The 144,179-nt window shown below is 44.7% G+C and overlaps 1 protein-coding gene across 1 annotated transcript; it reads left to right on the top strand.

Annotated features, from left to right (window-relative positions):
* The first annotated feature begins 53,630 nt into the window (after positions 1 to 53,630).
* Positions 53,631 to 117,209, top strand: glipr2 (GLI pathogenesis-related 2). The gene is given in 17 exon segments (XM_052036761.1): positions 53,631 to 53,721; positions 56,967 to 57,042; positions 64,669 to 64,757; positions 75,336 to 75,437; positions 77,687 to 77,905; positions 82,721 to 82,798; positions 83,377 to 83,625; positions 87,632 to 87,850; positions 89,430 to 89,507; positions 94,006 to 94,236; positions 98,446 to 98,617; positions 98,619 to 98,662; positions 104,484 to 104,561; positions 107,994 to 108,242; positions 112,713 to 112,931; positions 114,863 to 114,940; positions 115,443 to 117,209. Coding segments are annotated over 14 exon segments (2,097 nt in total). The 5' UTR covers positions 53,631 to 53,721; positions 56,967 to 57,042; positions 64,669 to 64,757; positions 75,336 to 75,415; the 3' UTR covers positions 115,604 to 117,209.
* Positions 117,210 to 144,179: the final 26,970 nt, after the last annotated feature.

The following is a 144,179-nucleotide window of genomic DNA, read 5'->3' as shown; positions in this document are numbered from 1 at the left end:
GCTGGGTGTAGTGTTGGGGAGAGTTGGTGAGGGAGGGGCTGGGTGTAGTGTTGGTGAGAGTTGGTGAGGGAGGGGTTGGGGCTGGGTGTAGTGTTGGTGAGAGTTGGTGAGGGAGGGGTTGGGGCTGGGTGTAGTGTTGGTGAGAGTTGGTGAGGGAGGGGCTGGGGCTGGGTGTAGTGTTGGTGAGAGTTGGTGAGGGAGGGGTTGGGGCTGGGTGTAGTGTTGGGGAGAGTTGGTGAGGGAGGGGTTGGGGCTGGGTGTAGTGTTGGTGAGAGTTGGTGAGGGAGGGGTTGGGGCTGGGTGTAGTGTTGGGGAGAGTTGGTGAGGGAGGGGTTGGGGCTGGGTGTAGTGTTGGGGAGAGTTGGTGAGTGAGGGGTTGGGGCTGGGTGTAGTGTTGGTGAGGGAGGGGCTGGGGCTGGGTATAGTGTTGGGGAGAGTTGGTGAGGGAGGGGTTGGGGCTGGGTGTAGTGTTGGGGAGAGTTGGTGAGGGAGGGGTTGGGGCTGGGTGTAGTGTTGGGGAGAGTTGGTGAGGGAGGGGTGGGGGCTGGGTGTAGTGTTGGGGAGAGTTGGTGAGGGAGGGGTTGGGGCTGGGTATAGTGTTGGGGAGAGTTGGTGAGGGAGGGGTTGGGGCTGGGTGTAGTGTTGGGGAGAGTTGGTGAGGGAGGGGTTGGGGCTGGGTGTAGTGTTGGGGAGAGTTGGTGAGGGAGGGGTTGGGGCTAGGTATAGTGTTGGGGAGAGTTGGTGAGGGAGGGGTTGGGGCTGGGTGTAGTGTTGGGGAGAGTTGGTGAGGGAGGGATTGGGGCTGGAGGAATGCAGAGGTGAAGGGGGTTGGTTGAGGACAGAGAAGGTATGGACTGAGAGAGGCAGAGTTGGCTATAGTGAGGGTGACTGTCAGACATTGTAAACGGGATGGGGTACTGACGGGTGTGGGAGAGGTTGAGAGACTGTTTTGTTGCGGGGCTGAAGTGGGTGGATGTTGGGGTAGGGGGTGTGAAGTGGTTGGAGGTAGTGAGTCCAGTACATGGGGTTAGAGAGGGAGCAGGACTGGGCTCCTGTTACTGTGAAGTCAGTGTTGTGTGTACCCAGTGCTGTGAGCTGTGCCCCTCACTCTCCCTCACACAGAGACTCACACTTGGACCTTCACGTATTGTCACAAACACATCTGAACGCACGTGCTGACGTGTTTCACATTTATTGACTGGTTTTGTCTCTGTCAGGGCACTTTACACAACTGCTGTGGAAGGACACCACAGAAATGGCAATCGCCTACTCGGTGAGTGGGCAAACGGCGATTGCGGTGGCACATTACTCCCCGGCCGGGAACATCACCAACGAGGGGTACTTTGAGAAAAATGTTCTGCCCCTCGCCGCCCCTCCTGAGGCACCAGCGGAGCCTGCAGCCGAGAGCGTAACAGCAGGTAGAAACTGAAATGGGAACAGTAGGGTGGCAGATGAGGGATAATTGTGGCCGGATCAATCCCGACACACTAACTTAAACCATTAACCTCAGCTGGTCCAATCGGCGGGAGCTTATCGCACAGCTGAGACCACTGAAAGCACTGATCCCCGCACCCATCAGGGTGGTTCCCTGGGAAAGAATGGCGATTTTGGTCCCCTTTGTAGAAAGCAGGTAGAGAGCAATGTCAGTTAGGTATCTCTTTTCCAAGCTGTATACCCTGATGGTGAGGCTTGGTGTTGTTCAGTGGTTAACATCCCACAGGTCATCAGAGATCCTGAGATCAACTCTGGCACAAAGCCTCCTTCAAATGCAGAGCCTTCTGCAGAAAAGAGCCCATTCTGTTCAGTTTTTACCTGAGCGGTACATCCCCACAGTTCTGGTATAATTCTCGCAGCCCTTTTATGTACTGTTGCCAATGCCTCTCTATATCACATTTATAATGTGGAGTATCCAGTATCAGCCCTCCATTGTGAGGATGGAAAAGGTCCAGACTCTTTCCACTTCAAAGGGATGAGGAGCCATCATTGAGGAGTTGGGCTGTCTTGCCCTTGACTTAAGAAGGCCAACTGAGCAAACTGCTGGAGGCCTTTAGAGTACCAGTGAGAGACTGGGTACAGGAACTAACCAGAGGACATGTGTTTCAGTTCATCATTAAAACAGTTGAAGGGAGAGGGTGGGAAAGAGTCCTTCACTCGAAGTGGGTTAAAATGGGGAATTCACAAACAATTGCAAAGTCCACCAATTCCTCTGAAAGGAATGAGATAATTATTGTAAGACAGGGTGTGAGGTTTAGATTCAATGTTTCATCTGGTGCAAAGTGTCAGCCTCAATGCAATGGGTGAGTGATTTGTGTATGTGAGGGAGTCTTCTTCTGGTTGACCCTGTGTGTGTCCTTCCCTTCACCCGTGCCAGAAGCTGAACCAGAGCCAGAAGCACCCGCCGCAGAACCTGAGGAAGAAGCTCCACCAGCTGAAGGTAGGGCCTCGGCTGGGTCCGCCAGTGGCAACTGTTGGTGGAGGGGTGGCCACAGGGATCAGCACCAGTGCCCCAGTCACTCACAATCTGTATCAGTGACGTAAATCAAGGACCTAGTGTATTGCAGCCAAATTTGGCGATAATACAAAGAGAGGTGGGAAAACAAGTTGTCTGGAACACACAATGAGTCTGTGAAGGGGTAAAGATATCAGCAGGGGTTTGACAGAGAGATGATAGTGAGGGGTAATGTGAGGATGGCAGGTGTAACAGTAGGATGTTGGGGAGAGACTGCAGGACAGAGGGATCCGGCAGTCCTAGTCCATGAAACACAAAAGTAGAGGGAGATTCTTCACTCAGCGTGGTTGGGAATTGTTGCAACTCCTTAACCCAGCACTGAACCATTGAAGGAATTGACGGCCGAGAAAGAGTCTTGCTGTACGGAACAGTTCAGGGTTATGGGGAGCTGAGGCTAAGATCAGATCAGCCCTGACCTCATTAACGGCTCTGGATTTAGAGTGAACACCTGCTTCTATTTCCTATACTTGGCTGTTCAGGGCCGTCAGTAAAGAGTGGACTCAGTCCCCGGATTCACCGTCATTTCCTCCGGCTCTGTGTCACGAGCCAGGTCCATGCCCTGAGTGAAGGTGGGCAGTGTGTCAGCTGTCACCAACATACCTTCAGAGCCGGACACACCACAAGACGTGTACACACACACACACACACACACACACACACACACACACACACACACACACACACACACACACACACACACACACACACACACACGATCTCAGCCACAGAGCATGACACCAATACATGGTCCCACACAACACCCGATAAGATAAGATTTCTTTATTAGTCACATGTACATCAAAACACACAGTGACATGGATCTTTTACGTAGAGTGTTCTGGGGGCAGCCTGCAAGTGTCACCATGCTTCCAGTGCCAACATAGCATGCCCACAACTTCCTAACCCGCACGTCTTTGGAACGTGGGAGGAAACTGGAGCACCCGGAGGAAACCCACGCAGACACGGGGAGAACGTACAAACTCCCTACAGACAGCAGCCGGAATTGAACCCGGGTCGCTGGCACTGTAATAGCGTTACGCTAACCGCTACATGTCCTCACACCAACACACCCTCACACTAACACGCGTTCCCATGACAACACCCCACTACCCCGACACCTACCTACCGCACAACCCACATGCCTTCAAACACACACCACCACCCTCTCTGCTCTGCACTTCACTGATAACCAGTGTTACTCCTCTCCCGGTGACTTACCTTGCCCACCCCCCCCCCCCGTCCCCTCACACAAACGATGAGTGACTACCAGCGAGTGTTCTGTTCCTGCAGAGCCTGCACTGGAGCCCGCAGCTGAACCAGCATCAGAGCCAGCGGCAGAGCCAGCGGCAGAACCAGCGTCAGAGCCTGAAGCAGCTCCCGAGACCCAGGAGCCGACGCCTGCAGGTACGGCGACCATTACCCGTGGACAATTCCACAACTAGCACGAGCTGACAGGGATTCCCGGAACGTTATCCACTCTGGCCAAATCAGCTCCAGGTGATTCACTGTACCAGCCACGGAGGCTTCTCACGAGCCACCTCTTCTCACCCTTCCCGTCACTCCCACATATTTAACTCCTCAGTGCTGCCAGGGTGAGGCTAAGCCCAGGTGAGGGGAACAGCATGTCATGTTCCGCCAAGGTACTCTACACCCGAGGGCATGAACACCAAGGGCTCCAATTTCAGGGAATCTGCACCCCCTCTGTCCCTGCCTCTGTCCTCCTGATCTACCCAGTTCCTCCTACACCCACTCCCCCCACCGTCACCCTGTTTCTACCTCCCCCACCCACTCTATCTGCCCATCACTCACACACTCCCCTCCTTCTGGTTCCCCCCCCCCCACCGTTCCCACCCCCCCACCATTCCCATCTCCCCTCCCCCCACCCCACAGTTCCCATCTCACCCCCACCGTTCCCACCCCCCCACCATTCCCATCTCCCCCTCCCCCCCACCGTTCCCATCTCCCCCTCCCCCCCACCGTTCCCAACTCCCCCTCCCCCCCCACCGTTCCCATCTCCCCCTCCCTCCCCCCATTCCCATCTCCCCTCCCCCCACCCCACAGTTCCCATCTCACCCCCACCGTTCCCACCCCCCCACCATTCCCATCTCCCCCTCCCCCCCACCGTTCCCATCTCCCCCTCCCCCCCACCGTTCCCAACTCCCCCTCCCCCCCCACCGTTCCCATCTCCCCCTCCCTCCCCCCATTCCCATCTCCCCTCCCCCCACCCCACAGTTCCCATCTCACCCCCACCGTTCCCACCCCCCCACCATTCCCATCTCCCCTCCCCCCCACCGTTCCCATCTCCCCCTCCCCCCCACCGTTCCCAACTCCCCCTCCCCCCCCCCCGTTCCCATCTCCCCCTCCCTCCCCCCATTCCCATCTCCCCTCCCCCCACCCCACAGTTCCCATCTCACCCCCACCGTTCCCACCCCCCCCCCATTCCCATCTCCCCCTCCCCCCCACCGTTCCCATCTCCCCCTCCCCCCCACCGTTCCCATCTCCCCCTCCCTCCCCCCATTCCCATCTCCCCTCCCCCCACCCCACAGTTCCCATCTCACCCCCACCGTTCCCACCCCCCCACCGTTCCCATCTCCCCCTCCCCCCCACCGTTCCCACTCCCCCTCCCCCCCACCGTTCCCATCTCCCCTCCCTCCCCCCATTCCATCTCCCCTCCCCCACCCCACAGTTCCATCCACCCCCACCGTTCCCACCCCCCCACCGTTCCCAACTCCCCCTCCCCCCCCCCGTTCCCAACTCCCCCTCCCCCCCACCGTTCCCAACTCCCCCTCCCCCCCACCGTTCCCAACTCCCCCTCCCCCCCACCGTTCCCAACTCCCCCTCCCCCCCCACCGTTCCCATCTCCCCCTCCCTCCCCCCATTCCCATCTCCCCTCCCCCCACCCCACAGTTCCCATCTCACCCCCACCGTTCCCACCCCCCCCACCATTCCCAACGCCCCTCCCCCCCCCGTTCCCATCTCCCCCTCCCCCCCACCGTTCCCAACTCCCCCTCCCCCCCCACCGTTCCCTCTCCCCCTCCCTCCCCCCATTCCCATCTCCCCTCCCCCCACCCCACAGTTCCCATCTCACCCCCACCGTTTCCCACCCCCCCCCCCACCGTTCCCAACTCCCCTCCCCCCCACCATTACTTCTGCCCTCCCTTCCCCCAACCACCCCACACATGCCCACCCCACTCCACCCACCACCCCTCCCCACTCCCCCCACACCAACCCACCCACCCCATTCCCCCCCAGTCCCCCCCCAATGCTCCCATCTGCCCTCCCACCTCCCTTATCTGGCTCCACGCTCCACCTTCCTCTCCTATCAGATGCCACCATCTGCAGCCCTGTCACCTCCACCTCTCACCTCCCGGCCTCTGTCACTATTTCCACGGGGAGATGGTGTATGGAATTCGCACAGGGTGAACGTGCAAACTCCACACAGACAGCACCGGAGGTCAGGATCGAACCCGGGTTGCTAATGCGATGAGGCAGGGGAATTGCTGGCAGTTACCTTTGTAACTGTGAGGAAGTTTGGGAGCCCAATGAAAGCATGAGTGAGTGCTGGCGTCCAGAACTTCCGAAAAGCAGGTTGCTGCTGGCAGGGCCACTCCTCGCTCATGCTGGGCTCCTCATGGGATCCAGTGGCGGAGTGCAAAACACTTCACTTTCCCCAGGGAAGCCTGTCAGCTGAACCAGCACTGAGTTAAATCTGGCCGAGGAACAAACCCTTCATGTGAATGGAGGAGAACAGGTGGGAGGCAGAAGGGTAACTTGAGGGTCATTTATGTTTTTATCAATTTAATTGAGTTAATTTAAATTTATTTCTAATTCTTACATTTTATTATTTTGTTTTTTAACTTAAAATTATTTTACAGCATGTAATTTTTAATAGAGAATGTTTCTGTATGTTTGTCAAAGTCACAAGTATTTGAGCTCTTTACTTTGGACGCACGGTTTCACCTGCTGTCGTAACCACCCTATGGGGTGGACAATTACTGCAGCAACGCTTTGCATGGATCTTGCTGATCTATAGTCACACAAACACAAGAAGCAGGAGCAGAAGCAGGCTGTCTGGAACAGAGTATACTTTCAGGTCAAAGACCTAACCTTTCCTTTCAGACACTGCCTGACCTGCTGAGTGTTTCCAGCATTTTCTGGTTCTATGTCAGATTTATAGCTCCTGCAGTTATTTTGATTTTTAAAAGAAGAAAACAGGTTAGTTTAAACTTGGTCGGAGGGGTGCAATGGTTAAAGCGATTAATTGTGAGGCCGGGGTTGCCATGGGGATGAGCAGTTGACGAAGTCATCCAGTTAATAGGTAAACGAGGGAATTTAAAGAGAGAACATGAACAAAAGAACATATTGCGTAATTCAGAGCTGCAGGGTGCACCTAATGAAGAGAGAAAAACAGAGATGATGTCATAGATGGATAACCTACAGCACAACTGTTCCAATACCAACAGAAAATCAAGTCGCCTTAAGTTGCAAAATTCGACTGAGTCCGGAAGGCTGCAATGTGTCCAGACGGGAGATGAGATGCTGTTCCTCAAGCTTATGTCAGGCCTCATTGTAACAGTGCAAGAGCCCACAGGCATGTCAGAGTGGGAGAGGGAAGGAGAATTCAAGTGATGCACAAGTGGAATCTCAAGGTCACCCGTACAGACTGAATGCAAATCCTCTGCAAAGCCAATCTGTGTTTGGTGTCTCCAGTGCAGGGGAGACCACAATGGGAGCACTGAATGCAATACTCTGGATTGGATGAAGTGTGAGTGAGTCAACCTGTCTGGGTCCCTGGATGGTGCAGGGTGGTGAAGTAGAAGTGCCAAGGGAAGGGGAACTGTTGGTGGAGGGTGGCAGAGGGGGAGGTCCCTGCAGCGTGCTGATAGGTGAGAGAAGGAGGAAATACGTCTAGTCGTGGGATTGAAGGTGAGGGCAAAGTGCTTGCTCTGGCCAGTCGTCGAGGGGTTAGAGGAGAGGTGTGGGAAATAAGTGGGATGTGGGGAGACGGTTTAGTCCGGGGGGGGGGGTTTAAAATGAGAATTCAGTTTCCTCTGTACCCAGAGAGTAGCCGGAACTCACTGCCAGCCTGCAGCCGAGGTGAACTGTACAGATACGTTGAAGGAAAGCCAGATAAGAAGATGACAGAGATCATGGTCATAATTTCATAGAATCACACAGCACAGAACAGGCCCTTCGGCCGACCACCTCCATGCTGACTACTGAGCACCCATCTACACTAATCTCAGTTGCCACGCTTGGTCCCCAGCCTTCTATACCTTGGTGGTTCAAATGCCCATCCAGTAGCTTGTTAAATGTTGTGAGAGTCTCTGCCTCCCCCACCGTCTCAGACAGTGCGTTCCACACTTCAACCATCCTCCGGGGAGAAACGTTCTTCCTCCGATCCCTTCCTTTTACTCCTCACTATGCCCTCTGTTCCCATTATCCACACTATCTATGCCTCTCATAATTTTCTACACGTCTGTCGGCCCTCCTCAGTCTCCTTCACTCCAAGGAAAACAATCCCAGCCTGTCCAGTCTCTCTCACCACTGAAACACTCCAAACCAAGCAACGTCCTGATGAATCTCTTCCACACACTCTCCAGTGCAGTCACATCCTTCCTGTAGTACGGTGACCAGAACTGCACCCAGTACTCCAGCTGTGGCCAGACCATAGTTGCACTATAACCTCCCTGCTGTTATGTTCTATGCTCCAACTAATGAAGGCAAGCATCCTGTATACCTGCTTCACCACCTGATGAGGGAGGATGGGTGGCTCTTGTCAGTCTCTGCATGGACTCCTTGGAATGAATTCCCCATTCCTGTGCTGCATAATTCCATGTTATATTATGTAACCTATTCCTTTACTCACCTGAGTACCTATTTAACGTCTGTATACCAGACATTGGTATTGGTTTATTATTGTCACTTGTACCAAGGTACAGTGAAAAACTTGTCTTGCATACCGTTTGTACAGATCAATTCATTACACAGTGCAGATACATTGAGTTAGTACGCAGTGCATTGATGTAGTACAGGGAAAAGCAATAACAGAATACAGAGTAAAGTGTCACAGCTACAGAGAAAGTGCAGTGCAGGTAGACAATAAGGTGCAAGGTCACAACAGGTAGATTGTGAGGTCAAGAGTCCATCTCATCGTATAAGGGAACCATTCAATAGTCTTATCACCGTGGGATAGAAGCTGTCCTTAAGCCTGGTGGTACGTGCCCTCAGGTTCCTGTATCTTCTGCCTGATGGAAGTGGGGAGAAGAGAGAATGACCTGGGTGGGTGGGGTCTTTGATTATGCTGGCTGCTTCACTGAGGCAGCGAGAGGTATAGACAGAGTCCATGGAGGGAGGCTGGTTTCCATAACGCGCTGGGCTGTGTCCACAACTCTCTGCAGTTTCTTGCGGTCCTGGGCAGAGCAGTTGCCATACCAAGCTGTGATGCATCCAGATAGGATGCTTTCTGTGGTGCGTCGGTAAACGTTGGTGTGTGTCAAAGGGAACATACCAAATTTCTTCAGCCTCCTGAGGAAGTAGAGGCACTGGTGAGCTTTCTTGGCCATGGCATCTATGTGATTGGACCAGGACAGTCTATTGGTGATGTTCACTCCTAGGAACTTGAAGCTCTCAACCCTCTCGACCTCAGCACCGTTGATATAGATAGGTGCGTGTACGCCGCCCCCTTTCCTGAAGTCAATGACCAGCTCTTTTGTTTTGCTGACATTGAGGGAAAGATTGCTGTCATGACACCATGTCACTAAGCTCTCTATCTCCTTCCTGTACCCCGTCTCATCATTATTTGACATCCCTACTCTTCAGACCCTTTCCTCTGATAAAGCTTTCTCTGCTTGTCCATCTGTTGTACAGTCTCACCCACTCCCGAGGCAACAACAGAAGAAAAGGAAGACGAGGCTCCAGTGGCTGAGGCAAAACCTGCAGGTAGGACCATAGCAAACCTTCGCACCATCTTCATACACCTTGTAGTGAAGCATTAACGGTGATAATAAAGTGCCTTCACTGCGCTGTATCATTAGGTCTAAATAGGTGTGTGCCAATCTCCGCCTAATTCTCAAGTGGAGTGCACTGATTGTCCAGGTAGGTCATGATCCCACTCTGGACACTGGAAGTTTTACGTTTACATCTTGTCCGTCCAAGACCACTTGTGTCAATCATTTACCAGGTTCCCAGGGTATTCAGATTGCCAACATTGCCCATCCTTGGCTTTCACTTCTCCTCAATAATACTGATCATGGCAGGTGCAGTCTTGGGTCTTCACCAAGCACAGCAGATCTCCTAACAACCGGCCAAGACCTTGTCCTTTCCCCTCTCTGGAATCTTCATTCCTATTTCATCTTTGTTCTTTTCTGTAAATCTGGTCAATCTAACTGAATTGTGATTGCTATTGCAAAAATGCTCCCCCACTGACTCTCCTTCACCTGCCCAGCCTCATCACCTGAAACAAAGTCCAGATCTGTCTCCCTCGCCCACACATTCACTGCCAACCACTACCACTTCTACCCACATGCTCCTTGGTCTCACTACATATTGGATTTTTAAAAATCCTTCAATGCGGTTCAGGAATTGTATTGTATCACAGTTAATATTGGGGGTGATTGAAATCCGTCACTGTTACTGCCTGAATGCTTTTGCACTTTTCAGAAATTTGCCTAAGATTTGTTCTTCCATCTCCCTTGGACTGTTTGAAAGTCTGCAGGACACCTAACAGTGTCATTGCCCCTTCCTGCTCTTTAATTCAACTAATATTTGATGATCCTTCTAAAGATCAACCTTCCTAACTAATTTCTTCAACCAATATTGCAGACTGCGTCCTTCCTTTTTATTCACTATACACCTTGAATTTACACTTATGCCATTAAGTGCAGACAAACTCCCGTTTCATCTTACAAACAGAAAATGCTGGAAACACTCAGCAGGTCGGGCAGCATCTGTGGAGAGAGAAACAGAGTTAATATTTCAGATTGAACACCCTCCCCATTGTCTATTTTCTAACCACTTTTTTCTCTGCCTTGAAAACTCTCTTACAGATTTTTTGAAGATTAAACTCCCCCACAATTATTACAGTACATTTAGACCAGCACCATTATTTCTTGGTTTATATTCTCTCCTTTTAATCACTATTCCCACTAGTGAAAACTCTCCTTTGCCATTTCTTATCTCCATCCAGACTGGTTCTACATCTGCGTCCTCTCATCCTTCAGCAACAGAACTACCCCAGCTCCTTATCCTTCTGAAATATTACGTGACCAGGAATATTCCCTTCCAGCCTCAGTCACCCAGCAACCATGCATTTTTTTTGGCTGTTAGATCACATCTACTTATTTCTATCTATGCCCTCAATTCTTTTACCTTTTTTACAAATTGCTGGTTTGAATTCAGATAAGGAACCTTTAATCATATCCTTCAATCACTCTGTTTTCTTTTTACTACCCCAAAGTACGGCACGACGTGCCTGGATGGCATGCAAACTAAAGCTTTCCACTGTATCTGGGTAAACGTGACCATAATAAACCAACACCAATAATAAACCAATGCCAATACCACTACCCTGACTCAGTCTGAAAAGATGCCCTCTTGTGTTCCTATGTTCTGCCCCTTCTTATTAATTGTTTCAGCACTAGTTTTGTTGGTACCCAGCACTAGTGCCTTATCCCCCCCCCATAACTTTCTGTATTTCCCCCACTTTGAACTCTGCTCCCAGCTATTTAATTTAAACCCACTCCACACCCTTCACTATTTGATTCACTATGAGACTGATCCCAGTGGAACTGTTCCCTCTCTCCCCGATGCTGATGCCATTATCCCAGAGACCGAAACCCATTTCCTCTGCACCTGTCTGCATGGGGCTCCGGTCGTAATTCAGAGATTTTTAACTTTGTGGTTAACCTTTTTAATTGAGACCCAAGTTGCTCATTCTCCCTCAGCAGAATCTTCGTAGTCCTTGGTACCAATATGGACCACAACAACTGGATCTTTCCTCCTCTCCATCCTTAAGCCCAGCACTGGGCATGCAACACAACTCTTGGGACCCACACACGTGGCTGCAGAGAGCAGTATTGATCCCCAAGCTAAACCACCCCCTTGACTACCACCTTCCCCCAATTTGAATGAGCCTTTACCCAGTACTGTGGTCAGTTTGCAAAGAACAAACTGCTGGAGGAACTCAGTGGGTCAGGAAGCAAAGGGACTGTTGACGTATTGGCTCAAGACTGTGCATCAGGAGTTGCTGGTTTCATGCTCCTCCAGTCTTAACCTCAACAATAGCACCTTGCGCTAATAGGAAAATGTCAAAGTGGTATTATCAAACAACTTTTGGCACCAACTTGCAGAAGGCAATATTAAAACAAGAGAGGGAAGGCACAGTGGTTAAGGATAGAGCTACAGAACCTGAAAGCACCATCACATTGCCCTTCAAAACTGTGTCTAATTCCTTCTTCGAATGTAGTATAGTTCTCATTAGCACATGAGAATGTGAACAGATACTGGAGACAATGTTGTGCGTGCATAGTCATGTGAATGGAGGTGCGTCCTTTACGATGACGTCAGGTCTGCAGAAGCAGAGGGTTTGCCGTCCTCTGTACCGCACTCATGGCTGTGTTCTGTTTTCAGACAATGAGATGAGCAAGTTTGAATCAGAAGCTTTGGAGGCTCACAACCATTACAGAATTATGCACGAGGCACCAGCACTTCAGTACAGTTTTGAATTGAGAGATGAATGCAAAAAGTGGGCAGAAAACCTGGCATCCACGGGAGTTGTAGAAGAGAGCCCTACCAAGATTGGCGAGAACATCTGGACCACACCCAGCACTGAGGCAAAAATTTCAGGTGTATATTTCCACCTCCTTTGTCTCGTAACTTTATTAATTCCCCTTATATCTTCACCAGCTCTTCACCATCCCACTGTATACGTCTGACGTTAGACCCCATAACGTGTGTCTGACAGCAAGCAGTACCCATCTGTTATGTCACTAACGATTTGGATAGGAATGTAGGATGTATGCCTCCTACTACCAATCCTGATTTGGACCCAATTAGCCAACTTGCTTTGGGATCCCATGGGCTCTAACCTTCTGGGACCGACCTTCCATGTGGGACCTTGTCAAAGGCCCTACTGCATTCTATGTAAACGATAGCAACCACCGTGCCCTCATCAATACACTTTGTTACCTCTTCAAAAGATTCAATCTAATTGGTCATTTAGGATCTCCACCTAATAAATCTGTGCTGTCTATCCCTGATCAATCCCTGCCTTTCCAGGTGTAGGTTAATCCTGTCCCTCAGAATTTTTCCAATAACTTCCTACCACTGATGTTAGACTATCGGACCTGTAATTACTTGTCTTATCCCTATTTCACTTCTTGAATAAAGGTACCACGTTTTCTGTCCTCCAGTCACCTGGCACCTCACGAGTGATGAGCAAAGATGTAAATATCTCCAACAGGACCCCAGCAATCTCGTCTCTTCTCCCCCACCCCCACAGCACCCTTGGATGCATCTCATCAGGCCCTGCGGATTTATCCATTTTTAAGTCTGCCAGGATGTCTAATACTTCTCATATGAATGATAACATGTTCTAGAATTTCACCAACTCTCCGACTACAATGTTTTTCTCCATGGAGAAGACAGATGAGAAGTATTGATTGAAGACCTCACCCATGTCCTCTGGCTCCAAGCACTGATTGCCAAATAGCCCCACTCTTTCCTTAGTTACCCTCTTGCCCTCAATGTACTTGTAAAAAGCTGTGAGATTTTCCCCGACTCCATCTTCCTCAGATGCTTCCAGCAAATGTGATTTTGCTTCTGCTTGTAGGTTCAGAGCAAGCTGACCAAATTACAGGGCCATGTATTGAGCAGATTCTGCCATTTCAATTCTCGTTATTTGATGTTCATATCTTACAACTGTCGGCAGTCAACAATGTTTGTCTTTTGTCTTGTTTCAGGCAAAGACCCTGTGATTGCCTGGTACAACGAAATCAATGATTACGACTTTAACAGTCCTGGTTTTAACACAAAGACACGTAAGCATTTAACTTGGTACCTGATGATAAGGAATAGAAATCAGACACTAAAGCCCGTTAGCTCACAAGCTAAGAGTTTCTCTTAAAAGTACCAATATTGTGAACAAATGGCATGAATGAATACCCCCAGGTTGAGGTTATATTGAATCCAGACCCTGGATTGTTGTTTGGTTTGGGGAGAGGGGAGGGATGTACCAGTGAGAACTTTGTAATGTTCATAAAAGCGTTTACAACTGCAACGCCCACACCAAGAGATCTGAAACATTAAGAAGAGGGAGGTTTGTAACAGTTTCACAATGGCAGGAGATTTCTAATTGTGAAGAAGTTGTAGTAATCTGAGATGGGTAATGGTAAGGAATCCGTCTGACACTTGGGACAAACCTCCCTGTCTATGGAAGTTCATAGAAAATGTAACAACAATGGAAGAAGAGGCAGGTACGAGGGGGTTCAACAAGGACAAAGGCATTCTGATGAAAGTTCATTGACTTGAAGCACGAACTCATTTCTCTCTCCACGGATACTGACTGACCTATTGAGTGTTTCCAGCATTGTCTGTTTTTATTTCAGCTTTCCAGCATCTGCAGTTGTTTACCTTTTCTCCTGAGGCTTTCAGTCCTGTGGACAGATTAGAGAAGCTGAGATTGTTTTTGCAACAGAGATAAATGAGGGGAAATTGAACACAGATGTTCAAAATTATGCAGCCTTTTGATAGAGTAAATAAAGTGAAGTTGTATCTTTGGCGGGAAGGCCAGGGACCAGACAACAGATTTAAAGAATTTTTTTTAAACCAAGAAAATGATGGTCTGCAATGCATGAGCTGAAAGTTGCAAGCAGATTCATTTGTAATTTTAATAGGAATACAGAGTGTAGGGATTGGAATAGACCATTGAACCCTTCAAGCCTAATCAGCCTCTGATGGAATCATAGCTCCTCTGTGACCATGTGACCAAGCTCCATATCCCTGCCTATCCCATTCCACTCAATGTCCTTGATTATCAACAAATTATCAGTCTTAAATTTAGTTAAACGTCACTTGTCACTTGCAGAGAAGAGTTACTGATCTCTCCCTCTCTGCATGTACAATGGCACCTCCTGAAAAGCCCAACTGTAATTTTCAGACACACCAACCAGTGGACATACCTCACCTCAGTCTACCTGTCAGTTTCCCTTCACATTGTGGAAACGTCAGTGAAATCACCCTTTAGTCAACTTAGTCCCAGATTGTTTGTGTGATCTTTCCTTGTAATTTAACCCTTGGAGTCGGTAAAGCCCTGCTTCACATTCCAAGAACCTTACTTTCTTCCCAAATGCCCACCCCAGGAGTGGTCTAACCAGGGTTTTGTACATCAGGAGCATCACTTCTATTCCAGCTACTGCATTCCTTTAGATATAAAGGCCAACATCTCATCAGCCAGTTTGACAATTATCTATGCCCATTAATCTATCTCTATGAAACCTGAGTTTCTCTTAGATCACTGTTTGGAAAATATCGTGGTATATCCTTTTCAAGTCCAAAGTGGATGACCTCATATCTTCCGGCATTAAAATTTATTTAAGACAATTGTGCTGTTTACTCTAATCATTAATATTGATTCATTATTTAGTGTTTCCTCTTATACTCCTGAAGATATCACCGATTTATAGGTCACCATTAAACTTGAATGCATGGCTTTTTACGCATCATTTAAGTTATTTGCAAATGCAGTGACCCCTGCAGAAGCCCACTACCTACCAATATAAGTATTTGCCTGTTATCTGCCTCTTGCTGCTTTCTAATTCCCTGGACAATTTGCCTTCACTTCCATGGCTTCAACTTCGCCTCACAGTCTGATGGCAGGGAACTGGTGGTTTTAATGCTGTGCCGGCAGATGTGCAGTTTGGATTGGCATCATGGCCTGCACAGACAGTGTGGGCTGAAGGGCCTGTTCTTGTGCCAGACTGTTCTGTGTTGTATGTTCTACGTCTTGAGGAGACAAGGGTGATGTATGAAAATGGGAGATAAATGATGCGATGTCTTGAAATACCAAAAAACACCTTGAACTTTGGCATCAGGAGATTTATAAGTTAGAGTAACTTGTGTAACAGTGGCATCAGGATTTGTATTACTGGTATTGGTTTATTATTGTCACTTGTACCAAGGTACCGTGAAAAACTTGTCTTGCATACTGATCGTACAGCTCAATTCATTACACAGTGCAGTTACATTGGGTCAGTACAGAGTGCATTGAGGTAGTACAGGTAAAAACAATAACAGTACAGAGTAAAGTGTCACAGCTACAGAGAAAGTGCTGAGCAATAAGGTGCAAGGTCACAACAAGGTAGATCGTGAGGCCAGAGTCCATCTCATCGTATAAGGAGACCGTTCAATAGCCTTATCACAGTGGGGTAGAAGCTGTCCTTAAGCCTGGTGGTACGTGCCCTCAGGATCCTGTATCTTCTACCTGATGGAAGAAGAGAGAAGAGAGAATGACCCGGGCGGGTGGGGTCTTTGATTATGCTGGCTGCTTCACCAAGGCAGCAAGGGGTATAGACAGAGTCCATTGGAGGGGAGGCTGGTTTCCGTGATGCGCTGGGCTGTGTCCACAACTCTCTGCAGCTTCTCGCGGTCCTGGACAGAGCAGTTGCCGTACCAAGCCGTGATGCATCCAGATAGGATGCTTTCTATGGTGCATTGGCAAAGTTGTTGTGTGTCAAAGGGGACATACTGAATTTCTTTAGCCTCCTGAGGAAGTAGAGGCACTGGTGAGCTTTCTTGGCCGTGGCAGCTACGTGATTTGACCAGGACAGGCTATTGGTGATGTTCACTCCCAGGAACTTGAAGCTCTCATTAGAAGAAAGTTATCAATGATAGTGTAACCTTTAAATGCAGTGCACTTTGTGGTTGAAGAAATCAGAGGATGGTGATTGTAAACTTTTAGCTGAAGTGTGAAAATAAACTTTTTCTGCAATGTCCATTATCTGGAGTTTTGAGTCACCTGCACTGTGTGCTTATACCCTCGAATGGACAGAACATTCCTTGCCTTTTCTCCGCTGTGGTGAGCAAGGCGTTTCATTCATTGGGGAAGAAAGCATGAGTCTAACGAGATTACAGGCCTTCTCTGCATCCCAACAATCCAGGAACAGCAGCATTAGGAGCAAGCTGTCCGTCTGTCCTGGTCACTGGACCTCAGGTTGGAAGGGAATCTCTGGCACCTCTACAGGGTCTTCAATGCAGAAACATCGCTTGTCCTTGGTCTTGATTGGTGTCACTTTCTCCTTTGATTTCTTCTACTTTCTCGTTGCAAATTTTCAATAAAGTGAAGCCTGCTGAGAGTCTATTGACCAAAGCATATCTACACACACTGTACCAGAGTGGAAACCCATTCAAAATCTTTGCACCTCCTTGGAGATGACATGGTTGTGCAGTAGAGAGGAAGTGTCCAGCTTCAATCATTGTGCACAGGACTAGCTTGCCTATTCTGGTCCATTGCGTGTTTACATAGACGTACGTTAGAACTGAGGACATAGGGGTGGGTTAAACCATGTGTCTCATTGAACCTGCTCCAGCATTCAAGGTCCTACCTGGCTTTCTACCTCAATGCAATTTTTTGCACTATCCCCATACCTGTTGATTCTCTTAATGTCCGGAAATCTATGGATCTCTGCCCTGAACGAACTCAGTGACTGAGCCTCAAGTGCCCCTGGGGTAGAGAGCTCCAGAACTCCACCAGCCCTGAGTGAAGAAATTTCTCATCTCAATCCTAAATGGTCCTCCCCTTCATCTGAGAGACAGCATGAGTCTAAGTCACACACCAATGCTTACATGTCCATAATTAAGTGTCCACATTGCCGTGCACTGGTTATAAACCTTTTATTAGCATGTTTCATTCTTGGCAGGTCGATTTACCCAGATGGTCTGGGTGGAAGCCACACAGATGGGAATTGCATATGCAACAGGTGACAAGGGGGTATTTGTGGTGGCCCAGTACAGTCCAGCCGGAAACGTCGGTGACCAACATTCCTTCCAAAGTAACGTGCGGCCAAAAGACTCGCTCTCTGTGGATTCCAAAGATAAACAAGACATGACTTCCCAACAAACAGGCAGTGACAGTGGAGCGGCAGGTAGGAATGGGAACAGTCACAGTGGGTCTGAGAGGGTTGAAAGAGGAAAGGGCAAAGTCTTTCCCCACAGGCAAAATATTACAATCAAACAATGTGGAATGTAACCGGCAGAACTGACCAATGTGGAGATAAGGGGAGACTTTTCCAACTCTGAGAATTGTCATTTTCTTCTTACCTCGTACTGAGAATGCTCCAGAAGGAGGCCATTTGGGTCCACGGTGGTTCAGGGCAACAATCCCATTGGCCCCGTTTACCCCCTTCTTCACTTTCCTGGACCACCGCAGGGTGGGCTCTGCTGGGTTCCCATCTGTTGTGCCGAGCTAAGGAATGCTGATGGGTAAGGACTGCGGGTATTGGTGCAATGGAAAGAAGTAATGGTGTAGAGGAGTGTGCTGGGATGTGTTGGTTGGTAGGGGAGTGTGCTGGGATGTGTTGGTTGGTAGAGGAGTGTGCTGGGATGTGTTGGTTGGTAGGGGAGTGTGCTGGGATGTGTTGGTTGGTAGGGGAGTGTGCTGGGATGTGTTGGTTGGTAGGAGAGTGTGCTGGGATGTGTTGGTTGGTAGGGAAGTGTGCTGGGATGTGTTGGCTGGTAGGGGAGTGTGCTGGGATGTGTTGGCTGGTAGGGGAGTGTGCTGGGATGTGTTGGTAGGGGAGTGTGCTGGGACGGGTTGGTAGGGGAGTGTGCTGGGATGTGTTGGCTTGTAGGGGAGTGTGCTGGGATGTGTTGGCTGGTAGGGGAGTGTGCTGGGATGTGTTGGTAGGGGAGTGTGCTGGGACGGGTTGGTAGGGGAGTGTGCTGGGATGTGTTGGCTGGTAGGAGAGTGTGCTGGGATGTGTTGGTAGGGGAGTGTGCTGGGATGTGTTGGTTGGTAGGGGAGTGTGCTGGGACGGGTTGGTAGGGGAGTGTGCTGGGATGTGTTGGTTGGTAGGGGAGTGTGCTGGGATGTGTTGGTTGGTAAGGGAGTGTGCTGGGATGTGTTGGTTGGTAGGGGAGTGTGCTGGGATGTGTTGGCTGGTAGGGGAGTGTGCTGGGATGTGTTGGCTGGTAGGAGAGTGTGCTGGGATGTGTTGGTTGGTAGGGGAGTGTGCTGGGATGTGTTGGTTGGTAGGAGAGTGTGCTGGGATGTGTTGGTTGGTAGGGGAGTGTGCTGGGACGGGTTGGTAGGGGAGTGTGCTGGGATGTGTTGGTTGGTAGGGGAGTGTGCTGGGATGTGTTGGTTGGTAAGGGAGTGTGCTGGGATGTGTTGGTTGGTAGGGGGTGTGCTGGGATGTGTTGGCTGGTAGGGGAGTGTGCTGGGATGTGTTGGCTGGTAGGAGAGTGTGCTGGGATGTGTTGGTTGGTAGGGGAGTGTGCTGGGATGTGTTGGTTGGTAGGGGAGTGTGCTGGGATTTGTTGGTTGGTAGGGGAGTGTGCTGGGATGTGTTGGTTGGTAGGGGAGTGTGCTGGGATGTGTTGGTTGGTAGGGGAGTGTGCTGGGATGTGTTGGTTGGTAAGGGAGTGTGCTGGGATGTGTTGGTTGGTAGGGGAGTGTGCTGGGATGTGTTGGTTGGTAGGGGAGTGTGCTGGGATGTGTTGGTTGGTAGGGGAGTGTGCTGGGATGTGTTGGTTGGTAGGGGAGTGTGCTGGGATGTGTTGGTTGGTAGGGGAGTGTGCTGGGATGTGTTGGTTGGTAGGGAGTGTGCTGGGATGTGTTGGTTGGTAAGGGAGTGTGCTGGGATGTGTTGGTTGGTAGGGGAGTGTGCTGGGATGTGTTGGTTGGTAAGGGAGTGTGCTGGGATGTGTTGGTTGGTAGGGGAGTGTGCTGGGATGTGTTGGTTGGTAAGGGAGTGTGCTGTCCAGGTGGAGTTTGCAGGTTCTCCCTGTGACTGTGTGGGTTTCCCCCGGGTGCTGCAGTTTCCTCCCACATCCCAACGACGTGCAGGTTAGGACGTTACTAGGCCATTGTGAATTGCCCCCCGTGTGTGGGTGAGGGGTAGAATCTGGGGGGAGCTGATGGGTATGTGGGGAGAATGAAACTGGATGCGACAGGATTCATGTCACGGTTTAGTGGTTGCTGATTGGCGAGGACCTGGTGGACAACAGTCCCGTTTCTCTGCCGCATCGCCCATGACTCCTCGACTCTGGGTGAGAGATGTATGAGAGGTGAAGAACTGGCTGACGGCTGGGGCCCTTCGGCCTCTCTGCCCATGCTATCTCTACCATCCCAATTTTACAGCCTTTAGCCTCTATTCGAGGGTGTGTGATGGAATGGTGTGAGCACTGGACTGTGTATTTGTTCTTTTCTGGTCGCTGAAGTACTGCTGACAATCTGTCTTTCATTTTCGGTAGCGACACAGTTTGAGAAGGAGGCTCTGGAGACTCACAACCAGTACCGAGCTCATCACAACACAGCACCTCTGTCCTTCAGTAGGGAACTGAGCAAGGATTGTGGTGTCTGGGCAAATGTCCTTGCACAGGATGGCGTCATTGCCCAGAGTCCCACCAATTATGGGGAGAATATCTGGACTAATCCTAACATCACTGAAGGAGAAATCGCAGGTTTGTGTTGCCACCACTGCTTTGTACATTCTGACTTTTGCACGATTATTGAAAGCATTCTGTAAGGAAAATTAATAATAAACATAGAAATTAGTTATCACCGGGTCAGCACCCATTACACGGTCTCATCTGCTGCTATTAGCTGCTGAAGATACACGGGAACAGAGTGTGGGCATCACATGTTACATCCTCGATCGGTGAACACTGGAGGCTACTTCATTAAATATATATAAGACACCGTTAGATAGATTTTTGCATAGTAGGGGAATTAAGGGTTATGGGGAAAAGGCAAGGAGGTGGATCTGAGTCCGTGGCCAAATCAGCCATGATCTTATAGAATGGCGGAGTAGGCTCGACGGGCCAGATGGCCGCCTCCTGCTCCTATTTCTTATGTTCTTATGTATTCTGTGGTGTGTTGGATCCCGTGTTACATAGAGTACTGAATCATGTGGTCTATAGTGTTTTGGATCACGTGTTACATGGAGTACTGGATCAGGTGTTCTAGGACATGTTGGATCACGTGTTATATGGAGTGTTGGATCACATTTTGTGAAGAAGTGCATCGCATATTCGTTCAAGTATTTGCTGACATTTCCCACAAGTTATTGAATGACCTCCAGCAGGAGGCCTGAATCTTCACATGTTCCCACACTGAGATGTATTTTGAAGGAATTGACTTATTTTCTGCTTGAAGTAAGTTCATTATGCTCATATCCACGAAATGCTTTTTAAAAAACCTCTGACCACGATACTAATTTGTCAACTTGTTCTTTCACCACTTGTACCTCGAGGGTGACACGTTACAATAATTCCTCCTTGGTCTCTCTCCACCGCGTTTTAGGCAATGAAGCTGTGGACAGCTGGTATTCTGAAATTAAATACTATGACTTTGAAAATCCTGGACCCTCCAAGAAGGCCGGTAAATGTTTCCCTTTTCTTTTGCTATTGTAACCAAGTGCAAGCAAAGGCAAGATTATCTTGGGTGTCAGTCGGAAGGCTGACTTTGTTGGAGAAAAAGGCAGAGTAAGCTGCCGTGGTAACCCAAGTCCCAATTTAGTGGGAATTGTTTGGAGGATGGAGTGGGTGGGGTAGAGAGCAGATTATCAAGACACGCTATCAATCCAAGTTTATGTCTTGTCTCTTCATAAACAGACAAAATCACTAACATGCAAATCGGATATACGCACATTCATATTCATGTGTTTGCATAAACATGCATTCCCAAGCTCAGACACACTATCTCATTTACAGAATGCATTTAAGGTCACAGAGATGTGCAGCACAGAAACAGGCCCTTCAGCCCTCCACGTCCGTGCCAACCTTTTTTGCCCATCGATACTCATCCCATTTGCCCGCATTAGATCTGAATCCTTCTCTGCCTTGCCTGTATAACTGCCTGTATAAAGATCTCTGAAGTGTAGTGAGTGTATCTGATTCTGTCACTTCCTCTGGCAGCGAGTTCAAGATATCAACTACTCTCTGTATAAAAAATCGTTCCCCTCAAATCCCCTGTAAAACTCCCTCCTCTCACCTTAAACCTACGCCCTCTCGTTTTTGATATCCCCTTCAGGAAAAAGATTCTGACCATCAACATATCTGTCCCTCTTCTAATTTTATAAACCTCTGTCAGGTCCCCCCTCAGCCTCCCCTGCTCCAGGGAAGCAAGCCCAGCCCATAAACTAAAGTCCTCCAATCCAGGCAACGTCCTGGTGAGCCTCCCCTGCACTCTCTCCAGCGCAACCACATCCTTGCTGTAGCATGGCGACCAGAACTGCTCGCAATACTTCAAGTGCAGTCTAACCAATGTTTTGTTAGGTTGTAACATAATGTTCCAACTGTTATATTCAATGCCCTGACCTATTGAAGGCAAGTGTATCATATGCCGCCTTCACCTCCTTATCCACCTGTGTTGCCACTTTCAGGGAACCCCTAAACCCCTGGGTCTCTCTGTTCACCAACATTCCTTAGCGCCCTACCATTTACTGTATGTGTTCTATCTCTATTTGACTTCCCAAAATGTATCACCTCGCACTTGTCGGGATTAAATTCCACCTGCCAGTGCTCTGCCCAACTGTCCATCTGATCTACATCCTGCTGTAGCCTTAGAAACTACCTCCCTCACTACTCACTGCACCACCGATTTTCATGTCATCTGCAAACCTACTAATCATGCCTCCTACATTCATATCCAAGATGTTAATTTATCTCACAAACAGCAAAGGTCCCAGCATAATCCCTGTGGCACACCATTAGTCACAGACTTCCAATCAGAAAGGCATCCTTCCCTCTGCCTCCTATCAGCAAATTAATTTTGGATCCAATTAGCCAGCTGTCCTCGGATCCCATGTGCCTTAACCTTCTGGACCAGCCTACCATGTGGGACCTTGTCAGATACCTTACTGAAGTCCATACAGACAATATCTACTGCCCTGTCTCTTCAATCTTCTTTGTTGCCTCCTCAAAAAACCTCAGAGAAATTAGTGAGACATGATTTCCCTCACACAAAGCCATGGGGAACATCCCCGATCAGTCTCTGCCTTTCCAAATGTCCCTACCCCTTAGAGTTTTCTCCAGTAATCTCCTTACCACTGATGTAAGGCTCACTAGTCTGTAGTTACCTGGTTTATCCCTACTGCTCTTCTTAAATAAAGGAACAACATGAGCTATCCCCCAGTCGTCTGGTACCTCATCTGTGATGAATGAAGAATCAAAAACCTCCATTAGGTCCCCATCCATCGCCTCCCTTGTTCCCCATAGCATCCCGAGATGGATCTCATCTGGCCCTGGGGATTTATCAACCCTTATGCATTCCATGACATCTAACACCACCTCCTCCTTAATACTGACCTGCTCCAGACTATCCACGTGCCATTTACTGAACCCTTTATCTTACACGTCCTTCTTGGTGAATACAGATGGAGAAGATCTCGCCCACATCCCCCGGCTCTACACAAAGATTACACCTTTGGTCCTTAAGGGGACCCACTCTGGCTGCCCTCTTGCTTCTGATATACTCATAGAATGCCTCTGGATTCTCCTTAGTCTTACCAAAGATACTGTGTGGCCCCTTCTTGCCCTCTTCATTTCTCAAGTTCTCCCCTACATTGTCTATATTCCCTGAAATACTCACTCCATTCTAGGTCCTCTACCTGTTATATGCTTCCTTTTTTTATCCTGATCAAACTTTGTCATCCAACGTGTGTGCTCAAACACACACGGTCAAAGAAGTTATGTTCAGACTCAACCATACTCTAACACACAGCTCACATAGCGATGCTCAGAGACTTCGAATCACATATGAACTGACTCACAGACACACAGAGGAACATACACAGTTAAACATACATACAAATTCATACACATATTCTAAAGCAAATTACTCAAAATACACTCATCCCCACACACTCATGACTTATCTCTTTACATACACACATAATCTCACACTCATATGTGCACGCACACACACACATGAATTAATTCATACACCGGTCCCAGTTATCCAGTCATGACATCATACAATACTGAAACAAGTGCTTTAGCTCACTGTTCACACTGACCATCAAGTACCCCCTCACACTCATCCTACACTATCCCATTTTATCCTCCCTGATTCCCATCCACACCCTCCCAAGATCCTACCACGTGTTTACACACAAGGGACATTTTACAGTGGCCAACCCGCACACCTTTGGGATGTGGGAGGAAGCCGGATCTCCAAGGGGAAGCTATACAGGTCAGAGAGGAAAATATGTAAACTCCACACAGAAAACATCGGAGATCAGGACTGAAATCGAGTCGCTGGAGCAGAGAGGCAGCCACTCTGCCAAGCAATTATATACATGCATGTAAGTACATGTGCACACATGCGTGTGCACACACACACACACACACACACACACACAGTGGTGTAAGAGTTAACATTTTGGCATGAACAGAAGATTGGTTAATTGGAAACAGAATGTACACATAAATAGTTGGCAAGTTGTAACCAATGGTTCACCACAGGATTGGAGGCTGAGGCTCCAGACTTTTACCATTTATTTGAATGACTTGGATAAGGCATCAAGGGTCTGGCTGTTAAATTTGCTGGTGGAAAGTAAGTAGTGAAAGGCAAATAAGGAGGGTAGAAAGGGGAAAGATAGAGTAGGTGAGTGGGCACAGGGAGAATAAAGTGGGAAAATGCGAGATTGTTTAAAAAAAGAAAAAAGGAGTGTTTTATCTAAATGGTGAGAAATTGTGGAGCTCTGAGAGAGAGCGGGGGTGGGGTGGGGATTGGGGTGTCCCAGTGCAAGTCAAGCAAGTAATTAGAAAAGTCCACAGAATGTTATCACTTGTTGCAAGGGGAAGTGAATACACATGTTGGGAGATTAGGTGGGGGTTGGTGAGACCATATCTGGAGCACTGTGTACTGTATTGGTCACTTAAGGGAGCATGTTAATGTGTCTGGAAACAGTTCAGCAAAGGTTTACTGGACTGATATCGGGATCGGGCAGGTGATGAGGAAAGATTGTAACTGCTGGACTTCAGAAGAGCAAGAGATGACTTGATTGAAACATGCAAGATCGTGAGGGGTCTTAATAAGGTGGGGTGTAGAGAGGGCGTTTCCTCTTGTCAGAGAATCTAGAACCGGCGGCCACTGTTTATAAATAAGCAGTTGCCCATTTAAGACAGGGGTAAGTTGAATTTCCTCCTTGTGTCTCTGGAATTCACTTCCTCCAGGGGAGGTGGAAGCAGGGTCTGTGAATATTTTTAAGGCAGGACACGATAGGTACTTGATGAACAACAGAATCAAAGGTTACCGTGGGTAGGTTGGATGTAGAGCTGAGTTATTATCAGATCGAGATGATCATATTTCAGAGCAGCCACAAGGGACAGAGTGGCCTACTCCTGCTCCTGATTCATACGTCTGTATTTATTGATGTATAGACCAATGTGTGCACACACTTACAGACATACATTAATGCTGATAAACATGTTCACACACGGTTCCATACACAAACATTTCCACTGACACACAGACTCTCATTTATAAATATGTTCAAGTTCACACAAATACTTATTCAGTTACATATACACACAGTGAAACACACACACACACGGTCACACAAAGACACACTCTGACAGACATTCATACACACATTTATAAATACTCAGAAATCCATATATTCACAGACGCACTACACACACTAATCCAGCCCTCCAACGTACATACGCATATCCCACTTGTGTCTTCATAGATTTGCTCTGCTGTATGCACATCCATTTACACACAAAGGGCTAATACATACACCCACATTCACTCCGTACACAGTATGTACTGTATATATCTGCACACTCTCAATCACATTCACATTTGCACTCATCTGTGTACAAACCTACAAATACACAAAGGTATACAGATTAACTACGTGAATTGCTTCTGTGCCCACTAGAACATTTTACTCAGCTGATCTGGCAGGAGACCACCGAAATGGGGATTGCATACGTCGTGAGTGACAAAGGGGCTTTTGTGGTGGCTCAGTACAAGACCCATGGGAATACCCCCAATCCGGAATCCTTTGCCAAGAACGTTCTCCCTCTGGATGCTTCATACAGGATACCCGCTGCGGAACCAGCATTCCCTGCTGCTCCTAAGGAGGAAACTCCAGCAGAAGGTAAGTCAAGAAAGCTGAAGTGTGAGAGAGGAAACACTAGGTTAACGTAATCCAGCTCTCACTCTATTTACTGGCAGATGTGGATAACACTGGCAGGGTCAGGATTTAATGGTCTTCTCCAGTGGCCCCTGAGAAGGTTGTCGTGAGCTGACATATTCAGCAGTTGTAGTCCACCGGGAGAGAGGTTTCTTCAGCAACATCTCCCAGCCCAAAACCTCCACCATCTGACTGGAGGGGTGCAGGTTCCCCTCCAAGTTACACACCATCCTGGCTGCCGCTGCTACGCCACCTAAACTGGGGTGGTTTAAGCAGATAAATGTTGGCCTTACCAATGATGGTCACATCCTGATAATGAACAATCAATCCCTTCACAAGGGCCACGAGGGATGCGCAATAAATGTGCCTGCAACAACTCCCTCATCCCACAAATGAATAAGAGAGTTTTCAACAGATGCATTTGCATATATAAATGTCAGCTGAGATCAAATATCAAAGCTGAACCTTATCAAACAGTTGCTGACTGATATTCAGACATTGACTGATAAATTTATATGGGAGCCATTTTCAGAAATGACTGATATATAATGACTTGTACATCTCCAGACACAATAAGATGGACTCTTGACCTCACAATCTGCCTCGTTATGGCCTTGCACCTTATTGTCTGCCTGCATTGCTCTCTCTCTGTAACTGTAACACTATATTCTGCATTCTGTTGTTGTTTTCCCTTGTACTACCTCAATGCACTGTTGTAACGAAATGATCTGTATGGATGGCATGCAAAACAAAGATTTTCCACTGGACCTCAGTACATGTGACAATAATAAACCAATTTACCAATTTATACTGGTATCCAGGGTATTTTTCAAACTTTAATGGTATGTGACTATTATTGTGATATCACTTATTGCCCAGCAGTTTATGAACTGCAGCTGTCCTTCTGAGAGAGCTCCCAGTGTAGCTGGAGTGGGAGTTCTGGGATTAGACCAGAGACAGTGAGAGACGGGTGATGCATTACCAGGTCACGATGGAGTGTGATGTACAGAGGCTGGTGCTCCCAGCTTCCTGCTACCCTTGTTCTTCTTGGTGCTGCTGTGTGTGCTGAATAATCGCTGCCTTTCCAAGTGTTGATTAATTCTGCCCTTCAGAATGTTTTCCAGTAACTTTCCTACCACTGACGTTGAATTCACAGACCTGTAACTAACTGGCTTATCACAGCTACCTTTCTTGAGTAAAGCTATCACATTTGACATGGTCATGTTCTTCGGCACCTCACTTGCAGCCAGTAAAAATGTGTTAGTACTGTTCAGTTTCAAGGCAATGTGGATGAATTCTTGGTGGAGATGGTCACAGCCTGACCCACTTGATGCATGAATGTTACTTACCACTAATAAGTCCATGCCTGAATGTTCTGGCTGAGGAGTTGTGAATGGAATTGAATATTATGCAAATATCAGTGGACCATCCCCACTTCTGACCTTGTGAGGGAAGGAGGTTCATTGATGAAGCAGCTGAAGATGGTTGGGGCAAGGATACTGAGCTGAGGAATTCCCCCAGTGTTGTCTTGGGGCTGGGACTTTGACCACTGACATCCTCCACAGACAGAAACAAATGCCAACCCTGCAGGGATTGCAGTTCACGTTCAGGATTCTGCGTGTGGCTTTCTAACATGCACGTCACCATTCCATTAGAGTTTGTGCAGTATGGAAAATAGAAGAGTTTCAGCAGGGTGGAAATGAGCTAATAAGCTTAAAAGGTGTGTGCATTAACTTGAAAGGAAATGAAAATCTTACTGAAGAAATAGTTACAGGAAGTCCTGAAATAATCGTTAAGTGTTACATATTTGTCACTTCTGTGGTGTGCAGCAGATCTGCCTGTCAGATTTCAGTGTAATTGTGTAGTGCATCACACACAGAAATAAAAAAAAACTCCAGCCTCAACCTCTGGAGGTCTAAAAATGTCACCACAGAAACTCAAATGAAAAGAAAGCACAGATAAGGTGACTGTCCCTTGTTACAACACAGGAGGAGTGATTTAGTCAATCAACTGCAACTGTCCTGGCTCTCTGCACAGTGGCCCATTCTGTTCCATTTCCTCCTATCTCTCTCAGTCACGGTAGTGTAGCGGTTAGCGTAACGCTATTACAGCGCCAGCGACCCTGGTTCAGTTTCCAGCTGCTGTCTGTAAGGACTTTGTACGTTCTCCCCGTGTCTGTGTGGGTTTCCTCCTGGTGCTCTGGTTTCCTCCCATGTTCCAAAGACGTACAGGTTAGGAAGTTGTGGGCATGCTATGTTGGCGCTGGAAGCGTGGCGACACTTGCGGGGCTGCCCCCAGAACACTCTACGCAAAAGATGCATTTCACTGTGTGTTCCGATGCACATGTGACTAATAAAGAAATCTTATCTTATATTCCCTCATACCTCAATCTTGCCCACTAGAGATATTTTATGCTCCCTCTTTGCCCTTCTATTTTTTGTATCCCCTCCAATTCCTCTACTCCTGAAGGACCACCACACTTGTCTGTTCTCCATACCTGCTACGTACTTCCTTTTCCCCTTTATCTAGCCTTGACATCCAGATCTCCTTGGCCTTACAGGAACATACTGGCCCTAAACATTCATTATTTCACCCTGAATGACTCCCACATCAGATGTGGATCTCCCTGCAAGTCGCTGCTCCCGGTCTACTTTTGCCAGGTCCTGTCTAACGATATTGAAATCGACCTTCCGTCTGATCCAGAACCTTGATTTCTGGACCATATCCTTTTCCACAACTACTTTGAAGTTATTCGAGTTATGGTCGCTGTCTTCAAAATGCTCTCCCACTGACACTTAAACCTTGCCTGGCTACATTCCTAAGATGTAGTCATCGACCCGGCTGAAGGCTCGATCCACGGGAGCGCCAGAGACGGAGTCCTGAGGCAGACATTTGCAGACATTTTTAACCTCTCCCTACTCCAATCTGAGGTTCCCACCTGCTTTAAGAAGACCACTATCATCCTGGTGACAAAGAAAAATAAGGTAAGGTGCCTTAATGACTACCACCCAGTGGCTCTGACCTCTGCCATCATGAAGTGCTTCAAGAGGCTGGTCATGGCACACATCAACTCCAGCCTCCCAGACAACCTCGACCCACTGCAATTTGCCTACCACTGAAACAGGTCTATGGCGGACATCACCTCTGGAACATCTGGATAATAAAGGCAAACTCCTATTTATTGACCATAGATCTGCCTTCAGTACCATAATTCCAAGCAAACTCATCTCCAAACCCCTAGACCTGGGATTCAACACCTCCCTCTGCAAGTGGGGATCCTTGACTTCCTGACCAACAGACTGCAATCAGTAAGGATAGGCAGCAACACCTCCGGCACGATTATCCTCAACACTGGTACCCCTCAAGGCTGCGTCCTCAACCCCCTATTCTACTCCTTATACACTCACGAATGCATGGCCAGATTCTGCTCTAACTCTGTCTACAAGTTTGCAGATGATACCACCGTAGTGGGCCATATCTCCAATAACGACGAGATAGAGTACAGGAAGGAGGTAGAGAACCTAGCGGCATGGTATCATGACAACAACCTTTCCCTCGATGTCAGCAAAACAAAAGAACTGGTCATTGACTTCAGGAAGGGGGAGGGTGCACGTGTACCTGTTTACATCAATGGTGCTGAGGTCGAGGGGGTTGAGAGCTTCAGGTTCCTAGGTGTAAATATCACCAATTGCTTGTCCCTGTCCAGCCACGTAGACACTATGGCCAAGAAAGTTCACCAGTGCCTCTACTTCCTCAGAAGACTAAGGAAATTTGCTATGTCTCCACTGATCCTCACCAATTTTGAGAGAAGGCATCCTATCTGGACGCATCACAGCTTGATGTGGCATCTACTCTGCCCAAGATTGCAAGAAACTGCAGAGAGTTGAAAACATGCACCGCCAGACTCAAGAACAGCTTCTATCCTACTGTTATAAGACTCTTGAACTGATCTCTTGTACGTTAAAGATGAACTCTTGATCTCACAATCTACCTCGTCGTGGCCCTTACACCTTATTGTCTGCACTTTCTCTGTAGCTGTAACACTATAATCTGCATGCTGTTTAGCTTTTCCCTTTGTACTACCTCAATGATCTGTATGGATGGCATGCAAAGCAAACTTTTATCTATGCCTTGATACAGGCGACCATAATAAACCAATTACCAAGATGCCCGTTCTCTCATAGGACTACTTACAAATCCACTCAAAATACTCTACTGGATGCACTTTAACAATTCCACCCCCTCTATGTCTGTCACACTAAAGCATTCCCAGTTACTACAGGGGGGAGTTGAAATCCTCTACTAATATAACTCTCTTACTCCTCCATCTCTTTGTGATTTGCCCAGATATCAGCTCCCCCACCTCCTGCTGACTGTTAGGAAGCCTGTAGTACATCCTCAGCAAAGTGCCTGTAACCTTTTTGTTCCTAAACTCTGCCCATATAGATTTATTTGAAAAGCTATCCAGGATACCCTCCCTCTCTACTGCAGTAACGGAGTCTTTGATCAATATTGCAACACTGCCTCCTCTTTCACACACATGCCTCTCCTGCCCTACCTGAACACTCTCTACCCTGGAATGTTGAAATGCCAGTCCTGTTTACCTTTGAATCATATCTCTGCAATAACAACAATATCATGTTCCCATGTGCTGATCAATGCTCTAATTTACCTGTCAGACCCCTTGCATTAAAATAGATGCAATTTAGAATTCAGTTTCTCCCATCACGCTGCTCTACCTACTGGACTGGCTTAGTTTTTCTTCCAAATTTGACTGAACGTTGCCCCTAATGGTACTCCCAATTCTCCCACTCCCCTCCCAGATTAGTTTAAACCTTTCCAAACAGCACGAGTAAACCTCCCTGCAAGGTTCCAGTTCAGTTGTCCAGCTGGAAATGGACCCATCTTCTCTGATGACCCTGAACTCTGAAGCCCTCCCTCTGCACCACTCCTTTGGCCACACATTCCTCTGACCGATCCTCCTATTCCTATACTCACGAGCATGTGGCACTGGAGGTGATCCAGAGGTTACAACCTGAGAGTTCCTGGTCTTTACCCTGCAACCCAGCTTCCCAAACTCAAGCTGCAGGACCTTGTCCCTATTTTTACCCCTGTACCACTGTGAATCACGGCCTCTGACCGTTTCCCCTTCCCACTTTAGAATGTCCTGCAACCATTCCATGATGTCCATGTTCCTGGCACTAGCGAGGCAACACACCGTCTTGGATTCATGTATACAGCCACAGAACTGTCTGTCTGCTCCCCTCACAACTGGTCTCCTACCACTATTGCCCCCGGAGTCTTGCCTCTCCCCCTTGGTGCAAGCCCTTTACCTGACCCCAGTAACACATTTGACCTAGTCTCACCCTATCAAAGATATTCCCATCCCCCTAGCCATCATTTCCCACCTTCTCTACAAATTAAAAACAACTTGTTTTCTCTCTTTCCCACTTCTGGCAAAGGGTCGTTGACCTGAATCGTTAACTGCATTTCTCTTTCCGTAAATGCTGCCTGATCAGCTGAGTGTTTCCAGTATTTTCTGTTTTTTATTTCAGATTTCCAGCATCTGCAATATTTTTGATTTTCATTTACCATATCTCCACACTTCTTGTCATCTGCAAGTTTTAATAGTTTATCACGCATACCCATATCCAAATCATTAACAGATTTCAAAGGAATTATTGGTGCCAGTTCTAGACCATCCTGCAGTCTAAGAGACTATTGTTTGTCACAACACTTTGTCCTTGAACCAGGTTTGTCCACGCTGCCTTTATTCAATGGGCCTCAATTTTGTTGACCAGCTTTTCATGTGAAAGTTTATCAAGTGCCTTCTGAAGGACCACCTAAACAACAATATCTGCGTTTCCCTCAGCAACGTTCTCTGGTACCTTGTCAAAATTTTCATTGAGTTGGACAAACACAGTTTGTCCTCAACAAACCTCCTTTGTTGGAAATACAGAGTTGCACAATTTCCAAGCCCATCGTCACGGGATTCTTTCCTTTACAATTCTCAACATCAAAGGACATAAACAGGAGACGAGCAGCTAGCTCACCAGGAATCGCAGGACTTTTACTTGCCAGAGGTTTTTGGATTGATTTCTGATGCATTGCAAGTATGTTGAGTTGCAACAAAAATGGTCGATATGCTTGAGAAAAGTCCTGCGATTCCTGGTGAGCTAGCTGCTCGTCTCCTGTTTATGTCCTTTGATGGTGAGAATTGTATTTCCAACAAGCTCTCCTTTGTTAACAACCTTCTCCAGGTGTCCATTAGGTTTCTCTTTGACGGAACATAGAACATAGAACAGTACAGCACAGGAACAGGCCCTTTGGCCCACAATGCTGTTTCAACCTAATTAAATTAATAGTTAAACGCCTAACTAAATAGTCCCTTCTCATTAAACAATGTCCACATCCCTCCATTCTCTGCACATTCATGTGCTTATCTAAGAGCCTCTTAAACACCTCTATCGTATTTGCCTCCACCACCACCCCAGCAGCACATTCCAGCCACCCACAACTCTGTGTAAAAATACTTGCCCTCAACATCTCCTTTCAATTTACCCCCCACACCTTAAATTCATGCCCTCTAGTATTAGACATTTGACCCTGGGAAAAAGATGCCAGATGTTAACTCTATCTATGCCTCTCTTAATGGAATAAACTTCTATCAGGTCTCCCTTCAGTCTTCGCCGCTCCAGAGAAAATGACCCAAGTTTGCCCAACCTCTCCTCATGGCACATGCTCTCTAATCCAGGTTCTGGTGAACCTCTTCTGCACCCTCCCCAAAGCCTCCACATCCTTCCTGTAAGGGGGTGACCAGAACTGAATGCAATACTCCAGGTGCGGCCTAACCAGAGTTCTATAAAGCTGCAACAGAACTTCTTGACTCTTGAACTCAGTGCCTCGACTAATAAAGGCAAGCACGTCATACACGTTCTTTACCACCCTGTCAACTTGTGCAGCCACTTTCAGGGAGAAATGATGTATTCGCTTATGAATCTGCTCAGGAAATGGTATAATCGGAAACATTTGGTGAACTATTTCACAAATATTTCAGAATTCTGCCTCACACATACCAACTCTACGGCAATTACTTGCCAGAGGTTTTTGGATTGATTTCTGATGCACTGCAAGTATGTTGAGTTGCAACAAAAATGGTCGATATGCTTGAGAAAAGTCCTGCAATTCCTGGTGAGCTAGCTGCTCGTCTCCTGTTTATGTCCTTTGATGGTGAGAATTGTAAAGGAAAGAATCCCGTGACGATGGGCTTGGAAATTGTGCAACTCTGTATTTCCCTCTCGAGCTCAGAAATTTCTCAATAAATGGCACTAAAAGAGTCCAAAACTCAGTGCATCTTTTGACTAAATTTATCTCATGTCTGAAACAGTCTTTTGCCCAGGTGAATGGTAACAGTCTTTCCCCCAGGGTAGGGGAGTCCAAAACTAGGGGGATAGGTTTAGGGTGAAGGGGGAAAGATTTAAAAGGGACCTGAGGGGCAACTTTTTCACGCAGAGGATGGTGAGTTTATGGGACGAGCTGCCAGAGGAAGTGGCTGAGGCAGGGTCAATAGTATCATTTAAGAAGCACTTGGATAGGTACAGGGAGGGGAGGGGAGGGGCGGGGCGGGGCTAAAAGGGATACGGGCTGAACGCAGGAAATTGGGATCGCTGGGTGGGCACCTTGGTCGGCATGGACTGGTTGGGCTGAAGGGCCTGTGTTTATGATTCTAAATTGACTTATTTTGCCAAATACTAGTCAATGCACTTTGTACTAACTCAATGTAACTGCACTGTGTAATGAATTGACCTGTATGATCGGTTTGTAAGACAAGCTTTTCACTGTACCTCAGTACAAGTGCCAGTAATAGACCAATACCAATAAAAACCCAAAGTGAACCAAAAATGACAATAATAAAGTTAATAGGGTCATGGAGACATAGATCACACGATGCAGAAACAGGCCCTACAGATTCAACCATCAAGTTCCCATTTACTCTAATCTCATTTTAATCCCCCCACATTTTTATTAATTAACCCCCCCCCCCGATTCTACAGTCACCTGCACACAAGGGGCAATTTATTATTGGCAATTAGACCCTCAACCTGTACATCTTTGAGATATAGGGGGAAACCAGAGAACCTGAAGGAAAGCCATGAGGTCACAGGGAGGATATACAAACTCCTATAGCGATTCCATCTCATTTTCCCCAAATTCCCACCTTCTCCACCCAAATTCTACCACTCACCTGTATATTAGGAGAGATGCACAGCGGCCAATTAACCTACAAGCCCGCGCTTCTCTAGAATGTGAGAGGAAACTGGAGAACCCGGAGAAAACCCACACTGTCACAGGGAGAACGTGCAAACTCCACGCCGACAGGTCAGGATCTTATCTAAGTCCCTGAAGCTGTGAGGCAGCGGATGTACTAGGTGCACCGTTGTAAAGCTCAAGCCCTTTTTAATATATCAGGGGTGGTGCAGTGGCACAGCTACTAGCCTCACAGCACCAGTGACCTCGGGTGCTGTCTGTGTGGAGTTTGCACGTTCTCCCTTTGACAGCATGGGTTTCCTCCTGCATCCCAAAGAAGTGCGGGTTAGCAGATTAATTGGCTGCTGTAAATTGCCTGTGGAGTGTAGGTGAGTGATAGGATCTGGGAATAGTTGATTGGAATGTGGGAAGAATAAAAAAAGATTAATGTAGGATTAGTGTAAATAGGTGGTTGATGGTCAGTGTGGACTCGATGGGCCGAACGGCCTGTTTCCTTGCTGTATCTCTCTACAACTCTATGATGTAAGGGCATGTGGTATGACTGTTGACATAAAATGGTGTACATACATTTACTGACTTTATGTATGTACATGAAGGAAGTCAGGGACTGACTAATATTTGCTAGCATTTTCTGGTTTAGAACCATAGAACCATACAGCACAAAACAGGCCCTTCGGCCCACCATGTTGTGCCATCCATCAAACCACCCTCACACTACCTAACCCCTTCCTCCCGCATATCCCCCCATCCCACACTCCTCCATATGCCTATCCAACAAGGTCTTGAACCTGTTCAATGTATCTGCCTCCACCACCACCCCAGGCAGTGCATTCCATGCACCAACCACTCTCTGGGTGAAAAACCTCCCCCTGACATCTCCCCTGAGCCTCCCACCCATAACCTTAAAGCCATGCCCTCTCGTCTTGAGCATTGGTGCCCTGGGAAGGAGGCGCTGACTGTCTACTCTATCTATTCCTCTCAGTATTTTATATACCTCTATCATGTCTCCTCTCATCCTCCTCCTTTCCAGTGAATAAAGCTCTAGCACCTTAAGCCTCTCCTCATATTCAATACGCTCTAATCCAGGCAGCATCCTGGTAAATCTCCTCTGCACCCTCTCCAACGCCTCCACATCCTTCCTATAATGAGGCGACCAGAACTGAACACAGGACTCTAAGTGTGGCCTAACTAGAGTTTTGTAAAGCTGCATCATCACCTCGCGGCTCTTAAACTCAATCCCGCGATTTATGAAAGCCAACATCCCATTGGCTTCTTAACTGTTCTTTCCACCTGTGAGGCAACTTTCAATGAACTGTGAATATGAACCCCCAGATCCCTCTGCTCCTCCACACTGCCAAGTACCTTGCCGTTTACCCAGTACTCTGCCCTGGAGTTTGTCCTTCCAAAGTGTACCACCTCACACTTCTCCGGATTGAACTCCATCTGCCACTTGTCAGCCCAGCTCTGCATCCTATCAATATCCCTCTGTAAGCTCCGACAACCCTCCACACTATCCACAACGCCGCCTATCTTAGTGTCGTCTGCAAACTTACTAACCCAGCCCTCCACCCCCTCATCTAAGTCATCTATAAATATCACAAAAAGTAGAGGTCCCAGAACCGATCCCTGCGGGACACCACTAATCACTGCCGTCCAATCCGAGGGCACTCCTTCCACCACAACCCTCTGCTTTCTACAGGCAAGCCAATTCCTAATCCACACAGCCAAGCTTCCTTGGATCCCTTGGCCTCTGACCTTCTGAAGAAGCCTACCATGAGGAACCTTATCAAATGCCTTACTAAAATCCATGTAAACTACATCCACCGCACTGCCCTCATCAATCTTCCTGGTCACCTCCTCAAAGAACTCTATCAGGCTTGTGAGGCAAGATCTTCCCTTCACAAAGCCATGCTGGCTGTCCCTAATCAGTCCGTGATTCTCTAGGTGTTCATAGATCCTATCCCTTAGAATCCTTTCTAACAGCTTACCCACCACAGACGTGAGACTCACCGGTATATAATTCCCTGCCCTATCCCTATTACCTTTTTTGAACAAGGGGACAACATTCGCAACCCTCCAATCCTCCAGCACCACCCCCGTAGACAACGAGGACTCAAAGATCCTCATCAGCCATATACATATATATGTCTGACATAAATACAGACTGGTTTGTACACAAACAATGAGTGGTGTATTATGTAGAGTTTACAGAGTGAGTTCTGGATGAATAATGCAATTCACAATTTCCCCTCTCCTGCCCTCTCGATCTGCCCATCACCCACATATTCCTCCCTCCAGTTCCCCTCCCCACTTCCTTCTCTTTATTCCACGGTCCACTGTCTTCTCCCATAAGATTGCACCTTCGTCAGCCCTTTGTCACTTCCACCCGTCACCTCCCAGCTTCTGGCACCACTCCCACTCTCCCCCTCCCTCACCTGCCTATCACCCCCCCCTCACCTGGATCCACCTATCACCTGCCAGCTCTTGCTCCACCCCTGCCCCTACCTTTTATACTGCCCATCTCCCCTCTTTCTTTCCATTGCTGATGAAGGCTCCCAACCCGAAACGTCGACTCTCCACATCCCTCCATGGACGCTGCCTGACCTGCTGAGTTCCTCCAGCATCTTGTGTGTTGCTCCAGATTCCAGCATCTGCGGCCTGTCTTATGCCTGTCACAAATCTAATGCTGTGGTGTCACATCAGAGGTGTTTTTATGTAACACATATATTTATACGTCTTTAGTGGCGTCTCCTCCGCTAGAGGAACCAGCAGCCGAGGAGAAACCGGCAGCTGAGGAGAAACCAGCTGCCGAGGAGAAACCAGCCAAGGAGAAACCGGCTGATGAGAAACCGGCTGATGAGAGAGCAGGTGAGGGGCCAACATCTGAGGAGAGAGCAGCCGAGGGCAAACCAGCTGAGGAGCAGCCTCCTGCAGCACCAGAACCAGGTAAATACCCTGTGGGCCAGAAAGGGGCTTTAAACTTTAGGAACAATTCTTGAATGAATGCAGAGTGACTGTCTAAACAGTGAGGAACACTGATCATATGAAACAAGCCAATATTGTCCATGTAATAAATACCAATGAAACCTGAGGGGCAAAACATACGGATACTGACGGGGTGTAATACACGTGGATGCTGAGCGGTGAGAAACACCAGTACTGATTAAGCTAATGCAACTGATACAGACAGGTGAGTGAACCACACTGTGACACTAACTCTGGAATAACTGCACCAGTACTGACTGGGGTTAAGACATATCTACGCTGATGGACAATAATCAGCATCAATACTATTTACCTTTTAGGCTACAGAGAGATGTTGGTGAAATGGGCTAAGAATGACAGATAGTCCCCATAAATACGAGGTGATGGTTTTTTGGAGTACTAGGAAATTCATCATGAATGGTAGGGTCCGAGGGAATGTCGAGGAACAGCGAGACTTTGGTGTATAAATCCAAAGATCCTTGAAGGCAGCACAGGTAGATAATGTGGTTGAGAAGGTATTGGGATACGTGCCTTCATTAGTCAGGGCACTGAGTACAAGAGCAGGGAGGTTATGCTCCAACTTAATAAAGCCTTGGTCGGACGTTAGCTGGAGGACTGTGTGCAGTTCTGGTCACCACACTACAGGAAGGATGCAGAGGAAGTTCACCAGGATGTTGCTGGGATGGAGCATTTCAGTGATGAGGAGATACTGGAGAGGCTGGGTCTGTTCTCCCTGGAACAGAGGAAGTTAAGAGGAGACATGATGGAGGTATATAAAATTATGAGGGGTATAGATAGGGTAGACTGTAGGAAACTTTTCCCCATATCAGATAAAACCAGGGGACACAGATTTAGGGTAAGGTGTAAGAGATTTAGAGGGAATCTGAGAGGGACATTTTTCACCCAGAGAGCAGTGAGTACCTGGAATACACTGCCAGAGAGAGGGGTGGAAGCAGAGTCGCCAACAGCATTTAAGAAATGCCTAGACAAGCACTTGAATTGCCCAGGCACAGAAAGCTATGCGCCAAGGGCTGAAAGATGGGTTAATAGGGATGGGTCCCAGTGGTCAGCATGAACGTGGTGGGCCAAATGGCCTGTTTCTGGGCTGTCTGACTCTATGACAATGCGGGAAGAATAAAAGATGGGATTATTGTAAGATTAGTGTCGATGGTTGGTTGATGGTTGGTTGATGGTTGGTTGATGGTTGGCGCAGACTCAGTGCTGCATCTCTCTATGACTTTGTGACTACCTGAGTAATATGCCAATGTTGACTGGGGAATAATAAACATATACTGAATGGGCACAAATAAATAGAGTAAAACATATGTGGGCTGAATCAGAAATGTATATCTGATCCACACGCATACAGACTGGGTTGTACAGTGTATTATGTAGAATTTACAGAATGTGTTCTGGATGGATAACATGGGATTCACTACAAATCAGTAATGACTTAGGTTATACACTTCAACACCAACTTAGGTGGTAATAGTCAGAGCTGACCAGGGAACAATATACCACCATACTGTCTCAAGTGTAATATTTTTACATTTATTTTCGGGATCTGGTGTTCCAGCAAGGCCGGCATTTGTCATCCATCCTTGACTGTGCCTGAGAGACTAGTGGTGAACCACCTTCCTCAGTCTCTGCTCTCCTCGTGGCGCCCGTGGCCCCACCCTGCTGTAAGGGAAACAGTGCCAGAGTCTCAGGCACAGTCGTGTAGCGGTCAGCGTAACACTTTACAGCGCCAGCGACCCGGGTTCCATTCCGACTGCTGTCTGCAAGGAGTTTGTATGTTCTCCCCGTGTCTGCGTGGGTTTCCTCCGGGTGCTCCGGTTTCCTCCCACATTCCAAAGACGTACGGGTTAGGAAGTTGTGGGCGTGCTATGTTGGCGCCGGGAGCGTGGCGACACTTGCGGGCTGCCCCCGGAACACTCTACGCAAAAGATGCATTTCACTGTGTGTTTCGATGTACATGTGACTAATAAAGATATCTGATCTGATCTGACCTGATCTGAAAGGGCAGGCAATATGAATGTTAGTGAGTATAGGAATAGGAGGATAGATCAGTTGAATGTGTGTCTAAAGAGATTTCTGGATCATTGAAATTGCTTCCGGCAAAGGTGGGACCTGTACAAACTGGACGGGTTTCACCTGAACAGGAACAGAACTGATATCCTCGCAGGCAGGTTTGCTAGTGCTGTTGGGGAGAGTATAAACTAATTTGTCAAGAACAAGGCCAAAGATCCCTGAAAGTTCAGCATAGGTTGATACAATCCTATCGGGTGTTACATGGTGTTACAATCCTATCGAAGCATGGACTATGAGCGAGGAGCTCTTGCTACAACTTTGTAAAACAATGGTAAGGCTGGAATACTGTGTGCAATTCTGGTTGCCACACTGTGGAAAGGATGTGATTGCACTGGAGAAGGTGCAAAGGAGCTTCACCAGGATGTTGTCTGGGGTGGAATCTTTCAGTTATGAGGAGAGACTGGATAGGCTGGGTTTTCCTTGGAGCAGAGGAGGTAAATGGGGACTTGACAGAGGATTATGAAATTATATGAGGCATAAATAGGGTAGAAGTAAAAAAACCTTTTCCCAAGGCAGAGGTGAGCGTGGGTTGAAAGTGAGGAGTAAGAGATTTAGAACATAGAACATTATAGCACAGTACAGGCCCTTTGGCCTACAGTGTTGTGCCGACATTTTATCCTGCTCTAAGATCTATCTAACCCTTCCCTCCCACATAGCCCTCTATTTCTCTATCATTCATGTGCCTGTCTAAGAGTCTCTTAAATGTCCCTAATGTATCTGCCTCCACCACTTCTGCTGGCAGTGCATTCCACACACCCACCACTCTCTGTGTAAAAAATTTACCTCTGACATCCCCCCTATACCTTCCTCCAATCACCTTAAAATTATGCCCCCTCGTGTTAGCCATTGTCACCCTGGAAAAAAGTCTCTGACTGTCCACTCGATCTATGCCTCTTATCATCTTGTACACCTCTATCCTCTCATCCTCTTTCTCTCCAAAGAGAACAGCCCTAGCTCACTCAACTTATCCTCATAAGACATGTGCTCCAGTCCAGGCAGCATCCTGGTAAATCTCCTCTGCACCCTCTCTAAAGCTTCCACATCCTTCCTGTAATGAGGTGACCAGAACTGAGAGAGGGTCTAAGGAAGAATTTTTTCACCCAGCGGATGTTTGCAACATGGAACGCGCTACCTGATGAGGTGGTGAAGGCAGAGACTCTCACAACGTTTAAGAAGGCATGGCAGGTTATGGATCAAATGCTGGTAAAGGGCATTGATGTAGCGGGGTAACTGATCGTCAACATTGATGGGCTGAAGGGCCTTTCTCTGTGCAGTTTGTATGAATGACTCTTCCTTTTTGTATACTTAAAGAAATTCTTATTGTCTGTTTTATATTCCTTGCTGGTTGACCCTCATAGTTTACTTTCTCTCTCTTTATTTTCTTGTCCCCCTTCGCTGGATCCTGAAGTTATCCCAGACTTCAGGGCAATCCCTAACTTTTACCGCAGGTGTTTTCTCTTTAATCTTAACACTCCCCTTACCTTCCATGGTTAGCCACGGTTGGATTAACCCTCCCTTAGCATCTTTCCCCCTTACTGGGGGCACATTTTAGCTGAGTGTCCTGAATAAATCTGCCACAGTTTTTCCTGCTGTCCTTCCTGCTAATCTATCTGCCCTCTCACTTCAGCCAACTCCAACCTCATTCCACAGTGACTCCAATTGGTCATGTTAAACACAGTTGCTTCCGACCCAGGTTTCTTCCTCTCTAACAGAACATAACATTTTATCACACTTGTGTTTACTGTGCCTTGTAGATGGTGAAAAGGCTCTGAGGCATCAAGAGTTGAATCGTTCACAACAGGATACCCAGCCTCTGACATTCTCTTGTCGCTTCTCAATTTACAACATCTTGCAGAATGAAATTTTTTCCAGGAACACTATCCTGGTAAATGGAGGAATACCTATACACATCCGTTCACCAATCCTCAGTCCACATCCGGATGTTGTTCCCAATCCCGTGCGCAATGACCTTCAGTGTCGCAGTCATCAAAGACCTTCTGGAAGTCCAAACATGTCCTCTAGTTCCCCCCCCCCCCAATCTATTCTGATAGTTCCTGCTTGAAAAAGCTCCAACAAATTTGTCAAGTGTGATTTTCCTTTATAATTCCATGTGACTCTTCCCAATCCTATTGTTATTTTCTGAGTGCTCCATTACCACTTCCAGCGTTTTCCCAGCTATAGCTTCTGGTAAAAGTAATGTGTGAGGAGGATGTAAGAAGGGTGTAAGACCAATGAAGTGATTGGGGAACGTACCGTCACTTGGAAAGTTAGAGCAGCAGGAGGTGAGGTACTGAGTCAACAGAGCTAATGGCTGCCAACGGTTCCACATAAAAGTCCTCACTGTTCCCCAGTGCATTCTCCACTTCAGCTCCGGAGGATGAAACACGCTGACACATCTGGTCTCTCACTCTGCTTCTGAACTCAACATTACACTGAAGGACAGTAATGTCACATCCTGAGCCAAGGGGCTGGATACACCTTGTATCTTCGTGCTCAGCTTCACACCAGCACACTGATCACAGACCCATTGATTGGAATGTGGTTGTTGACCCTCATTCGAAAGGTAAATGTAGCTCAGCTCTTGTTATTTTTCTTTAAACTAAATTCATGTGCTTTTATATAAATTTATTATCTTTACTTTTTTTCAATATTTAAATCAATTTCAACTGTTTTTAATGTTAGGTACTTGTTTATTAAACCAAAATATTCTCTTACCAAGTTATTAATATGTTTATCAGAGATAGTGACAGGTCCATTGCTGAATTATTGATAGTTTTTTTAGACATACCTGCAGTATATTATTGAAAGGTTTATTAGATAAATACTGTTATTGTGTTGCAGAGTTCATAAGTTTATCAGGTAGATACCGCTAAATATGTTGCTGAGTTATTGACAGTTCATTACACAAATACTGCCAGTACATTATAGAGTTATGAAAAAATTTTAAGGTAACTGCCGTGAATGTGCTGTTATTGATAGTTTTATAGGACAGGGTCTGTTATTAAGCTTTTGGTAACTTTATTAAACATATAGTGCTGATAATGGTTCTGAGCTGCTGAACCGTTCATCAGATGGACACAAGGGTAATGTTACGGAGGAACTGATAAGTTTATCACAGATACCAATGGATATGTTATGGAATTACCAATACTCACAGATGTTCTTGAAGATGACATGTAGTCGGTAGAGCTGCTGCCTCACAGCTCCAGCAACCCAAGTTCGACCCTGACCTCGGGTGCTGTTCATGTGGAGTTTGCACCTTCTCCCTATAACAGAGTGGGTTTCCTCCGGGTGCTCCAGTTTCCTCCCACATCCCAAAGACGTGCAGTCTGTAGGTTAATTGGCCGCTGTAAATTAGTAGGTTAATGGCAATATGAATCGAAAAGCAGTTGATGAGAATGTGAGAGAGAATGGGTTACAGAGACATAAGAGAATGGGACTTATGGGATTGTCCATTTGGCAGCCAGCATGTACTCGAAGGGCTGAATGGGCTCCTGTGTCATAATAAACATTTACTAGTTAGATGTCGATGATATTGCTGTTGAGTTATTATTTGGTGTGTTGGGCAGACAGCAGCTCATCTATTGGTCAGTTACATCTATTAGACAAATAGCAATGGCATGTTGTTGGACATATACTGACAGGTTTGTATATTGCCAGCAGCCCCTCCAAAGGAAGAAAAGAAAAAAACACATCGACACTGTCCCAAGAAGAAAGATCCAAAGCTGAAGAAGGCCGAACGAAGCCCGTGCGAGTAGTGGTCAAAATCAAAGCCATTAAGATAGAACAATCAGGACAACCAGCACCAAGAAATCGAGAAGTGAATTCATGGCACTCAGGCATTTGGGAAATAAAGCCTCACTGAAATATAAATGCATTTATTTATATCTTTAGCAAATGGTGGGTTAGCACTAGCTGCATCTGAGTAAGCAAACTTGCACAATATTATCCACTTTCTGTCTCCACATCAAGCCAAGTCAAGTTTATTGTCATGTGCACAAGTACAGTGAGGTACTGGTTCAATGAAAAACGTGCTTGCTGCAGCATCACAGGCACATAGGTACAGACAACACAGAATATAAATTATACAGAAATTGTCCAATGATGATAAAGAATGTGCAAAGCAAGACATCAATGTAAACAGAACAAGGCAGCAGCAGACACAAATTTCAATCTCTGAGCAGGGCTGATTATAGTTCTTCTTAAATACATGGATCCTTGTTTCTTATTGGATTGACATTCACCACAGAAGTGTCAACCCATTATGCAAAATGAATACCTGCCAGTCTCACTGAGAATAGGGAATGCGAGGTAAACAACTTCACATCTCCAGTGGCCAACAGCACCAATGCAAACAGCCATGGTATGAGGAAGAACATTTTCAGTAGGGCTTGGTAAGTGGCATGAGGTGATGCTGTGGTAAATGGGCAAACCTGTTTAGAAGTCTGGTTTTACCATACCACACTGGGGCTGCTTGCTTATCACGTTATCACACTAATCCCATGACCTGCAAAGGGCAAAAGCATTAATTAGAATCAATTTTTATGGAGTAGTGTATATAGCCTGCATTGCAAACTCTACTACACTAGGTGCGGAGCAACAAACAATCTGCTGGAGGAATTCAGCAGGTCGAGCAGCATCTGAGGGGGGAAAGGAACTGTCAACATTTCAGGTCGAAACCCTGCATCAGGACCCTGCAGCCGCTGAGTTCCTCCTGCGGATTGTTTGTTGCTCCAGATTCCGGCATCTGCAGCGTCTGGTTTCTACACTAGGTGTGGAGTGTGTTTGCTGACGGGGGCCAGGAGAGAGGACTCACAGGTCCTCAGTACAAAGGAGGAGAGATGGCTATACTGACAACGGTGAGGATGGGATGGGAGTGGAGCTGGCAGCTGGGAGGCTGGTGATGGAGTAGGAGGGCACAGAGGCAGCTAACCTGAAGGACGTAGAAAGAGATCACCAAGAAAACCAGTGTCAGGAGCACTGCCCTTTGAATGTGGCTTCAGTGCTGCAAAAAAGTGACAATTTGGCACAAGCAAGGTCCCCCGTACAAGCACACCCCTCCAGAACTGGACCACACCAGCATCACAACCCAACACACTGTATCCACCACATACGCACATATCCATTTTTACAGGCACAGCACACAGTTCAAACCAAATGCACAGCTCTCCAACAATGTGAAGCACCACATGCAAATAAACACACCAATCAGTCACCACCACTGCTCTTTCCCTTCCAGTATAACATTCCTCTTCTCCTTCTTAGGATGACCCTTGGGGTCGAGGACGATTTGTTTCCACTCTGTTCCAAAATGCTGGTGTCTGAATTGGTTTATTGTGGGACAGCTGTCGCAGACTCGTCTCCAGATGGACCACAGAGCGAGGTCACGGTCCAGTGCCAAGTCTGAGACAACTGGAGACCAGGCTGCCTGCAGAGACATAGAGGTACGTGACCACAAATACGCACCATCCTGACCACATCTCTTCTTCAGCCTCCTTCCCTTTCTTCCCCAGTTCTCTCTCTCCCTCTCTCTCAGGCTCCTTACCTCTGCCCCCCTTCCCTGGACCCCTCCCTCTGAGCCCCTTCCTTTTCCTTTCCCCAGCTCTTCTCCTACCCCGTCCCCCTCTGCTCTCCAGCTGCCAGCGGCTCACTCTCATCGAGAGTGAGCTCACTCCTGACTGCCTCTGCTCACCGTCTTCAGAGACCCGGTAAACCTCCCAACACCCAGTCCCAGCAGCCATGCTCCTGAATCCCACAGCCTCTTCCAGACCCCCCTCACCCTCTCCCAGAAATCCTCTGGAGAATCTTCAGCGGCCCACCCAAAGGGTGATAATCTAAAGAAGGTGAAGGTCCACAGAGGCTTAGATGTCTTTGTGCAGAGACTCCCAAAATGTGGTGAACAGGTGCAAAAAAAAATCAAAGGCTACTATAATGTTGGGTTCTATTTAGAGAACTGAAATGTAATGGGAGAGAAGTTACACTATAACTTCCAAACCATGGTTAAACTAAGATTTAAAGTTATCTAACAATACAACAGGATCTAGACGAACTGGGAAGTGGACCAATGAATAGCAGATAGAATTTAACGCAGACGAGTGAGAGGTGTGTTGCACTTTGGGAAGTTAAACCAGGTCGGGACTTGCACTGTAAATGATAGGGCCCTGGAGAGTGTTGTAGAACAGGGAAACCTAGGGGCACAAGTATATATAGTTCTCTGAAAGTGGCGACACAGGGAAACAGGGTGTTGAAGAACGAATATGGCATGATTGTCTTCATTGGTCGGGGTATTCAGTATAGTATTGGGCATGTCATGTTGAAATTGTACAAGTAGCCCATATTTGGAGTATTGTGTGCAGTTCTGGTCACCCAGCTATAGGAAGGGTGTCATTAAGCTGGAAAGATTCACGAGGGTGTTATTGGGACAGGAGGTCTTGAGCTACAGGACAGACTGGGTAGGGTGTGAGTATGTGGAATGGGCTGCTAGAGGAAGTGGGAGAGGTGGATTACAATGTTTAAAAATCACTTATGGATAGAAAAGGTTTAGAAGGATATGGGTGAAACACAGACAAATGGGACCAGCTTGGATAGACATCTTGGTCAGCAGGGATGAGTTGGGCTGAAGGGCCTGTTTTAGTGCTGTATAACTCCACGACACTGTGGTACTTCAAGCAGTTCTGGGCCCACAACACAGGGAGGACCTACCGGCCTGTCATTGCTCTACCAGACTGATACCTGCACTGTCAAGTATTCAATGAATAACAGAGGGCAGTGAATCTGAGGAGATGCAGAACTCCCTGAGCTCATTCCTCTGGAGGAGCTGTTGGCAATCATCAGGAGGGCAGTTACTGTAACTGCAGACAGTGGCTACAAACCACTGGCCATTCCAGCTTCCTTACATATATTTTCCAGATTTCATATTTCCCTGTGACATTCAGCCCATCGAGTCTATGCCAGCTCTGACAACGACGTCATCAATCCCATTCCCCCCATTTATTTCCCTGTGAGATATTCCCTCACACATGGCTCCTAACCTCCCTGCCCCCAGTTCTCCACATCCCACGACAAGAGGAGTAATTTACAATAGCTGCTAATCTACCAACCAGTGCGTCTTTGGGATGTGGGAGGCAATTGGAGCGCACAGAGGAAACCCACGCGGTCACAGGGAGAACATGCAAACTCCACACAGACAGCACCCGAGGTCAGGATCGAACTTGGGTCTCTAGAGCTGTGAGGCAGCAGCACGACCTGCTGTGCCACCATGTACCAATTCTAGAACTCCCCAAAACTAGTTTTGCTAGCAACCCCAAGTTGTTTCATACCACATGTGAGACAATAACTATGTAGCCACACTCTTTCACCTTCCCACTTTAGCTTGCCCTCTGGAGGGACTACAGAGGAGGAGAGCAATCTAAACTAATAGTGTGGACATCAACTCAGAGACTGGCACTATAAAATGTATGAGACAGTGCCCCCAGAGGTCTAAACCAGGCTCAGTTGTCCACAATAATTCTGGGCAAACTCGGCCCAAAGTCACGTACAGGAGTCAGATTAGGATCTCAGTTGCCCAAGATTCTGCAACCTAATGACTAGACAAATAAAGTTCCTGTGCTGTAGATCATCCGCCTCAAAGCTTACGGATCACAGTCATGGGGATGCAGGAGTCTCCCTCCAGCATGGTGCATGGCTTGATGCAAAGCCTGGAATTCATCCTGGAATCCGTCTGCTCCTGAATCCCACCAGTCACAGTCCCCTGATCCTTCCCCATCACCCTGCAAATCATTGTCCCTCAAGTACCCAGACAACTCCCTTTTGAAAGCACTACTTGAATATCTTGCCACCAGCCTTACAGGAAGTAAGCTCCAGGTTCTGAGCTGCTGTGCAAGTTAAGATTTCTTTATTAGTCACATGTACTTTGAAACACACAGTGAAATATATCTTTTGCGTAGTGTTCTGGGGGGCAGTCCACAAGTGTCGCCGCGCTCTCAGTGCCAACATAACATGCCCACAACTTCCTAACCCGTACGTCTTGGGAACGTGGGAGGAAACCGGAGCACCCGGAGGAAACACATGCAGACATGGGGAGAACGTACAAACTCCTTACAGACAGCGGCCGGAATTGAACCCAGGTCGCTGGTGCTGTAATAGTGTTACGCTAACCGCTACAGCTACCGTGCCTCCCTTAAAAATGTGCCTGTGCTTAAAAATGTTTCTCCTCACATCCTCCTGTATTTTTGCCCATCACTTTAACCATCATTTCACAACCATTATTCAAGATGTGGGCACCACAGGTAAGGACAACATTTGCTGCTCATTCCCAACTGCCTTTGAGAAGGTGGTGGTGAGCCTGTTGCAGTATTCCTGGTGAAGGTACTCCCTCTATGAGCTGATGGTGGAGGGAATAAATGATTTAGGCTGGTCGGTGGAGTACTAATCCAGTGGGTGGCTTCATCCTGGTGCTATCGAACTTCTTGAGTGTTGTTAGGGCTGCAGTTATCCAAGCAAGTGGAGAGCATTCCATCACACTCCTCACCTTGTGCCTCGTGGACGCAGGAGAGGATTGGAGAATCAAGCAGAGATCCATTTGCTGTAGGACACCCAGCTTCCACTACATTTCTGTGGCTAGCCCAAGTAAGTACTGGTCCACAGTAATCCCTGGAATGTTGATGATAATTTGTCAGAAGGAATCATTACCTGATTTTAAGTAGTAAAAACATTCATGCCACACATTACTCATGCTTGGATGTTTTCTGAGGTGACTCATCTGGCAGGGGATAATCTCTGGGACAAAAGAACAGGCACCCAGGAGACTGGCGCAGAAATCATGGAGCTGGAAGTCACAGGGAACTTTAATGCTCCCTGTCCAGCTTGAGGTAAGGTCAACACAACTCACACCAGTGTCGCAGTGGGATATCTGGGCTGCCCTTCACTGAGCTGCCCAGTCCGCCCGCTGCTGCCACCTGCCACACAGGTTGCACTTTGTAACAAGTGCACAAGAGTACTCAAAGAATAACAGGAAGCAGCAGAGTTCAAGTTCACTTTTTGTATGTTCTGTTGCTTGTGTCATGCCCGGTGATTGTGGTGCTTGGGTAGGGGCACAGTCAGTGGTCTCCATGGGGGAGAAAAGAAAGTGTGAACTGCAGACTGTGTCCTTCTTAATGGTGTACCATCTGTGGAAGGTAGGGCGTGTGGCATTAAAGTATCAGCCCCTTGTGCCTGACCCCACCATTCAACAAAAACATGACTGATCTTTCTCCTCAGCACCACTTTCCTGTACCATTCCCATATCCCTTGCTTCCAGAGAACATCAGGACCTAGAGATGAAATTCTTGGGGGATCATCCAGTGAGGCCACATGGGTAGAACTTAGAAACAAGAAGGGGATGGTAACTCTAGTGGGAACTGCAACTTAAGAGCGGGTGCGTAGAGAAATTGCTCATAGTTGTAAGAATAATAGGGTTGGCATTAGTGGGAGATTTAATTTCCCTGGTATTGACTGACTACCAGACAGGGTGGAAATTGTGAAATGTGTCCAGGAGAGTTTCCTGAGTCAATATATAGAGGGTCCTACTTGGGAGGGGGCAATACTGGACCTTCTCTTAGGGAATGAAGTAGGGCAGGTAACTGAAGTGACAGTCAGAGAGCACTTTGGCTCTAGGGACCATAATTCTATCAGTTTTAAGACAGTGATGGAAAAGGATAGGACAGGTCGAGAGGATCGGGTCCTAAACTGGAGCAGGGCTAATTTTGGGGGGATTAGGCAGGATCTAACAGAGGTCGATTGGGTGAGCCTGTTTGAAAGGGAAAACAATGAATGGCAAGTGAGAGGCTGTTAAGAGTGAGATATCAAGAGTCCAGGAGCAGCTTGTTCCTGTTAGGGTGAGGGGGAAACCTGGCAAGTTTAGGGAACCTTGGCTGATGAGATATTGAGGCTTTGGTCAAGAAAAAGAAGGAAGACATACATTGTATTTAAGAGGTCAGGGATGAGTGAATCTCTTGATGACTATAAAAAGATTAAGAATACACTTGAGGGAAATCAGGAGGACAATGAGAAAGGGTATGAGATGGATCTGGCAGGTAAGGTTAAGGACAATCCCAAGAGGTTCTACAGCTACGTTAAGAGTAAAAGGCTGACTAGGGAGAGGGAAGGTCCCCTGAGAGATCTGCAGGGCCGCCTATGTCTTGAGCTGTAGGAGATGGGTGGGATTTTTAACAAATGTTTCTCCTCGATGTTTACTGAGGAAAAATCACGGTTGCTCAGGAGATGAGGGAAACTAGTGGAGATGTTTTGGAGAATATTCGTATTACCAGGGAAGAGGTATTTGCGGCCTTACGGGGCATTAAGGTGGAGAAATCTCCAGGACCTGACCAAGTGCATCCTCGGACTTTGTGGGAGGTGAGAGGAGAAAATGCAGATGCCATTGTGGAGATATTTGCTTCATGCGTCAGCCACTGGTGAGGTTTGTGAAGACTGGAAGGTGGCTAATGTTGTTCTGTTGTTTAAGAAGAGCTGCAAGGACAAGCCAGGGAACCTACAGGGCCGGTCAGCCTGACATCAGTGGTGGGGAAGTTACTGGAGGGAATTTTGAGGGACAGGATCTACCAGCATTTGGATAGAGAGAGTCTGTTGAAAGCAGCGTCACAGGTAGACAGGGTGGTGAAAAAGCCATTTAGCAAACCGGCCTTCATCAGTCAGAGCACTGAATATAAGAGTTGGGACATTATGTTGCAGCCGTATAAGTCATTGGTGAGGCCACTCTTTGGTCACCCTGTTATATGAAAGACGTGGCTAAACTGGAAAGAGTGCAGAGAAGATTTACAAGGATGTTGCCAGGTCTCGAGGGCCTGAGTTATAGGGAGAGGTTGGCCAAGCTGGGTCTTTATTCCTTGGAATGTAGGACAATGAGGGGCGACCTTATAGAAGTTTATAAAATCATGAGGGGCATAGATAAGGTGGACGGTAACAGTCTTTTACCAGGGTGGGGGAGTCCAAAAGTAGGGGCATAGATTTAGGGTGGGAGGGGAAAGATTTAAAGGGGACTTGAAGGGCAACTTTTTCACACAGAGGGTGGTGAGTGTATGGAACGAGCTGCCAGAGGAAGTGGGTGAGGCAGGTACAACAGGGTCAGTTAAGAAGCACTTGGACAGGTGCATGGAGGGGCGGGGCTTAGAGGCATATGGGCCGAACGCAGGAAATTGGGACTAAATGGTTGGGCACCGTGGTCAACATGGACCTGTTGGGGCGGAAGGGCCTGTATCCATGCTGTATTGCTCTGTGACTCTGTATAACTTGCCTTCCTGATTGCTTGCTGTACCTGAATGTTAAATCTCAATTTCTGTAAGTGACTCAATAACTTGAGGCTTTGAGACACTTTGATTACGTACAAATTCCGGCATTCCCCTATCCTCCATTGTCCATAAACTTCAGCTCACCCAAAACTATCATTTGTGTCCTTCCTCAAGCACTGATTCTGGTCCAAAAAACATCCAGTTTAAAATTCTCATCCTTGTGTTCGGGTCACTGTGTGGCTTCATCCCTCGATATCTCTGAAATCATCTGCAGTGCCACAACACTCTGCAGTAATCCAATACCAGCTCACTGCACATGTTTCCATTGCTCCACTATTGGCCCCTGGGCCTTAGAAATCCTCCCTAAAGCTCTCTGTATCTCCAAACTCTTTCATGCTCTTTGAAACCAATGTGTGACCAACATTATTTTTACGTTCAAGACAGCGGTCAAGAGATTTTGGATACTAAGAAGAATCTTATCACTTTGGGGTTGACATAAGGAACATAGGAAATTGTTTCTCCATCTCAGGAGACAAACTATCTATTGAGATTTATTATAAAGCCACTGACTCCCACAGCTACCTTGACTAGATCTCCTCCCACCCCTGTCCTTCTGTAAAGACTCCATCTTCCTTTTCTAAGTTTCTTCAACTCCGCCGCATCTGTTCTCAAAATGAAGCTTTCCATTGCAGGACATCTGAAATGACCTTCTTCTTCAGGAAGCGTGGCTTCCCCTCAGTGTGATTGATGGAGCCCTCACTTGCATTTCCTCCATTTCCTGGACTTCTGTTCTCATCCCCTCTCCCATCAGACAGAACAGAGACGGGTTCCCCTGGTCCCAACCTTTCACCCCACACCCAGCACATCATTCTTCGCCATTTCCGACAGTTGCATTGGGATCCCACCACCGGGCACATCTTCCCCTCCCCACCCCTTTCTGCTTTCTGCAAGGACCACTTTCTCCACGACTCCCTGGTCCACTCATCCCTCCCCACCCACCCCTCTCCGTCCCCTGGCACTTTCCCCTACTATTGTAACAGGTACAACACTCGTCCCTACACCTCCTCCCTCACCACCATCCTGGGACTCAAACAGCCCTCCCTGCTCAGACAGAGACTCACGTGCACCTGCACCAACCTCATCTACTGCACTCGGTGCTTTCGATGCGGTGCCCTGTACATCAGTGAGACTAAGCATTGACTAAGCAACCATTTTGCAGAACACCTGTGCTCCGTCTGCACTGACCACCTTGAACTTCCACCTTAACTCCCCTTCCCGTTCCCACACTGACCTGCTTATCCTCATCCTTCTCCGCTGCCCGGGTGAGGCCAAGCACAAGCGACATGAACAGCACCTCATATTCTGCCTGGGTAGTCTGCAACCCACGGTACGAACATTGAATTTTCCGGTTTCGGGTAACCCACACTCCCTGTGCTCCTTTCTCTCTCCTTCTGGGTTTCCCCACCCCCGTCACCCAGTTTCGTTCCCCTCCCCCACCCGGCTCCATCTCCCTGTCACCCATACACTGCACCTTCGAGTTTTCCTGCCCCTCCCCTCCCTGGTCCCACTTGTCACTTTCCTTCCTTATCAGATTCCAGCATCTGCAGCCTCTTGTGTCTCCACTTATCACCTTCCAGCCTCTGTCTCTAACTCCCCCCTCCCCTTCCCCCCACCATGTCCTTCCCTACCAAGCTCCTGCCTCCCCCCACCTCTTTATACGTGGCTCCTCCCCTCTGCACTCTCAGTCCTGATGCAGGGTCTCAACCTGAAAAGTCGACCATCCGTAAATGCTGCCTGACCCGCTGCGTTCCTCCAGCTGTTTGTTTTTTGCTCCAGATTCCAGCTTCTGCAGTCTCTTGCGTCCCTCTCGTTCTTATGCAGCTCAGTTTTAATAGATGGCATACCTGCAAAGCACCAAATGATATTAAAAGCCCTACATGGCAGGCTGAAATCATGGATTTGTGCTGTGCATCATTCGAGCAAGTTTATTCTGGTGTGCTTTCAGCAGTCACACTTAGATTTTATATTGCATCATGATTTTACATACTGTCTTTCATCTCTCTCCTTTGTGGCCTGATTACATCCAACAGTTTCCAACAGTAGCATTAACTGGGTAGATGCAAGGTGTCCTGTAGCACATTTTCAAGGAAAATGTTTGGCAGCCATTGAAGTTTTTGTTTGAGGTGTTTTTCCTGATGTAATGGAGGGGAACTAAGGAACCAGTTTGCATACAGCAATGTTTGTAATGCTGCTTGAGTGGTAATTTTGACCAGGGCACTACAGAGAGCTCCCTACTCATCTTCAAAATAGTGGACATTGGACCTTTTGGGTTCAGTATAATGATTGAAGGGGAAGGCGTATTCCTAAAATTATTTCTGACATGACTTGAGATTAAAGTTTGAAGAGGAAACCTAGAAGGGTCACAACATGTGAACAAACGATGTGACAACACCCAGTTCAAAGCTCAACGGCAGAAGAAAGGGTCGCCACAGGTCAACGAATCAGCAGCACCCATAGTGGCTGAATAATAGATAGCAGTGAAGATATGGGCCGTGTGGCTGTTTCACACCCCTATCACTCAGTGTCAGCCCGCCATATCTTATTCAGGATGGACCCTCGGGATGCACAGACACCCACAGGACTCAGTAAATGTCAGGAGAGCTGGTGTTAAGTGAAGTGCGAAGGATTCATATATTTATATTGTGCTTCCAGTATTTCAATCCACTTCATGAGAGCGTGTGCAAAATCTGAATGAGCCACATGAGGAGATGTAAGGATTGGCAAGCAATAACCTGCTCACAGTGGTAGGTTCAGGAGCAGCTGGCAAAAGGGAGGAGGAGAGAATTTACAGTTTAGAGACTGCTACAGCTCAAGGGCTGCATTGCAGAGAAGGAAGGCAGACAACCCAGACCTCTCAGAGAGAGGGAGATGCAGTGCTGTCACTGTCTGAGCTCACTTTCTCTGCTGGTGCTGCAGCTTTTAATTCCTGTACCTCACTGATATCATTTTCAGGTGATGATTGTGCTGTGCAGTTGCTGAAATTGTGAATGAATAATGGATGTGGCAGGAGCAAGGCTGTTAACCTGGAATCCATTAATCAGTGAGGAAGTGCTGGAGTACCTGGGTGAGGCCCACAAACACTGCAGTCCAACTACACACCGTACGGGAGAATCATCTGATATCTGCAAGGCCCTGTCAAGTCTGCAGGACGCAGGTATGTAACATTGCTGCCTAATATATCATTCTGCAAGCTTGCTCATTTTCTCCAAGCTTCTCCACTCCGTCACAGAGGCTGTCCAAAGTCATAGGCTTTCGCTACAGTGTCCTTGTGGTTATCCTTCATGGTTGAGATTAAAATAAGATTAAGACATGAAATAGCAGCGACACATTCAACTTAATTGCATTAACCCTCTTTATTGCCGATGAACTCTGTCATTAAGGTTATATTCAGCTCTCTTTTCCATTTGTCCAACACATTCCCTAATGCTATTTCTGAACTCGCACTCCCTTTAATTTGAAAGTCAAAAAAAAACTGCAGATGACCTAACTCTGAAATAAAAACAGAAACTGCCAGAAAAATCCACCAGGCCAGGCAGCAGCTGTGGGGAGAGAAACAGTTAAACGTTTCAGGTCAAAGGTCCTGCATCAGGACTGAGAAGGAGAGAAGACAAGTTGGTCTACGTGGCAGGGAAGGTTGGGGAAGGCAATGGATGGAACAAAGGGAGTGTCTGTGGTTGGGTAAAACGATGCAGCCATTACATGGGCAGTTAAGGTCCTTTGTATGTGTGATGTATCAGTAATGTTGTTTAATCTGACCTACAGGGACAGGCCTGGCAAACCAGAATATACAAGTGAAGGGAAGGAACAGTAGAGAGGGATAGAAGGTAAGGGTGGCCGGCCCTGACACACGCAGAAAGGAAGAACAAGTTGTATAAGACATTGGTGAGACATTGGTGGAATATTGTGTTCAGTTTTGGCCACCCTGGTATAGGAAAGATGTCATTTATCTGGAAAGAGTGCAGAGGAGATTTACGAGGAGGTTGCTGGGACTCGAGGGGCTGAGTTATGAGAGAGGTTGAGCAGGTTGGGATTGTTTTCATTGGAGCCTAGGAGAATGAGGGGGGATCTTATAGAGGCGTATAAAATAATGAGGTGCTTAGATCTGGTAAATGCACACAGTCTTTTCCCCAAAAACTAGAGGGCATAGCTTTAAGGTGAGAGGTGAGAGATATAATAGGAACCTGAGGGGCAACTTTTTCACTCAGAGGGTGGTCAGTGTATGGAACGAGCTGCCAGAGGAAGTGGTTGAGGCAGGTACATTAACAACATTTAAAAGGTACTTGGACAGGTACATGGATAGGAAAGGTTTAGACGGATATGGGCCAAACACGGGCAAATGGGACTAGCTTAGAAGGGAATCTTGGTTGGCATGGACCAGTTGGGCCGAAGGGCCTGTTTCCGTGCTGTATGACTCCCTTATCAGATGTCAGAGAATTCTATATCGAGTCCTACAGACTACAAAGTGCTCAGACATAAAATGAGGTGCTGCTCCTCAAGCTCGCATTGGGCCTTGCTGTAGCACTTTAGGAGGCCACAGACAGAGAGGTCAGGGTGGGAGTGGATAAAATGGCAGGTAATTGGAAGCTCCAGGTCAATCCTGCAGACTGGAATGCACTGGATGAAAGGGAGGTAGAAGTCACCTTTAACAGGGAATTTCAAGGAGGGATGGAAAAATAAAAGGCACAATGAAACTACAAACTCCATGTTTCTGGGGTTATTGCACTTGGGTTAGTACTGCACCTCAAGTGGAGTTCCAGTATATAAAAAGTTAGTTGTAACTGAGATAAGTTTGAGCAATTCTGAGTAAAGCAGGCATAATAAGATAAGAAATAGCCTGACAGATCATCTGTAAGTGCAGTAAGTTTGTAATGATGTTTTATTATACTGGGACTTTTTTATAACAAGGGATTAATTGGAACGTAGTTTATTAGAAGAGATGTTTAAAATGATATTTATAAGGAGAAGTATAACAGGAGTTTATTACAACAGAAGTTAGATTGTGACATTGATAACAGGAGTTCAATTTAATATATTTTAAAATTTTAAACAGTTTCCTGGAACTAATTTAGTGGCACTTATGGCTGTTTGTAGCATTTTCATTGCTGAGCTGAATGTTTGTGAGTTGAAATCTCACCTAAGCATTCAAATCTGACATTTCAATGCACTGCTAATGTAGTACAGCTCCATTCAAGGTGCTGAAGGGTCTTTTGGATGTGACAATAAACTAAATGGATAGAGAAGACCGAAAAGCATTTTCTTGAAGAACAGCAGGATGAATTCACCCCAATAGCCAAGAAAATGCATTCCTTCTCCAACATCATAAAATTATGAAATTCCCATGTACCCTGCATGGGCGCAGTACCAGGCACCCATGGTGGTTTGGCCATTGTTGTTCCTTCTATCAACCAGGCCCCACCACAGCCTGGTACTCAGTACCCTTACCTAGTCTGTGTTAAGGTGATCATGATGGGGCCTATGTTGTGGCAGGGATTTGGGGGGGGGGGCCATCAAAACCTCTTAGTTTAAGGACAACATTGTGATGTTGTGGAAGGGGTGGTAAAACAAAATCAGAACCAGTAGAATTATTCCAGTAGATAAATCTGGGAATGATGGAATTATTGATGGGAAATGACAATCAAAAACACTGCAGATGCTGTAAAGCTGAAATAAAAACAGAAAATGCTGGAAACACTCAACAGGTTTCTTTCTGCCTGTATCAGAACTGGTGATTTCTGTGAGACATCCATCTGAGACCTTGGCTCAGTTTATCCCTCTCCAGTAGTACAGCCTGATCTGCCAGGTGCGTCCCACAGCCCTGGCTGTAGCAACATATAACACAGAGAAAGAAGGCTTTGAACAGCAATATTAACCCATTTGGTCTCACCCTATTCTGGATAGAGTGGACGTGAAGAGGATGTTTCCATCATTGGGAGAATCTACGATCTGAGGGCAAAGCCTCAGAATAAAGGGATGTCCCTTTAGAATTGAGATGAGGAGGAATTTCTTCAGCCAGAGGGTGGTGAATCTGTGGAATTCGTTGCCACAGAGGGCTGTGGAGGCCAAGTCATTGGGTGTATTTAAGGCAGAGATTGACAGGTTCTTGATTGGTAAGGAGGTTAAGGGTTTTGGGGAGAAGGCAGGAGAATGGGGTTGAGAAACAAAAAAATCAGCCATGACTGAATGGCAGAGCAGACTCGATGGGCCAAATGGCCTAATTCTGCTCCTATATCTTATGGTCTATCAGAGATATTCCCCATGATCTATCTATTCCTCCCGCACCTTCTCTGCAACTGAAACCTATCTGCCTCATGAGGACTCTCAGTTCTGACGAAGGCTCTTGGACCCAAAACACTAACTCTGAACAGCATTTTCCCTTTTTATTTATGATTGGGAATACAGGTTCCAGAGAGAGGAGGTGGATCAGAGCATCGAGATCAAGATCAATTGGGTGGTGAAGGAGGCCTTAAGGATGAAGGTAAGTTCATTTTACTGGCAGCTGCCCAGACTGGTACTGCAGACTGGTAGGCACGGTAGTGTAGCGGTTAGTGTAATGCTATTACATCACCAGCGACCCGGGTTCAATTCCAGCCGTTGCCTGTGAGGAGTTTGTACGTTCTCCCCGTGTCTGCGTGGGTTTCCTCCAGGTGCTCCGGTTTCCTCCCACATTCCAAAGACGTACGGGTTAGGAAGTTGTGGGCGTGCTATGTTGGCACCAGAAGCGTGGTGACACTTGCGGGCTGTCCCCCAGAACACTCTACGCAGAAGAAGCATTTCACTGTGTGACTAATAAAGAGACGTGATCTTACTGTGCTGGAAAAACCATGTTGACCCAAGAATACCCAGGAATGAGTGTTGCTATGACAACTGGCTCCACATTGCCCAGTAATGCTCCCCTAAAGGAGGATTGCCCAAGGAGTCGGGTTACCATAGTGGTGCAGCTAGTAGATCCGCTGCCTCACAGCTCCAGTGACCCAGGTTCGATCCTGACCTGCGGTGCTGTCTGTGTGGAGTTTGCACGTCCTCCTCGTGACTGAGTGGGTTTCCCCCGAGTGCTCCTGTTTCCTCCCACATCCCAAAGGCTCGCAGATCAGTAGGTTAATTGGCCGCTGTAAATTGCCCCTGGTGTGTCAGTGTGTGGCAGAATCTTGGGGGAGTTGATAGAAATGTGTGGTGAATAAAATATGATTAGTATAAATGGGTGGTTGGTGGTCAGCACAGACTAGATGGGCTGAAGGGCCTGCTTCCATGCTGTATGATTCTAGGAGCTGCTGACACGGACACTGTGATTAGGACTTGGCATCTTGCACCTAAAAGTATCCTGTTGAATTTCTGGAGTAACATGAGAAGTCTCAGAAGGACAGCACAGTGGTGCAGTAATTAGTGCTGCTGCCTCACAGCTCCAGAGACCCAGGTTTGATCCTGACCTCAGAGTGCTGGCTGTGTGAAGTTTAGACATTCTTCCCTTAACTGTGTGGCTTTCCCCCGGTAGTCTGGTTTCCTCCTGCATCCCAAAGAGATGCTGGTGCTCAATTGAGTATTGTAATGGGCAGAAGAGTCAAAGGGGAGTGACAGAGAATGAAGTAGGAAGGGCACAGGGAATGGGGCTGGTGAGATCACTCTGCTGGGAGCCAGCATGGACTCGATTGGTCGATTGGTCTCCTGTGTCAAAATAAATCAGTAAGACATCATTGAAAAGCAACAAAACCTGCATTTGCTGGATCTCTTAGGCCATCATCCTGAAATTTTAAACGTTTCTCTCTCCACAGATGCTTCCTGACCCGCTGAGTATCTCCAGCATTTTCTGTTTTTATTCGAGGAGTCATCATTATCAGATTTTATTCTGGGGAAAGCAATGATTTTCAACTGCATAAGACTGAAGGAAACAGAATGATGCTATTGAATTTCTAAGCCATTGCCTGCTCATTATCATGCTGCTGTTTGTGGAATCTTGCTGGGTGTTTTCTCCACATTTCGGAAGTTCGACATGGCCCTAAAGCAACTGTAAAAGGGGGAGCTGTGAAAGGGGCTACAGAAATGCAAGTCTTTTTCTTCTGTCTGCTCTTCTTGCACTGTTTTGAGTTCTGCTGGAGCTTTGTTTTGTGAAAACCCAGCTACCTTTCGGGGTTGTGGCAATGTTTCATTGCTGACAAGACAGGAAGTCATCGATTCCTCTTCCACAGAACTAAGTACCGACAATTTCTCTCGCTCTAGGTTTCAGATGAATTATGATAAGTTTAGTGTGAAGCCCATACAATTATGCTCATGCATGCGTCAACTTATTCCTGCTGCAGTATTAATAGAAAAGACAGCAACATGTGATCGGATATTGCACTGATGAATCAGTCTCGATCATGCAGTCAAGTCTTTAGAATGTGATTTGAACAGTCAACCTTCCAACTCAGATGGAGAGTGCCTCCACTGAGGGATGGTTAACATCTTCAGTGCAGCTGACTGAATGATTGAAAGCAGGCTTTCGACACTGCAACGTGTTTTACTGAAGGAATTCAGTCCTTAGGCTCGTAGAATTTCAAGTAGGAGCAAGAATTATTGGGCCATGTGGTTTTCTGAGCCTGCTTTGCATTCAATACAACTTCGGCTGATCGACCATCTAAATGCAAAGTTCCTGCCCTCTTCACTTATGCCTTTTGCGTCTTGAAATATATCTACCTGCTTCTTAAACACAGTCAGTGACTTGGCCTCCACTGCTTTACTGGGTGAGGTTTCCACAGCTTCACCCCCACCTCTCTGAATGATGACATTTTTGCTCACCTCATTTCTAAAGGTCCTCACCTAAGACGGCGAACCCTGGTTTTAGGCACCCCTTTCAGAATTTTGTATGTTTCAATGAGATCCCCTCTCATTCTTCCAAACGCTGGTGAATACAGTTCTAGTCAGACCCATCTCTGCTCGTACAACAGGTTCTCCACCCCAGGAATCAGACTGGTGAATCTTTGTTGCCCTCCCTCTGTGCCAAGTATATCCTTCCTTGGGTACAGAGACTGAAACTGCACACATTGCTCCAGATAGTCTCACCAAGGCCCTATATCAATGTAGTAAGACATCCTTGCTCCTGTACTGAAAATCTCTCACAATGAAGGCCAACGTCCCATTTGCTTGCTTCTCCTGCACATTTGTTTTCACTGACTGGTGTACAGGAACAACAAAACAAGATCCTTTGTAACATTAACATTTCCCAATCTATCATTACTTAGACCAGTAATTCTGCTGGCACATTGATTTCTATACATGCGTCCCCTTGGACCTGAGAGACCTCTCGCGCTGCAGACCCATAGATCTACAATGCTAGAGGAAAAAGTAACACCATGTTTTACATATCACTTTTAACATAGGAAAAGCATATTGTATGATTCCCAGTAATAGTATCAAATAAAATTTGACACCCAGCCACAGGAGGAAATATTTGGATATATGATAATAAGTAGGTTTTAAAGGGCATCTGAAACAAAAAAAAGTAGAGGTGGAAAGGCTGAAAGGTTTATAGAGGTGACATAGGCAGCCTTCCTGATGGCATAATCATGCTTCATATCTCATCTTAGGATCAAATATGACACTAGGTTTTTAAGCAATCTGGATGAGTCTCAGGTAGCTGCCAAGGAGAGGGGTTGACACCGTGGCTGAGGAAAGGAACTTAGACCTGTGGTCTGTTCAAATAGTCAGCTGGATAAGAGCTGGATAAAAGTTTTTGTTACTGTGGCAGAGGCAGGAACTTGATGGAGGGATTCAAACATGGAGTGTTGGGAAATATAGACGTTAATTTGGGAGATGCAGGTCCTGAAACATCGACAGTTTCTTTCCTCCCACAGTTGCTGCTCGACCTGCTGAATTCCTCCAGCAGATCATGTGTTGCTCCAGATTCCAGCATCTGCAGTCCCTTGTGCCTCTGTCTTAATTTGGGAGATGCCAGCTTATTCACGGAAAAGTATATTAAAGGAGAGGTAATGGTTCATACGGACACAGAGGTCAGGGATTTTTCTTTAAACAAGGTTGGTGGTGGTAGATTTCAAGGAGAGGAGTACAGTACCCTGGGATAGTGAGGACAATTAATAATATCATGCACTGAAGGACCCAGGAGAGATAGGTACTCAGCGGTTTAAAGGGAAGTGGGCCAAGGCTGGAATAAGGTCTGGAACTAAATGGCCCTGGCAAAACCAAAACTGAGCAGGGATGAACAGTTTATTGCTGAGTGATTGCCTCTTGACAACACATCAACCATACATTTCATCACTTTTCTGGTTATTTAGGGTAGACTGATGGGTGGTATTTAGCCAAATGAGACATCTGGGTTTCTGTGGACAGGAGACTATGGTACATTCTAACTGCTCCAGGTATCCTAACCGCTCCACCACTAACTACATCTCTTGAATGCCTGGAATAGGTATTCAAGAGGCATAGTTAGTGGTGGAGCACAAGCTGTCAACATCATCAGAATGCTGAAAATCAAAATGCTGCAGACATTGGAAATCTGAAATAAAAAACAGAAAGTGCTGGAGATATTCAGGAGGTTAGGCAGCATCTGTGGAGTGAGACACAGAGTTAGCATTTCAGGTCATCAGAACTGGAGAGGTGAGAAAACAAGCGTGTTCTGAGTTGCATTGGGGGAAGGGGTGGAGAGAACGGAAGGAACGTTTGTGATCGGGTGGGGACCAAGGTTGTCTAGGTGACTGAACAGAAGAATATTGGTGAACAATTCATCTGCGAGAGTGGCACTGAGCTGTCAGTAACTGTCACATTAATTCCCCATCGAGCTCCATTTTGCCTCTTACACTGTTCCAATGAAGCCCAACATCAGTTTAAGGAGTTGCATCTCATCTTCTGCCTGGGGACACTGCAGTTCTGACCAACCATGACGAAAGATCATCAACCTATAACATTAGCTCAATATTTTCTCTCCCCACAGATGCTGCCTAATTGGCTGGGTGTTTCCAGCATTCTCTTTAGTTTCGGATTCCCAGCAACTGCTGTATTGTGCCTCTCAGAGTTCCAGAATATTATCTTGTTTTTTGTGCTCTTTTGAATTGCTCTCATTGTCTGTAATCAGATGGTACCAAAAACATTGTGTCACCTGCACAATGTTGATCTCCACCCAACACAGATATTTCCTCTATTCTCACCACTCCACCTCCACTCTTTAACGAAGACACTTCTCCAAATCTGGTGAAGGGTCATTGATTTTAAACACTCACTCAGTTTCTCTCTCCACAGATGCTGCCTGACCAGTAGTTCCAGCACTTTCTGTTTTTGCGTCAGACCACCAGAATGTAAACTGTTTCCATAACTTTTCCTGCCTCAAGTGGTCCCAGTTGTTTCTTGAATAGCGGTGAATCACACTGGCTGAAGGCTGGTTGTTGTGACAGCGGAGACCATAGGACGGAGCCAGTAAGGATCATCTAGTCAGTGACCAAGGGTTACAGCCTCAAATTTAAGTGTTGGTTTAGACTGAGGTGAGGAGAAATTTCTTCACTCAGAATGTATTGAATATTTCAAATTACCTGCCCAAGAGACTTGCGGAGGCTCAGACTGAGGATATTCAAAATAGGTATGATAGATATTAAGAAAATCATGGGATGAGAGCACAGAAAAATTACACAGATAAAAGATCAACTATCATCTACTTAAACAGCAGAATAATGGCTCAATGACCTATTCCTCTTTGTATTGTGTTCCTCTGCTTCTGCAGACACTTCAACCTTGCCTTTGGTATGCATTTGCTGCACTCTTCTGTTGTTGAGGGTATAATTGGAGCCATTCATTCCTGCTTAATACCTATTGCAGAATGTAGTAAGACTGCATTTCTAATTTAGTTCATTGTTTCTGATATTAGTCCAGGAATTATGGAATGCTGATTTTGTTGTTCAGCATCTGTTGTGGTTTCAAAATGATGGTCCTTGTTTTTAGGTGAGCCTGGGGGTGTTCCTCACCTGTTCTTCTACACTCCTGACTGAACAATGGTTAGCTGCCCACCTCTAGCTGGATGATAACAGTTGAGTAAGGAACATACCAGCCCACAAGATTGCGGCAGAATACAATTTTGCGGTTGCTAAGGTCCACGATGCCTGATGGGTGTCCAGCTTTGAGTTGCTGGACTATCTCCAAAAAGACTGTGGGGTAGTCACTCCTACCAATACTGTCATGGACAGATACATCTGCAATAGGTATATTGGTGAGAATGAGACTAAAGAGTGTTATTCTCTTGTCTTATTGGATAACTTATAGAGGTGTATAAAATTATGAGGGGCATAGATGGGGTGAATGTGCACAGGCTGTTTTCCAGGGTTGGGGAATCAAGAACTTAAAGGGCATAGGTTTAAGGTGAGAGGGGAGAGATTTAATAGGAACCTGAGGGGCAATTTTTTTGCCCAGATATGGAATGAGCTGCCAGAGGAAGTGGTTGAGGCAGGTACATTAACAACACTTAAAAGATACTTGGTCAGGTACATACATAAGAAATGTTTAGAGGGTTATGGGCCAGATGTAGACAAATGGGACTAGCTTAGGTGGGAACCTTGGTTGGCATGAACCAGTTGGGCCAAAGGGCCTGTTTCCGTGCTGTATGACTCTATGACTATAACTCACTGCCTGCTGTGGACCAATCTGGCAGCCCTATCCTTCACCAGCTTGTTCAGTGGTCTGTCCCACTCAGAGTCTTTTCTCTGCCTTTGTATTTCTTCCAAGTGGTATTCAACATGGAGGAGTTCTGAATCACCGGCTATGAGAGAGCAGCAAATGGAAATCAGTCAGGAGGGTGTGTGTGAAGGGTTTCCATGTCCATGTTTGACTCAATGTCTTGAGATTTCATGGCGTGTGGAGTCAATGCTGAAGACTCCGTCAGAACTGTGCACCAATGTTTCAGCAGTACCAGTAGGTCTGTTCTACCACTGAGACAGGATAGACTCAGCACTTGGAAGGGAGGAGACTGGGATGTTGGCTAATGATACAATTTTGTGATTACAGCAGTCAAGCTGTTGGTTGATCCAGGTTTCCCATTTAGGCATAAGTCCTCAGATAGTTAGGCGTATTTTGTAGAATTGACTAGACTACATGTGTCAAAGTCATACAGCATGGAAACAAGCGCCACAACCTGAGTTCATCAACCATCCACTTACACTAATCCTGCCTAACCCATTTTATTCTCCCCACATTCACATCAATTCTTCCACTCAACAACACACTTGGGGCAATTTACAATGGCCAATTAACCTACCAACCCCCAAATGTTTGGGATGCAGGAGGAAACTGGAGCACATGGTAGAAACCCAAACAGGGAAATCATGCAAACTCCATCTTGATAGCACTGGAGGTCAGGATTGAATCTGGGTGTCTGGAGATGTGCAGCAGCTGCTCCTCTTGGAAATGAGCATAGTGTGAATGATGATGTTATCAATTGCATGTCCAACACGGAAAAGAAAGTCAATCACACTTTGATTGAAAACAATTGTTACTGTGATGTAATTCATGTTAAAGTCATATGCATGTAGCACTGTCTTTCCAGTGCTACATGCACCTACTGTTTTCCATTATCAAGGAAATAGACTATTGGAATAACTGGCCCATAGATGTAAAGTCGAGTTTATTCTCATATGCACATGTACCCGTATGCACAGGTGCAATGAAAAACTTGCACTAGCATCGCAGGCACATGGCATCAGATACACAACATTCACAAGAAAAACATAAATTATACAATCTTTACAAGAAAGAACACAATTAGAACAAAAAAAAATTCGACTGTAGCGCAAAGTGGTCAAAGTAGTCATACTGTTGCTATACTGAGGTAGTGATTAGGGTTGTGCAGGTTGTTTCAAGAACCGAATGGTTGAAGGGAAGTAGCTGTTCGTGAACCATCAGCTGTGTAACTACATTCTACTGGTAGGATTTTGGGCTTTGTCACAAACAGAGCTAGTGCTTAGCCAACTGGTGCTTAATTCTCTGTGGTTAAAGTGGGTTGAGAAATTCTGCTTTGTGTCGCACTTCTTGTCTCAACCAGCCTTCTGTTAGATCCTCCTACAATTTTTTTTTGTATTTCATTTCCCCCTTGAAAACCTGTCAGATCAGTAAACGGTGCCTTCTATGTGCTCTGCAGTTGTTCAGCTCTGACCTGTTTCACACAACGGCACCACACCAAAGTGAAAGAAGCACAATCCGCACGACCTGCGCCCCACGTTAACACTGGTAAGTCGCATAACTTATACTTTACATTGACTTAAAATCTGTAAAAGGCAATCCACCTATTTTGGTGTGGGGATATATTACTAGTACAAAAGACGCCATGCTGTTAGACCACATCTGGAGCGGCTGTTCTCAGTTGAAATCCCTTCACTTGAATTCAAAGGTCAGCTATGAAAACGAAACCTAATTTAATTGTTAGCATTAAGGAAATGAATTGGTTAACTTTAGAATGGAGAGGAAACATGATGTACTGGGGAACTGGAATTTAAATCTAGAGCAGCAACAGGTGAAAATCAGAGGGAGTGGTCTCCCTCTTCAGTGCAGTGACTCTCTAGCATTCATTGACTGTCTTGCAGAGTATGCTGCCTTGAAGTTCTAGCTACACCAATTTCAGACTGAGACACAGTGCGCAGAGGGCAAGTGTCCATTTGGATAAAACTGTGTGGCTGCTGTGATCTTCTCAAGGGATCAAAGAATAAATTTCCCGATTTTGTTCCTCCTTATTGAGACATAGAGTCCAACAGAATAGAAACAGGTCCCTCAGTGCACCATATCCATACTGACCATTGAGTACCCGGCTATACTAATCCCATTTCCCTGTAGCCTTAGTGATTCAATTGCTCAAAAGGTACTACTTAAATATGTGTGTGTATTTTACTCTTAATCTATGCCCTCTGTTTTTAGACACCTCTGCTATGCAGATGTTTCTACTATCCACCCTATCTATGCCCCTTTAATTTTGACTACCTCAGTCAGGTCCCTCCTCAGCCTGCTCCAAGGAAAACAAACCCGGCCTATGCATTCACTCCATGTAACTGAAACGCTTCATCCCAGGCAACATCCTGGTGAATCTCCTCTGCGCTCTCTCCCGTGAAATCACATCCTTCCTATAGAGCAGTGACCAGAACTGCAACATTACTCTAAGGCCTAATTTATGTTTTATAAAGTTATACCATAACCTCCTGGCTCTTGTATTCTATGCCTCAGCTAATGTCAGCAAGTGTCCTGTATGCCTTCTTCATCACCTTATCTGCCAGCGCTGCCACCTGCAGGGGTCCTTGGAGTTGTACACTGAGGTTCCTCTTTCCTCTGTACTCCCTAGGGCCTGACCAATCGCTATAGGATGGCACAGTGGCACAGCTAGTAGTTTAGCTGCCTTAAGATGCCAATGAGCTGAATTCAATCCTGACCTTGGGTGCTGTCTGCCTGAAGTTTCCACATGATCTCCCTGTGATCCCGTGGGTCTCCCCCGGGTGCTCTGGTTTCCTACCACATCCCAAAAACCTGTGGATTGGTAGGTTAATTGGGCACTGTAATTTGCCCTAGTGTGTAGGTGAGTGATAGAAACTGGGGGGAGTTGATGGGAATGTGGGGAGAACAAAAAAAGGGATTAATATAGGATTAGTGTAAATGGTCGGCATGGACTCAGTGGGCTGAAGGGCCCATTTCCGTATTGTATCTCTCCCTTTCTCTCTGTACCCTTACTAGTCCTCCCAAATTGCATCACCTTGCATTTATCAGGATTAAATTCCATCCACCCAACTGATCAATATCACTGTTTCGCCTAAAACTACTCTCCTCATATCTACACCACCACAAATTTTCATGTCATCTGCAAACTTACTCATCATACCTTCAAGATCCATATTCAAATTGTCAATATACATATTGTCAATATACATAACAAACAGTAAGGGTCCCAGCACCGATCCCTCTGCCTCCTACTACAACGCTAATTTTGGATCCGATGTGCCAAATTGCTTTGAAGCCAACCTTTTGAACCAGTCTCCAATGTAGGGCCTTATCAAAGGCTTTACTGATCTCCATTCAGAATAATCAACCACACTGGGCTCATCAATACATCTTATTCTCTCTTCAAAAACTTCAGTCAAATTGGTCAGACCGGATCTCTCCCTAACAAAACCACACTATCTTCAATTAATCCCTGCCTTTCCAAGTGCAAATTAATCCTGTCCCTCAGAACCTTTTTCCAATTACTTCCCCGCCACTGTAATTACCTGTCTTATCCCTGCTGGACTGCTTGAATAAAGGTACTACATTTGCTCTCAAGTCATCTGGCACCTCATCTCACCTCTGCCAGAGCCCCAGCAATCTCCTCCCTTGCCTCCCCTAGCACCCTGGGTTACATCTCACTCAGACCCTGGGGATATATCCACCCTTAAGCCCACTAAGTCATCTAATACCTTCTCATTATCAATGATAATGTGTTCTAGAATTTCACTATCCTCCTCCCTGAATTCTCCAGTCATAATGTCCTTATCTTTAGTGAATGTAAATGATAAGTATTCATTTAACATCACAACGACGTCTTCTGGCTTGGTGTATAAATTGCCTCTTTGGTCCCTTATTGGCACGCTCTTTCCCCGGTTACCCTCTTGACATTAGTATGTTTATAAAATGCTTTGGGACTTTCCTTAATCTTGTTCACCATACCCCCCTTTGCCCTCCTAATTTCTGTTTTAAGTACCCACTACACTTTCTATTCTGCTGAAGGACCTCTCTTATTCATCATACCTCCCATATGCTTCCTTTTTTATATCCAATCTTTAATATCCCGTCATTCAGGGTTCTTTGGATTTGCTGTCCTTGCCTTTCACCCTTATGGAAACACATCTGCCCTTAACTCTCACTTTTAAATAACTCTTGCTGGTCAGGTGCAAACCTACCTACCAGCAGCTGCTCCCAGTCTCCTCCTTGCCTTGTGACATTGACATTGGCCTTTCGCTAATCCAGAACCTTAATTTCCAGACCATCCTTTCTCTTTCCAACTTAGAGGTCACTTTCTCTAAAATGCTCTCCCACTGACACTTCAACCACTCACTTTGCTACTTTCCCTGAAGATTAGGTCCAGTACTGCCCTCTCTAGTAGGACCATCTACAGTATGTACCAAATCTAAAAACTTTTAGACACACCTCCCCTAAGCCTTTCACACTAAGGCAATGCCAGGAATTTTGGGGAATTCTGGGGAAGGTGAAATTGCCTATAACCCTATTATTCTTGCATTCCTCTGGGATTTAACTATATATCTGCTCTATCTCTGCAGACTGTTAGGAGGCCTTTAGTATATCCCCAGCAAAGTCATTTGTTTTATTGCTATAAGCATTTGGCTTTATCATAAGAGCCTTCTAGTTACCACAATAATGGACTCCTCACAATGCCACCTCCTCTTTTACAACCTGCCATCATGCCTGAAGATTCCCAACCCTGGAATGTTGAGTTACCAGTCCTGCCCTACTTTCAACCATGTCTCTGCCTTGTCAACAATATTTTATTCCCATGGGCTGATCAACACTCTAATTTCAACTGCTTTACCAGTCAGACTGCTTGCATTTAAAGCAATATAGCTCTGGGTTCCTCCCATGCACCTCATCACATTATTGTGTGCTCCACCTGTTGGATGGACTTTCCTTTAACACTTGACTGAAATCTGTGCTAACTGTACATCTACTCTGTGCCCTATTGCTCTGCCAAATCAGTTTAAACCCCCTCCTGTACAGGATCATTTTATTTTCCTGGTTCTCCTATTGTGTCTCCTACATTAAGTGGCTGGGGAAAGGGGAAGGAAGGTTTGCTGTGGTGCCACTTTTGCCCCTTTACAGCATTGGAATATCAGAGCACAAGTAGGAACCAGGCCAGAGAGCCCCTTAAGTCCTCATCCACCTGCATGCCTGTTTCCCATATCTCTGAATTACCTTTGTGTCCAAAAACCTATCAGTCTCAGTTATGAATATATTCACTGAGCATTCACAGCTCCTGAGGTACAGAATTTCAAAGATTGAAATGCCTCTGGCTAAAGGAATTTCCCTTCATCTCAATCATGTGGCCAAACCCTTATCCTAAAATCATGCCCTCTAGTTCTACATTCTTTAGCAAGAGAAGCAAATTTTTGGCATCTAACCATTTGTGTCTCGGTGACATAATCTGCTATTCTTCTAAAATCCAGTGATTTTAAACCAGTTTTACTTAATCTCTCCTCATAAGACCAAGACTTCATTCTAGAAATAAATCCAGTGAATCCACCCTGCAAGGCAAGTATAGAAACCAACTTACACAAAGTGGTTCAGATATGGTCTTCCCTCAGCCCTGTAGAACACTCTCTCCGCAAAATCCTCCAAATTCACTGGAAGGATAAGGAAACTTGCCACACTGTCCTTTTCCAGGCCAACATCCCCAGCACTGGGGCCCTACTTACTCTCAGCCCAATTACATCGGGCAGGCCATGTTGTTTGTACAGCTGGCAGCAGACACCACAAATGCTCCTTCCCCAAGTTGAGCAATGATGGACTAAGAATTCTCAGGGGTCAGTGGGAATGTTGCATTTTTTTGTGGATGTTTTGATCAGAGCCTTGAATTGTCTCCTCCTCCCATGACTGAGCTCGGAACGAAGCATCTGTTTCTGGAGTACAATAGATGCTAGACTCCCAAATTTCCTTCGTGGCACTTTATCAAATACCCCTTGGAAACCCAAATTAACTACATCCACTGGTTCCCCTTCATCACATTGCTGGTTACATCCTCAAAGAATTCTATTAAGCTTGGGAAACACAATTTCCCTTCCGTTAAACAAGCTGACTCTGCCTAACCAATCTATGAACTTTAAGTATCCTATTGTCACTTCTTTGATGGATGCCAATATTTTCCCCTTGACAGACATTGAGCTAATTGTCCAAGATTTCTCTGCTTTCTCCCTCCTTCCTTTGTTGACTAATGTGCAACCAATGTACCGGTTCTCTCTGCAATAACTTCCTTCAGAATCCTGGGACACAGGCCATCCGGTCCAGGGGACTTGTCAATCTTTAGTCCTGTCAGTTTGCCTAATACTTTTCTGCTTGTGATAGTGATCATTTTAGGTTCCTCCCTTCTTTTCGCCCACAATTTTCTGTTACTTGTGGTATTTTCGCCTGTTTGCCACTGTGAAGACACCAAATAATTATTTCACAAGACTCCCATTTCCTTTATTCCCCATTATATCACACCAGTCTCGCTTTCTAAAGGATCAATGTTTAGTTTTGCTATTCTCTTCCTTTTTATATGCTGCAGAAACTCTTACAATCTGTGATATATTTTTTGCTGGTTTATGCTCATATTTTATTTATCCCCGATTTATAATTTTTTTGTTAACCCCTACTTATCTCTAAAGATTTTTTTTATTTTATTTACAGCGTGGTAACAGGCCCTTCCGGCCCAACGAGTCCGCGCCACCCATTTTAAACCCATATTAACCTACCCGTACGTCTTTGGAATGTGGGAGGAAACCGGAGCACCCGGAGGAAACCCACGCAGACACGGGAGAACATACAAACTCCTTACAGACAGCGACGGGAATCGAACCCCGACCGCTGGCGCTGTAATAGCGTCGCGCTAACCGCTACGCTACCGTGCCAAAAGGCCTACCATTATTCTTCACATTATCAGCCTTTTCCTTCAATCTAATACAATTCCTAATCTCTAGTGATCCAAAGATGAATTCGTATTTTTGAATGGTATCTTTGTTGATTAAAGATTTTCCTGAAATGTCTGCTATTTGTCATCTACCATTATACCCTTGAATCTAGTTTCCCACTACACTTTAGTCTGCTCTCCCTTCATGTCCATATAATTGCCTCTATTTAAGTTTAGGTGGACATTAGTTTCAGATGTGTTAATTAACCTCAAACTGAATGTGAAATCCTACCATGTTATGATCATTGTTCTCCTGAGGATCCTTACTGGGGAATCACTAATTAATTCTGTCATATTACACATTACCAGATCCAAAATAACCTGTTCTTGTTTGGGTCCATTATAGAGAGCCTTCAATCCAACTTTGCCAATGACACAAAAACTATTGGTAACCATTTAAAATGCCAAGTGACCTTAATGAAATGTAAGTGGGTGAACCTCTGGAAAATGAAATTCAGTGCAAAATAAGTGGCAAAATGGACCAAGTGTGGTAGCTGCAAGTATATTCTTTCAACTCGAATATGAGTGATTTGGATTAAAATGTAAAGGAGAGGATGTTTCACTGCAGCTACATAGAACACAGTTTAGGCCAAACCATTTTGACTAGGCATCACTTCTGAGGCATCATCTGCTGAAGGACTTCAGTACAGATTGATTCGAACTTTGTCTGTGGCTGTAACACTACATTTTGCATTGTTGTTCTTTCCTTTTGTACTACCTTGATGTAGCTATGTATGGAATGATCTGTCTGGATGACATGTAAACAAAAGCTTTTCACAGTATCTCAGTACATTTGACAATAATAAACCAATTACCAATGTTATTAGGATTTCAATTGTGAACAAAGATTTTGCAAACTAGATTTTACGGATTTGTTAGGGTGGAGAGAAAGATTGGTACAAATGATGAACTCTCACACAAATTGCGATTAATCTTAGCTCAATTTATAAATTTTAGATCCACAATTGATGTTTTTTTTTAGCCAAGGCTATCAAGCCACATGGAGCCAAGTAGCTGGAAGAAGTTGGGATGTCACTGAATGATAAAAGGAGTCAATGGGTTGAAGGCCTATTCTGGTTTCTATGTTCCTGCTTCTGCCATCCCAAGTTTCTGCTGTTTCAGATCTGACTACCACAGGCCCCAGTTCTCCTGTCACCACCACAGGCCTCTGTCATCGAGTCATGGAGTTGTACAGCACAGAAACAGGCGATTTGGCCCACCATGTCCATGCCGCCCCCATTGTACCCATCTACACCAATCCCATTTATCCACATTAGGTTCATAGCTTCCTCCTGGCACCACCATAGGCCCCAGACTCACTACCACAGGCCCCAGACCTACCACAGACCCCAGCGCTCCTGTCACTGGCACAGTTCTCATCACCCCAGTGTTTCCTGCTGCTGAAATTTCTGTCTGTCAAGAGGATAATGTGACAGTGAACACACAGATTCACCATCATCACTCCACAAAATCAAAGCCAATTGGAGGTAGACAATCACTGGCAATTTGATATTGTATAGTTCCCCAGTCTAGAGAGTAAGGAAGGGAAAGGATGGGGCTACAAGAGTGAAGGTATTACCTTACCAAAGTCTGACTAGTTCCGCTTGTGAGACAACAAGATTTTCAAGTGTTCATGTTTTACGACCATTTTTGGTCTGCTAAACAGGTACTTGTGTGTAGGAGTAGTACCCAATCAGGTAGCCACAAAAGAACACAGGAAATTGGTTTAAAAAGCCTGATGAAAAGTTTTTTCATCCTGAATCATGAGTTAAAGGTTTACCTGTGCAGTTCTCAACAGCAGCTGGAGACACAAGAGACTGCAGAAACTGGATTTTGGAGCAACAAACAAAATGCTAGAGGAACTCAGCGGGTCAGGTAGGATCTGAACCCAGAATGTCGACTGTCCATTTCCCTCCACCAATGCTGCCTAACTCGCTGAGTCCCTTCAGCATTTTGTTTGAAGCTCTCAACAGCAATTACCTGGTGATGACTGGGAAGCAAGCAGTCACAATACAACAGTATAAAAAGTTGCCATGGAGGTGAAGGGAAGCCACATAGATTGGGATGGATGGGGGAGGGGGTGGGGAGAGACGAAGTGCCCTCCAGTGGGCCCGGGCAACCCGTCATACAATGGTGATGCTCAATCCACCACATACTGCAAGTGGCCCCAAGCCACTGCAAGATACAGACACATTGATGAGAATGGACGGAGAATAAAATGGGTAAAGGTAAGATTAGTGCTTCATGGTCAGCATGGACTGGATTGCCCACAGGGCCTGTTTCTGGGCGAGACATCAAGTGGCTGGATAGCACAGCATCTTTCACTGAGATGCATAATTCAATTTACTAAAGATGTTTATGAACCAAAGTGAAGCTGTGGGCAGAACATCAATGTCCCTGTGAGGACCCTGTAAGTTGTATCTCTTTGCCTAATTTGCTGCAGGATTTGCTCTTTGTTTAACCATGGGTTAATAAGTGTAGGGCACATCTTAAATGGCTAATTTCTGTCAGCAAACATAAAAATGGTCACAACACACTGAATATGAGCACAAATTGGGATTAGGCTCCTTGAGGCTGCTCCACTACTTTATCATGGGTAATCTGATTGTGGTCTCAGCTTCATACTTCTGTGAATGTGCAGCAATCTCTCACTTACTTGCTTATCAATAATCTATGTTTGCCTTAAAAATAATTAGACTTTTATTTCCACCCAGAAGTCTCTGCATCTCCGAGCTCTGCAATCTCACCATTTAGATTTTTTTCCTGTAAAAATTGCTAATTTCATGTTTTCACACATTATACTCCATTTGCGAGATCTTTGCCTACTCACTTCCCTTGAGTCTCCTTCACAACTTACTTTCCTGCATATCTTTGTGTTGTTGGCAAATTTAACAACCATATCTTTGGTGTCTTCATTCAAGTCATTTAGATAAATTGTAAAACATTGAGGCCCCAGCACCAGTCCCTGTGGTACACCATTTGTTACGTCTTGCCAACCAGAAAAAGACCCATACATGTCATACATAAAAGCAGGTAACATATGACAATATGTTACCTGCTTTTATGTTCCGTAATAACTGTTGACGTAACACCTTATGTATTCTGAAAATCTTAGTAAATCCACCACTTTATCCACAGCATCTTTTAAATTGCTTCAAATTGATTAAACATAACTTCCCTTTCACAAGATTAAGACTGACTTTGCATTGAGATTTTCAAGTATCCTGGCATAAGATCTTCAATAATGGCTTCTAACATTTCCCTGTGACATATGTCAAGCTCATTGGTTAACTGACTGATGGCACTAGCTGCATGTCTGATGCTGGGAAAAATAAGTCTCGCTAAAGTGGACTGTACACAGGCGTGCCCAGGCCAATTTCCTGATATTTTCAAAGTGACTTCAGCATGCAAATAGGTTTAATTTCTAGGCATTTGAATTTAATTGTGAGAAGTTGCTAACAAATCTCCAGGACAAAGGAGAGTGAACCTTTAATTACAATAAAGACTTAGTTAAACAAGACTTCCAGGAAACTCACGGGGGTTGAAACATGATGCACATGAAAACATAAAGGAATGTGTCACAAAATGGATTCACTGCTGAAAGGATGCCAGAAAGGCATCAGAATAGCACTGCAAAAATAAAAGTGAATATAAACCAGTGAAGGGGAATTGAGAAAAATTGTTTGCAAGTACAGAAGATCCCTGTTTCATATCTGGCATGGCCATTAAACCCTGGCCTTATCAGTGCTGCTTTAATCCCAAACATGAATTTTAAAAATCAAGGGAGCCGAAAGCCAATTCAGATCAGGGCAGGCGCATGCACCAATTTTTACCAACTGGGTAACAGTTATTGCTGTAAATATAAACTAATATGATTGTGAGGTATTGGACAGAAGTAACAAACTGGCTGATAAGGGTTAATAAAGGGAGAGGGCCTTATTTAACTTATTGGTCTTCGATGCATATGTGACACAAGAGCTTGGTTGGATGAAATGTGGTTGCACAAAGTAACACCATTTCCAGGTTGTTTCGCATCACATCAGAAAGCTACCCCAATTTTGTCTAAGTTTCCCTGTAGCACGCTTTGTTGGGTGCTCATAGGACAATCATGTTTAAGAAATGGAATAGAAGCAGAAAATGCTGGAAACAGTCAACAAGCTAGGATGGATCCATAGAAAGAGATTTAGGTCTGCGAGCACTGGACTGGGTTCCCTTATCCGCCCCTGACACCTTCCACCCCCTCCACCCCACTTCTCCAACACTCTGATCTCTAACCTCCACCCCCATACACTCTGATCTACCGCTCCTCACACCTACCCCACAAGCCCAACACTCTCCAGAGATCACTATGGAGGCCCCAGTACCCAAGCACCCCAGCCATACTTGATCACAAGCTTTCATCCTGCAAGATGGCTCTCTCCCTGGAGCATTTCCAGTTCCCAACCAGAAGGCTGGTTTGGCCCTGGCTGCTGACTCTCTCTCCCCAACAATCTGCCAAATCTGAAAATGTACAGTGTCCAATGTGCACCAGAGACAATAGGGAACCCATGAGTGAAGCTCAATACTGCCCTGCTGCTGGTCTGGTGGAAATTTGGCCTGCTAGGCTAGAAGAATGGAGGAAAGCAGCAGAGGTAGCTGAGCAGACTGTCTCAGCCTGAGTGGCAAGTAGTCCAAGAGCTCCTCCCAAACATCTATCCAACATTCTGTGGAGGTTTAATTTTTCACTTTCTTGTAAACGTATCATCACTTAAGTGATTATCCATAACCCCAGATCGTTCTACACTGCTACCTTATTGAGATTCATTACTCTAATCAAAATGCACCATCTTACACTCAACTATACTGAAATCCATTTGTTAATTATATGTCCATTAACATTGGTATCCTATTGCAAACTTCTTTAATGTCAGCTACCCTCCACCACATTGCATACTTGGACTGTAGAAAGTTCTTTTATACAATTGGTCCAGAAATACTGGTGTTGGAAGCAAAGAATGCGGAAACATCTAACAATGATGATTATCTAATCGGACGACTTAAAGAACCCAGGAATGAAGGTCTAGGGATCATTATCACTTCTGTTCTTTGTATCTCACCCAAGTGCTGTTCTCCTGCAGGTCATTTCACACAACTGGTTTGGAGACACACCAAAGAGATCTGGATTGACCTGGCAACTGATGACATCGGTCTCATCATCATGGCTCAGATCAACCCAACTGGTAACATTGGGATACTTTGTTTAAAATATTCTGCTCATTGGCAACAAGGGTGGGGTCAGCCCAGGGAAAGAACCTTTAGACACCTGACATACCTCCAACAACCCAGTGGCCTTAACTGCGTCTCTCAGAGATCTTAAAACAGAGGATATTTAGCCCTGGCAGAGACTAGGCAGGTAGGTAGTTGAGTACAGGATTATTTACTTGTTCACATTCCAACCATTCCCAGTTTAAACTGACCGAGTTTGGATTTGGTGGATAAAACATCTTCCAATAGCAGGCCACAGCTTCTTAGCTTCCTTTAACATCAATAGCATCTGAAAGCAGTTTTACTTAAGACCTGAATGGGATAGCCACAAAGACTTTGCTACAGAGCAGAACCAGGTCTGAAGATACAAAAGGCCCTGTCAATCAAGTCTATAATTTTCTCTTGCAGGACCGTGGTGGAGCGGAATGATCTCCAAACTCCACCTGCTCTTCGCTTCTTAAAGCCCCACTTGGAAGTCAGCCACTTGTTCCTCTTCACCTGTTGGAAAGTTTTCTGATCCTTTTTGTCTGTTCTCAGTGGGAAGTAAAAAGGCAACATTTAAATGAGGCTCAGGTGTTCAGATACTGTGGATCTGTAAATTAGGCATTCACATCCCACCACAGCCAGGACTGGTTAAAGTTGAGCTCCAAGAGTCAACTATAATTAACACTGGAATAGTAACCCAGCAAAACAAACCAGGAGTTAGGTAGCCTCTGGGGTTCCCAGAACAGAATCCTGTAGAGCTTGATTTACATGAGAACGAATCACTGGTGGAAGTGAAGCTTTCATTTCAGACTGACAGCAACATAGTGAGAAAATACAGACATTTTCATGCATTTCTCTTTGGTGTTAAGATTGAGTGATGGAGCTGCCAATTCTTGCTGAGAACAATCCTCACAAGTGCTCCAGCTGCCACTCTCCTACACTCCCTCATTGATCGTTCAATAATTTTCCGTGAATGGTTTTATAACCAATGGATACAATCTTTTAAAGAAAATGAAAACTAATTTTAATGTCTTCCATGATATTTTTTTCACAACAGTGTCAGGAGATACACACCAGTTTTCTGAATACTCCTGGACAAATGGCAACTTCAAGGAATATGGCTTTACTCTTCCTGCAGTTTTCCTAATTAGTGGTGTTGTTTCATCAAAGGAAATTAGCCTCGGGAGTAACTTCCCCGACAGTTCCAGAAACCAACAGGCTTCCACTGAAACACAATAAAGACCCACTCACAATCACACCAGGACAACTGAACCCAGCACCGTTGCTCTGCTAACATGAATAAAGGGGGTGAAAATGCACACATGGGGAACATAAAATAGCTAGCAGTTTTTGCTCCCCGTTACACAACACATCCGCTTATTAGTTCAATTGATTCATTAGGACTTAAATATTGGGTAGGCAAAAGAAAGGCAATCAATGCCATTCTGTCAGCTTTGAATTCCAGCAGTCACCAATTTCACACTCAACCTGTCAAACCTTCCTCTAGTTACTGATTATGTACAATGATTCTGAAGAAACACTTTCCTGATGTGCACAGCAGAGTGCTGGTCTTCTAATAAATGGAGATCCTGTGGCTGATGTTCTTCCACAAGTTCCTTTGTCAGCACAGATCAGAACTGCAATGATGGCAAAGTCTCCAGAGGTACATTGGAATTCCAACGTACAGAGGGAATTGGGATTCTGAGCATTTCCAGGAAGGTGAGAGCTGTAGGGTGCAACCAGTTGCTACACTCATTTAAGGGCTAGAGACCATATTTGATCCATTTGGTCCAATTTTCCACATCCTACATTAAAGCAGTGACCAAACTATGACAGGATTTCAGTGACTGGACTGAGGTTATGAAAGAAGCAACGTAAATGCACATTTCCTTCTTTCAAGGTCAACACTGGCTTTAACTGCGATAAGTTTGCTTGTCATATATCATTGTCCTATGTCATACGTATAATTCTCATATATAGTCCATGTCATGTCCAATTAAATGGCTTGAGTGATCTCCACGTAAATACTAGGAATATTATCCCAACCTGCCTCTGCCTCTGACCTCTAAGCTGCAGACCAATTCTGCAACTCTTCATTAGAGTCATAAGAAGCACCCAAGAAATGGCCTCACACCACACATAATGTTAGTTCAGTGTGAAAAAGAAAGAGAAACCATATTGTCTTTCTGAGCTCCCTCACATACTGTCCTTCCAAACCTCACTGATATCTCCACTCTAGGTATAGATTCTGGAAGTTTTCCCTCGCAGTTGCTGAAATCTGTGAATGAATACCGGAAGACACATGGAGCGAAACCATTAATCCTGAACCCAGCCATCAGTGCAGAGGCTGAGAAATGGGCAAAACATCTGGTAAACTCCAGGACACTGCAGCACAGTGACACACCGCATGGGGAGAATATCTGGTGTCAGCAGAGCACAGTCACTCAGCAGGTGACAGGTATGATATCTCACTGTCTAACACACTGATACACTGTTTGCTGGTTGACCACAGTGGGACAGTAAACAATAACCTCAACTTCTACAGAGTGCCTTTGACAAAGTGTGGGAAGAGTAACTGCACTGATCTTCATGGGAAGATCAACAAACAATATTTGACCTTGTAAGGAGATATTAAGAAAGGTGGACAAAAGCTTCAAGGGAATCTTTAAATAGCAACTTTGGTGGGGAATGAGAGGTGGTAAGGTTTAAGCAGGAGATTTCATAACTCAGGGTCTAAACAGCTGAAGCTTGGCCACCAATGGTTAAATGATTAAAATAAGGGAATTCTCAAAATGCCAGAATTGGAGACATATCATAGTTGTAGGTCTGGAGAAGATTGCAAAGATCATGAGGGGTGAAGAAGGGATTTGAAAATAAGTATGAGAATTTATACTGGGTTTGGATATAAGAAGGTAACCCCTCAGACAACCAAGTCTGTTGCTTGCATAAGCTGAGACCTGTGTGCTATCCTGAACTCTACAAGCCTCACTGAAACTCCTGCAACAGATTTTCTCCATCCTAAGATAAATTTATTTGCTCTTTTTCATCCTTAGTGGCTGGAGTGAAATTACATTGTTGCCCACAGTCCATCATGTCACACACAGCATCTACAATACCACAATACTTGTAACTCTCAGTCTAGTCCCTGTCCAAACATTCAGGTTATGTTCATTGAAGATGATTACTACACTAACCAGACTATCCAGTCTGATCACTGCTCTACATAATTGCCTGGCTTCTCACGCAGGTTCAGACTGGGTGAAGGGTAAACAACTGAGGATGGCGAGCCTGAGCAAGGGCAGTACCCTGAAGCTGGGTTGAGTTTCTTTACTTCTCCTGGCTTTGTACAATCGGAAGACACCACTTATCCTTCATATCTGTTAAGATAATTTAATTAGTTTGTAGCTAATTTGCAAGAAACATGACAGCCTACAAAAGAGAACAGGGTCATGACAGAAAATTGATGGCAAGGAAACAAATAGATTTATGTAAAAGGAATCTAAGATGAAAAAGTGAGAGGAAATCCTATTAAAATAAATTAAATTGGGTTTGGACATAATGAGTTGTGGTGTTTAGGAGGCTTTTAGATAGACACGTGTTCAGGCAGAAGAGATTTGGGTTTTAAGTTGGCATCATGCTCAGCACAGACATTGTGGGCCGAAGGGCCTGTTCCTGTACTATACTGTTCTATGTTCTCTGTGTAACAATGCACACAGTGTCTGAAATACAACAGGGGAGCTGGAAGCAAACACGCTTTGGGAGGAACCAGACATAGTGCAGCTTGCTGAAGACTGGGAATATTGCAAGGTGTAACACAGTTATACAATAGAGAAGAAGAAATAATAGACAGAGTTGCTCTCATTGGGAGTAATTCCATGGCAGTAGAAAAAAAGTACATAGTTATAAGGAAGACAAAAATAGAATCCAAATGCATGAAGAAAAAAGATAATAAAAGATCAATCACCAACTACATTCATTGGACTAATAATGTAGCTAAAGGTGATAAAGGAATGGAATAGCCACATTGTTTTACATATTGGGTTAGAAAGGAGTCCTGTGCTCAACCACCAAGGGAGGACTCATTGCTGCCTCCAGTAATGGGGAATGAACCAAAGCAGTGAAGTATAAAAGTAAAGTTTTAAGCAATAAAGATCATAATATTTAAGATGACAGAAAGCAGATGAGTAGATTGGGGGAAAGCTGATTTTGAGGAGATTGGAACAGAACTTGGGAAGCTAAAATGGGTAAAATATTGGCAAACAATGATGTCGAACACAGCGGGAAACATTTAAAACCCTATTCAACAGAGTGCAGGAAAAATATATTTTGTTGAAGTACAAACTCAACATGTAAGATTCCATGGTTGAATATTTGGGAAATTGAGGGTAAGGAAAGAAGCATATATTAGTACATAGACATCATTGCCTGCAAGTCAGTGACAATGAGAATGTGAAGGGATGAAGAAATCAGAAACACAGTTTGGAAATGCAATGAGCAATGAAATTACATTACCAAGGAACAAGAAATAGTGAAGAGAAAAAGAAAGTTTAATATGAGAGTGGCCCATTGAAGGATAAACAGGTCAATACGACAGCAAAAATATTAAGTCATTATTTTGTTTTGGTACTTAGAGGGAGATAGAACATGTGGATGATCAGAGAAGTAATGATATGTCCATTTAAAATAAGAAAAGAAGATATATTAAATGAAATAACCAAAAAGAGGATAAAATCTCTGGCTTGGGGGGGTTACATTCAGCATTTTTTTAAAATTAAGGGAAGAGATGGCAGAGGCATAATTACACAGATTTAATAATTCATTGGGAAAAGGTGGAGTATTGGAGGACTGACAAATAGTTAATACCCATACTTCAGAAGAGGATAGATTATGTCCATGGAATTACAGACCAACCAGTTTAACATTAGTGCATGAAAAATAATGGAATCCCTACTAAATTAAGTAGAATATATTAAAGTGAAAAGTGTAATAATGAATAGTTAGTATAGGTTTCAAAAAGGTGGTCTTCCTTGATCAACCTTATTGAATTTTTGAAGAGATAACAGAGGAAATAGACAATACAATAGGTGTAATTCATCTAGAATTTGAAAAGGCCATAAATAGACTAATGAATAAGGTCGGAGAATTTAGTGATGGGAACAAGTCACAGAATGAATTGCTAGCTGGCTTCAGGACACAAAGCAATGAGCCAGAGTTAAGGGTAGTTATTCAGAGTAGAAGAAGGTGTTGGTATCAGTGTTATTCAGAATTTATATTACTATTTTAGACTTTGAAATCAAAAACTCAAGTAAATTTGTGGATGAGGGCAAATTGGCAGGACTGAGGACTGAAACAAATGACAAGAGGAAATTAGTAATCTTCAGAACGGGCAAATAATTGGCAGGTGAAGTTCAAAACAGACTAATGTGAGATAGTACATTTTGTTAGGAAGAACCTCAGCGCTTGTTGGGTAGGAATCTGACAATCAAGATGACAAAGCCAGCAATAAGCTCGTGATCTACTGGGCAGCAGTGATCCCTTCCCTCATTGTGCTTCAGAGATATGGACTACCTACAGCAGGCAACTCAGAGCATGGAAAAAGTACCATGGATGCTGCCTCCACAAAATCCTGCAAATCCACTGGTAGCATAAGCAAAACAATATCAGTGTCCCAGGCTAACATTCCCACAAAGGGGGTTCTAATTACTCTCAGCCAACTCTGTTGGATGAGCCACGTCATTCATCTACCCAACATTAGTCTCATGAAATAGGCACTCTACTCTAAGCTCTGTCACAGTAAAAGGAGGGAAGTGGAACAATTCAAGGATGTTCTCAAACTCTCCTTGAAGATATGTCACATCCTCACTGACTCATAGGAATCCTTCACCGACTCATAGGAATCCTTCACCCACGACTGTTCAAAATAGCATCAGGCTGGCACTTTGAATCTCTCTGGCAGGAGTGCCAAGAAACCCTTTGAAAGAGCTAGACAGAGTATACTACCTCCTCTACTCCCCACCCACCCATCAAGTACCTACTGGCCAACCTGCGGCAGGGAGTGTCAAATTAGCCTCATGGAAAATACCAGTGCATAAATTCTTTTAATATGAGATGGCTATTGCATATTAGCTATTTTCTTATCCCAGGAAATAGCCTGTGAATCCCCTTTTGACTGCCTACAATGCTACTATATTCTTTCTCAAGTAAGAGGACCGAAACTGAGCAGTACTCCATGTGGGGCCTCACCAATATGTACAATTATAATAAAACTTTCCTATTTCTAAGCTCCAACCCTTTTGCAATGAAAGCCAATATGCCATTTGCCTTCTTAACTGTTCTTTTGTAAACGATATACAAGAACACTTAGATCCCTCTCTGCTTCACTCCTTGGCAGTTTTGTTGTCCATTTAAATAAATTTAATTCTAATAAGTGCAATGCTCTTTGATATGATTAATAAGGATAAGACATACACAGTGAATGATAAGGCCATAGGGAGTGTTGAGGAACAGAGGGACCAAGGTGAACAAGTCCATGGATCCCTGAAGGTGGCAGCACAGGTAGAGATGGAGGTGAAGGCATACAGGGTACTTGCTTTCATTAATCAGGGTATAAAATATGAGAAGCTACAGTCCCCTTTGTAAATGTTGATTTGGCCACAGCTGAGGTACTGTATGTAGTTCTGGTTGTCACATTATTAGGAAGGATCTGATTGCACTGGAGAGGGTGCAGAGGAGATTCACTGGGATGTTGACTGGGATGGATCATTTCAGTAACGAGGAGAGACTGGATAAACTGGGTTTGCTTTCCTTGGAATGGAAGAGGCTGTTGAGACTAATAAGAGGTATATAAAATTATGAAGGACATAGATAGGAGATAACAGGACTTTTTCCCCATATCAGAGGTGTCTAAAAATAGGGACGTATGCTTAGATTTTTAGATCATGATTTTTCGGAGGGGATACCAGGGGGATTTTTCACCTTGAAATCTGGAACACACTGCCTGAGTGGATGATGGAGGCAAGTACTTACAACATTAAGAAATATCTATGTACTTGAATCACCAAGGTATAGGCTACAGACCAAGTGCTGGTAAATGGGCTAAGTACAGATGGGTATTTAATCATTGGCATGGACCTGGTGTTTCTGTGTTGTACGACTCTATAATTGGGTGTTATGATAACCTGAAATTCTTTGCACACCAACCTTGATCTGAACTGGCTTTTACTGAAGTTATCTTTTGAGAAATTCATTTGTTTTTCTGTGACTTTGTTTACAGGGCAACAGGTTGCTGACTCATGGTACAATGAAATTAAGAATTATGACTTCTCCTCTCCTAGATTTCAGAAGAATTGTGGTAATTTTTTTTTCTCTGAAACCAATATAATCAACTCTGGTACCACTGCTGGGAGAAATGAGGATCTGAGTGAAAATGCTGTAATAATGGGTGCAGATCATCAGTAAAGGAGGTGTTGAGAAATTCCAAAGTTATTTGTAAAGTATGATGTGGGTGGGTTGGGGTGAGGATAGGGGTGGTATGGTATTGGAATATGCCACAGCAGAAAAGGAGTGATGTGTGTTCTTGACAGAGTTCTGTGTGGGGATTTGCTGATGGTAGTAATAAAAAGATGGGAATAGAGTGGATCTGATGAATTGGGTTGGGATGGTTTGGAAGGCATACTTTTTTGTATGTTCTATTATCTGACTGTGCCATGCTTGATTTTCTCATGTTTTTGCTGATACTTTTGTTACTATCAATGACCAACTTCAAGCTGAATAGGTGGAGGGAGAGGGTGGGGGAGTCATACTTCCTGGCCAGACTGGGTCTACCTTCAGCACTTTGGCTGTTACAGCACATCCATATTGGATAATAAACTCTTGGGATGGAAAATGCAAATTACACTTTATGAATCACCTCCTGTTGTTCCCCTGCAGGGCATTTCACACAGCTGGTTTGGAGAGACTCCAAGGAGATGGGGGCTGGCCTGGCATCTGATGGCAAAGGTCTCACTGTCGTGGTGGCTCAGTTTGACCCAGCTGGTAACATCACCAATCCAGGCTACTTTGCTAAAAACGTCCTGCCCACTGGCAGCAAGGTGCAGGACGATGAGGGTGGGTCAGCCCATAGAGAGAACACAGACAAACCTAAACCATCAGCAACAAGCCGGCAGGCACCAATGTCAGGTATGATGTCAGTTCTCTAAAATAAAGTCCCCTTTTCCCGTCGGGCAACTGAAACAATGGCTGATGTAAGGGAACTCCCATGTCCTCCTACAGTCTAGGCATTCAGTCCTACATGAGTCACAACCTCCTTCAGCTAAAAAACTTTCCTTTCCTAATTAGGCAAAATAGATCTTCAAAACTAAACTACACCCAAATAACTTGGGCTGCTGCTTGCAATGATCTAACAAAATCACCATTCTTATAGAAACCAGAATGAGGCTTACTGGGGCTGACAATCCAGAGGGAATTCCACTTGACACTGCCACTGTTGCTTCAAAATCTATGGGATTGGTGATGGGACGAGTGTTTGGTGGTGGGCATGTTCCCTCAATTAGCATCCCAACAGCAAACACCCCCACCAGGAATAGTGTAGTCCACCCTCCAACAACCTCATTCTGGAACCTCCAAGAATGAGTCGTCTCCTGAACACTGCCGTCAACAACAATGATTTAAAAAAAGAGGCATGTCTGTGTGCTCTTCATTGTAAATTAATATTTGAACAAATACATTAAAACTTCAATAATCCACTATCCGACTATGCAGAAATCCCAGAGATTGGCCATGTGGCCCAACGGGTAATATTTAGCGAGCTCCCCTGCTGCTCACTGGGCCCGGGCACTATGTTTAACAAGTGAACTAAAAAAGCCTGTTGCGCTGGGAGTAACATCCAATAATCAGGAAAACTGGCTGGTTCACCACCTGAGGGTGCCGCATTATTGGAGTTTTACTGGATGAGGACACAGTTGAGAATCATCCAGTCACACGGGAAGGTGTTGTCCTCCGGGCCGCGCCCGCACACACCCCTGGAGATATATCGCTGCCGCTCCACCATCGCCGGTCTCCATCCTGGAGCACCTCACCCCGTGGACGGGGCAGCCCCGGCCACTGCTCGGCTTGTCCGGGACGGCCACGGCCTCGCCGCCCACGTCCTGTAGACGACCAGGAAGAAACCGTCTGACGAGGCGTCGGGAACCCGGGGCATGGGGGCCGAGGCACCGCCGCGGGCTCCCAGCTGGGGGAGGCGGCCGGAGGACGACGGCAGCGGCGCGGGGCGGGAACGGCCAGGGGGCCGCCAGGCGCGTGCGCGGCAGTTGGTCACGTGGTGTCCACAGTGACGTGGGCGTCACGTGGCCGAGGGGTCGGCGGGCGCCGGCGGTCGGTGTGAGGGTGGTTCCCGCCCGGACGGCCCTGGATGCAGTGCGGCCTCCTGCGGTGCTTGCGGTGGCTGCGGGCCTGCTTCTGGGCCCCGGCTCGCAGAGGTAACGGCGGCTCGGGCACTCACGCAAGCCTCCTGCTCTGCCGTCCCACCGCGCCCGAATCTCCCGCGTTCCCCCGTCCCGCCCCCTCACCGGCCGTGACACAGCGGAGGGGAGGGGAGCGACAGGTTCCCGCCGACCCCGCCCGAACCGCCGGGGTGTCCGGGCGGCCTCGGACATCCGGACAGCACGGGGTTTGGAGCCCTGCCGGCCTCGAAACACCGATTTGAATAGAAAGCTGACACAAGTACAGTGGAAACCCGGTGTGAATTAGAGCTACACAGGCCCGTCTGCCCACCTCCTTCCTACCGGACAAGATGCCTATTGAGTTTGTCCCATTTGACCTATAATCTCTGTAAACTTTCCCTAACCATGTACTTGTCCAAATGTATTGTAATCAGAATCAGGTTTGTCATCACTGACATATGTCGTGAAATTTGTTGTTTTGTGGCAGCAGACCAGTGCAAGACAAAAATAATCATAAGTTACAAAATGAATAAATAATGCAACATGAGGAATAACGAGGTAGTGTTCGTGGACCGTTCAGAAATCTGATGGCGGAGGGGAAGAAGCAGCTTCTAAAATGTTGAGTGTGGGTCTTCAGGCTCCTGTACCTCCTCCCCGATGCTGGTAATGTGAAGAGGGCATATCCCGGATGGTGAGAGTCCTCAATGATGGATGCTGCCTTCTTGAGGCACCACCTCTTGAAGATGTACTCGATGGTGGGGAGGGTTGTGCCCGTGATGGAGCTGGCTGAATCTACAACCCTCTGCAGCCTCTTGCAATCCTGTACATTGGAACCTCCATACTAGGTGGTGATGCAACCAGTCAGAATGCTCTCCACCATACACCTGTAGCAATTTCCAAGAGTTTTTAGTGACATACCAAATCTCGAACTCCTAATGGAGTAGAGCTACTGGTGTGCCTTCCATGTGATTGCATCGATGTTTTGGGCCCAAGATAGGTCCTCTGAGATGTTGACACCCAGGAACTTGAAGCTGCTCACCCTTTCCATCGCTGACCCAACAATGAGGACTGGTGTGGGTTCCTGACTTCCCCTTCTCGAAGTCCACAATCAATTCCTTGGTCTTGCTGACATTGAGTGTGAGGTGGTTGTTGTGACACCACTCAACCAGTTGATCTATCTCATTCCTATATGCCTCCTTGTTGCCACCTCTCCCACTTTCTCTGGCAGCTCGTTCCGTATAGCCACCACCCTCAGATCCCCTTTAAGTCTTTCCCCTCACCTTAAATCTATGTCTGTAGATTTACCCATCTTTACATGCTTTAAGACTGCACATCCTCTTAATGTGATATGTTTCAAGACATCACTTCTCAGAATTCCCTAGCATTTGTGACTTCCTCTACAGTAAATACAAACAAGAAGTATTCATTTAAGACTTCACCTATCTCCTGTGGCTCCACACACAGATGACCACATTGATCCTTATGGGGCCCTATACGCTCCCTGGTTACCCTTTTGCTCTTAATGTACTCAGAATCTCTTGGGATTCTCCTTCACCTTACCTTCCCAAGCTATCTCATGTCCTATATTTACACTCCTGATTTTCCAATTGTGTACTCCTACAAGTACCTACTCCTCAAGGGATTCACTTTTTGTATGTCAAGTTTATACCTTACATATGTCCATTTTTCCTGTCCAGAGCCTCAATATCCCTCATGAACCAGGGTTCCCCAATCCTGCCAGGCTTGTCCTTCACTCTAACCGGAACACGCTGGCCCTGAACTCTCCCTGTCTCACTTTTAAAGCCACCCACTTGTCAGATGTCCCTTTACCTGCAAACAGCCTCTCCCCATCAACTTTTGCAAGTTCCTATCTAATGCTGTCAAAATAAGCCTTGTCCCTCTTTCAGGACTCCAACTTGTGGACCAGTCCAATCTTTTCCAAAACTATTTAAAAACTAATAGAATTATGGTCACTGGTCCCAAAGTGCTCCCCACTGACACTTCAGTCAGTTGCCCAGCCTTATTTCCCAATAGGAGATTGAGTGTTGCCCCCTCTCCAGTAGGGCTATCTAACATATTGTTTGAGAAAACTTTCCTGGACACATTCCCTGTGATCCTGTGCATTTTCCCTGTGTGCTCCAGTTTTTTCCCCACGTCGCAAGATGGTAAGTTAATTAACTGCTGTAAATTGTCCCTGGTGTCGGTGAGTGGTAGAACTGGAGTGGAGTTGGTGAGAATATAGAAGAATAAAATGGGATTAGTGTAGATGGGTGATCAGTGTGGATGGTGGGCTGAAGTGCCTCTTTCCATGCTCTATGACCGAGTAGCTGAAGGCCAAAGGTGAAATGATGACCATGAGAGAAGGAACACAGGTATCTGATGCTTGTAGAACTGGAGGAGGTCATACCGATCAGTAATGCAATGGAAAGATTTGAAAACCAGGATGAAAAATTTTAAGTTTGAGACTTTATTGTATTAGGAGCCATTGGAAGTTGGTGAGAAGAGCTGTGATGGTGAGTGGGACTTGGCATGAGTTAGGAAATGGGTAGCAGAGTTTAGATTGGATGGATGGGTGGCTGATTAATGCGAGCCCATTACTGCTGGGCACTGTCACACGGTTATCATCTTGTCACATTCCCCAAAGGATGGGAGGGAGGGAGACAGCACTGCCTGTCACTGAGCTCCCTTACTCTGCAGGCACTGTGGTTAAAAGTGGTTGTTTATCACGTGTTTCTCTCCTTCAGCTGAAGATTCTGGAAATTTTGCCAAACAGTTGCTGAACTCTGCAAACAAATATCGGGTGAACCACGGAGCACAACCTTTAACCCTAAGCACACAAATCAGCAGGAATGCGGAGAAATGGGCAGAGCATCTCGTCACCTCCAAAACATTAAAGCACAGTGACACACCGTATGGGGAGAACATCTGGTATCAGCAAGGCCCTGTAGGTCTGCAGGTCACAGGTCTGTCACATCACTATCTGACATCATTTGGTGGTCAGCCTCCGTTAGAGAACGTACACTGTTTGGATATTCATAGGTCATGCCTGGTGCAGCAAGATTGTTTCTTCCAGAATCAGCATGCAATTTATTTGATCCAAGACTCTTAACTTCCTAGTTATGCAAATCATTTATCTTCTATGTAAATCCATTGAAATTCCAGCATATATTCCTAATTTAGATAAACAGCGTCATCTGTTGTTCAGTTGGTAGCACTCTCCTCCCCTCTGCGCCAGTTGGGTGTGGTTCAGGTATTACTCCAGAAATCTTGAACACATAATCCAGGCTGAAACAGTGTAGAGCCGAGATTTTCTGGCACTGTCAGATGAGGTTAATTGGCTCCCTTGGGTCTATTGGCACGATTTGAAGAGCAAGAAAATCCCACATCTATCCTGACCAAATTTTTTATCCCTAGAACAGGTTATCTGGTAATCCATCACATTCTGTTAGTGGAATCTTCCTACATTACAACTTCAAAACTATTTTTTCAGTTCTAAAGTGCTAGTTGTTTTGTGCTCAGATGCTTGTTTTCATTTTGCATTGCACGAATGGAGCTCAGGAGGAATTAAGCTTCACAACACATATGATTATCTTTAGTCACCTTTGTACACAATGCAGTTGTAAAACACATTCAAACAACTGATTAAAAATATCTGTGATTTATCTTTGGGACAGTTTTACTGTTTGAAAGAAAAGTAGCTCCGATTTTAAATTGAGTTTGAGGAATCAAAGTTGTTTAATTAATTTCCCTTAGTTTAGTATCAAAATGAGTGGACAATTAACATCTTATTTGCATCATTTCTCAAAGTTTAAAGATCTGGATGTGACTTTGAATTGTAATTTTTAAATGAGAATGTCTAGTTCTGAGTCTGTTCTCCCATAATGTGTAATCAACAACAACTTCGATTACTAAAGCATCTTTTAGCATAGTAAAATATCCCAAAGTGCCTTCCACCCAAACATCTCTGGAGGGGAAAAAATGCAGAGGCTGGAGTTCTGCAATAAAGAAAAGGTGCAACAGGTCAGACAGTATCTGCGAAGAGAGAAGCAGTTAACCTTTCAGGTGAGTGATCTTCCCACAAGGTGTAGACTTATCCTTATAACTATCCTAAAATTTAAGGAGTTGTGATCACTATTCCCAAAATGCTCTCCCACTGAAAGGTCAGTCACCTGTCCAGCTCACTTCCTAAAACAAAGTCCAGTATGGTCCCTCTTCTAGTTGGACTATGCACATACTGTTTCAAGAAACCCTCTTGAATGGGCTGAAGGAATTCTGCCCCATCTAAGCCTCTTGCACTAAGGAAGTCCCAGTCAATATTGGGGAAGTTAAAGTCACCCACTATGACAATCCTTTTGCTTTTACATCTTTTCATAATCTGCCTACATGTCTGTCCCTCTATCTCTTGGTGGCAATTGGGAGAAAGAGGTAGTTGTAACAAATACCTATCAAAGGTTTCTTGCAAGGATATTGGACATAATTTCATTTTCAGTCAAGCTTTACATGGCAATGGATTTAATTGAATAATTTCTTCAATGTTTTCAGGGCAGGAAGTTGTTGATTCCTGGTACAATGAAATTAAAGATTATGACTTCTCCTCCCCTGGTTTTCAGAAAAACTGTGGTAAGTTGTTGATTTGTATTTAATGATCAGTGGTTTTGGAGACCAACAGTGGAGCACACAGCACAATGCTTAAAGGGACTGGGTGACTGTTTTCTGCAAGCCTGGCGCACTCACTTTGAGTTGATGCCACATTGAGGGGGTGATGTCTTATCAGTGTATCTGTTTTAATGGCCGAGTCCAGTTACATATGTGAAGACACAAGAGATTGCAAATGCTGGAATCTGGTCCCTTCCTGAAATGTCGACCAGCCCTGATGCAGGGTCCCGACCCAAAATGTCAACCATTTCTTTGCCTCCACAGCAGCTGCTTGACCCGCTGAGTTCCTCCAGCAGTTTGTTTTTGGCTCCAGTTACATATGTGATTTTATCAGAGCAAGAGGTACTCACAAGCTTGAAATGATGATCTAAGTGACTGAACCAACAGAGCTTCACTTCATAAGGAAGAGGCAACTTCAAGAAATTCTGAAGAATCTCAATGTTTAAGGAAATTTTGTACTGAACCCGGAATACTACATGAACTGGTTCGCTGCCCCCATTAGGTGGAGTTCCATAGGAATGGATTGAAATCTTTTATCAGGAGTGTTACTGGGGCATTTGCTTTCCTTTTGTGTGTGATTTTTTTTGGATGTAAGCACATGTACATCCCCAGTAGTTCTTTTTATCTTGTTATGGTGATGTTTCCATCTGTTGACATCATTAATGGCACTTCCTATTAACATTATGAAGAATACATTGTGTTTAATTATTCTCTCTTACAATATGTAATTGCAAGTATTTCATTTTTTTCACTTGATATTGCCAACTGTGATTATGGTATCTCTCTGCAGCCCTTGTTAGAGTTGGACACACATTTTACCAGTGCTTCTCCTCCATTATCTAGCCAACTAAACTGCTTACAGTTCAAATCTCAATTATTTGTTCACAAACAGATGACCTGCACCAGTGGCTTTTCTTTCTGCACAGTATTAGTTACAAAATTCTCCAAGTATTCATGTTTGGCCTCTCCTCTTTTTCCTCGTGTTTGTGTGTTATCACTTAGCAACATTATCCTCCAACTTAGGGTCAACTTAATGGTGGTACAATGCATTACATTTTCGTCTTTGATGTGCTGCTACTCCTGTTTATTGAACATTGCTGTTGCCAGAAGAGACTCTTTTTTTGTTGTTGACCATACACTGAGGCTGACCCATGCTATTTGACCCTGACCTGAGTTGCCTTCTGCATAAGCATAGAACAGTACAGCACGGGAACAGACCCTTCAGCCCACAATGTTGTACCAAACTAATTAAACTAGAAATTAAATGCCTAAGTAAACTAATCCCTTCTGCCTACAAAAGCTCCATATCCCTCCATTCTCTGTATATTAACACACCTGTCTAAGAGCCTCTTAAACACCTCTATCATATTTGCCTCCACTACCACCCTGGCAGCAAATTCCAAGCACCCCACCATCCTCTCATGTAAAAAAAACCTTGCCCTGCACAATCTTTCTTTGAACTTACCCTCTCACCTTGAATGCATGCTCTTTGGTATTAGACATTTCAACCCTTGGAGAAAGATACCAGCTGTCTATCTATGCCTCTCATAATCTTATAAACCTCTATCAGATCTCCCCTCAGCCTCTGCCACTCCAGAGAAGACAATCCAAGTTTGTCCAACCACTCCTTATAGCACATGCCCCCTAATTCAGGCAGCATCCTGGTAAACTTCTCTGAACCCTCTCCAAAGCCTCCACATCCTACCTATAATGGGTCAACTAGAATTGAATGCAATACTGCAGATGCGGCCTAACCAGTTTTATAAAGCTGCAACATGATACCTGACTCTCGAACTCAATGCCTTGACTAATAAAGGCAAGCATGCCATATGCCTGCTGTACTACCCTATCAACTTGAGCGGCCATTTTCAAGAAGCTATGGACTTGAATCCCAAGATCCCTCCATACATCACTGCTGTTAAGGGTCCTACCATTAACTTTGTACTGTCCCTTTACATTTGATCTCCCAAAGTGCAACACCTCACACTTGGCTGGATTAAACTCCATCTGCCATTTCTCCGTCCATGTCTGCAACTGATCTATATTCCGCTGCACCCTTTGGTCATCTCTACACTATCCACAATGCCACCAATCTTTGTACCTTCTGCAAACTTACTAACCCATCCATCCACATTTTCATCCAGGTCACATATATATATCACAGACAGCAGAGGTCCCAATATGGATCTCTGCAGAACACCACTAGTCACAGACCTCCAGCCAGAATGAGTCCGATCGACCACAACCCTGTCTTCTATGGGCAATGAATATTTTCCCCCTCATAAAATTATGTGTCCAACAGCATAAGCTCGTTTTTATATGTAGCTTCATTCCAAGTACTATTGTAATCCTCATCCATATATTTGATGCAGCAGCCCATTTCATTGGCACCCAGTCCACAATGAAACATTCACTTCCTCCTCCAGGATGCACTGTGATTGCTGTGCGTACCCTCTGCAAGCTGCACTGTGGAACCTCACCAAGTTTCTTCAGCAGTATCTGTTAAACCTGTAAACCCTATCATCTAGAAGGGTAAAGAACCTCCAACTTTCCCTCCAAATCATATAACATTCAAACTTGGAAAAATATTGACAAACCTGCCAAGAATGAAATTCCTGGAGCTCCTTTCATGATGATACAATGTATTCCACAAAATACAAACAGTAACAACTCAAGAAGGTAACTCACCTTCTTGAGGAAAATTAGGAAGGAACATTAAATGCTGGGCTTGCCGGTGAAATCCACATCCACAAAGTGTGAAACCATCCACAATGAATAAAAACTGCCTTTGCACCTGAGCAGTGTACTACTGGCTGGCATCTTACTGTCGATCCTCAGTAAATCTGCAGTCATCCAAAATGTTGATATCCATATCCTATCCTCCAACAGGACTTATTCACTCAATCATTACTTGGGTCCTTGCTAATCTCCAACAGTTTACAGTTCTGGTGTTGGATAATCAAGGCACATTGCACATGCCTAACCAAGCCAGTGGCTTTCCATTGCATTATACCACAGGTATTCAGAGAGGAGTGAATCTGTAGAATTATATATCACAGCAAGCAGTGGAGGCCAGGTCACTGAACATAGGAGGAGTTAAGTAGATTTTTAAACACAAAAGGCAGCAAGGGATATGCAGAACGAGTGAGAATATGGCATTGAGATAAAGGATCAGCCCTGATTGTATTGAATGATGGAACAGGCTCAAAGGACTGAATACCCTACTGCTGTTCCTTCTTTACCATGTTGTCCTTTGCTAATTTTGGTTAAGGTCAAGTGTGAGTGAGGTAGCACAAGTGAGCAGAGAAGCCAACAACTTCCCTGGGCTACATTCTTCTTACTACCCACACCTCTGTTGCCGCCTGGCTCACTGAGTGTTTCCAGCATTTTCTGTTTTTATTTCAGATTTCCAGCACCTGCAGTTCTTTGACTTTCATCCATACATCTGACCCCTCCTTTAGCCTTTTGCAAGGCAAGAACAATTATTTATAAAGACACCAGTTCCCACTCACTTGCATACACAATTCTAAATGAGATAGTGTATAATTTCACTTACCTGACCACCCCAATTTTAGCTCTTGGCAACTCTCTGAACCCTCCAGTTTTAAAATTCTCGTCTTCATGTTCAAATCTGGTATGAACGTGCCCCTCCCAATCCCTTTCTCCTCCTGCAGTCTGTACGCTCCTGTCCAAGCCTGCATTCCTCCTGCCCACTTCCCTACCATCACCTTATCTTATACTTATGATGACACAGAAAGAGGCTATATCTCTCCTTGGACCCCTGCCAGCTCACAATGGAGCAATCCCATTAGTCCCGTCACCCCCTCCTTGTTTCTCCTGCATCTTATACTCTCTCACACGTGCCCAACAACTCCTCTTTAATTCTGTTTCCAATTTACATAGACAAAGGGCCAATTTACAGCAGCCGATTATCCCACCAGCACATGTTTGGAATGTGGGCAGAAGACACAGCACCTGGAGAAAACCCACAAGGTCACAGGGAGAACATGCATACTCCATATAGACAGCACCTGAGGCCATGATCGAACCTGGGTCTCTGGAGCTCTGAGGCAGCAGAACTAACTGCTGCACCACCATACTACACATTGCATTTTTGGCTATGTTTTCAGAAGTCCAAATTTCTTAAATTAACCTGTTTTAAACCACATTACCACTCCACTTCTTTAAAGCCCACCTCTTTAAATAAATTTCTGGTCAAACCTTTGAAATTTTTGTTTGATTGAATCTCAGTGAAACATCTAATGATGATGTTGTTTGTTAAAGGCAAGCTGCTATTGCTGGTATCCCTTCTGCCATACCCTTGCTGGGAGTGAGCACCTTCATTCTGCACAGGTCCAGTGAGGCTATGTTGGAATTGTTGTGCAATACTGGAGTAAAATGGATGATACATGTGGACTGCACTGTTCTGCTACTGTAAATTATCCAACTGTTTTCCTTCCAGGGCATTTCACACAGCTGGTTTGGAGAGACTCCAAGGAGATGGGGGTTGGCCTGGCATCTGATGGCAAAGGTCTCACTGTCGTGGTGGCTCAGTTTGACCCAGCTGGTAACATCACCAATCCGGGCTACTTTGCTAAAAATGTCCTGCCCACTGGCAGCAAGGTGCAGGACGATGAGGGTGGGTCAGCCCACAGAAAAAATGTCAGGACTCCTGGTACGCCAACTAGTACAGGTACATTTGTGATTTTTTTTCTTATAAAAGCCCATGTATCCAGTCAGAGAGATAAAGGCAATTTGTTAATATAATAGATCACAACTTTATCTATCTAAGATCCAGTGGATTTAGCAACCCTCTCAAATTTCTTAGAGACTCCAGGAATTAAAGGTTAACTCCCAGGGAATTATCGTGAGCAAGCTAGAAAGGATATTTCATAGGGACATTCAAGGGATTGTTGATGTAAGGTTGGGTCATCAGCACCTTTTTATTGAATACTATAACCAATTGGCCCTTATAGATGTCCTTAGGAAAAGCTCCAACATGTTGGCACATGTTGGTGTGGGCATCGGAATGCATGGAAGTACCTGTTAGAAGTATCAAAGCAGGCAAACCTTGACATCAGTCAGCATGTAATTCTGATTCAATGGTGCAGTTGCAATGCCTGAATTCCTCACCAGCTAGAGCCTTTTCTTTCTTTCCAACAGTCAGCAGAGCAGCATATGTAGGTAAATCATACAGAGATGCAAGAGGAATAGGATCATTGTGGTAGGGATTTCAGCTTCCCAATTATTAACTGGAATCGCCTTAATATCAAAGGATTAGACAGGGTGGACTTTTTAAAGTGCATTCAGTAGAGCTTTTGTACCATTACGTTAATAGTCCTACCAGGGATAGGGCAGAGGTATACCTAATTCCTAGGGAATGAAGCCAGGCAAATGGTTGGTGTAACCCAGCATTTTGGAGATAGTTACCATAATACTTGGGCAGAGCAGTGGCAGATGGGATTTAATTCTGATGTGTGAAGTGATGCATGTTAGGAGCTCAAACAAGGGTAGGGAATACATAGGCAAGTTTCAAGGTAATTATGGAAAGGGATAAGAATGGTCCAGAAGTTCTGAATTGAGGGTAGGTCAATTTCAACATCAATAGACAGGACCTGGCAAACATAGACTGAGGGCAGCTACTTTCTAGTAAATCTACATCCAACAAGTGAGACTCTTTTAAAAGTGAAATTGTGATAGATCAGGGCCAATGTGTTTCCATAGGGTGAAAGGCAAGAACTGCAAGTTCAGGGAACCCTGACTGTCAAGAGATATCAAGGCATTGATTAAAAAAAAAGAAGCATGTGGTAAATATAGAGCACTGAAAATGGAGGAGGCCCTTCAAGAGTATAGACAGTGTAGAAGAGAGCTTAAGAAAGAAGTTAGCAGGGCAAAGAGGGGCCATAAAATATCATTGGCAAATAAGATTAAGGAAAATCCCAAGCCAGATTTTCCTTAAAAATATTGAGCTCCCAACATGCATCACTTCACACTTATCAGAATTAAATTCCATCTGCCACTAGCTCTGCCCAACTATAGCCCACAACTATCCTCCTCACTATCTACAACATCATCAATTTTTGTGTCATCTGCAAACTTGCAAGTAACACCTCCTGCATTAACATCCGAGTTAAAAATGTACATAACAAACACTAAGAGTCCAGTACCGATCCCTGTGATACACCACTGGTCATTGTCTTCCAACCATATAAACACCCTCCACTGTCAGCCTCTACCTCCCATTACCAAGCCAATTTTGGATCACTGGAAAGGTGGAGCCTGCTGGAGGCCAAAAAGGCGATCTGCATGGAGCCACAGGAAGTAGATGAGGTCTTAAATGAATACTTCTCTTCCACATTCACTAAGGAAAAAGACATTGCAAGTGGAGATTTGGGTAGTAATATCATCCTTAACAAGGAAGAGGTATTAGATATCTTAACAGACTTAAATGTGGATAAATCCCCAGAGCCTGATGAGATATTTCCCAAACTATTATAAGAGGCAAGGATTGAAATAACTGGGGCTCTGAATAGATTTTTAAATCCTCAATGACCACTGGTGAGGTGCCAGAAGACTGGAGGACAGGAAATATGGTTCCTTTTATTAAGAAGGATACCAGGGATAAGTCAGGTAATTACAGGCCAGTGAGTATGTGGTGGGGAAGTTATGGGAAACATTCTAAAGGGACTAGATTAATCTACACTTAGATAGGCAGGGATTAACCAGAGATAGTCAGCATGGCTTTGTCAGTGGGATATCCAGTCTGACTAATGTGACTTCTTTAAAAGATGTGACTAGATATATTGATGAGGATATTTCAGTTGAAGTAGTCATGGACAGTAAAGCATTTGACAAAATCCCATACGGAAGGCTTGGTCCAAAGGTAAGTTGGCAAATTGGATCCAAAATTGGCTTGGTAATAGGAGGTAGAGGCTGACAGTAGAGGGTGTTTATATGGTTGGAAGACAATGACCAGTGGTGTATCACAGGGATCGGTACTGGACTCTTATTGTTTGTTATGTACATTTTCAACTTGGATGTTAATGCAGGAGGTGTTACTTGTAAGTTTGCAGATGACACAAAAATTGATGATGTTGTAGATAGTGAGGAGGATAGTTGTGGGCTATAGTTGGGCAGAGCAGTGGCAGATGGAATTTAATTCTGATAAGTGTGAAGTGATGCATGTTGGGAGCTCAAATAAGGGTAGGAAATACATAATGAATGATAGAGCTAGAGTACAGGTAAGGCTAGAGGGGTCTTGGTGTACAAGCCCAAAGATCCCTAACGGTGGCAGCGCAGGAATAGGGCAGTAAAGAAACCAAAGGGTTGCCAACCTTCATTAGCTGGGGCATAGGAGTTATGGTATAGTTTTATAAAACATTGGTTAGGCCACAGCTGGAATATTGTGTGCAGTTTTGGTCACCGCTGTATAGAAAGGATGGGATTACTCGAGAGTGCAGAGAAGATTTACCAGGATGATGCCTGGGATGGAGTGTGTCAGTTATGAGGAGTTTTCTTTCCTTGATTTATATTTCTTGCAACAGAGAAGGCTGAGGGGGCACCTTCTCTGTTCCAAGTCACTGGTTTTAGACATCCCTGCTATGAGCAAAGGCTTACTACCATTTACCTTGTCTATGCCCAATTACGAAGGGCATAGGGTAAATGGTAGTAAACGTTTGCCCATAGCAGGGATGTCTAAAACCAGTGATCATATGTTTAGAGGGGATATAAGGAAGAATCTTTTCTGTAAGGAAGGTCATTCAGGCTCTCATTTCAGAGATATCATTCTGTGTTGCTGATGTTGAGGAAGATGAAGGAAGACATGACTTTAAGAGGATTGCACACATCTCCATGGTGCAGGAAGCCATTGATTTTACACACATCAATCTGCAGAGTCAGCTGTCAACTCTGTCTCAGTGTCAAATTCTCCAGCTTTAGATAACTCTGTCTTCCTGTATGTATGGGAACTGCCTGCCATCATTTTTTCCTTTCAATCTTTTCCTTTCTGATCTGGCCTGTTGGTCATGTCCTACAGCCTTGCCAGTAGCAACACATTACACAGGTAAAGAAGCATAATCTGATTTTAACTGTCCCTTACTGCCTCATTCAATCTCATCCTACAAGACAAATTCCTTCATTCCACCTGTCTTCATTCCCTTTCCTCTCTGCTACCTAAACTAACTTGTTTCACTCTTTCCTAGTTTTGATGAATGTGCTGGACTTGAAACATTAACTGTTTATCTCTCCACAGGTGCTGCCTGACCTGCTGAGTGTTTCCAGCATTTTCTGTTTCTATTTCAGATTTCTAGCATCTACAGTTTTTTTTATTGTTGTCAACTCTGTCAATGTTGGAACTGAAAGGGATTCCATTTCGTCTGGTTCCAGAGTCAGCAAATCATTTGGGTTAGTTCCTGGTATCCCAGCAGGAATTCTTTCTGTGAGAGTCTCAACCACATTTCAAATGCCAGGGCAAAACAAGGACCAGCAGGAGTGTCAAAGGCATGGCTGATGACTCCAGTGCACATTCTACACATGTGTAGTGTGGTACACCTTCTGTTTGAGAGGTGCAGACTGGCAGCCACTGGCTGGATGCTGAAATCATAATAGTACACACAAAGTGGTCTGCTGCATGTACTCCATTCATATTCCCAACCACACTTTACTTACAGAAATATCCAATTTAGCTTGCAGTTAGGTTTTCTTCAGTTTGCATTTTTCTTCATTCTGCATACTGTCTGCTTCATACTTGCAAGTATTTCCTTGCTTTTCTTTCGTACGCTTCATCATCAGGCCCAGGAAAGAAACTGCCACCGTCACATTCCCTAGGGAGAGAGAGCGAGATTGTGCAGCCTTGGACTGCAGATCCCAGTGGCTCAACATCATTTATGTCTTTTTATTTCAGGTGAAGCCTCTGGAAAATTTCCCGAACAGTTGCTGAAATCTGTGAACGAATATCGGGTGAACCATGGAGCGCAGCCTTTGGCCCTGAGCTCACAAATCAGCAAGGATGCGGAGAAATGGGCAAAGCATCTTGTCACCTCCAAAACATTAAAGCACAGTGACACATCATATGGGAGAACATCTGTATCAGCAAGGCCCTGCAGGTCTGCAGGTCACAGGTATGTTGCATCATTGCCCAAAACACACGTAAACTCTAATTGTGTAGCCAAAGATCATTAAGCTTTTTTGTTCAACAGCCCATTTCCTGAATGCTACAAAGGTTCACCACACCCTCCCCTGCCCCTCTCAAGCAAAGTTCCAGTCATTCTCTGTATTCCAATGATACATTTGGCTCCAGACCTCATCACAATCCTGATCCAAAAATGGTCTAAAGTGCTGAGTTCTGGAGGTTCCCTTGACTTTAAGACAGCATTTAACCATGTACAGCATCAAAGTGCCCTGGTAAAACTGGAATCAACAGACATCAAAGGGAAAACACTCCAGTGATTGGAGTCATACAAAGGAAGATACTGGTGATTGTCAAGAATCAAACATCCCATCCCCAAGGCATCGCAATGGGAACTATTCAGGGCAGTGTTCTAGGCCCAACCATCTCTGTTGCCTCATCAATGATCTTCCTTCCATGATAAGGATAGAAGTGGGTATGTTCAATGATTACGCAATGTTCAATTCCAATCACAGTTCTTCAGTGAATGAAACAATCCACTCCTGCAATGCAGCAAGAATTAGACAACATTCAGGCAAGGTCTGATAAGTGGCAAAAAACATTTGAGTCACAGAAGTGTCAGGCAATAACCAACTCCAAGAGAGTCTAATTACATACCTTTGACTTTCAGTGGCATTATCATCATTGCTCCCCCCACCCCATTAATGTACTGGGGATTGTCATTGACCAGAAACTCATTTGGACCAGCCACGTCCATATTGTGACTACAATAGGTCAGAGGGTGGTTATCCTGCAGCAAGTGACTCATCTCTTTAAGGCAGCATAGTGATACATCAGTTAATGCAGTGACCCATGTTCTGTCATGACCTGGGGTAAAATCTGTGTAGAGTTTGCACATTCTCCCTCTGACTGTGTGGGCTTCCCCTGTGTGCTCCAGTCTCCTCCCACATCCCAAAGACGGGCTGGTTATTCAGTTAATTGACTACTGGTAGGTAGCTAGTGGAAAAATCTAGGAGTATTAATGGGCGTGTGTGAGAGAAGAGGTTACAGGGAAGTAAGTGACAGGATGGGATTGCTCTGAGAGCCCATGTAGTCTTGATGGCCTGGATGGCACTGTTCTATTGTTGAAGAAATACAGAAATCTCCTGACAGTCAGGGCCTTTCCACCATCTACATGATACAAATGTGGTGGAATACTCTCCACCTGCTAAGTGTAGTGCCAACAATACTTGAGAAGCACAACACCATTTGGGGCAAAGCAGCCCATCAACAGACTAAACATACATTCCATTCACCACTGGTGCACAGTGGCTGCAGTGTGGCACTGCAGTTACTCACCCAGGCCATTCCGATGGCGCCACCCAAATCCACAACCTTTGCCACCAGGAAGAACAAGGGATGGGCAATAAATGTTGGCCTTTCCAGTGACACCAAGATCATGAAATAAAGGCAGAAAATGCTGGAAACAGCAGGTCAGGCAGCATCTGTGGAAAGAGATAACATTTCAAGTCAAACACCCTTTGGATGAAGTGATGGTCGATGTGTAATAATGGTGGCAAATGGAGAGTGATAATATAGACAAAGAAGTTTAAAATGTGGCAAAGTGATTGGGCTGTACTTAATGCAGAGAGAAAAACTGAGTGAATATCACAGTTTGATGACAAATAGCAGAAATGGCCGGTTCCGATACAGAGAAAGAATTTGTAGAATATGAAATTAAGTCTAGAACACTGCAAAATGCCCAGACGGAAGATGAAGTGCTGTTCCTGTCTGCATCTCAGGGGATAGGGTAGCAAGAAACATCTTTTTACAAGCCCACAGACTCCCACTGCTATCTCAATTATCCTTCTCCCACCGTCTCCTGTAAGGACATTAATCCATTCTCCCCGTTACACTTTCTCCATCATATTTGCTCTGATGTCTATGCTTTCTCACCGGTATCTTTGAGATATCTTTCTTTTTTTGTGAACTGTGACTCTGTCTCAACCATAGTGGGCACAGCCCTTGAGTGTATTTCATCTATTTGCCGCACCTCTTCTTCACTCCCTCTCCTCCTGGACAGGACAGGTCAGAGTTGGGTCCCTGGTCCCTGTCTTCTACCCCATCAGCCTCCACATTCAACAGATCATCCATTACAATTTCTGCCAGCTTTAACAAGATTCCATCACCAGGCACACCTTCTCCCCTCTTCGTTCAGCATATAGAAGTGACTGTTCCCTTCGTACTTCTGGTCTGACTCTCTGGGAGACAACAGACTGATGTCCAGTTGTGGGGTTGTGGTCTAGAGAGAGGTATGAGGATGTGTCCAAGAGCAGATGTTTAGCCTCTGCAAGATACCAACCACTCCCCTTCTCACAACACCTTCCCAAGCAAGAGGTGTAACACCTGTTCTTTCACCTCTTCTCTTCCCACCATCCAGGGACCAAAGCAGTCAATCCAGTGAAGCAGTGATTGACTTTTACTTCCAATTCTTTGCGTTTTTCACACTGTGGTCTTTGCTTTAGAGAAATCAGAAGCAGATTGGGTGCCGTTGCCTGCTTCTTTAATTCTCCAACCATCTCCCGCTCTGACCTATCTGCCTGTGGCCTCCTGCACTGTTGGAATGAGCCAATTGTGAGTTCTAGCAACAGCACCTCATTTTCTCTCTAGGCACAACAAATAATATTGAATTCTCCAATTTCAGGTAATTTGCTTTCTCACTCTGTACCAGAACTTGCCATTTCTGCTGTAGGTCATCCAGGTGTGATGTTGGCTCAGTTTTTCTCTCTCTGCCCTGCATTTCCAACACCTTACTCTCCTTTGTCTATATTATCTGTAACTCCATCCATTATCCCACCAATCATGTCTCCATGGCAACCCTGGTCTCACCCTATCATAGACAGAGTCATTCAGCACAGAAACAGGCCTTTCCACCCAACATATCCATACTGATCATCAAATACTTATCTACACTATTGCCACTTACCAGCACGTGGTCTGTAACCTTTTCAAATGTGCTTCCACCACCCACTCAGGCTGTGCGCTCCAGATCTTGCTATTGTCCTAACTAAGGGATCGAGTTTAAGAGCTGCGATGTAATGATGCAGCTCTATAAAACTCTGGTAGACCACACTTAGAATACTGTGTCCAGTTCTGGTCGCCTCATTATAGGAAGGATGTGGAAGCATTGGAAAGGGTGCAGAGGAGACTTACAAGGATGCTGCCTGGTTTAGAGAGTATGCTTATGAGGAGAGACTAAGGGGAGCTAGGGCTTTACTCTTTGGAGAGGAGGAGGATGAGAGGAGACATGATGGAGGTGTACAAAATATTAAGAGGAATAGATAGAGTGGACAGACAGCAGCTCTTTCCCAGGGCACCAATGCTCAATACAAGAGGGCATGGCTTTAAAGTAATGTGTGGGAAGTTCAAGGGAGATATCAGAGGAAGGTTTTTTACCCAGAGAGTGGTTGGGGCATGGAATGTGCTGCCTTGGGGCGGTGGTGGAGGCAGGTACATTGGTCAAATTCAAGAGATTGTTAGATAAGCATATGGAAGAATTTAAAATAGGGGGATATGTGGGAGGAAGGGGTTAGATAGTCTTAGGTGAGGTTTAAAGGTTGGCACAACATTGTGGGCCGAAGGGCCTGTATTGTGCTGTTCTATGTTCTATTCTCCCCACCCACTCCCACTTCACTCCAACTTAAAGCATGGTTTTCTCTCTTTCTTGGTTCTGATGAAGGGCTGTGATCTGAAATATTAGTTCTGTTTCTCTCTCCACAGATGCTGCTTGACCTGCTGAGTGTTTCCAGCATTTTCTGTTTTTATTTCAGATTTCCAGCATTGCAGTTTTTTTCATTTCCATTTGCACCCAGATCCTGAATATGAATCAAAAACAAAACTGATGACTTTTATTTGCAATTCTGATTAAAGGCATCAAAACAGAACAAAAAAAAACAGAAGTTATAGTGAGCATTTCGTCCCATTGCATCTGTACTATCATATCTTAGTTTTGAAATTCTCGACCTTGTGCTGCTGTTCACACATGGTTTCACCCTCCCTATCTCTGTAACTCCCTCCAGCACAACATTTCTCGGAGACATCTCCGCTCCTTGAATTCTGATCTCTTCCTTGTCCTTGCTTTGCATTGCTTCATCATTGATGGGCTTGCATGCTGTTGTCCAGCCTGCTGATGTTGCAATCCAGTCAAATTTGGGAGGGAGTTAGATGATGGTCTTGTGAGGGCCACCAACGTACCATGGAGGAATTTTAAAAAGAAATATTCACTTAAGTGGTCAGATTTGAATCTAAGAGTCTTCTGGTTCATTCAGCACAGAGAATCTGTTGTTTGAATGAAATAAAAACAAGTGTCAAATAATCCAGGCTGTTCGGCAATATCTCTGAGAAATTTTAAATCAAATAGCTCTAACAGGAATTTATATAATAAACTAAGTGTTTAATCATAAGTTTATTGTGACATATTAGAGCTGAAATGTAACGTGCCTATTATGAAAAGACTTCAGTTGTAATTTAGGGCTTGAATAACCTAGTTTTTACTTTCTGTTTTAATTCATGATTGTTTATTCAGTTTTCATTATTGTTTTTGCAAAATCAGGTATTTTTGTTTTACTTAAATTTCAGTCTGTAGATGCTTCAACTTTCAATCTCTATAAAGTGCAAAGCTGATGACAACAACATGTGAGCATTCAAAGTCTTATTCACCAAAATTTCTACATTGGCCATTATAGTAATTCCATTTTCATTCTTATCATAGAACATAAACAGGGCAGTTATGGCCTTATCATCATGCATCTCAAGGCTTTCATCCAGGGCAATAGCTTTTTTTTATTTGCAGTCCTGCAAGTAGAGCTGTCAGGTACTCCCTGCAAGGTTGAGATACATGTGGCAGCATTTTCACTGCAGGAACTCTTTTGCTAAACAGCTCACCTGTTCTCCTTGCATTTATTAGTTCAGTATAGACCCTGAAGAAATTTGAGTGACCCTCTTCTCTTCCTCAAAATTTCTTCTATAGTTACAGTTTTTGTTGGTGACATCTGTACCAGAAGTTGAGTATTTTTTAAACTTATGTGTGAAGTGCTGCGATGGTTTTTTGAAATCTGACGGACTTCTTTTCCAGAAACAGTACCTCTACATATTTACACGCCAGTTCAAGTTTCTCACTAATTACTTCTAATTAATATTAATTTTCTTCCACATCACAAACATCATTTTAGCCCCATTTCTGCCTGTACTTTTACTCTCCCGACTTATTTCATTCCATTCCACCACTGACCAAGGTACCTGACAACAAATGGGATTCGTCAGTCATCTATATGCACCCATTATAATCTAATTGAAGCCTACTTACATCTTGAAAGTTCCGTGCAGCATTCTCTAAGCAAAATGATTGTAACTGTCAGTTCTGCGTGGTTGCTCTTCATTGTTGGTCCAGAGTAGTGCTGTGGGAAGAAAATTAAAATTTGTTTTTCCAAGTAGATCTCTGGGGCTATTTTTTTCTAGTGTTTATCAGTTGAAAATGAAAAATACTGATTTTAGTTTATCACTTCAGAAATGGAGCAATAATAGTGGTTCATTATTGTGTATGTTTATTGTAGCAAGAGTTTACTATGATATTTTATTGTGACAGCAGGTTATTATATCAGGAATTTATTATGCCTGGATATTATTCGCAAGTTCAGTATAATAGGAATTCATTAGAACTAATTTGTTATCACAGAAGTATATGATGAGACTTTATTGTTAATTAGTTGCTTGCACTGTTGCTGGCAGTGACGTGCTCCTGTCCATTTACACTAACAATTTTTCATTGTTTACAGGGAAGGAAGTTGCTGAGTCATGGTACGATGAAATTAAAAAATATGACTTTTCCTCTCCTGGATTTCAAAAGAATTGTGGTAAGTTTTTGATGAATGTGGTTGTGTGTAATGATTACATAGAACTATATAGAGTAGATGAAACAGAAATAGCGCATTCACCCCTAGTCTGAGCTGGTGTTTATCTTCCACAAGAATCTCCTCTTCCAACAATCTCATCTCAGTTTTTCACCATATCTTTCTCACCCTTTTCTCCCATCTACTTAACTTTTCCTTTAAAGCATCTATGCTTTTGCTTGTTTCTCTTCCTATGGTAAAATTCACATTCTAACCACTGTATATAAACAGAGATAAAGTTTCAGAACTGATAAAAAGTTATTCACTTGAAATGTTAATTTTCTTTCTCTCTTTCTCTGTCACTGTCTCTCTCTTTCGCAGTCTATATAAGTCTCGGTCTCTCTCATGGCTGATCGATGCTGGCCTCAACTCCTCTTCTGTACCAGTTCCCCAAAACCCTCAATTCCTCAATCCTTCAATATTTATCCATCTCCACCTTAAATATATCTAACTATCTGCCCTTCACCACCAAGTGCAGAGAATTCCGGCGGTTCACTACCATCTAAGAGAAGACATTTCTATGCACCTTGGTTTTAAATGACCGCCCCTTATTTTGTAGCTATGTCCCCATGTTCCTGACTCTCCCACTCCTTTCAAAATCTACCCTATCAAGCCCCCTTAGGATCTTATATGTTCGAATCCGGTCACTGCTCATTCTAAACTCCAAGGAATACTGACCCTGGTGGAAAGTGAAATTGCAAATGTGCCCTGTTGACACATCCATGTCCGATTGTTTGTCCATATTCATTTCCACCCACACCCTTTGCATTGTCAGGAGATAATTGGGCCATTCCATTGCCTCACTTTAAGATCTGAGCTCCCAATCTGGTTTGGTATTCCAACGCCGCATTGAGAGGATGTTGTATTAGAGGCACCATTCCTTTTAATTGTCTGTTCCAGTGGATCAAATGAATTTTATAGTTTTCACCGCAGTGCTTGAAGGAAAGTGAAAGTCAACAAAGTACTGATGCAGGAAATCTGAAAATAGAAAATGCTGGAAACATTCAGCAGGTCAGGCAGCATCTGGGGAAAGAGAAACAGAGTTAATGTTTCAGTTTGAAGACCCTTCATCAGAACTGAAGCAGAGGAACAAATTCTTCCATTAGGCTGGGGAACATCAAACAATAGCAGCAGAACCAAATTAACTTATCATTTGTCCACCATTTGTGTGATCTTTTGGTGTATACATGGAATAGTAAGTGAACTTGTTGGCAGTTTAGTGTAAAATGATCGTAGGGTTGCTTCCATTAGATGTTTCACCTAAGTATTTTGGTATGTGTAACTGTGTCTTTCTTGCACCAAATAAACACATTCAAAATGCTCAATTTACAGAATTTTAAAAACAGTTACATCCCAGAGTTGGAGAAGAAGAGATCTTGATAGGGCTGGAGGAATTTAAAGAGTTCGAGAGGGACAGGCCATGGAAGGATTTGAACATGAGAATGCAAGCTTTAATATAGATGCATTGCAATCCAAGTGTTGCTGGAAGAATGGGATGTGATCCAAGTCAGAATCCAAGCGAGCCTGATATCAGGAGTGTTGGTGGCTGGGGACAGCAAGGGGGGCAGCGAGATGGCATTTGAGAATAGTGTGGGGGGAGGGAGGTTAAGGAGTGAGAGGTGAATGAAGAAGACCCTCAATTTGGTGAGCTGGTGGTGGGAGGAAGAGAAGCTCTTTCAGAATTTGGGTGTTGCTGAAAAGTTCGGCATTTACTGTCCATCCCTAATTGCCCTTGAGACGGTGGTTGTCAACTGACTTCTTGAGTCCCTGCAGTGCTCCTGCTGAAAGTACACCCACCTGCCTGGGAAGGGATTTCCAGGATTTTGACCCCAGCACCAATAAAATTCCAAGTCAGGGTGGTGTGCCACCTGGTGCTGGTCCCCTGAATCTGCTGCCGTTGTCTTCTTGATGGTTAAGGTAGTGGTTTGGGAAGTTCTCTAGGAGTAACCTGGGCAGGTACCTGCAGTGCATTGTGGAGATGGTACACACTGCAGCCATTGTGCATTGGTGGTGGAGAGAATGAACATTTAGATTGGTGGACGGGGTGCCAATCCATTGAGCTACTTTGTCCCGAATGATTCTGAATTAAGACACTTGGAACCCAAGGCGTGTTGGCAATTGTATTCAAAACTGGCTGGGTGATAGGAGGCAGAGTGTGGTAGTATGGGTGTTTCTCTGACTGGAAATCTGCAACAAGTGGTCCACCGCAGGCATCAGTGCTGGGGCTTTTGTTGTTTGTAATATATATATAAATGACTTGTATGAGAATGCAGGTGGTTTGATTAGTAAGTTTGCAGACCCCACGAAAACTGGTGGACTCATAGATAGCAAAGAAGTTTGTTTAAGGATACAGCAGGACATAGGTCAGCTAGAAAGTTGGGTGGAGCAGTGGCAGGTGGAATTTAATCCAGTCAAGTGTGAGGTAATGCACCTTGGAAGGTCAAATTCTAGTAGGGCAAATAGAGTAAATGGCAATACACATGCCCTCATCGGCCAAGGCATTAAGTGTAAGAGTTGGGACAGCTGCAGCTTTACAAAACACTGGTTGGAACACATCTGGAGTATTATGTACAGTTCTGGTCACCACACTACATGCTGGATGTGGTAGCAATAAGGAGAGCACGGAGGAGATGTTGCCTGGAATGGAGAGTTGTCGTTACAAGGAGAGGTTGGATAGGCTGGGTTTATTGTCACTGGAACGCAGGAGGTTGAGGGGTGACCTTGTATATAAAATTATGAGAGGCATAGATAGGGTAGATAGAATCTTTATCCCAGGGCAGCGGAGTCTAGAACTAGAAGGCACAGTTTGAGAGGAGGAGAAATTTAAAGGAGATCTGAAGGGCAAGTTTTCCACACAGTGGGTGGTGAATATCTGAAACAAGCTGCCAGAGGAGGTAGTGCTGACAGATACAATAATATTTAAAAGACATTTGGATAGGTACTCGGACAGGAAAAGCAAAGAGGGATAAGGGTCTAATGCAGGCAAATGGCATTAGCATAGATAGGCATCGTGGTCGGCATGGACAAGGTGGGGTATAAGGGCCTGTATCTGTGCTGTACGTTTCTATGATTCCATGAATGTTGTTGGCCTTGCAATCATCCAAGCAAGTGGAAGTTATTCCATTATCACACTCTTGACTTATGCCTTGTAGATGGCCTTGTGGTGTCAAGAAGTGAGTCACTTACCATGAGATGCCCAGCCTCTAACCTGTTCTTAATAGCTGCAGTATTGTAGGGTTGGGTTGAGCTTCTGATCTGCAGTGTTTTGGATGACCTCAAGTTGATAGTGGATGGGAGACAGTTAGACCAGTGGTTTAGATGGCAGAACATATTAGCTGTTACCTACAGACCACATTGTTCTGTGCCCCTTGTATATCACTCGATTGTTCTCTGCAGGGCATTTCACACAGCTGGTTTGGAGAGACTCCAAAGAGATGGGGGTTGGCCTGGCATCTGATGGCAAAGGTCTCACTGTTGTGGTGGCTCAGTTCAACCCAGCTGGTAACATCACCAATCCAGGCTACTTTGCTAAAAACGTCCTGCCCACTGGCAGCAAGGTGCAGGAGGATGAAGGTGGCTCAGCCCACAGAGAGAAAGTCAAGACATCGGACGTGCCGGAAACAAGAAAAGCGGCACCAGTTTCAGGTACAAATTCTGTTCTTTAAAAAAACATTTCCTGTGATGAAAACAATGTATAGTATGGTTCAGTGATCTAAGTGTGAGTTCAGGCTCTGAGAGGTTTATTGGAATTTAGTTTATATCATCATATATACGAACTCATGGATGCTGACGAACACTCACATTCAGAATCAGCAGGATGTGGTTAAAAAAGCAACAGAGAGAAACTGTCAGTGATATGAGGCCCTCGTGAGTTAGACTGTACACTTGATCAATAGTGAGAGTAGCCTGGCTGACAGGTAGGACCAACAATTGCTGCAGAAAGCCACAGTTCTGTAGGATGGTCAATGATGGTTAGTATGGATCTCTAGACTTGATTCTTGGAATGGTGGGGAGGGAAGCTCCATGTTAGGGAGACTCAAATCATTTTTGTGAGGTCCACGTAAAAGTCCCTGGCCCTCTGAGAGACCCATGGCTTATACCCCCTACTACCATTAGCATGCCTGATGGGTGACATACCAGCAACTGCTCATAAATTGGACTTGGTGGGGGTGGGTGATACTGCTGCTGGTGGTAGTCTTCATCAAGTGAATTCATTCTGTGATACTTACTGAACATGTGGGGGGAGGAGGGAAGGAATAATGGGGGGGGTTCTAAATGTGGCTCATTGTGGGCTGATCGTGAGCATGAGAAGGCAATGGCAGTCAGGGCACAGGTGGTGGGCTGGTTATCATTTTCCAAAAGTCTGCAGATGATGGAAAGTTCCTGCACATTGGAGAGTTGGCAAATGTAACCTCACGATTTAATAAACAAGGGAGAGACAAACAGAAAACTACAGACTGGTTAGCCTAACGTCAATAGCGAGGAAATGCTAAAGGCTAAACAATGCGACAACAGGTCACTTGGGATTAGTTCAAGTTCAGATTTATTGTTGTCATGGACATACACAGGGTGTAAATGCCATGAAAATGAGCATTTTACAGCAGCAGCACAATGCATTACAAACAGGACAAACATAAACATAAATAAACATAAATTACACCACTGTTGATGGATGAATCACAGGTGGTGATGAGTCAGTGTACAGGAGTGAGATAGGCCACCTGGTTGAGTGGTGCTGCAACAACAACCTCTCGCTCAACGTCAGTAAATCTAAAAAACTGATCATTGATTTTAAGAAGGGGAAGGAGGGCGAGTGTGTGCCAGTCTACATTGGTGGATTGGTGGTGGAGAGGGTCAGCAATTTTAAATTCCTTGGCATTAACAGATCGGATGATTTGTCTTGGGCCCAACATGTAGATGTAATTACAAGGAAGACTACCAAGCACCTCTACTGTCTTAGAAAGTTAAGGAAGTTTGGCATGTCATTCGAACACTCTAACAATCTTCTACAGATGTATTGTTGAAAGTATCCTGACTGGTTGCATCATGGTCTGGTACAGCAATTGGAATGCACAGGATCGTAAGAAGCTACAGAGAGTAGTGGACTCAGTTCAATACATCATGGGCACATCCCTCCCCACCATCAAAAGTATCTTGTGTTGCTGCCTCAAGAAGGCAATGGCCGTCATCAAAGATCCCCACCATCTGGGCCATGCTATCTTCTTGCAACTACCATCAGGCAGGAGGTACAGAAGTCTGAAGCTCCACACCACCAGGTTCAAAAACAGCTACTTCTCTTCAACCATTTGGTTCTTGATCACAACCCTAATCACTACCTCAATATAGCAACACTGGGACCACTTTGCACAACAATGGATTTTGTTTTTTTTGTACTAATTGTGATATTTCTTGTATAATTTATGTTGAAATTATATATTTTTTGTGAATGTTGTGTCTCTAATGCCATGTGCCTGTGATGCTGCTGCAAGTGAGCTTTTCATTGCACCTGTGCATATGTGTAGTTGTGCATATGACAATAAACTCGACTTTCGACCTCCGACATAACTTACATGACAAAATAAACATAATGACATCAGTACAAATTGAGAGATAGATTAAGAAATATAGACCGAGGTAATGTTAAGGTTTTTCAGGTCAGTTCAAGAACCTGATGACAGTAGGGAAGAAGCTGTTGTTGAACCTTGAATTGTGGGTCTTCAGACTCCTGTACTTCCTGCCTCATGGCAGCGTCGAGAAGAGGGCATGGCCTGGATGGGTGGGGGTCCCAAATGATGGATGTCATCTTACTGAGACATCACCTCTTGTAGATGGTGCAGAGAGCTGTACCTATGATGGAACTGGCTGAGTCCACCACTCTCTGTCATCTCACATTCCTGGCTGTGATTCAAAATGCTTTCCACTGTACATCTGTAGAAGTTTGTCAGAGTCTTCGATGACATGCTGAATCTCCTTAAACTTTTAAGAAAGTAGAGACACTGGCACACCTTCTTCATGGTTGCATCTAAGTGCTGGGCCCAGGATAGGCAAAGTCATCATTGATTCATGATAGATAGAAACTTTTTCCCACGGCAGGGATGTCAAAAAGCAAGAAGGCATAGGTCTAAGATGAAAGAAAGGAGTTTTAAAAGGGATCTGAGGGAAAAGATTTTTACACAGAGAGTGGTTGATACCTGGGGGACTCACTGCCAGAGGAGCTGGTGGAGTCAGGTACAATCACTATGTTTAAAAGACATTTAGACAGGCACTTAAATTGACCAGGCATAGCAGGGTTCAGGACCTCATTTCAGTAAATGGGATTAGTGAAGCTGGACAAGGTGGCCAGCATGCACGTGGTGAACTCGGTGTGACTCTATAAAGGGGAAGTTGGGTTTGACAAAACCTACTGGAGTGTTTATTGAGGATTTAACTGGTAGAATAGATGAGGGAAAGCTAATGTTTGTTGTGTTCTTGGGTTTTCAGTAGGCCTTAGGTAAAGTCTCACATAAATGGTGAGTGGGCAAAATTAGAGCATGTGACATTGGGTGTAATGCATTGGCATGGATTGAAAATTGGTTGACAAACAGGAAATAGAAAATAGGAAGAAAGTCTTTTTCAGGGTGGCATACAACTTCTTGCAGGATACCATAGGGATCAGTGCTGGGTCTTCAATGTTTACAGTGTATGTCAATGACTTGGATCAATGTAATATTTCCATGTTTAGCTACAACAGGAAACTGGGTGGAATTGTGAATTTTATGGACGATATGGAGACTTCAAAAACCTGGGCAGAAATGTGCCAAATGTAGTTTAACACAGATAGGTATAATTTGATAGGACTTTGATATGATTGATACTGGGATAGGAAAACAAAGGCAGAGTATTATCTGATTCCTGGGATGGACGGACTGCCGAAAGAGGAGAAATTAAGTCAACTAGGTTTGTATTCACAGAAGAATGAGAGGGGATCCAATTGAAACTTGGAATAGTCTGCCAGGACTAGACAGACTGGAAGTGTGGAGAAGCAAAGGACTGCAGATGGTGGAATCTAGATGAAAAACACTATGATGGTGGAGGAACTCCGCAGGCCAGGCAGCATCCGTGGAGAAACATTTCCGCGGATGCTTCCTAGCCTGCTGAGTTCCTCCAACATCATCGTGTTTTTTGTCTGGAAGAGTGGAAGAGGTTTCCCCTGGCTGAGGTGTCTAGAATGAAGAGTCAGAGTCTCAGAATAAGGGAGAAATCACTCAGAGGGTGGTAAATCTTTGCAATTGAACCCAGAGGATTGTGGAGACTTGATAGTTGAGCTCATTCAAAAAATAGATCAACTTATTTCTGAATATCAAGGGATAAGGGGATAGTCTGGTAAAATGAAGCTGAGGTCAATCTCATGAAGAATGTTATTGTGCATAGTTTTGGTCTCCTTAATTAAGAGAAGATTTATTTGCCATATAGGAAGTACAACAAAGATTCACTAGGCTGGTTCCAGAAATGGTTTGCTGTACAAATAAGACTATTTAAAAGAATGAGAAGCGATTTCATCTAAACTTACAAAATGATTAAAGGGCTTTTGATGGAGGGAGGATGTTCCTCTGGCTGAGGAGCCCAGGACCAGATGGCACAGCTTGAGAATAAGGGGCTGGCTGTGTAGGCCTGAGCTGTGTAAAAGTTTATTCACTCAGGGGTTGGTGAGCCTTTGGAATTGTCTCCCTGGGGGGCTGTGAAGGCTCAGTTATCGAGCTCATTCAAATCACAGATTAATAAATATTAAGGGATATGTGGATAGTGGAGGAAGATCGATCTGAATTCTCGACCATGGTGGAGTGGGCTCGCAGGGCCAAATGGCCTTTCCCTGGTCCTACTTGTTAAGTTCTTAGGTTAGAAGGATCAGTTGATCGGTTCAGATCGCGATTGGGAGAAGGCACATGTGGAGCATTAACACTTTGGACTAGTACAGAGTGATCAGTTTTGGTGCTTTAAGTTCTTTGTGTAAATATTACATTTATGTTTTGGTTGTATCCTTTAAGCAAACTCTCCATTTTGCAAAATAGCAATGTGAACAAATGTATCTCAGTAAGATCCTGTGAAACATGCCAATCACCAACTGGTGTTTTTCAGGCAATGAAAAGAATGCCTTTATTGCTGAGCTACTTAAAGAGCACAACAGTTTACGAGCCCGACATCAGTCACCTCCACTCCAGGTTAATTCTGAGCTCTCTGTGCAAGCACAGAAATGGGCAGATCATCTTGTCAACATCAAAACTCTCCAGCACAGTGACACCAACTACGGAGAAAACCTCTGGTACAAATGGAGCAGCGACAAAAAGCTACCAACAGGTACAGAGCTGATTGAAAACTATGTGATATTCTGCACAGATGCTCTATCATGGTTATTCTGTGATATTCTGCACAGATGCTCTATTAAAGTGGCCTCTCATGGTTGATGAGCTACAGTTCACAATGCCCTCTCCCGGTCACGAACCTGAGGGTTCAGAGCGACCACTCAGGGTCAGGGAGCAGAGGGCTTGAAGTAATCTCTTGTTGGTACAGAAGGAAGAATTAACACTAATAACAGTGCAATAATGAATAGTAATGGATTGTGTTAAGCAGTGAATTTGAATATTGAGGGAGAGGGACCAGATGACATGTGGAGTACTAGAGGCATTCTGTCCTCTGTAGCTGGGCATTTTCAAATTGAGAAGTTAACATAAAAACTTCCTACATAACTTTAATAAAATGTACTTCCTCACAAACCCTTCACACCTGAAAGGTGACAAAATGGACTTCCTCTGGGCCAAAGTAGTCAGTATTTATGCAACTGAGATACATGATGACTGATGGTTTGTTTGACAGTGCCATTGAGCATTCCCTTGGTTACTTTACAGGCTTGTGAAGCTTTTGAAGATAGACTTTTAGATTTGATGTTGCTGTGTGCCTGTTAGAGTCATAGAATTGTATTGTCATATAGCACAGAAACAGGCCCTTCGCCCCACTGAATCTGCACCAACTATAAGAACCCAGTTCTAATCCATCACAAATCCCATTCTATTCCCCCCACACTCCCATCAACTCCCCCCATGTCTACCACCCACCTACACTCGGAACAATGTATAGTAGCCAACTGACCTACCAACCAGTACATCTTTGGGATGTGAGATGAAACCAGAACACAAGAAAATAGGAGCAAGAGTAGGGCATCAGGCCCTTCAAGTGCTCTGCTATTCAATATGATCATGGCTGATCTACTGCTGGCCTCAACTCCTTTTCTGTGCCAGTTCTCCATACCCCTCTATTCATCAATCTATCAAATATTTATCCACCTCCACTTCAAATACCCAGAGGAAACCCACACAGTTACAGGAAGAATGTGCAAATTCCACACAGACATTGCCGAGGGTTAGGATTGAACTCTGGTCGCTGGAGCTGTGACCAGCAGTATGTTTTCTGCTGTATTTCCTACAACAGCATGACAATGGCCACAGACTGCATAGGGACATTCAAAAATCATGAAAGCTGCGTACTTCTGATATAAAGTTGTCCTTGAGTTGATGACACAACTTATTATAGATGTTTGGGGCACTTCATTCAGTCTGGTTAGTACGCATGTTTGATGCATTGCCACCAAGGGAACAAAGGTGAGAGAGAACTCTGACCAATTTTGGAAAATCCTTATAAACTGGAGCATGATTCGACACTGGAGGTAAGAAAAAACTTGCTTATCAGCTTCCACTTATGTCCTTGCCAGATCGCGATCAATGCTGTGGCAGATGTTGACAGGGCAGATGCGAAGGGGCTGCTTCCTCCAGCTAGAACATCTTGAGCTCGGGACCATAGTTCCAGGCTAGGGGTTTGGCCTTTTAGAACTGAGATGAAAAGTTTCTTTATTCAGAGGATTGTACATCTTAGGAAATCACGAATCTGAGAGCTGTGGGTTCCCAGTGATTGAGTACATTCAGGGTTGAGATCAATGGATTATTGGACACCAAGAGAATCAGGAGACATGGGGATCAAGGCAAGGATCAGAGATGGAGCATGCTTGGGAGCTCACTCCTGTTTTTATTGTCATGCTTTTCTGCTTCCAGGTCTGAGAGAAGAAATCAAATCTGGATCTAATTAGACTCTGTGTCCTTGTTCATTTTGTTGTGAAGGAACATACTGAGCTTGGGTTTAGTTATAGCAGGTACAAGACGGAGAATTGCCATTACATCTGCAGATGGAGCCTAACTGAACTATATGACTGAATGAAATATCTTTTTTATTTATTTCAGGAAGAGAAGTGAGTGAATCCTGGTACAATGAAATTCAGGACTACAACTTTGAAGCTCCAGGGTTTCACAGTAAGACAGGTATAATTATTGAAGTGTTTAAGAACATTTGTAGATTGAGTTTAGAGATTCATTTAATGGCATTGGTTATTGCTGTGTGGATGTCATCATCACCTAAAATGCAGCCTTTGGGGAAAATCTTACACTGAAGTTGGAGTCACAAGAGACTGCAGATGCAGGCAGGGAGGGAGGGAGAGGGGAGGTCCTGGGGAGAGAGGGAGAAGGGAGTGAAACCCAATCACAATTATTTCTGGGCCATTTTGCATCGTGACATTTGCGCGTTCTCCTTGTAACTGCATGGGTTTCCTCCCATATCCCAAAGTTCAGGTTGGTAAGTTAATTGGCTGCTGTAAATTGCTCCTTGTGTGTAGGTAAGTGAATCTGTGGGGAATGAGGGGAGAATAAAAAAACTGGGATCAATGTAGGATTAGTGTAAGCAGGTGGTTGTTGGTTGGCACAGGCCTGTTTCTGTACTGTATGGCTCTCTGACAATGGCCCTTCTTCTTCTTTATTTTAATTCCAGGGCACTTCACCCAGCTGGTGTGGAAGGCAACAAAAGAGATGGGGGCCGGACAAGCGACAGATGGAAAAGGCAAGTTCATTGTGGTGGCAGTGTACAAACCACCGGGGAACATCAGCAATCCCGGCTACTTCAAGGAAAACGTGTTACCACCCAAAAAATAATGAGCAAGGAGGATGAGTATGGGTGGCACTTGTCACATGCCACTGTCCTATACAATGCACAAATAATATTGTTTGAAATTTAATTAATGCTTTAAATGGTACTTCTTTCCAGGATTTGAGTGGCTTTAGCTATAATATTTTAATAATAAGAACCAATACCCAGTGAGCAAATAGATACTTGTGCAACCCCAGTTTCCTTCCCCTCTCTGTGGTGCTTGTGGTTTTAGTTGTCAGGGTCTAAGATATGAAATTGTCTGGTTGAATATTTCTCTCTTCCTACAACTATCTTTTAAGGCAGTCCTTGAAATCTTTTGTTCTTCATGATTGTTCGCCTATTCTAATTTCCTTTATGTGCATGGGTGTCAAATTATATTTTTAACCCCCTTCACAAGAACAATAGGGTGTTTTACTAAAGTCACAGTATGCTATACGCTATAAAGGTTTGTTAATCCGGCACCCTCAAAACTTTGTTGTTCTAGACTGGTAGATTTTCAAGGCTATTGGATATTGCTGCTATTAATACCCAAGCACTCTTTTATTTCACCTTTTGTTGTATATATATTACACAGTATTTTCCAGTGAAACCAATGGGTTTAAAAGGCAGAGAACTGAGCCTTGGGTTTAAAGGGAGCACTGGAAACAGAATTGGGTGAGTTAAGGGGAGCAGGAAATGGAACCGGGTAAGTTAAAGGGAGCAGGGAACAGACCCAGTGAATTTCAAAGGAATACTGGGAAATATGGCCCAATGAATTGAAAGGGAACAGGGAAAAGAACTTGGTAAATATAAATGGAGCTGGGGGGAACAGAGCACCAGTGAGTTTTAAGGGAGTGGGAAATGGCCCTAGGTGTCTCAGGAATAGGAAACAGAGCCCGGTGAGCCAGATGCTAAATTGTCAGGATTTCCAAACAATAGGATACTGGATAATTGGAGTTTTACTGTACGTCGCTGAGATGTTTGAAGTACAACCTGCATTGCTGTAATCCTGGTCATTACAGTTGAGAGAAGTGTGATTGAACAATACCATTTGCAGACTGGATACGTAATAATTAAAGGAGGTTGTTTTACTAACACAATTCTAACAGAGTTTGGGCAGAGAAATGTGCAGGCTTTTTTCTGCCAATGTGTATTTTGTTGTGCAAGCTGGTCTAAAGGAAATGGGCTATTTTAATTTGCTTGCTGACTTGTTTCACCTCCCACTGGAACCTGTTCCAACACTTTCCATTTCCTTCTGAGCATTGATTTTAAATACTTTCCTTCTGCTGTCATGCTGTTTTTCGCTCAACCAGCCACCAATGAATAACACCCATTGAATGAAGAGGCACATAGGCCTCCTTTGGGGCCTTAATGATGCACCGTAGCTACAGTGTGCTGAAGTAAACTGCAGATTTTCCAATCTGAAAGCCTTTCATGATGTTAGTGAGATGTTTGGTATTACCATCTGGAAACGCTCATCCATTCATGAGGCTCCATTGTAGTTAAAGTCAGCTATTAAAGAGTAACTGTGGTTTTAATGTTGCTTTCATTTTACACAATTATGCTCTCAACTGCTGTCTGAGATGTAGTGATTGTAGAGACCATTGGAATAAAGAATCACACTGTGCTCAATTACTGGTGTATGTTCAATTTGTCACCCACAAATGACACAAGGAACCAAGACACCACACAGGCAAGGGGAACGGTACAGTGGGAAATCTGGACAATAGGAAGTAAGACTGGATACGTTTGAGGATCTTGCAAGCATGACAAAACTAGAGACAGGCAAAGCTGTATACAAAACCCAAGCTATATACATCAGTGGGCTGAGAGAGCAGTTGAAGCCATGGGAAGTGTTTGGTACCAATGTAGGATGCATGGAATTGTTTTGCTGTGCCTCTTTTGGAGGGGACAAAAGGTACTGCTGGTGACAAGTCAGCAGTAAAAAAATAAACATACTGGGAATAATCCTGAATAGTTTTGTTAGTTAATCTATTGGCATCCTCAACCCAGATGATCCCCTGTTCAACAAATTAATATGGACCCATTTTAACCCAATGCCCTCAGCAATTTGGAACCTGCAGACAAAAGCCCAGGAAATTAAAGAATTTGTTGTGCCACTGTAACACTGGTGTGTTTTTAGAATATGTGCCATAGGATTAATTTGTGTGCCTTGACTTGTGTAGTCTTGCCAACGTGTAAGTAGAGATCAAAAACCTGACATGCCAGAAATCTGAAACAAAAACGGAAAATGCTGGAAACATGGTCAGGCAGCATCTGTGGAGAGAGAAACGGTTAATATTTCAGGTCAGATGCTTCATCAGATCAAGTAAACTTTCACTACTCATTATCCAATCTGTAACTGGATAGGGGCACAGACTTCCCACAGATAACAAAAATCACTGATACCAATAAGACCCTCTCCTGTGTAAAAGCATTAATGTGAGTGTCCTCCTGTGCCTAAAAGTCTCAGCTCTGGAAGCTTTAAGCATCCCGCAGTGGTGATGATGGGAGGGAGGTGTCTTACTAAGATTCTCCCTCATCTCCATGGTAACCTTCAACCTAATAATCTGTAAATTGGAGACCTCCCAGATTCCACAGACCCAACACATACCAGTGACAAATTGGTAGCCCCCAAACTGGAAGTCCCCTAACACATGGACACCACAGAAGAGGGCTCTGGAGGATCACACAGTGTTTACCAAATGCTCCCAGTAATGAATGGCCAACCTCACAAGTACACACATCTGCCAACAGCAAATCAGCAGACAACAAGAACTATATGTAGTCATGTTTAATCCTTAATGGGAATTCATATTTGAAAACCTATGTAAGATTGTTCCAGCCACGGAAATCCTGTTTGCTACAGGAGGCAGATGTGCATGTGGACAAGTAAAACAGCAGAGGTGCCTCTTTTCATCAGGCCTCAGTCTCAGTACCACGAGGGATGGTCTTGATGGGAAAATCTGATCAGCACAATCATTAAGCTCAATTGTCTCCTTTCAGAATCAAGAAGATCTGCTATCATTATCAGGGAAATTGTTTAGCTCATTTGTGTCTGTTCCAAACAGCTTGAAATTCTCGCTGTAATGAAATGGGACACTGCACTGGTCAACTAGAGCAGAAACAGCACAAAAAATATAGACAATAATCCATAAAAGCTCAACGATGAAACATTTCAGAACAAGTGAGGAGAGGTGGGGTAAATGCGGACAATAAGGAATGCTTTTTAAAATGGCCACAAGACCAAATGGTAAACAGTGATTTGAAGATGACCGTGAGGGTGAGTGGCCATTCCTCAAGATGTGCACAGATGTTGCTGCAGACCGTTCAGTCATGGGAAACAACACAATAAAATGTTCAAGAGGATCTATTAACTGGCAACACTGCTTAGTTGTCAATCAGAATGGACAATGACTTGCTCCCACTCATTTTGTGTGCTCTGAGGTGACTGATGGGACCATTGTGGCATCTGCAGGATGTGTTAGGAGGTTCTGGGTGGCTGGGTAGTACACACCAGGTTTTGCACAGTGGAACCTATAGTGCAGTGGTCTCAGAGTGCAGGTTTTGGTGAGTGAGAGGACTAGAGTGACAAGGGCGATTGGTGAGTATAAACAGGTGGGTATTTCTACCTTGCTTTAACTGTCAGGGACCTTAGATTGCAGTTGGTGTTTAAAGTAAGATAAGATATCTTTATCCATCACATGTACATCAAAACACACAGTGAAATGCATCTTTTGCGTAGTGCGTTCTGGGGGCAGCCACACTTCTGGCACCAACATAGCATGGCCACAACTCCTAACCAGTACGTCTTTGGAATGTGGGAGGAAACCGGAGCACCCGGAGGAAACCCACGCAGACACGGGGAGAATAATACAAACTCCTTACAGACAGTGGCCGGAATTGAACTCAGGTTGCTGGCGCTGTCATAGTGTTATGCTAACTGCTACACTACCATGCTGTAGTAGAAGGTGTAACTAGTGCTTTAAATTAAAGTGAGGTGGAAGGTGACTAAGTGCTGAGTCCATGGGTACAGCTGGAGAACCCAGACCCATGGTATGCTCCTACTGCAAAATGTGGGAAATCGTGGAGGTTTCCAGTGTTCCTGGCGACCATGTGTGCAGGAAGTGTATCCACCTGCAGCTTCTGACTGACCGCAGCTGGAGCTGTGGATGGACTCACTATGGAGCATCCACAATGCCAAGGACTTTGTGGACAGCACAGTTAGCGAGCAGATCACGCCACAAGCAACGGCTGCAGGGCAGAAAAGTGCGTGACCACCAGGAAGTAAGTGGGGGCAAGTAGTGAAGGAGTCCCCTGTGGCCGTCCCCCTCTCAGGTACTCAGTGTTGATACTGAGGGGAAATGGCCTCAGGGAAAAAGCAGCAACAACCAGTCCGTGGCACCGCGGTTGACTCTGCTGTACAGGAGGGGATGGAAAAGACTGGGAGAGCTGTAGTGATAGGGGACTCAATTGTACGGGGAGCTGTCAGGTGTTTCCGTGGCCGTGAATGAAACACTTGAATGGTGTACTGCCTTCCTGGTGCCAGGGTCAGAGATGTCTCAGAGCAGCTGCAGGGCATTCTGAAGGGGGAGGGTGAACAGCCAGTGATCATGACACACGTTGGTACCAATGACATGGTTAGGAAAAGGGCTGAGGTCCTGGGGAGTGAGGTCACAGATTAAACAGCAGGATCACTGAAGTTGTAATCTCTGGGTTACTTCCAGTTCCACATGTTCTTGAGTACAAGAAGATAGGTCAAATGGATGCATGGCTTGGAGGGCTTTAGATTTTAGATCATTGGGAACATTTCCCATAGGTGGGAGCTTACAAGCAGTACAGGTTGCACCTGAACTGGAATTTGTCCAATATACTTGCTAGGAGGTTTGCTCATGTTTCTGGGGAGGTTTCAAACTATTGGGTAGAGAGGTGGGACAGAGAGTTGAGGGTGTGGTTCAGTCTTATAGAAACTAGGTCAGTCCAGTTGACAGATCAGAAATAATAAGATGCATGGGAAGAACCAAGGGCTAAATTACATCTACTTCAATGCAAGGAGTCTGACTGGTAAGGCAGATGAACTTAGAGCATTGATCAGCACATGGGAATGTGATATTGTTGTTATCTCAGAGACATGGTAAAAAGGGCAGGACCGGCAATTCAACATTCCAGGGTACAGAAGTTTCAGACGGGATGCGGAAGATGTAAAAGAGGAGAAGTCAATGCATTATTGATAAAGGAAACCATCACTGCAGTAATGAGGGAGGAGGTCTGAGAAGGCTCCTCAAATGAGGCCATATGGGGATAGTTTAGAAAAAGGTGTGATTGTTGAGATTATACTACAAGTCTCCCGACAGTTAAGTGGGGCATAGAGGAGCAGATGTGTAGGCAAATCACAGAGAGGTGTAAGAGGAATAGGGCTATTGTAGTCATGGATTTCAACTCCCCCAATAATAATTGGGATTGCCACAGTGTGGAAGGCATAGGCAGGGAGGGATTCTTAAACTGCATCCAGAAGAGCTTTTTGTGCCAGTACGTAGATAGCCCTGCTGGGGATAGGACAGTGCTAGACCTAGTCCTAGGGAATGAAATCAGGCAAGTGGATGAAGTGTCAGTGGGTGAGCACTTTGAAGACAGTGACCATAAATCTAAGTTTTATCATAGTTGTGGAAAGGTTAATGAATGCGAATGTACACTCAACCCTGCTTAACCCAGGCGGAAGAAGCAATGAGGTAGTGACAGTGCTGCAGGATCAGTGTAGAAGGATAGCAGCAGTAGAAAGTGACACGTTGCTGTGTTCATATCACCCTTGAAGGAATCATTATGATGTGGATGAGGGTGCCTTTGGTTATCTTTTGTAGTTGGATATTGGATACCAGTTTTGCATTTGATGGCAATCATGAAATTCAAGCTAAGCTTGGATAGTGGCATTTATTTAGAACATTGTGCCCAATCATGTTCCCAATAGTGTGCTCAAAGAGGGTATCAGGGTGGGAAATGAAGAAGCACCAAAGTAAGTGAGCCCAGGAGAAATCCTGGTTAATCCTGAAGGGAGAGTTGATGTACAAGTAAAACATTGGTCACACCAGACCATTACAGAGATCCAAGAGAACAGGGAGACCCCTGAAACAGTTAAATCTGTAACTGTATATAGGAAAATACTGTTCTGTGTTTTCTTTTTAAAAGGGAGAACAGTGTAATTTACTTAGTTGTAAAAAGGAGACTGTGGCCTTAAGTCTGCTGCCTCGAGCTCTCTGGGTTGCATTGATTGTCTAGAGGCCCTTGAAATAAATATGTTCAGTCTTGAACTCCTGCTCTGTGAGTCTGTTCAGTTGCTCATCCACTAACCCACACACAGGGCAGCATGGGGGAGACTCATCAGGGTAGGATTTGTCCTCAGTGTTCCCGTACTTGGCCTGCCAACCACACACTGCATTTATCTTTGTATCTCTTCCTACATATGAGTCACTCAATGCTCTGTCAGCGCAGCACATCAATCAAAGGGAGTAGGTTCATCTCTCCCAGGTAAGGGTTGCCAACTCTGGCCCTTTCACTGGAGATTTAAGTATGTGGTTTTCAATTTCCAACCATCCCACCTTCCCTCATCCCCTACCATCTCCAATTATTTTTATAACTAATAAATGACACAGTTCAGTGATGGATAAGGTTACTACTTTCTTTTGATATCTTTATGATTTTTCTTGGTCAAACTTTTCGCAGAGCTCTAGAATTTAAACTCTAATTATTAGAGACTCCAGGATTACCCTGGGGTTTGGCAACTCTTACCCAAGATGGAAACCTAATGACTTCACCTTTCATTAGTCCTCTAATTCAATCTTACTCTGAGTCTCAGCTGAAAGTGTCAGGGGGCTGTGGATGTAAGTGGTTACTGCGATTGATTCTGAAGCGCACGTCACATCTCCTGACTTACACTGGGTGCTCCTGGGATCTGCTTAAATATTTGTTAAACGTAGAATTTGCAATGTTCAGTTGCAAATCAAGTTAAAAGAACCAAGGAGAGATATTTGGTGTTACTTTTCTGTCTCTTCCACTATCGTGATGTAACTATTTTTACTTGCGGATATTAAATCACTACAGATAGTTTGTTGGTGTTTACGTTATTCTACTTTGCATCTTCAATCCTTCAATTCCCTCTCCAATTACTTCACTGCAGCCATTTTTTGGCTGAGATTTGTTACTCACAAGATGCAATCAAAGTACACCCTTCTCTGATTCCTATTGACTCCCCTCTTACTCCTTCTGCCAAGAACCTTAAATCCATGCCCCTTAGTTATTGAACTCCCTGCTCAGGGATGCACGTCCCTCCTGTCCACACTGCTTGGCCTTTCTTAATTTTAAACACTTCATTTAATCTCCTTTCCACTTCCTCTGCTGCAATAAAACAACTCTAACCAGCCAGTTTTTTGTCAGAACTAAGTTTTGCAACCCTTGTAAATCTTTTCCATACCCTGTGACATTGTTCCTCTAGTATGGTACCAAACAGCCGCTATGGTCCATCTGGTAGTTAGTTGATGCATTTCCTCCTACTGTTGTATGTCTCAGCAAGTGAAGTTTACCCAAATAACTACTCGGTCTACCTGTCTGACCGAGGTCTACCTGTCTGACCTTCATTATTATAATACAAGAGGGAGACCAAGCCATGTGCTAATCAAACTGCAGGTCCTGGAAATCTAAAATAAAAACAAAAAATGCTGGAAACTCTCAGCAGGTCAGGCAGCATCTGTGGGAAGAGAAACAGAGTCAACATTTCAGGTCAAAGACCCTTCGTCAGAACTTGCCTGAGACGTTAGCTCTGTTTCTCTTCCCATGGATGCTGCCTGACCCGCTGAGTGTTTCCAGCATTTTTGATTAATCCATGTGTTGTTCATCTGGGTGCAGCCACCTTTATTTCTATTTCTCCTCCAGACTCCCCCTGCTGGTTACCTATGGCAACCCAAGACAGACATAAGCAACAGAAACTGATACCTGGAACTCACTGCCAGAAGAGGAGCTGGAATCAGATATGATCAGTACATTTAAAAAACAATTAGACAGGCACTTGAATAGGCAAGGCATAGAAGGATACAGGCAAAAGGGGTTAGCGTAGATGGATAAAAAGGTCAGCACGGACATGGTGGGCCGAAAGGCCTGTTTCTGTACTGTATGACTCTATGACAACAAATTCTACAAAACAATATATTACACTCCTCCCCTTACATCAAACTTCCCTTAACAAGAGTATACAGGTTAATAACTACTCCTCAGCACAGACCCTGCACTGATACAAACTGATCAAGATTTAAGATTTCTTTATCAGTCACATGTACATCGAAACAGACAGTGAAATGCACCTTTTGTGTAGAGTGTTCTGGGGGCAGCCCGCAAGTGTTGCCACACTTCTGGCGCCAACATAGCATGCCCACAACTTCCTAACCCATACGTCTTTGAAATGTGGGAGGAAACCGGAGCACTCGGCGGAAACCCACGCAGACACGGGGAGAATGTACAAACGCCTTAGAGACAGCGGCCGGAATTGAACCCGGGTCGCTGGCGCTGTAATAGCGTTGCACTAACCGCTACACTACCATGCCTGCCAACTCCAGAACACGTTCAGGGGATTAATTTGCTCACTTGTTAGAACATTATTAACTAGCCAAACACAATCAGATACATCCAGTTTAAAGGTCAAGTCTCTCTCATACCTTCATTTCTTGCAGAGAGTATCTTTCCTCAGGAGAAACAGGTGCTGCTGAGACCAGACGTTCATTAGCCTGCGGACCAGGTTCCGCTGCAGTCTCGTGAACAGCAGCAGTCGTCCCTGTCTCCGTCTTGACTGGGAAGAACATCAGGTCACTGTGTTGGAACTCGTGAAGGTCAAGGGTGGTCTGTGTGAAGATGAAAATGTCTACTTTCCAGGTACTGTGTAGGTCAAAGATTCCTTCTGCTCAATGACTTCTCCAGAAATCCATAAACACTCTGGGTGTCTGAAATCTTGAACCATCGCCCTCTCCCCAGGCAGAAGAGGCCTGGTCATCTTATCATGAGCTCTCTGTTACTGTTGGTGATGTTTGGAGGAGAAATCAGGCTCAAATAATGCCAGCCAGGTGTGAAGATGCCAGTTTAAAACAGGTCACTGAGGTGTGATCCAGTACGTAAATGAGAATTGGGACAATATTTGAAGAAGGGATGGACTGAGAATCCTAATTCCTCCAGGACTTTTGGAAGGTTTGAGCAGCCACTCGGCTGCACCACCAATTATAGGTGGATGCAAAGTGTGGCCGAGCTCACTCTGCTTCAGGAAGGGTTTGAGTTCATGTGCAACCAGCTGAGGATTGTTGAGGCATCTCTTAACATCTGAAGGATTACAGGTTCTCTTGGTAATCCATAAGGTGCATTGGAATGGCCCAGAAGATTCAGGGTAGGACCCAGCTGCTGCTCCTGCACTTCACCAGAACTTGAACCTCTCCCAGAACAGGAATTCCATCTCCTGTGTATGATGAGAGTGAATGTGTGATGGCTGCAAAGAGCTCATCATAAGCTTCTCCTTGTAGACATGCTCTGGTATGAGAGATACAGATGCTCTGGTGTGCTGCTGCATGCTCATTGACTTTCCTGCCAGAATTCTGTTCTCCACTTCCTTAAGGGATATGGACCATTAATAACCCAAGCTGCCTGTCCTCTGGTTCAGGGCCCTTGTTTGTGTCAGTCACAAACTGTGCACCAGCAGTGAACTTTGCACTTCTGAATACTTGCTAATTATGGCTTCTACATTTCAATCTAAACCATTATGTATAACCCCCAAAAATAAGTGACCAGCACAACCCCCAAAAATGTGACCAGCACTGTGTCCTGCAGAACCCCATTTCTAACAGCCTCCAGGTAACTGAAATACTAGCCAACCAGTAAAAATATTTACAGTATCATTTGCTTCCTGCTGCTGAGATAGTTTTGGATCCATTATCACCTTCCCTTGCATGCAAAGGCCTTTTCTTTAAAAAGTCTGTAAAATATCTTGCTTAAAGCTACATAGACTACACCCAAAGCAATTTCCTCTTTGACCCAACTATGAACACCATAAAACGTAGAATCAAGTTAGTCAAACACAACCTTCCTTAACATTTTGACTGCCCTTGATTAATCTGCACCTTTCTAAATGCCTACTGTCTTGCGTGGTCCCTCAGGTTTTTCTCCATTTTTCCATTGCTCAAGTAAAGCTGACCACTCTGTAATGACTCAGACCATTCCTTTCTCCCGTTTTAAACTACATTAGTAACCTACAATTTCTCCTGCACCACTTCTATAACCAAAGAGGATTGAAGAGTGACGGACAGAGCCTCCGCTATTTCTCCTCTTCCAACCTGGGAAACACTGCATCTGTTTCAAAGATGCTCATCCCCTTTAACAACCTCTCTTCTCTATTTATCTCCTCAGATATTTCCTCCTCATCAATAATGTCTGTGCTCTTCCTCTCTTTCGTGGATACAGGCACAAAGTATTTATAGAACATAGAACAGTACAGAGCAGGAACAGGCCCTTCAGCCCCTCCATGTCCGTGCCAACCATGATGCCGATCAAAACTAATCCGGTCTGCCTGCTCATGGTCCATATCCCTCAGTCCCCTGCCTGTTTATGTGCCTGTCTAAATGCCTCTTAAATGTTGCTTATCTGCTTCCACCACCTCCCCTGGCAGCGCGTTCCAGGCACCCACCGCGCTCTGTGTAAAAAAACTTGCCTCGTGCATCTTCTTTAAACTTTTGCCCTCTCACCTTAAACCTATGCCCTCTAATATTTGACCTTTCCACCCTGGCACCAGTCCAAAGTCTTCTGCCTCCTTCAGACAAGGTATCTTTTTTGTATCTAATAGACCATCCTTTTAGTTTCCAAACCTTCTTCCCTTTATGTAATTATAAAACATCTTGGTTTTCCATGATTTTACTTGCCAATATTTCTTCAGGCACTCTCTTCCTAATTTCTTTGTAATTCCACTCCTGCACTCACTGTACATCTCTGAGCTTTATCAGGTATTCTCTTGCTGTCTGACATTAGCTTCTCTGTTGTACATACTCTGACCCTGCCTGCTTTTGACGCCAGCCAGAAAAGTCCAGGTGTGAGAGTGCCACCCTTCTGTTCAGTAGAAATATACTTGTCTATACTGTTCTGGCGATGTTTGACAATCAAATAGCTGTCTCCATTTGACTTTTCTGAAATAATTTTCCAATAGCTCTGGAAACTTTTTCCATAGCCTTGCTAGATCCTGCTGAATGGTGAACACAACCACTGACGTAACTCCACTTTGCTCAGGTTCATTCATGAAACCATATTCATTGTGGTTCCAGTCACGTTGGGCCTGCCACATATATGGAACTTAAAAATTCTCATGGATGTATTTTAAGAATCCCGCAGCCACTGTACCTTTTACAGGTTCTAGCCCACTTAATATCAGGATGGGTGAAATCCCTTACTATAATTGCCCTGTTGCTTTATACACCACAGTGGAATGTTGCTTCCTGGTTCCAGGGTCAAGGACATTACAGGACATTCTAAAGAGGGAGAGTAAACAGCCAGAGCTTGTGGTTCACATTGGTCCCAATGACATGGGTAAAAAGAGGGATGAGGTCCTGCAACATGAATTTAGGGATTACGTCACAGATTAAAGGGCAGGACCTCTAAGGCTGTAATTTCTGGATAACTTCCGATGACACATGCTACTAAATATAGGAATAGGGGGATGGGTCAGATAAATGTGTTGCTAATGGGATGGTGTGGGAGGGAGGGGTCTAGATTTATGGATTATTGAGACTTTTTGTTTCTTGATTATTGAGATTATGGAGAAGGTGGGACTTGAACCGGAACAGGTCCAACAGCCTGAAGGGAGGTGTTGGAGGACTGAGACACGGTTGATGTACAGAGAGGTTGGAGAAATGTACAACCCAATATAGAAAGAAAATCAGTCCAGGTAGCAGAGCAGACGTGGGCATGAAAAGGCGCATGGGAGGAACGCAACTCTAAACTGCATCTATTTTGATGCAAGGACTCCGAATGGTAAGACAAATAAACAGAGCATTGATCAGCATGTCTCCATAATAGCAACAATATCATATTCCCACATGACTGAAAGAAGGGTAGGACTGGAACTCAGCATTCCAGGTAGAGCATCTTCAGGTGTGGCAAGGGTGGAGGTGGGTGGAAAAGTAGTGTTGCAATATTAATTAAAGGCTCCATTATTGCAGTAATGAGAGAGGATATCCTAGAAAGCTCCTCAAATGAAGCCAAATGGAGAGAATTTAGGAATAAAAAGAGGGATGATCATTTTGCCGAGGCTGTGCTACAGGCCTCCTAACAGTCTAAGTCTCAAGGTGGTTAGGGAAAGGGATAAGGATGGACAGGAAATTCTTACGGTCTTGTAATTACCCGGCTTATCCCTGCTGCCCATTTTGAGTAAAGGTACATGTGCTCTCCTCCAGTCAACCGGCACCTCACCAGCGAAGATTTAAAAGTGTCTGGCAGGGATCAGTAATCTCCTCCTTTCTCTTCCATGGCAGCCTGGTATACATCTCATCAGGCCCCAGAGACTCTTCTTCCTTTAAGCCCTCTAAGACATATAATACCTCCCTTTTAATGATAAGTTCTAAAATGTCATTGTCCCGTTCCCTGAGTTCTCCAACCACCTACATTAGATGAGGAGGATTCATTTAACAGCACCCTTATAATCACTGGCTCTGTGCATAGATTGCCTCTTTGGTCCCCAGACTCTTTCCTTGGTTACCCATATGCCATTAATATACTTATAAAATGCTTTGGAACTTAACTTCCCTGCAGATGCTGGTCTACCTGCTGAGTTCCTCCAGCAGATTGAGTGATATTTTGTTCCCCCTCTTTGCCCTCCTAATTTCTTTTTTAAGTACTCCCTAACTTCCTATACTCCTGAAGCCCCTCTCTTGCTGACAATTCTTTATACCTGCAATATGCTTCCTTTTTTTCCTTATCCAGCCCTTGATATCCTGTGACATCCAGAGTCCCTCGGACTTGTTATCCTTACCTTTCACCCTCGTGGTGACACACTGGTCCTGAGCTCGGACTGTTTCACTTTTGAATGACTCCCACTTTTCCATATAGACCTACCTGCCACAACTACTTTGAAGCTAATGGTCACTGTCTTCAAAATCCTCTCCCACTGATATTTCAACCACTTGCTCAGCTACAGCACCCAAGATTAGGTACAGTACTGCCTCTTCTCTAGCTGAACTATCTACTGGCTCAAAAATCTCTCCTGGATGCAGCTTAAGTATTTCACTCCCTCTAATCCTTTCACACCAAGGTGATCACAGTTGATATTGGGGTAGTTGAAATCCCCTACTACCATGACCCTATCATTCTTATAACTCACTATGATTTGTCCACATATCTACTCCTCTATCTCCTGGTGGCTGTTAGAAGGCCTGTAGCACACCCCCTGCAAAATGTTGCTAAGCTGTACCCATCTGGCCTTATTTGAAGAGGCTTCTGTGGCATCCTCCCAGAACATTGGTCAGATTAGATTTAGAACTGAATGCAGTCAGGTATGAACAGTCTGTCACTGTTTATCCCTCCAGCAACATGAGGAAAACCTTTGTCTTGACACAGTAAGGGACTGGGCTCTGGAGTGCAGAGCCAGGGGGAATAGGGAAGGCAGATTCAATTGTTCAGGAGGCAACTGGATAAGTTTCTAAAAGGAAAAAAATTCCAGAGTTGTGGGGAGAGGGCAGGTGAGTTCTTACGTACAGCTGGTACAGACTTGATGGGCCACAAGGCCTCCCTCTATGCTGTAACCATTCTATGATTCTGTTCACCAAGAGACAGATAATCTGGTTGTTAACACATATTGTAACCCTTTGTGGGATACTGCTGTGGGCAAATTTGCTGCCACCTTTCCTAAATCAGACCAGCAGCTACACTTCAGGAAGGTAAAGCATAAAATACTCTGGGTCTTTTTCACAGAGGTGGAGGGGACACGGATCAGAAATTGCAGGTATAAAATGCGTGGGAAGAGAAGAGGGGAATTATATATAGGGGATGAGAATTAAGAGTGACATGAGGAAGAACTATTTTAAGCAGAGTGTGGTTGGAATCCGGAATGCATTGGCTGCAGTGACTGCTAATTTGCGATGCTGTGGAGAAGGGGCTGGGGGTGGAACTAGTGAGTTGTTCTGGGAGACAGCTGGTGCAGACACAATGGGCTGAATGATCTCCTTCTGTGCAGAAACCACTCTGTGAGTCTCTAGCCTTCTAGTAATCGGCTGGGTGGGAAGTACTCTGCTGTGCAAAACAGCCAGCTGCACTGCTCCAGTCTGGTGCTGCAGAATTCCTTGAGCAGTGAAACACTACAGTAGTGTTACAACCAGATTGTCTGTTGCAGCTCTCTGCAACATATCATGTTTAGCGATGATGAGGAAAACCCAGTGTTTGTGAAATTCCATGTATAAGAGGAACTTTCCTTTAACACTCTGCATCTTGATTCCAAGGATTATGATAGGTGTGCTCTCACTTTTAGCCATTGTCAGAAATCTGAAAGCACTTTTACATTACAAATCTTTATCTAAGACTAGGTTATCCTGAGTACACACTCGTGCGTCAAATACACACATGTTGGTTTCAGTCAAACTTTGGCTTAACAGGAATTAATACAGACTCCAGTTGCCCATTCAATGCAGAATACTGAGCTGTGTTCGCAGTGGCTCAGCAGTAGTGGGAGCACTTTCACCTCCGATTCAATTGATTGTTAGTTCAAGCCACCCCCAACCAACCCCACCCCTTCCCCTTGGAGACCAGAGCAAATAATCCAAGCGGGACAGGATTCTGCAGAGGGTGAGCTGTTAAACTTATACTGTCAGTAAACCTGAACTGACTACTGAAGCAAAAAACAAACTGCTGGAGGAACTCAGCACGTCAGGCAGCATCTGTAGATGTTTTGGGTCAAGGCCCTTCATCTGGACTCCTGAAGGATCTCAACTTGAAACGTCAACTGTCCATTTCCCTCTACGGATGCTGCCTGACCCGCTGAATTTCTCTTTGCTCCAGATTCCAACACCTGCAGTCTCTTGCCTCTATTACTATGTACTGCATATCTCAACTCAACATCACATTGATACCTTGCTTAATGAACAATGGTACCCTCTTTTCCCTTTTGGCCTGTTATTTTTGAACACTGTATAACCTGGAATATTGAGCACCCGTTGTGGTCACCTGCAACCACATCTCCTTAATAATCTTAATCAGAGGTAGTTAGCATGATTTTGTTAAGGGGAGATCCTGTCTGATTAACTTAATTGAATTTTCGAAGACATAACAATATGTATAAGTGAAGGCAGTGTGTTTGATGCAGTGTGCATGGACTTCAGTAAGTCCTTTGAAAAGGTTCCACACGGAAAACTGGGGTCCCAAATGGTTAGAGCCCATGGGATCCAGGGCAAGTTGGCAAATTGATTCCAAAATTGGCTGAGGAATAGGAGGCAGAGGCTGAAGGTAGAGGTTTGTTATTGTGATCAGAAGCCTGTGATCATTGGTTTACAATAAATATTGGAACTGAATGTTACGGACTAGGTTACTATTGGTGAATATCCCTTTAAGATAGGGCATAGCGTGTGTGAGTGTGTGTGTTGGCGTGGTTATGACAACAGAAGATAAAGGACGTAATGACGTTTTAGAAGGAGACAGTCAGAGGAGAGAGAGAGAGAGAGAGAGACAAAGACGCCAGCCTGCTAGTCCCTATCGATGGATGATAAACAGTAACTGTGTCTGTCACTACAATCCACGGATGGATTTTTGGAGTAATCCAGTGGAGTCCACTTTGTTGTTAACCTGTAGAGGGAAACAGGTATTTGTGTGGACGGCCACATCTCGGATGCCTTTTGGGGCGGGAGATACTTCGGAACAAAGCAGTGGAGTTCACTTTGTTGTTGTCCTGTAGAAGGAAACAGGTATTTGTGTTGACGGCCACGATTCGAGTGCCTTTCGGGGTGAGGCAGAAGCGGTGGAGTGGTCACTGCTGAGTAAACACTGAGGTGTCGTATGAGTTCCATCGTGGAACATTTGAATTTCGTAACTACTCTCTATTTTCTCTCTACGGTTTGTCTTCAGTCAATGGTGGTTTTGAAGAAACCTTTGCTCACGTTTCACCTTACAGCTTGCTGAACTGAACTTTAAGAACTATTCCTGGACTTGGAGTTTGGGAATTTGCCACACACACACTTCGAGTTTAGTTTTTGGGGAAAATGTTTAAGATTTAACATTTTTACTTCTAACATTTTTACTTTTATTTTTCTTATTATCATAAGTAGTTATTAATAAAGTAGTTTTAAACACTTATACATGACTCGGAGTGTTTCTTTTGTTGCTGGTTCGTAACAAAATTGGGGGCTCGTCCAGGATAGTTCCCCAGATTGATGAGATTCGTCCGGGATCGAGTCCAAAGATTGACGAGATTTGTCCGGGATCGTTCCCAAGATTAACGAGTGTCGTCTGGGATCAAATCCAAAGATTGACGAGGGTGGTCTGAAGTCGAACTCAAGACTGGTACTAGAGGTCTGAGTTTGAACAAATTGGGGTTATAGTGGACGACTGATTGTGGCCGGTCTGATAAAAATTGTGTAATAGATAAACTACTTTATTAATAACTACTTATGATAATAAGAAAAATAAAAGTAAAAATGTTAGAATGTTAGAAGTAAAAATGTTAAATCTTAAACATTTTCCCCAAAAACTAAACTCGAAGAGTGTGTTTGGCAAATTCCCAAACTCCAAGTCCAGGAATAGTTTTCAAAGTTCAGTTCAGCAAGCTGTAAGGTGAAACGTGAGCAAAGGCTTCTTCAAAACCACCGTTGACTGAAGACAAAACGTAGAGAGAAAATAGAGAGTAGTTACGAAATCCAAATGTTCCACGATGGAAATCATACGACACCTCAGTGTTTACTCAGCAGTGACCACTCCACTGCTTCTGCCTCACCCCAAAAGGCACTCGAATCGTGGCCGTCTGCACAAATACCTGTTTCCTTCTACAGGACAACAACAAAGTGAACTCCACTGCTTTGTTCCGAAGTATCTCCCACCCCAAAAGACATCCGAGATGTGGCCGTCCACACAAATACCTGTTTCCCTCTACAGGTTAACAACAAAGTGGACTCCACTGGATTACTCCAAAAATCCATCCGTGGATTGTAGTGACAGACACAGTTACTGTTTATCATCCATCGATAGAGACTAGCAGGCTGCTGTCTTTGTCTCTCTCTCTCTCTCTCTCTCCTCTGACTGTCTCCGACTGTCTTCTTCAAGAGTGTCATTACGTCCTTTATCTTCTGTTGTCGTAACCACGCCAACACACACACTCACACACGCTATGCTCTATCTTAAAGGGACATTCACCAATAATAACCTAGTCCGTAACATGAAACCCTTACTGTTTGTTATAAACATGAAGAATTTGAATATGAATGTAGGAGGCATGTTACTAAGTTTGTAGATGACTTGAAAATTGGATAGTCTTAGGCCGACATTGATCAATTGGTCAGATGGGCTGAGCAATGGTAGATGGAGTTTAATACTGATGTGAGGTGACACATTTTGAAAGGACATACACAATGAATGGTAGGGCCCCAGGGAGTATGAAAGAACAAACGCCACAACTCCTCAACTATACATCCAAGTATTTTTGAAATGTAATGAAGATTTCTGCCTCTACTGCCCTGTCATTCTGTAAGTTCCACTTCTACCACCAGACTTCCTCACTTCCCCTGTAATCCTTTTACCAATTAAATTTCATTCTGTGCTCCTTGTTCTTTGACCTTTCTGTTATGGGAAATTGATCCTTCCTATTTGCTTTCCCTAGGACTTTCATACTTTTATAAACCTCAATTTCACATCCCTTCAAACTCCTCTGTTTCAGAAGAAAGTTGGACAGCATAAAAGTGCAGCAGTTAGTAGGATTGGTCCTGACCTCGGGTGCTGTCTGTGTGAAGTTTGCTCCTTCTTCCTGTGACCATTTGGGTTTTCCCCAGGTTCTCTGGTTTCTTCCCAGATCCCAAGGAGAAAGGTGGAAAAGGGAGAAAAAGTTCCCAATTCTGATGACTGGTCTTCGACCGGAATCATTAACCCTGTTTTAATTTCTACAGATGTTTGCTGGCCTGCTTAGTGTTTCCTGAATTTTTGGTTTTGATTTCAGATTTTCCATATATGTGGGTTTTATTATTTTCAATCTGGACACCTATTTTGTTGGCAATAACATCATAACATTGAACATAAAACTTCAGAAAATGAGGTACCAAAACACTCAAACGCCTTTCTTTCTACTTTTTGTTGTCTGCTTGCGTCCTTGATTTTGGGCTTTTGATAGTTATTTCTGAAGTACTGCAGTTCCAAACACACCTGCAAGTTGTCTAAGGATTTTATGCTCTGCAGTTTGCTTATATTATCCATGATATAATAGTACTACAATGTAGTGCATGCATCTAATGATAGAATGCTTCCTGATTTCATCTGCTTATTGTGTCTATTGCATTTGCTCTCATTCTTTCAAGTAGGATGATTTAGAAACATGGGTGAGACAAGCCTACATTCAAAACATTAAAGCTGCTTTATGTTATGGGCAAGAGGAGTAGTTGTAAACCAACTTGATTTATTTCAATGAATTTCAATTTTTGCTTGCAGCATCAAAAAAAAAGCAAAAAAAAAAGTGTGACCTTGTACTGGCTTTTGTAGCTGACTTGCTTTATTTGGGCATTTCTGTTCTTTCTAAATGACTTCTAACTGCAAACACAGACCTTCTATATTTTTGATTCAACTCCAAAATTATAGCCTGCATTGCCCAGGCCTGATTCTCATCAGACAAGGATTTACAGGGAATATACCAGAACTGAGAGGCTGTTGCCATCAGGAAAGGCAGAACAGGCTAGGGCACTCTTCTCTAGCACATTGAAGGCTGAGGACTCACCTGATGGAGGTTTTAAATTTTGAAAGAGTTTTAAAGGTTGGATGGAGGCATTGCATGTGAGGGGATGTTTAACTAGTTACTAATAAATCCAATAAGAGATTCAGAAATGAACTTTTCTCATTGAGATAAGGCTTGGAGTATGGAACTCAACTTGGAGCGATTGAGGTGAATAGTGTCTTTAAGAGGATAATGGCTGGGGGGGGGGTGGAGAAGGAAATTTTAACATAAGAAGTAGGAGAAGGAGTAGGCTATTTGGCTCTTCCAGCCTGCTCGATGACTCTCTGTCAGCCATGATCTTGAAGTTGTGAGCAATATCTTCTGCCTCAGCACCATCCACATATCTCTTAATTCCCTTATTGTTCAGAAATGTATTGACATCTGATTTAATCAACTCAGTGATAGGGTCCCCACTGCCCTCCAGGGTGAAGAAAAGTTCACCAATCTCAGTAATGGTCTGCCCATTATCCTGAGACTGTGCTCCCTGGTTCTAGATTCCTCAACCAGGGTAAGTATCCTTTCTGTGTTCAGCCTGGTGAGCCATCTCTTTCCTCTCAACTCCAGACCATACAGTCCCAGTTCACTCAATCTTTCCTTACACAGCAAACCCGCCATCCCTGGAAAAGTCTAGTGAATCTTCACTGCACCACTTCTATGACAAATATATCCTTTTTAGGCAATATTTCCTTTTGCTGGTACAGCAATTCAAATTTGCAGGAACGCGAGGAGTTGCAGAGAGCAGTGGACTCAGCCCAATACATCACGGCACATCCCTCCCCACCATCGGGAGTATGTACTGGATGCGCTGCCTCAAGAAGGCAACATCCACCATCAAAGATCCCCACCATCAGGGCCGTGCCATCTTCTCACAGCTACCATTGGGCGAGAAGTACAGAAGCCTGAAGTCCCACACCACCAGGTTCAAGAACAGCTACTTCCCTTCAACCATTCAGTTCTTGAGCCAACTGACATAACCCTAATCATGACCACTTTGTACTATAATGGACATCGTTTTTTTTGTTCTAGTTGTGTTCTTTCTTGTAAAAATTGTGTATAATTTATGTTTAATTTATGTTTTTCTTGTGAATGCTACTTAAATGATGCTATGTGTCTGTGATGCTGCTGCAAGTAAGATTTTCACTGCACCTCTGCATACATGTTCTTGTGCATATGACAATAAACTTGACATTGAGAAGACACGGTAGCGTAGCGGTTAGCGCGACGCTATTACAGCGCCAGAGATCGGGGTTCAATTCCCGTCGCTGTCTGTAAGGAGTTTGTACGTTCTCCCGTGTCTGCGTGGGTTTCCGCTGGGTGCTCCGGTTTCCTCCCACATTCTAAAAATGTATGGGTAGGTTAATTTGGGGTTTAAAATGGGCGGCGTGGACTCGTTGGGCCGGAAGGGCCTGTTACCATGCTGTAAATAAAATTTTTTTAAAAATTAAAAGGTTAAATTTGCCTAAATCTATATTCCCTTGAAGTCTCTTTATACTCTCCTCCGTACTCACAATCCCACCTAGTTTTGTATCATCAGCAAACTTTGGAATGTGATGTCTAGTTCCCTCAGCCAAAACACTGATTGTACATCAATGACTTATCACCAGTTCCTTTACCTCACCAGCCACAGCGCCCCCAACTTGAGAAAGATATCTTTATTCCAACCTTTTGCTTTGTGTCCAATAACCAATTCATGTATCTTGCCCTCAACCATGTATGTCTAGCCTTGTTAACCAAACTCCTGTGTGCAAAAATGGAGTAAGAGAGTAAACTGTATTAAAGTGTATAAAAAAACATAAAAGCAGGTTATAAAAACTGCTACATGTTTGTAAAAAGAGAAAGGATAGTGAAGCCAATGTAGATCCTTTGCAGTCAGAAATGGGAACAAAGAGATGGGAATAATTCAACAAATACTTTGTGCTATCTTCACAGAATAACTTCCCAGTAGTTGAAGCGGAATAGTTTAATGATGAGGAGGAACTAAGGAAATTAGCATTAGTTAAAAGGAAAGTGTTGGAGAAATGAATGGCACTGAAAGCTAATAAATACCAAGAGCCTGATAATTTGCATCCCAGAGTACTAAAAGATATAGCCATAGAAATAGTTAATGCATTGGTTGTCATTTCCAAAATTCTTATGGATATGGAATGATTCATAGATTGGAGGGTGGTAACTGTAAGCCCACCATTCACAAAAAAAATGGAGAAAACAAGGAACCACAGACTAAAGTCAGCAGTAGGGAAAGTATTATGAAGAATGTGATTATAAAAGGCACTTAAAACATATCTCTACAATACACTGAGAAAAGACAAATCATGTTTAAGAAATATTTTCTAGTTTTTGAGAATGTAACTGATAGTATAGATAAGGGAGAACCAGTAGATGTGGTGTACTTGGATTTTTAGAAGGCTTTGAGAAAGTCCCATGTAAGAGGTTACTAAAATTAAAGCACATGCAGTTGGGAATAATATACTGGTATGAATTAAGACACGATTGACAGACAGGAAAGAGTGAGTAGGAATAAAAGCAAATCAAAAACGTTCTGGTGCTGGAATTCTGAAATTAAAATGGTAATTGCTAGAAACACTCAGCAGATAAGGCTGCATCTGTGAAAAGAGAAACAGAGAACATATAGGTCTGAAACCCTTCGTCAGAACTAGGGAAGAGACAAAACGAGTTAACTTTCAGTAGCAGAGAAGGTGGGGGAGGAATGGGTAGAACAAAGGGAATAGCTCTGATAGGGTGAGACAAAATAGGTTAATGTGACAGTCACAGGCACATTATCCTTCTTTGTCTGTGTTATGTGTTGCTAATAGCAGGGTTGTGGGATGTGCCCAGCGAGTCAGGCTATATTAATGGAGTGAGAAAAACTGAGATTGGATCACTTTTTTTTGGAAATGGCCACTTCTGACACAGACAGAAAAGTTACCTAAAGTCGGAGAATTCAATATTGATTCTGGAAGGCTACAATATGTGCAGAATGAAAATGAAGTGTTGTTCCTCAAGGTATTGTGCACTGGGCCTCATTGTAACAGTGCAGGAGGCCACAGACGGAGAGGTCAGAGTGAGAGTGGAATGGGGAATTGAAGTGACAAGAATAAATGTGTCTTTTCTGAGCAGTAGACAGTGACTGTTAGGGTACCACAGCAATTAGTGCTTGAGCTCCAGTTATTTACCATATATCAATGATTTGGATGAGGGAACTGAACGGAGGATTTCAAAGTCTGCTGACAGCTTGGAGCTGGATGGGATTGTGAGGAGGGTACTAAGGACCTTCAAGACGATTTATACAAGTTGAGTGAATGGGGAAAATCCATAGCAGATGCAGTGTGATGTGGATAAATGTTAAGGTATCCATTTAGGTAGAACAAAGAGAATTTATTATTTAAATTTTTATACATTAGCAAATGTTTATGTACAGAGGGACCTGAATGTTCTTGAATATCAGTCACGAAAATCAAATGTGCAGGTGCACAAGCAGTTAAGAAGGCAAATGGTATGTTGGCCTTCATTGCAAAGGTTTTGAGTACAGGGATAAGGATATCTTGCTACAATTATACAGGGCTTTGTTGAGACCACACCTGGAGGGCAAGTGCAGTTTTGGACCCCTTACTTAAAAGAATATACTTAATATTGAGTGCAAGAAGGTTCACTGGATTGACTCCTGGGATGGCAGGACGGTCGTATGAGGAGCCATTGGGTCAATTACACACGTATTTAGGAGAGTTAGAAGAATGAAAGAAGATCTCACTGAAACATACAAAAGTGTACAAGTGCAAAGATCCTGGAAGATGGCAACACAGGTAAATGGGGTGGTGAAGAAGGCACGTGTCTTTAGTAGCTGAGACACAGAATACAGGAGCAGGGAGTTTTTTAGCATAATTTTATAAAACATTGGTTAGGCCACAGCCGGAATCTTGTGAGAGGTTCTGGTCATACCATAGGAAGGATGTGATTACATTGGAGAGAGTGCAGAAAAGATTAATCAGATGTTGCTGCGAAGGAATGTTTCAGTTATAAGGAGAGACTGGGTAGGCTGGGATTGTTTTGGCTGGAGCACAGCTGGTTTGGCAGTGGGGAGGGTGGTGGCCTGGTAGAGGTATACAAAATTATGCAAGGCATAGATAGACTGAAATAGTAAGAAACTCTTCCCCATCACAGAGGTGTCTCAGACCAGAGGGCATGGGTTTAGAGGTGATTTGAGGATGAACTTTTTCACCAGAGTGCAATTGGAGTCTGGAACGCACTGCCGGGTACGGTGGTGGAGGCAGAGGCTCTTACGACATTTAAGAAGCATCTGATAAGCACTTGAATCGGCAGGGCATAGTAGGCTATTAACAAAATGCTGGTAAAACTGGGTGCTCCAGTTTCTTCCCACATTCCAAAGATGCTGGTAGATGGCACTATAAATTGTCCCTAGTGGGTAGGTGAGCGGTAGAATTGAGGGAGAAATCATGAGAATTTGCGAAGAATAAAAAAGATTAACGCAAGATTAATGTAAAATGGGTGATTGATGTAGATTCAGTGGGCCAAAGGGCCCATTTCTACGCTGTATTCCTTTATGCGTCTATGTAAATAGGATCAGCAGAGATAGGTGCTTGATGGGCAGCATGGATGTGGTGGGCTGAAGGGCCTGTTTCTGTGTTGTACGACTCTACCTGGGGTATATGCACACAATTTTTGAAAATGGCAAGCAGATTGGGAAAGTGTAGGAAAAGCATTTTGGGCTTTATTTATAAAGCACAGCATGCAAGAGAAAGGAACTAATGATGCACCTTTACAACACACTGACTCAGCCACAGCAGGAGTATAACCTCCAGTTGTGGGTGCCAGACTTTAGGAAAGATATGAAGGCTCCAGAGATGGCACAGAAGATCATTTCAGGGATGAGAGACTGACATTCTGTGGACAGACTGGAGAAGCTTGGGTTGCTTTGGACAGGGTGCGAAAGAGATTTATTAAAATGTTTCCAGGGTGACGGACTTCATTTGTGTATAGACCAGATGGTTGGCATAGACACAGTGAGCCAAATGAACTGTTTGGGCTATGTGACTATGACCCTCAGTAGCAACCTCCTCTTTTCTCGTCAGAATTTAAAATCATGATGGATACAGATGGAGTAGCTTGAAATTGTTCCCATTGGCAGAACAGGTCAAGAGCTAGGGACGTGATTTACATGGACGTTAGTAAGGCTTTTGACAGGGTTCTGTACTGTATGCTGGTCCAAAAGATTAAGACAAAAGGAATCCGAGGCTTGATGGCAAACTGGATCCAAAATTGGCTTGGTGATAGGAGGCAGAGGGTGGTGGTAGATGAGTGCATTTCTTACTGGAAACCTGTAACAGGTGGTGTACGACAGGGATCGGTACTGGAGTAATCGATAGCAAAGGTGATTATCTAAGGATACAACAGGACAGCTCAGATGGAAAGTTGGGTGGAGCTGTAGCAGGTGGAATTTAATCCACGTAAGTGTGATTTTGCATTTTGGGAGATCACATTCTAGTATGGCAAATAGAATAAATGGCAGAGACCTCAGGAGTGATGATGTACAGAGAGACCTTGGGGTGCAAATCCATAGATCCTTGAAAGCAGTGACACAGGTCAATAGGGTAGTGAAAAAGACATTTGGTATGCTTGCCTTCATAGTCTGAGACACTGAATACAAGAGTTGGGACGTCATGTTGCAGCTGTACAAAATATTGGTCAGACTGCTCTTGAAGTATTGCATATAGTTCTGGTCACCACACTACAGGAAAGATGTGGTAACAACAGAGAGAGTGCAGAAGAGATTCACCAGGATGTTGCCTGGAATGGGGGGCTGTAGTTATAAGGAGAGATTGGATAGGCTGGGTTTATTCTCACTCGAACGTAAGAGGCCGAGGTGTGATTTTATACAGATTTATAAAATTATGAAGAGCACAGATAGAAATAGATAATCTTTTTCCCCAGGCAAGGGAGTCCAGAACTAGAGGGCACAGGTTTAAAGTGAGAGGGGATAAATTTAAACAAGTTCTAAGGGGCATGTTTCTTCCCCACACAGAGGTAATGGAGTATCTGGGACAAGCTGCCAGAAAAGGTAGTGGAGGTAGATACAATTACAATGTTTAAAAGGTGTTCGGACAGGTCCTGGGTTAGGAAAAGCAGAGGGACATGGGCCTAACATAGGCAAATGTGATTAGCGAAGATAGGCATCACGGTTGGCTATCTGTGGGTTGAAAGGGTCCATTTTTGTACTGTGCTTTTCTATGATTCTATCGTATAGAACAAAGGTGATTGGCAAAAGAATCAAAAGTGATGAGGTGGCACTGTCATGGGGTTTTGTGGATACAGATTCAATTGTAGTATTGGACAAGTATCTGAAATGGAGGAATTTGCAGGGCTATAGGAAGAGGACAAGGGAGGGAGAATATTGGGATTTCTCTTACATACATAGGACAGACAACACAGGGACAGGCCCTTTGGTCCATGATGTCTGTGCTGACCATGATGCCAATTTAAACTAATCCCATCTGCCAGCACATGCTTTATATTCCTCCATTCCCTGCCTGTTCATGTGCCTCTTAAACATTGCTATATATCTGCTTCCACCACCTCTCCTAGCAGTGTTCTCCAGGAACCTACCACTCTTTAAAAAAAAACTTGCCTCCCAAATCTCCTTTAAACTTTTTTCCTCTCACCTTAAATCTATGCCCTCTAGTATTTGACATCTCCACTCTGGGGGAAAAAAGACTATCCACCCTATCTATGCATCTCATAATTTTATATATTCTATCTGGTCACCCCTCAGCCTCCAATGCTCCAGACAAAACAATCAAAGTTTGTCCCATTTATCCTTAGAGCTAGTACTCTCTTATCCAGGCAACATCCCAGTGAACCTCTTTTGCGCCCTCTCCAAAGCCTCCACATCCTTCCTATAAAATGCATTAACCAGAACTGCACACAATACTCCCAATGTGGCCTAATCGAAGTTGTATATAATTTCACGTGGAAGAATAAATGGTGTCCTTTGACTATACTGGGGCTGATGGGATACTTGACATTGTATGAGAGAAGTCTGCTTTAAATCATTGAAGGCCTTCTCCATAACTTCCCAACTCTTATACTCAGGGCTCTGGCCAATGAAGGCAAGGATGCTGCATGCTTTCATTATCACTCTTTCCACTTGTGTTGTCATGTTATGAGAATTATGGATCTGCACCCCAAGATCCCTCTGTATATCAATGCTCCCAAGGGCCCTGCCATTTACTGTATACTTTCCTCTTACATTTGACCTCCCAAAGTGCATCACCTCACACTTGTCTGGATTAAACTCCATCTGCCATTTCTAACCCATATTTCCAACTGATCTGTATCCTCCTGTATCCTTTGACGGTCTTCCTCACTATCCCCAACTCCAATTTCATGTTGTCTGCAAACTTAGTAATCAGCCCACCTTCATTTTTGTCCAAATCACACCCAGCACTGATTCTTGCAGAGCACCACTGGTCACAGACCTCCAGTCAGAGAAATGCCCCTCCACCACTACCCTCTGTCATCCATGGCTAAGTCAATTTTGAATCCAACCTACCAAGTCTCCATGGATCCCATGTGCTTTAATCTTCTGAATCAGCCTACCATGAGGGACCTTGTCAAATGCTTTACTGAAGTCCATGTATACAACATCCACTGCCCTACCCTCAATCATTTTCAACACCTCCCCAAAAAACGCAATCAAATTTGTAAAGCATGACTGTCCCCGCACAAAACCATGCTGACTATCCATAATGTCTATGCTTTTCCAGATGTGAGCAAATCCCGTCCCTAAGAAACTTCTCCAGTAACTTCCCTGCCACTGATGCAAGGCTCACATGCCTATTATTTGCTGGGTTCTCCCTATTGCCCTTCTTAAAGGAACACTGGCTATTCTCCAGGCATCTGAAACATTGCTTGTGGCTAAAGAGGATACAAAGGTCTCTGTCAAAGCCCGAGCAATCTCCTCTCTTGCCTCCCTCAATAACTTGGGATAAGTCCCCAGGGCCTAATGGGATCTATCAACCTTAATGTTCTTCAAGAGACTCAACACCTCCTTCTTGATATCAACATGACCTAGAATATCAGAATTCCTCTCCCGGAACTCACTATCCGTCTCCTTGGTGAATACCAATGCGAAGTACTCATTTAGAGTTGGAAGAGATTTAATGGGCCAAATGCCCCCATTTTGTGCTGTCACCATTCTGTGATTGGGGCTGGGAAATCTAATGGTTTAGCTGTTGAGGCCCAGGGGAGTGTTCCTGCTCCTCCTGACCAGCAGAGATCCTCACATGTGTCTGCCTTGGATCTGGGGCAGGCAGGTGACAACACTAAAAATGAAAAAAAAATGCTGGAAATCTAAAATTAAACAGAAAATTCTGGAAACACTCAGATCAGGAGAACTGTGGAAAGACATGACAGCACTGGCTTCCTGACTAACAACTGCTTATGTTGGGATGCTGCTGATGAATGTCAGCTAGGCTCTGTGAGAGACTTTTCAATGGCCTGATTTGGATTTGAAAGGAATTAAAAACAATGATCAATCCTAATATTTTAACATCTAACAATTGCCTGCCTTTTTGGGGGATGGAGTGACGGTTAAAAATTACTGTCCTTCTGTATGAACGTGTTGGATTGCTCATTAATATATTGCCCGTCTCTCCCATCTCTTCTGAACCAGTGGCTGTCACCCTATTTCTTTTAAATTTGTGTAGTTTTCCTAGTTTGAAATGAACAAATTTTGAATATAACTCATTCTCTTGTGGCTTCTGAGAAACAGATCAAAAATCCTGAAAACTGTCAAAAGCCAATGTTAACAGCATAAAATGGACAGGATTGTTGATTACTATCCAATCACTACTATTTCTTTGCTCTCTCCCTTCACACCTGCAGTTTCTTTTATGTCCAATTTGTTTTGAAATTTATTGCCATCTCATTTCACCAAACCTATAGATATTACAATCCAGATTATAACAACTAACCGCGTAAAAAAATTCTCATTTTCCCTAGATTCATGCAGCATTGGAACAGGCCATTCAGCCCACCACGTCCATGCCAACCATCTGTAATAATATCATTACAGCACTCGGCCTGTAGTCTTCAATGCCTAGGCAATTCAAGTACTTGTCAAGACATTCCTTAAATTCTGTTGGTGACTCCGTTTCCACCAGTCTTTGGCAATGCATTCTAGGTACTCATTGCTCTCTGGATGAGAAAGATCCCCCCTCAGATCCCCTCTAAATCTCTTACCACTTACCCTAAATCTATAACCACTAGTTTTATCTACCTTCAATAAAGGGAAACATTTCCTTCAGTCTATGCCCCCTTTTAATTTTATACACCTTAATCATGTCTTGTCTTAACGTCCTCTGCTCCAGGGAAAACAGACCCAGCCTCTCCTCATAACAGAAACACTTCATCCCAGGCAACATCCTGGTGAATCTCCTCTACATCTTCTCCATCCTTCATATAAGGGTGGTGACCAGAACTGCACACAGTACTACAGCTAGGGTCTGACCAATGTTTTATAAATTAGGAGCGTAACCTCTCTGCTTTTGTATTCAATGCCTCGACTAATGAATGACAGCATCCCGTGTGCTTTTATAACCATGTCATCAGCCTGCACTGCCACGCTCACTGTA

This window comes from Pristis pectinata, chromosome 23 (assembly GCF_009764475.1).
Source record: "Pristis pectinata isolate sPriPec2 chromosome 23, sPriPec2.1.pri, whole genome shotgun sequence".
NCBI lineage: Eukaryota > Metazoa > Chordata > Chondrichthyes > Rhinopristiformes > Pristidae > Pristis > Pristis pectinata.
Note: the sequence above shows the minus strand (reverse complement) of the source record. Positions and strands in the feature narration are given on the sequence as shown.